Source organism: Ochotona curzoniae, unplaced genomic scaffold (genome assembly GCF_017591425.1).
Source record: "Ochotona curzoniae isolate NIBS_2020 unplaced genomic scaffold, NIBS_Ocur_1.0 contig_1, whole genome shotgun sequence".
Taxonomy (NCBI): Eukaryota; Metazoa; Chordata; class Mammalia; order Lagomorpha; family Ochotonidae; genus Ochotona; species Ochotona curzoniae.
This window is the reverse complement of record NW_024464918.1, coordinates 21,958,678-22,102,856: the sequence shown is the minus strand read 5'-3', so window position 1 is coordinate 22,102,856 and position 144,179 is coordinate 21,958,678. Positions and strand designations below refer to the sequence as shown.

Genomic DNA, 144,179 nt, shown 5'->3' with positions numbered 1-144,179 from the left:
GTTAAAGAAAAATCTGATTTAACTGAAATATAATGCCTATTACTTTCTGAAATAGTGGCATAGAGTTTCAAACCTCTAGATTTATACTTGGAGAAATAAAACTGAGACTGCTAAATATTTCTGTCCTCTGATTTTCCAGGGATTATTTCAGATACAGTGCTTATTTCTCTTAAAATTCGAGTTAAAACAAAGCAACCTTTCTTTGCAATTGAGAAGCTCAGAAAAGCTCAGCAGATTGGGTCTACTGTACTACTTAATTGATGCAGTATATGGTACTACTCTTTGGGGAAATCTTAGGAGAAACCATAAGCAAAAATACAAAAACAAAAACTGAATGAGTTCTAGCTGGAGCCTGTGATACTGAGATAAGTTTTCATGCACACACACACACACACACACACAGAGTAAATGGAACTTACAATTATAGATTGCATATGTGATGGCTCAAATACTTGAGTCCATGCACTCATGTGGAGAGTTTGGCTCTTGGGATTGACCTAGCTGGGCTGTGGGTGTTGCAGGCATTTGGGGTATGAACCATTGGATAGAAGATACCTTTCTTTCTCATTGTTACTTTGCCTTTTGAATAAGTAAAGCTAGAGTAACTGCAAAAAAAAAAAAAGTTGGGCTCTTACTAATTTTTATGCTTATAATTTCTAATTAGATATAAACATATTAACTTTATTTTCATTTTGTGTGAAGGGTTGAAAGATAAAAGAATCAGGTACCTTCCACCTGCTGGTTCACTCCTGAAATATCCACAATAGCTTGGCTAGGTCTAAAAGCCATAAATGCATTCAGGATCTCCCAAGAGGATAGTGAGGCATCACTTGTTGACTTTTGGAGTACTTACCAGCTGAAAACTGGAATGAAATGCAGAAGGAGTTGAACCAGGCGCTCCAATAACAGATTCAGGTGTCACAAAGATAACCTCTATGGCAAATACCCACTCATACAATAGCAATTTTATAAGTGAATTTCTTTTTTTTTTTTTGGCATGTGTTTTTATTTTACTTTTGCTCTAAATGGTTCTGTAAATTATGCTTTGAAATATTTAATATTCAATTTTGAATATTTAAAAAATATTTTTATTGGAAAGGCAGATATACAGAGAGAAGGAGATATAGACAGAAAGGTCTTCTGTCTACTGGTTTACTGCTCAAGTGGTCACAACAGCTGGAGCTTAGCTGATCCAAACCCAGGAGCCAGGAGCTTCCTTTAGGTCTCCCACACAGATGCAGGGTTTCAAGGCCTTGGGCCATCCTACACTGCTTTCCCAGGCCACAAACAGGGAGTTAGAAAGAAAATAGAGCAGCTGGAACTGGAGCCCATATGGGATCCCATTGGGTACAAGGCAAGGACTTTAGGCACTAGGCTACCTCCCCAGGCCCTTAAATATTTTTCAGTGGTCTGCCTTTATCATACATTTGTTTCATCTGTAACAGATTTTGCTGTATTAGTGCCTTATTTGTCTCGGGTATTGTTTAAATATGCATAACATTTTCTTTACAGATCCCTTAATAATTTTTGTGTATTTTATTTATATCTAAAATAAACTTCTGAAATGTTCTAAAATAAACTTCTGAAATGTTCTTGATTGTATATTTTGCTTAATTTCATCTTTGAAATTGATACTAACAGCTTTTTAAAAAAACCCATCATGCTTTTTTATTTCCTCAGCCTTTTAAGTTAGTCATTTTGTTTTAAAGATACTTTTTAAAGTAGTGTCACTAAATTTCAATTAAAAAAAATTGAGAGGTAAAAGCATGGGTGCATAGATTATCCCAATCTATTGGTAATTCCCCCAAGTGTTCACAGCAGCCAGCGCTTCCCTAGGGTCAGAGCCAGAGTGGGGAACTCAATATAGGTCTGCCCTGTGGGAGGCGGGGTTTCCTTGAGCTGTCCATCAGCGCTTCCTCACAGTTTGCAGGAAGTAGGGATCAGGAGCTGGGGTCAGAGAGCAAACCTGGGACTTCCGATCAGGTACACAAATATCATAACCAGCCGCCTAGCCATTGGCGCCAATGTCCTCCCCTCCCCTAAATTTGTTTTAAAATATATTTGAAAACACTTTGTCTTTAATTAGATAAATTTATATCATCTATTTTTGCCCATTATTTTTTCACAGTTGAAATTCTTTAACTTTTGTATACTCATTAGATTTTTATTTATTTTTATTAGTGCACATATCATATTCTACCTGATTTTGTGTACAAACTTATGGAAAGAAAATCTGTATTTTCAATCATTATCTCCTAAAATGATGTTAAGTGTCATTAGCCAAACATGTATGTTCATCTAAAATAAATTCTATTTACATTTATAGACAGACTATTTTTAAGATTATTTTCATTGCCACTGTTTTTGTTTAATCTGAAGAATGAAACTCCATCTTTCATTACTTTGAACAGAAGTTAAATATTACATTCATTTAGAATGATGACACCCTTCATTTCTTTACTCTTAATGTTTTTAATATTCCTTATCTCTGTAATGGTAGTTTTCATCAAGTTTCTTATTAATATTTTGAGTAATGTCTTACTTAGTTTCTATCTCTGTAAAACAAATTGCTACCATTTAAGATTGCCTTAAAACAAAGCAAACACTAAATGGTGTCATCCTGGCCAGGATGGGTTGGCGTGGTTTATCAGACCAACAGTACAGTATCACCAGAAGAAGCTAAAGATGTCAAGTGATGGTCCAGTCTTCTCTGAGGCTCTTGGTCTTCCAAGTGCACTGATGGTTGGGAGGATTCAACTCCCTGTGTCCATTGAACTGAGGTCCTTAGACAGCAGCCATTACCTGTGGTTTTCTGGGAGGTGATTTTCTTCAAAATATTGTCATGCACTTCTTCTAGGCATGCAGGAATGTGTCTGCTGCTTGTTTGAATCTTCATAACTTAACTTGTATCTGATCTCTGATTCTTTCTCTGGGCTCTTCTGAATTGGTCAGGTCAATGCAATAAGGTGTTCTTGGGGGTCCTTAAAATTCTACTTGCCATAAGGTATAATGGAAATCTTAAGAGTTTTGTATGATCTTTGAAAAAAAAGTTAAGTCTTCTTTTAGGATTTCTTTCCATTTAGGTAACTTTTATGTTTGGAAACAAAAAATTGTGCACACTTTCTAAATTTTGAAAAAAAATTTTAAATATATACATGCTTGTGAGTAAAAAATACACAATAATTCAGTATTAAATTTATAATAAAATATGTAGTCTAATGCATCATTTGTTTCTAATTCTAATACCTACTGGTATCATAAATTAGTATAGCATTATAATTTTCCCCAAATTATTGCCAAAATATGCCTTTTTGGTCAATATTCCTAATAAAAATCCATAATAGTAAGTATTGAAAGAAACCTAAGGTTACAAAGTTGAGAAAGTTTTTAGAACCTGCAGGTGTACTCTCAATATGTTATGTACTAAATATGATAATATCAGTCAATGAAAATGCGTATTATGCATGTGAAACATGGAAATACAAACTTGTATCTGAGCTAAGATTAGCAAAATATGTTACTGTTTGCAGTTCTGCCAGAATAACTTATGAGAAATTAGAAATATTTGATGCGACAGGAAGGTATAACATGTACTTTCAAAAAAGTTTCTTATAGGTTACCAATTGTGTAAATAAAAATCAGTTTGGATCCTCATGTGTCTGGAAAGCGTAGGTGTGGACCTCCTCAACTTGTGATTCTCTTTCATCTGACATCTGCTGAGCCTTTGTTAAGTGAAGGGTGAAATCTTCTATTGCTGCTTTTGAGAACCAAGTAAATTATAGTGGGAGTAGACAGACCTGGCCCTTCCCTCAAGATGATGAGTAATTGACAAATCCTCTGACTGGGTGTGACCTAGGGCTGACCTTTGATGACTGGGAATGGCTTAAACACAAAATACTCACTTTTCCTTGCTTTTCTAAGAAATTTCAAATGGTATTGCATCACATGAACAAGAAGGAATTGCTGGATAATTTCAAGAAAGTGTTTAGTGGTATAGTCAGTTCTTTCATGCAAACTTTTTCTCATGGAAGTCTTGCATGAGAATTGCCATAATCTTGCCTTTGCCTGTACAACATGTACTTGCTATGTGTAAACATAACCTATGGTTTTGACAAAAAAGCATGTTAATTTGACAACTTAATGCTTTTTTTTTTTTTTGTAAGATACATCCTGACAGTATTGGCCACTGCAATGCAATTTGGAAAAGGCTGCGTTGTTTAGTCTGGTATCTCATTGTCAGGGTATATTAAAGAGTTTCTTTGGGAGTCCTCCTTTTATTCAGGAGTAAAATGCATACTGCGATGTATCTACCATTATCTCTAGCTACGACGACATGATACACTTAAATAGCACAATGTTGGACCTGCGACTGTTGCTGAAGGACTACACTGTTGTGATAACATGGAGAAAACCAGTGGGGAGGATGGAGGGGATGCTTAGGGGAATCCATGTACCTATGGGACCATATCATGAAAAATAATAAAAAAAATAATAATTTGGTCCCTTGATGACACATTGAGTTATTAAATAAACTACTTTTGTCCCTGCCCCAAAATGATTATTTAATCCTCAAAGAGCCAAATCAAAGAAAAAAACTTGGGATGTAAAAAAGGGATTTTAATTGTGTTTCTAGGTCCCACGAGGATTAAACCTACAACAAAAGAATAAAACTATAGTGAATTAGAGAACTAATAAAAAACAACACTTTTTTTTGCTTCCTGTCATGAGTAGTCTTCAAATAAGGATTTGATGATCGTTTTCTCTGCATATTGTGGAGAGGATAAGCATTGGACCAAAGAATAAAAGAATTTGATTTTCATCATGGCCATCAGAATCTCCTGAAAATGTAGCTTTTAAAAGAAAATGAAGGAAGAAAGGAAGAAGGGAGGGCAGGGAAAAGGAGCAGGTTATCTGGGCCAGAAATAAGCAGTGATGAATGGAACATCTGTGTGTTAGGGGTTTATTAAGTATAATGTTCAAGAGACTGGGAAAATGCAAGCAGTTGTGGATGATTATAATCATAAATATCTTTGTTTCCATAGTAGAAATAAGCATTAGGTGAGCAGACATCTAAGGAAGTAAATGGCTTATTTTAGGAAAATGAAGGAGTAGAAAGCTACATTCCGAGGCACTCAGTTTGGGGAGAATAGGAGCAATGTATGTTGTTGAGTTTCTCATCTTGTTTTGAGAGATAGATGATAAGAGATGAGAATTGGGGAAGGAAGTTTTAAAATGGTATTCTCTACTTATGCACAATCCGTTTTGCTTGAACTCTGCTGTAAAACCTAAGATTTTGATAGCTTGAAGTGTGACAAGTGTCATGCTGTACAAAGTATAGGATTTTTTGATAGTCGTTGCAGGGAGTGGCCTCTTGGATCCCGGTAATTTATTTAATTTCTTCCTGGTGAGTAAGGATCTCTGGTAGGATGCATCTTTATCAGACTTGTGACTCTAACAATATTGATTAGTTTTATTTAGACCAAGGGATTTATCTCAGGCACTAACTTCCAAAAGCTGCTGTCAGGTTAAACCTTACTTAGTTCTGCCTAGAATTAATACAGAGATCTAGGGAAAGCAGTTTGAAACTGCTGCCAGTAGCTGGTTCTAAACATGGCTGGGGAAGTGGCACACTCCTTTCAGAAACTAAATGCTCTTTTTTCTGTGTATGTAAATGATTGTTATTTCTTAGATATGCCCACATCTGGGAACACACTCATCAGTCCATTTGTTCTTCCAGGACCAACTTTTTGTATTAGGATCTGAAGAGAAATAAATAATGGCTAAAAATAATCTTGAGTATATGATTTTGTTAAGTATCTGTCCTTAAATGATTAGGGATTTGTTAGCAGTTGTTGGTAATTATGATCTTTATCAGCAGTAGCATCATTTCATTAGCAAGTAGTATCTAACATTTGTGGACTTGGCACCTATGCACTAAAAGCTTTTTAGCATTTATATTTTTAATGATGTTGATTTTAGTCATGTGAAAGGCAAGAGACATATAGAGAGATCTCCCAGCTGCTATTTCATTTCCCAAATATTAGCAAAATCCAGGTTGAAGCCAGGCTCAAGCTAGAGGGTAGCGGCTCAATCGGGGTCTCCTACATGGTTGGTTGGGTCTCAAGTGCTTGGGGCACCATCTGCTGTCTCCTAGGGTATGCATTAGCAGAAAGCTGGAATCAGAAGTGGAACCTATATTCAAATGAAGGCACTTCATAGTAGGATATGTGATATCTTAATCACTGTAGTAGATGCTCCTCATAAAAGCTTTTTAGTGGAGTATTGCCACTGAAATAAGACTTATTTTGGCCATTTTCCAGATTATAAGTAGTTGACATAGAGCAATCACCCACCTGAGTTCCACAGTTTCCTTGTAAGGTGAGGGTGGGCATAGGAAAGCTGAGGTTCAGTCAGGTTCCTTTGCCAGTTCCTCTGAGCTTGAGTCTAACTTAATTTTGATCTCTTGGTTAAAGATTTGTTCATATCCCATGAATACATTCCAGCTTCCAGTGCTAAATGAGTGTCATTGAGCATAAACTGAATTCATTCTCAGAACAAGAATAGAAATGGAATTGACAATGGACTCTTAGAGAGCAAAATGGATGAGGGGGAGGCAGGAAGGGGGTGGAACATTTGTGGATGGTGAAAGTTAAAGTTTAGTTTCTTTTGTCTGGACCAGAGACTGAGTTTTTTTTTTTTTTTTTTTTTTTTTCCCTGCCAAAGTCTTAACTTCAAGAAGTCAGCAGATTGCTTATATTTGACTTCTTTGGTTCAAGTGTGTGGTCTGGACATAGCCCCAGTGGGTCAAGGTGACTAGCCAGACTTGAAGAGCAGGGTTTTATCCAAGTCCCTCAGCTTTAGTTGAGTTTTGTTGAGTAATATTAAGAAAACCTTAGGAATGTGATTCATTTTTAAGAGATTAAATGTAATGCAACAGAGTTGAGGTAGCTTTAATTTTTTAAACTCAATTTCATGATGACAGTGATGTTTTATGATGTAAACCACTTTTCTCATCTTAAGACAGGATTCTTTCTTTGTCCTGTATGGTTTTGAAAGAGTTATTTGTTTGGGACCAGTGCCACGTTGCAGTAGGCTAAGTGCTGGTTAGAGTCCTGACTGCTACACTTCTGATGCAGCTCTCTGCTTATGATCTGAGAAGGCAGTGGAGAAAGACTCAAGTCCTTTGGGCCCCTGCACCTGCCTGGGAGACCCAGAGGAAGCTCCTGGCTCCTGGCTTCAGTTGCCTCAGCTCTGATTGTTACGGTCATTTTGGGAATCGAACCAGTGGGTAGAAGTATCATTTTGTCTCTCCTCTTTGTAACAGCCTTTCAATAAAATAAAATAAATCTTATGAAAAATTTTTGAAGGGCAGAGTTATAGTGGAAGGGAAAGACAGAGCTAAGGAAAGATCTTCCATCAATTTGTTCACTCCCCAAATGGCCACAAGGGCTAGGGCTGAGCTAAGTCAAAATAAAGAGCCTGAGACTCTATTTGAGTCTCCCACATGGGCGGCGTGGGCCCAAGCCTGGGAGCCATCTTTGACTGCTTTCCCATGTGCATGAGCAGGTTTCTGGATCAGAAGTGAAGTAGCTGGAACTCAAAGAGTGCACGCATGGGATACAGGCATTTCAGGCTGAATACAGGCATTTTGGGCCCCTCCTAATTAAGTTTCTAATTGTATCTGACTTCAAAGGCTTTGACCCTATTGTACAGGGTTGGTCATTGTAGGGAGGTTTGTACTCTATACCAAGGACCGCACCGATTTTGTTTGGTGTATGCACCTTTGTGGGTAGAAGAGTAGGGGTTGTAATCTCTGTGAACTGACCTCTGGCACTGATCACCTTGGAAGAGAAGAGGTAAAGCTGTTATTACGCCAGCACATGTGATCATATCTTGCCACTAAAATTAGTAATTGCCTATGCCCAGCATGAATGTAACCCTGGACTCTTATTCCACCCTCAAGCATTGACCAGAGCTTCCTAACCTCATGCAGCACACAGCTTTGGAGATCCACTGAATAAGCAGACAATCAACTAAGCCATAAGTCATGGTTGAAAGGTAAAAGCCATCAGATGAGTAAACCAGTGAGTGTTTACACAAATGCCTAAAAATAAGTGTAGACATAAAAGAAACATGAACAAGAAAGACAATATGACTCCTCAAAAGGAACACAACAATGCTTCAATATTAGTATTTGAATTTGAAGAGATTCATGAAATGCCTTAAAAAGAATAAGCATGAGGTTATCAAAACATGGAGAAACAAGTAAATAGAAATCTGAATGTGACATGGATGAAAAATTTTGACAAGTGGTAGAGATATTGAAGAGACATCAACATGAAATATTAGAAATGAGGAATTCAGTATGTCAAATATAAAATACAGTGGAAAGCCTTATCAATGGACTTGATGAAGCAGAAGAAAGAATGTCTGGGGTGAAGGGCAAATACCCATCTATTTGATGCCTCCATGAAACACCTCACCAGCAAAAATACACACCCTCCCCATTCTCTCTAACTACTGCCACCCACCCACCTCCCCCTTTGTCCCATATTATTACTATAGTATAGTCTGGTATAGCACAGAGCTGGCTTTTATTTATTTATTTTTGAAAAAAAAATAGACACTGCTGGCCAGTCTAACAACAACAACAACAGACTCAAATTAATACAATCAGAAATTTAAAAAGGAGATGTTATGTTAATGAGTACCACAAAAATAAAAGAATCTGGCTGGGTGCGATGGCTCAGTAGCTAAATCCTTGGCTTACATGATACAGGATCCAATATGGGTACCAGTTCATATGCCAACTGCTTCACTTCCCATCCAACTCCCTACCTGTGACATGAAAAAGCAATGGAAAATGACCTAAGGCCTTGGAACCCTTCACCCATGTGGGAGACCTGGAAGAACCTTTTGGCTGCTGGATTTAGATCAGTTCAGGTCTGGCCATTGTAGCCACTTGGGGAGTGAACCAGCAGACAGATCTTTCTCTGTATCTCCTTCTCTCTGTAAATCTACCTTTCCAGTGAAAATAAATCTTTAAAAACTAAATAAAAGAATCCTCAGAAAGGAATAGAAACCACTAGCCATATACCAACAAACCTGAAAGTACAGAAAAAATGGACAAATTTCCAGACATATACAATTTACCAAAATTGAGTAATGAAGACAGAGTAAACATAAATAGACCATTAAGCAAAATGAGACTGAACCAGTGATAAAGACTCTCCCAAAAAGGAAAAGCCTGGGGCCAGATGGCTTCAATGCTGAATTCTACCAAACCTTTAAAAAGGAACTAATTCCAATTCTTCTCAAACTACTCAAGACAATTTAAAGGGATCAAACCTCAAATGCTTGCTGTCAAGTCAGGATCACATTAATTTCAAAATCAGACAAAGATGTAAGAAAGGGAATAGACCAATAACCCAGATAAGCATAGATGCAAATTTCCTCAACAAAAGACTAGCTAATTTAATCCAGCCACACATCAGAAAGACCATTCACCTGGACCAAGTGATGCAAAGAAAGCTTCTGATACATATCATATCCTTTCATGATAAATAATCTTAAGCAGATTAGGTACAGAAGGTAGATTCCTCAACAAAATCAAGGCAGTATGTGACAAACCCATAGCCAGCATCAGGAAGAATTGTGATTTCACAAAGATTCAGAACCAGACAAGGATTTCCAGGGTCACCAGTGCTATTTAATATAGTTCTGGAAGTTGTAGGAAGAGCCTTTAGCCAAAAAAGGAAATGTAAGAAATACAGATTGGAAAGGAAGAAATAGCAATAAAAGCTACAATGAGATCCCACCTCATACAAGTTAGAATAGATTCATTCCCTAAGTGCATTATCCAGAGCTGGGCAAGACTGAAATCAGGAACCAAGGATTCCATCTCTGTCTTGCATGTGAGTTGCTGCAGTGCAAGAACTTGGGTCATTGTCTGTTGCCTTTTGTGGTGCACTGGCAGGGAAATGGATAATGAAATAGAACATCTAGAACTCAAGCCAGTCTTCTCATATTGAATATTGGTGTTTCAAGAGGTCAGGGTTGGCTTAATGTGTGCCACAATGCCAGCCCTAGTATTCCTTTCAAAACATATTTTTCTGGATAAACTTGGCTCTATGAAAAAATCCAGAGATGTTCTATTTATGCTATGGTTTGCTGTCTTTGCTACCCTGCGTTTTGGTCTATAAAGTACTTTAATTTTGCTCCATCAAGTCTCAATTGCATACATTTCTCATGTCCCTCAATAAAAGATTCCTGGTTTTTCTTTTAATGTCATCATCCCTCCTATGAATGCCACTCCTATGATTCCTCATAACATTAACTTCTGTTAGAATTAGGCATGGGAACTTATCATTTTTTCTCTTTATGCTGTATAGGTTTCATAGCCAAAGAGATCTGTGTTTGAATTTTGGTACTAACTTGCTAGTATTACCATAGACAAATTACATTAACTTATCATTCCTCAGGTTTTGTTTTTAAGAAGATTTCTTTACTTTTATTTAAGGCAGATTTACAGAGAGGAGAGACAGATCTTCCATCTATGGATTCAACTCCTCAAGTGGCCACAACTGCCAGAGCTGAGCTGATCCAAAGCCAGGAGCCAGGAGTTTCTTCCAGGTCTCCCATGTGGGTGCAGGGTCCCAAGGCTTTTTACCATCCTCTATTGCTTTCCCAGGCTACTAACAGGGAGCTGACTGGGAAGTGGAGCAGCTGGGATATGAACTAGCACCCATATGTAATCCCGTTGTATGCAAGGCGAGGATTTAGCCATCAGGTCGGACCTCATTCCTCAGTTTTGTTTTGTGGTTTCGCCCTTTAAATGCAAAGTAGCTACTTTGCCATATTGTTTCTAGATTTCATAAAAATGCAGGAAAATTGTTTGATATGGTCTTTGGCCAACAGTAAAAATAGTGCTTAATAAATATTACCTCTTCTGGTAGATTTCTGGAGTTTCTTTTGCATCTAGTTTGGTAATGACAGATGAGGAAATTTTCTGGTTTGAGTGACAAACAAATGTAAAGTTACTTCTTATGGAACCAGTGTAGAAATGATATGTGCCAACAATCTAATCCTTCAGAGGAAAGTTGCCTTTGAAAGGATTTTGCAATAGAAATTGGGGATTTAGTAGATAATGAGGCCAGCGCTCCTCATAGGATGTGAATGGAAAGTTCCATGGCACAGAGAGAATATATAAATTATAACTAGATGGCATGGCATCAGAGAACTATGGGTGGAAAATGAAGTTGGAGTTTGAAGCATAAAAGACTAAAAGGTAACACATGGTTCATGGAATATGAAATGAAAGCCCAGTCTTTCAGGTTGAGGTAGACAGTTCCACTTGGCTGCCAGCATCTATATCTGTACAAAGGCTATTTGTAACGTCATCTGCTACAAATTTGTGATAAAGTCTTCACAGAGAATCCAGTGAAAGAATTTATCACAGGCTTGTGTCTGAACAAAACCTAAATGCTCTCATTAGGACAGGGTAGAGAAGGAAGGGTTGGAATCTGGGGATTTGACCTGTTTGTGAGAGGCAGAGAAGATAGAGGAGGACTCCCAGGTGGTATTTTAAGGGGGGCTGTGAAACATGTAAATGAACCTGGTTACATCCAGTATGTAGAAGTATAATCAATTTTGTGGATGACTTTAGGATATTGGATTGACCCACATGTTTTGTAGGTGTGACCCTGGAGAACTGATAATTACATTATCACTGGTTGGTACTTACCGAGCAATTCCTATATGTCAGTTACTATACCAGCAGCAGTCTATGAACATACATAGTCACTCTATAAAGAGATTTTTTTGTTTTTCCCATTTTAAAAATGACAAAAATAGGAGCTGAGACTTTAAATTACTTTCCCACTCACAGATGTAGTAAGTAGCAGGCATGGGACTTGTGTCCGTGTGGCACTTAAGCTTGTAAGCACTAAAATCACTGGATTCCAGAGGTGGAACAATCTAAGAGGCCATCTAGACCAATCGCAGTTATAGTGAAAAGCTAGCCATAGATGAAAGAAAGGCAGAATTGCTTATCCTAAGTTCCACAGGGAATCGATCCATGGGAGGGCTTACATTCCCATTTTTAGTTTGCTCTGGGGAGAAGCCAGGCTTGGAGCAGCACTCAGACTCACCTGAACACAATGCCTTACCTTTCTCTTGATCAAGACCAGCTTGGCTCCGGGGTGTGGGTAGCACAAGCCTGAATGATTCCTGTGTGACCAAGACATAGAGAGTGGAGGGCTGTACACACAGGGCACACAGGTCTGGTCCCATTGTGATGTGATGCAAAGGAGGACATGAGCTAAAACAGGGCAGATGAGGCACTTGACTCCAGTGGTTCATCTGTTCTTTTTCCTTACTTACACAGATTGCTTGATAATGATCAGTCAGGCTTAACTTACTGGAAAATGAGTGAACCACAAACTTAAGTTGTGCCATTGTTTCTTAATTGGAAAGAAATACTCATGTTCTTTGCAGGACATTCTTTGCAGGGAAAATGAATTCTTTAAAACACAAGATATGTAAAAAAAAAAATCAAAACTATCATAAGGCATGAAAATATTTATTCTCCAGCTTCTTTGAAGGACTGCTCAACACATGTATTGTTGAGAAGATGAGGCTTGTTAAAATTGCTTTTACAAAATAATTACAGCAATTAAATGAAAGAACAAGATTATTAATAGTAGTAACTCACTACGTACCTTTGCTATTATAGTAGATTGAGTCAAAAGTAAAGGAAGTTCAGCAAAAATCTAATGATTACTTCCTGATGTTAACAGTACAGTTCTTCAATAGGCTGTATTGCCTAAGTGTCTCTGTGAGTTGGGTAAGGTTTTCTAACATTTAGCTTCAATAAGTGGATAGTAGATATAGGATACAGAAGTTTACTTTCCAAGTTTCCACATGAGTAGTCATAAAGAATGTCTTTATTTTTTTTTGCTCCTGACCCAGCCAGCACTGTAGTTCTCCATTATATCACATTTGTGGTTACAATTCTATTTAGTTCCTTATCTCTAACTCTGACAAATATGTAGATCAACAATAAGCCCCTGGAGAAAGAACAAGTCTCTCTCATCTGCAAGAACTAATTTACCGTTCTGTGTCTAGCTCTGGCTTAACCTGCACCATGGAATTTCATCAGATTTACTTTAACTTTATTGTTGTCTCCTCATTTTAATTGTTCTATTCTCATAATATTTATCCTGAGGATTTGTAAGTATTCAATATGATTTTAATTCATTATGTTTTGTGTGTTTATCTTTTGTCAGTATAAAAAGAATAGATTTCACATATTTCCTATATACAATCGTAAGAAGATAGCTATACTTGCATACCACCCTGTTTTCCTCTCTCACCTTCATTTCTTTAGTTTTTGCAAAACCATCATTTTTGCTCTATGTTGAATTGATTGTGGAAAAATGCTTAGCTTATTTCTTACGCCAATACTGTGTATGTAGTGTTTGGTGCCTTGAACTTGTTTCCTAGATTTGCCTCTGAAATCTCTCATTCAGCACATCCAAAATCAAGAGTGAATGATATTTCGCTTAAAGCATTCCCTTTCCTTTCAACTGCTACTGTATGCAATAGACACAGTGCAACTTCCTGTCTTCCCATCTTTTGCATTCAGTTAGTTACTCAGTCCTGTAAGTTTACCTTCTGGTTGACCAATATTTCCATCCCTTTCATTTCCGTACCGACTGTACTTAGTTGTCTGATATAATTGCTTTTCAACCTTGCTTCGAGACCCATTCTTGCCCTGTAATTCATACTTGGCAAAGTTGTCAAGTAATGTTTGTCTTACTCAGTTTGCTGCTGCTGCAACAGAATACCAAACACTGGGAAATTTATAAACATCAGAATCTTATTTGGCATAGGGTTCTAGGGACTAAGATCTCCAAGAATGCAGAGCCAGAATTTGGCGAACGTTTTGTGCTGCATCAAAGCATGACGTGAGAGCAGAGAAACATATACAGGATAGAAAAGACAAGATGGGGTTGAACTGAGAGCACTGACACTTGTGACATTTAACCTACTTACATGAAAATGAGGGTTTTGCTCCTTTAACCTAATTAATCCTTAAAATTCGCACTTCTCAATACCATAACCGTCACAATATTTTAAGGTAAAAAAATAAAACCGTATGTCATCTTTGATTAACAAACACCTTCAATGCCCTAAACCCAACCTTCTAGCTATAATGTATACTTTGCACGTCTAAATATGGCACATGACACATTTTTTTGATTGACTATTTTATTGGGTATCTTTCTTTGATATAGTATGCATTCCTTACTAGCCTTTGAGCAAAGCATTTGATTGTTACATGGATATGTCTGTATTTGTATCTTTCTCTCTACATTGGACATCATATATTGTTATATCAAGTTCAGAAGAGCATAGTGAACTTTGTGGAACTAATTCTAGTGAAGAAAGTGTCATTCTGACTAATGTCATGTTACAGAAAACACAGTTTCATAGGCATGAGAAGAGAGATGTTCCTGCTTCAGACATTCAGAATAGGGACCAAGAGAAAGCATTTGAGTGGTTAAACAAGATTTGTCAAATGCATAGAGAGACAGATGGCATCCTCATCACAGGTAATGTAAAAACAGTATTTAGGAGGATAAAGAGGTCTGCAAAGAAGTCTGGAGTGTGACAGCATAGGGTGTATTGAAGGGCAGTTACCAGAAAGGGAACTGGTTAAGTCTGCTGGGGCAGATTAAATGAATATTTATACAAAATTAATGATCATGAACTTTGCCCTCCTAACCATCTCCATGATTCCCTGTTACTGAGAGAACAATGAAATGATAGAACTTGCATGTCAAATAGATTATTGCAATGATCCTGTACTGTAATGAAAAGAGTCTAGAAGCCCAAGGATTGGTATAGAGAGAATTGAATTGAGCTTAATGGGGGAATAATGGGGATATGAATTAAAATAATCCAATGGTAATAAATCGAAGATGCTGTATCACAAGGATACTGAAAAATCTGAGCTAATAGGGTGTGGTTAATTTAGGTATAGTCAGAGTTAAAGGAAAAAAAAAGAATCTGGCATGACAAGATGAATGCATTTGGTGAACAACTTGAAAGCAAGGTATGATTCTTCATTATACGTGATCTCTTAAGATTTCTAACATCTAATAAATGAGACATTTGTTTTTGAGCAAGAAAATAATAATGATAAACAAAATAAGTAAAAATATCAGAAGACCATCTTCTGTGTACAGCAATCATTTATGATAGATAAATGGAGATTGATGTGGTCTTTTCGAGACTGTCATTATAGATATGAGGACTTTAGGTTTAAGGATATTCATGTAATAATAAAATGAAGGAAAAGACCAGTAAACAGCAATTGAAGTAATGTAGCTTAGTAATGGAGTGTCCAACCAGAATAAATTCCACTTCTTCAATTCCCAAACTTTGCATAATCTTAACTTTTATATGTGTTGTACATTTCTTCTCATCTTCTGCACTCAGCCATACTGTGTGTGTTTTGGTTTTTTTAACTTGTCAAAGTCTACTTAATCTGTGTTCTTCTAGGCTATTATAAGATTTGTGCCACATTATCCCATTGGGGATAGTGAGAAGTAATAAAGATAGTTTATTTTGCTTAATCTTAAAGCCAAGTTCATCACTGGGCAGTGAGGATCTAGTTAGAGCTTGTCCAAGGTGAACATGAATGCTCCTTGAAAACTTTTAATTGGAAAGTGAAGCCAATTTTTATGATGTATTATAATATGTATGATGTAACTTAAAAATTGAATCAAAAAGGCATTTAAATACTGAATAGGTCAATAACAACTGTGGCATTCTTTCAGTAAGACTCTCCCAACAAAGGAAAGTGTAGCTTCACTGCTGACTTGTACCAAATTACTAAGGAAGAACTAACATAATTCTTCTTGAAGATCAAACAATTGAAAAACTCGGAAACCTTCTGAACTCATTCTGAGATCCGCATTACCTTTATTCCAAAGTCAGGGAGATAACAAGAAAAATGATGATAGACCAATATCCCTGATGAACACAGATGCAAGAATTTTTGACAAAATACTTGCAAATTAAATCCAGCAACACATAAATGCTCACCTAGACCAAGTAGGATTTATCTCAGGGGTGGGTCAATATTCGAAATTAACAAGCATAATTCATCATATCAACATAATTAAGGAGATCAGTAATCTCAAAAAATTCAGAAAGTACATTTGATAAAATGCAAATATCCTTTGGTGACAGAAACTGGAGCAAACCTATCATAGAAGGAACATATCTGAACCTAACAAATTCTGTATGACCACCCCACAGCAAATATCTTTGAATGGGGAAAGCTGAAAGCATTTCTACCAAGGTTTAGAACCAAGTATGTTGCTCTCTCTGCTGTTACTGAACGTACAGGATATTTTAGTCAGGGAAATTGGGCAAGAGAAGCAAATGAAAGTCATATAAAGTAGGAAATGTAGAAGTAAGATTTACTGAATTCCATGATCAGTTCTAGCAACCTCTTGGTATAGGCTTGGTTCTTCTATATATGAAATCCTATGTTTCATTTAAAAAATTACTTCCTCTTCACATCTTTTCGGCTCCTATTTATTTTTCCTTATGACTTGATAAAATCAATTTTACTTTTCATTCTGACAATTTTCACAAAATTTTATGCAATTAAAACCACACTGTATATGATCTTTAATTCACAATTATTTCAGGTTTCTCCCATAATTTATAGCTAAATAGTATTTTGTTGTAATGGATATATCACAACAAGTTTATCCATTAAACTGCTGATGGACAATGCAGTTGATTCCAGTATTCAACTATTTAAAAAATGAAAACATTTTTTTCAGATTTATTTATTGGAATGGCAGATTTTACGGAGAGGAGAGACAGACTAGTGATTGCATTGTCTGCTTTTGGTTAAACATCTATATATGTTTAAAATTTGGGCTATTTTCGTTTTGGCTGCCATGCTCTTACTGAGCATTTAAAGAAATACGAGGAAACTTCAGGTGACAAACAAGTCTATCATCCGAAATGTAGACACAGTTTAACATACATATACAAATATATTTAAAATTAAGTAATTCTACATTTTAAATAATACCATTTATAGTGTACTAATTTAAACTCATTAAGAAATTATGTTCCTATGAATATTTGTAATTTCATTTATTTATAATAAGGGAATTTAGTTAATTGAAATAACAAGTTTGCAAATAAAGTTGAAATTATTTATTAAATAATTATTTTATATTTATATCTTTAGATATTTATGTCTTTTGATTGCTGTCAGTGTCAGTATTATAACATCTTGGAGAAGTCTGTCATTTTATATGGCTTGCAAAATTTCATTGGTTCTTGCCAGTTCATATCAGGGCCAGGACTGGGGGCTGGATGGTCTTGGCTGGGCTGCAGCACCCACTAGCATAGCTGAAACTGAGGGCAGGTTGACCTGAGCCAGGCTGCAGCACCTGCTGATGGATGCTGAAGTGAGGTGAGCCATGAAAGTCAGAGGGAGACAGGTGCTAAGCCCTTGAGTCTGGAAGGGGTTCTAGCAGGGGCTGGGTTGCCTGGTCTGTGAGCCTTGGGGTTGGGGAAGTCCAGCAGTTCCCTGAGCACCTGACCTGGGTCCTTGTCTCGCTTGCATGGTGGATGCCAGTTCTTGAGCCCTAGGGGTGGTGGGTCTGGCAGGAAGTTGCCTGGCCTGTGTCCTAGGCTCGTCTTCACAGTGGAGGCCAGGTTCATGTGCCCTGGGGACATGGGACCAATGGGACCTGGTTTGCCCTGCCTGGGTGCTTGGCCTATATGTGTGTTGGGAGCCGGGTCTGTGAGTCCCAGGTGTGGGGGCATCCAGCAGTTGCCCTGGTCTCCTGGCCTGGGTCTTTGGCCCACCTCTACACTGGATACTGTGTCTGTGAGCCTCAGGGGCAGCAGGGCTAGTGGGGCCTGGGTTGCCTGACTAGGGTCTCTGGTCCACCTGTGAGAACAGGTCCTCCTCAATGAAAAGACAGTAGTGGACAGCTGCCCAGATTCACATGGAGGATATGGCAGCCCATTGAGCCCTGCAGGGGACATCTGTACTGTCCCAAAGGAAGGAGGACAGAAAAAACTGGACAACTGCCCCAGCCAAATGATGACAGCAAATATTGGGGCAAATGGAGACCGAGGTCAACTGTGTTAGCCAATGGATATTGAAAGGGGTCCCACATCCTGGGACTGGCAAGATCAACATTTCAGAACTATTGAATCCACCTGGGCAGAACCCTTGGCGTATGTGCCACATTGGAACTCTGGCTTGATATTGGATGGACATTCTCCTTTCCTGGGTACTTGAGTGGTTGCGAGACTGGGTATGGCATTTGCCCTTATCCCCCACCCCCACCCGCTAAACAAGAAGGAGAGATAAAAAATTTGGAAACAATGATCATACCACCTTTTTCCTAAGCCTTGATCCATCCCAGTCTGATCAACGATGTTAACCCCTTCATCTAAAATTAAACATAAATTTTAAAATGTTTATCAATTCTCAAAATGTGCTGATTAATTCATACATTATAATACTTGAAAATTAAATTTGCAAATGCATTTTCAATTAGAGATTTGACTAATGTTTAAAAATGTTAAATGTTTCAGAGCCTACTTAAAAGTAATTTTAAAAACTTGTTTTATAAATCGAACAAGATTTTAAACTCAATGACTTAGAAATAAACCTCTACATTTTTACTGCTTTAGGCCATTTTAATATTGAAGGAAAGCATATCACTTTGTGGTTTCTACAGTCGACCTCAAGGTAGATACAAACAGATTTGGTGGCAAAACAAATAGCCTTAAGTCTGTGGTATTGACTAGGAAAACCACAAGGTTGCTATTACACAGTGGGTAGACATTTCTCCCCTATTTCTCACCACGTTCATATGCGCAGTAATCCCTTATTAGGATGGCAAGCAAGTCTATCATCACTCTACAATTTATAGCTTAGTGAACATACAGGTATGATTATGTTGATGTTGTATCCACAGACTGGGAAGCCAAAGAAATCACCCAAGCATCCTCCAGGATATGACAGGGCCTCTGTCAATGGGGAGGGGCAAGGGGATAAGGCAATGTCGCAACCACAGAAGTGCTTTTGATCAATGCTTTCATAAACCATAATGTTTTACTAGATAAAATCACAGCTTCTCCCAAATACCTGTTCTCAACAGCTTTTTCAGACAACCGCCCATCTTCTCTCCATAGCAAGTGACTCCAGAAGAGTGTTCATATTTTTCAGGGGCAAAAAAAAAAAAAAGCCATTACAGAGGGTATATAGATTATGATAGTTTGTGAATGAAACCCTGTAACTTGGATGCTTTCAGGAAGTGGAATAAAGTGTTTGTTTCTCATTCCACCAGTGAGTACTCATTCCTTCCCTTCAGCAAAGCGTATTTTAGGAAGAAAACAAACAAACAAACAAAGAAAAACTAATGAAGGATACAATTCTTGTATTACAATTTTAAATCTGCAAGGCTTTTTGCCACCCCAGAAGGTCTAAACAGTTGAGAAATGTAAAGCAAGTAATGGGAGGCAGTTAATTAAAAGAAATAAATAAATAAAATAAAACACTATGCTTGGAGTCTGCTTTTCTTGTCTGGACATCAATTCCTTTGTTCAAAAGGTAGAGTTAGGTTGGTGTTACTGCCTGCTTTGGGTCATTTGCACCCATCCTGTTGGTCCAGATCCTTCAGTGGCCCCCAGTGCAGGCCATGTGTCTACCACCCTGTTGCTGCTTGAGCTAGAAGCGAAATGCCCCTTCCTGTGACAGGAGCCTGTGCAGGGTCAGACCTGGGAGTAGACTTTTGTCACCTCTGTTGTTCTTGGTGCCCATGTTTCCTACAGATGTGAGAGTGACGATTGCATGCTGTCATTGCAATGAAACTTAGTGCAGCATCTTCAAAAGATTGTAGTGAGGATTAAAAAGGATGGGTAGCTGCAAAAAGATACTGTCTGATTTACAGGCAAGAATATTAATGTCTTCCAGTATGCTTTTACCCTGTATGTTTCTACCCTGTCAAAATTTGACATTAAATTATACTCTGGAAGGAAAGATCATGGCTACCAATTTGGAGAGGCAAAGCCCTCTTTGTGTCCAATTGAACCAAAAGAGAAAGTCACCAGGAAGCTGCAGGTGAACTGTTCTAGCAGAGGGATCCACAGCATGATTTAGAATAAATAAATAAATCTGGATGAGTTATCTTGACAAGTATTGTGTGCTCATTGGAGATGCAGGAGAGATGCAGAGACTGAGAGAGAGAGAGAGACAGACAGACATAGTGGAGACTTCAATTTCTGACTCACCCCCAGATGGCTGGCTACCACAGTCGGAGCTGGGCCAGGGTGAAGCCAGAAACCAAGAGCTTCTTCAGGGTCTCCCACGTTGATGGAGGAGCCCAAGCGCTTGGTCTCTTCTGCTGCTTTCTCTGCCACATTGACAGGGAACTGGATGGGAAGTGAAGCATGTAGCTTATGAATCAGTGCTCAGATGAGATGCCAGCAATGCAGTCAGTGGCTTAATGCACTATGTCACAGCACTTGCCCTGAGCCTTCTGTTTTTTAAAACTAGTAGATTTAAAGTATTTTACAGTGACTAATAATTTATTTGCGAACAAAAGCAAGTTTCATTTAATGTTGAATTTTAGTAAAATTTAGTGAAACCACTGTTTATCAGTTACAGAAAGGTTGTGGTGTGGAGGTGGGGCATGTCAGGACTGATTTACCACTCACTGGTCTTACTTGACCATGGCGAACCCTTGGTCTTTCTGTGTCTGATATCTCCATCTTTTTCTGGTGTGACACTTGGGGCTCTTTGTCAGTTATTTGCTGAGTTTCTTTCATTTTGCTTGTTAGTTTGAAGAGTTTTTTTTTTTGTACCTGTTTAGTCACTGGGATGACAGACTTCCAGGAAATGCTGATGCCTCCCTGCTAAATAAGGTTAACCAAACTTCCCCACCCTCTGCAGAACGCCTCTGCTGTGACTGGCTGCCTCTTCCTAGTGGTGCACATTATTGCACTCCAATTCAGAATCCTTGTGTTTCACCTAAAAAAAAAAAAAAAAAACCAAATACAGCATTATCTCTATAGATATGCGTTAAGAAAACCAGGCAAAGTCCCTAGAAGAGCATAATTTTTCTAAGGTATTACAAGCATTAATATGGCAATTGGAATATAAATGCCCCAATTAGCCTACGCTCATTTATAAAAGAAGTTTGCCATTATAAGTCTGTAAAAGCAGACTAAGTTCAATGCTTTTGAACATGAGTAATACTTAGAGCAATATGTACATTTTTGTTGTTGCCATTGCTGTTCACTTTTAATTTAGAGAGCTATGTCTAATGAATTTATCCCTTCAGGAGGAATGGAAAATTTGATAAATCAAGTTGGAAAATAATTTGCAATGTTACAAGGGTCTCCCCATGTATGATCCACCTATTGCTTTTGGATGAATTAAAATATTGGGATATTAGTTGCAAAGTCTGTTAGCAATAAAGAGGTGTTAGGTAGTAATTACTTCCTGTCCTTTTAGACAGTTGTATGTCAGGGGGATGTGTGATAGGAAGAAACTTATAACTGAAACCTGAATTATTAGTAGAAAGAGAACCATGGAAAAGGGAAGAGGAGAATAGTGTTCAAGACAAAGATAACTATTCTAGAATTTATTAGACACAGAGATGTGTAGACATTAGATAGAAAAAAACGTAAAATAAAATTCAGAGAAAATGGGACCTGTTAAAAAGCAGGAGAAAAGTAGTGAAGGAAGAAAAGTTTAAAAAGAAAGAGGATGGATGAGGACAAGGAAGAGAGAACCAGAAGATGGAGCATGAGGTAGAGAAGAGTGGGTTAAACAGCATGAGACGGGCAGGTGGGAAGACAGTCCCAAGGAAGATTGTTAAAAAGCTCAAGTAAAGAAAAGGAAGGAGACAGAATTTAAGAATAGGCTTGTCTTCCCAACCACCTGTAATATTTCTGAAAATCCCCCTCACATGATTTCATCAATTTCTCTTCCTGCTTTTTCTTCCCTTCTGACATCAAAATGGATCTAGCATGGCCCAACACTGTAGCCTAGCCTACTGGTTAAATCCTTGCTTTGCACACCCAGGATACCATATGGGTGCCAGTTCTAATCCCTGCAGCCCCGCTTCCCATCCAGCTCCCTGCTTGTGACCTGGGAAAGCAGTAGAGGACAACCCAAAGCCTTGGGACCCTGCACCCACTTCCTCTCTGCTTCTCCTCTCTATATATCTGATTTTCTCATGAAAATAAAGTAAATCTTAAAAAAAAAAAAAGGATCCAGCAGAACAGAAAAGTTCTGCCCATGAAAACTAGGGCAGAAAAGTTTCTGGGAGGAAGATAGCAGTCATCATGTATGACTTTGTCTAGATAGGCAAATGAGTTCCAATTCAAATGCCAACTTTGATTGATGACAGCGGGCTTGGCCTACAAACCTCCTGGGTTCCATGGATAGAAGTGCAGAAATCAATAGGAAGTTTCTCATGACCCTTGCAAGGGGAAGTAGTGTTACGTGGACAAGTTGTTTGCCATACTTGACCTGGAACTAGAAATAAACTGAGATAATTCTTTCAAGATCCTGATTTTAACTTTATTCTTTTAACTTTAAGTTAGTTTCCAGTTTCATATGAGTTACTCAATTTCTGATGATCTACCTCTGGATCAAAAGAGATTATGGATCCCATTTTCAGACATTTTCCCTTTCCCGAGATCTTAATTCTAATAATTTACTCCTTTGCCAAACACTGCATTTTTCTAGTTGTCAAAAACAGAAAGCGAGGCTTAAAATAGAGAGGAAGATGGAGTTCCTGCACTCATGTAGCTTGTAACCCAGAAACATAAGATGACAAGAAGTAGGGCAATAAATAGTGTTACTGTCTCAGGAATGGGAAATAAGGTGTGTAATGTGGTGGCAGATATGGAATATCTCAACTTTTCTGGGAGGAAGGTTAAAGGTCAGTGAATGTTGGGAAGAAAATAGTACAAAAACTGCAACTTGGAAAAAAAAATCTCCTTGGAGCAGTAAACAGGAGAGGTAAACAGTGTTCTGGCACAAAGGAATAGCATGCCTTTTTCAGGGAGAGAAGGTGATTCAGCTTGAATGAAAAGTGAGGATTTAGGTAAATGGCATAAGGTATGCATAAGTGGTGTGCTGACAGAACTTCTAAAATAATAAAGTCTTTGTTTATAATTTTGCTCATTTCTTTGGTGAAAATAGTTTCACCATGAGCAAACTCCTTATCAACTAACTTGGCAAAAATTATGCATATTTAACAGTTATTTCTCAAAGGCTGGTAGGAATTGGATCTAGCACAGCAGAAATCAGTAATAGCTGGAGTCAAAGTTCCAGAGATACTTTAAAAATATGTGGAGTCTCATAATGACCTCATCAGAGCTTTCTGCAGGAAGATCAGCCATCAGCGATGTTGAGGAAGGGGTTGAAAGAACGCAGGGACAAGGCCAGGGGCAGCCTCAACCTGCCCTCTTGAGCTGGTATCCTAATTCTACTCCTTGAAGGTGTGTGCTTTTGGAAACGTCACTCCTTTGGTCTTTTGTGTTTCTTTTTTAAGATTTTTAAGTTTATTTTTATTAGAAAGGCAGAGGAGAGACAGAGAGGAAGATTTTCTGTTCAATGGGTCACTCCCCAAGTGGCTGCGATGGCTGGAGCTGAGCCAATCCGAAGCCAGGAGCCAAGAGCTCTTGGGGTTCTCCCATGTGGGTACAGAATCCCAAGGCTTTTGGCCATCCTCAACTGCTTTCCTAGGCCACAAGCAGGAAGCTGGCTGGGAAGTGGAGCAGCCAGGATTAGAACTGGTGCCCATGTAGAATCCCAGCGCATGCAAGGCAAGGACTTTAACCACTACGCTATCCCGCTGGGCCCTGGTCTTTTGTGTTTCTTTACCAAGTTTGAAAATGCTGCACAACTTAATTTTCAGAGGAGGAAGTGAGAAGAAATGATAGGGAAAACACTTTCATAAATGTAAATTTAATTTTTCAATCTTCCTCTACTATCGCCAACCCCAGGTATTTCTCTGCCTACCTGTTATGATCAAAGTCCTCCTCCCTTTCTAGGCCTGTGTGTTAGTAAGAGCGTTACACTGGAAGCAAGTATGTCCTGCTCTGCCACTACCTTACCCTTTTTGACCGTGCATTATGTCCTAGATTAGATAGCGGTGTCCGAATTCTGAGGAGATAAAAGCACCTGCTGCTTATGCTATGGAGTAGTGCACAATAACAAATTCCCTATTCAGAATCACTCACATAAGTGAAATAAATTGGAATAGATGAAAATTACAATGTGTTATGCAGATGATGGTTTGGTTAGAATAATTCAAAGCTGAATTTTTTCTCTTCCTTTGTTCCTTTTATTCCCCTTACTCCCAACACATTTTTTTTTTACCCGAGTCAAATGATTGCTATGAACAGTAGTGCAGCAATATATATTGTCCAACTTATTATTAACTAGCAAAGTTTCAGGTCTCATTTTTAACTCCTAAGATATTCTTTATAAACTTGGTCTGTCATATCATAAATAACTTGTAGTTAGCTATCAGTCCTGCTGATCTTTACAGCTGCACCTGGGAAACTAGCCATGCCTATCATGTCTTCATTTGATTCCATGTTCTACTGGAATTTGAGGTCTGTATATGTAGCTGGTTCAATAGTATTCTCTATTCAGGTATTGCGAGGATGAAAGTGTGCATGTATTTGCATACTATTATATAGAATAAAGGATGAATTATGTTATGTTGAAATAACTTACCTATCTGTTTCTTCCATCTGCTGACATATAAATATTCATTTAACTTGGCATACCCAATACTTCGAAATCAACCAAGTTTGTAGTACTTGCCCAGTGGATATTTACGAAGTGGACTAACAAACTTTGTGAATGAATTACTAAAAATACACTGTATTCTTTCATCTTTTACAAATGATTATTCTCTATCAAATCAATAAACTATGATGATAATACATTTTCATTAAGTATCAAATGCTGGTTCCCACTTTAAAGGAATTTATAAAGAAAATTGTATCATTTAATTTTAGAATATTCATTTGAAAATTCTTTCCTATAGTTCTGTCCTTATATCATTTATGCCCTATGTTGACTTCTAGTGAACCCTGTTATTTTCCTATTCAGCATGTATCCCATTCTTCTAAAAGAAGGTTAGTTTTATTCTCTATTCATCTTTTCTGTATATTTACTCCTCAACTGAAGCTTCAACGTTGTTCTGACTGATGTAAGGAAAATTCTGTTTCCTTAGCTCAGGAATTACCTGATTAGCTCAATAGAGTTCAATGGGCCATCTGTCATGATATGTTCCTCCCTTCTACAGCTGTCCCTGAAGAGTTGGTTTTTTTTTTCCTGCTATAACCTGATGCCTGGAAATGCTTTAGCTATTTGGCCATCAGCCTGAGGCTGATGCAAACCCTACCACTGAGTCACCTGGTCTTGAGGCCGGCTCCACCTCTGTACTTCCTGTTACAGAGGGTAAATAAATCCCTGGTTGATTAAGCCCCTGTAATTGTGACACATTTCTTGAAGTCAGGCCATGTTAACATAGAAGTTCTTTATAAAAGGGTCCCTGAAATTTTATAAGATGTTGAAGAATAAACATCCTGGATGTTTTTCGAAGGCTAAATAAATGAATAAACAACTTTATACTTATGGAATATAACTCTTAAAAAACATTAAAAAGAAATGAAATGGTTGAGACTGTTCTGGAAAATAAGAATTAATACTCTAGAATTTTTTTTCTTTTTAAATGATGTATTTTTATTGGAAAGGCAGGTAGATCTACAGAGAGTAGGAGATACAGAGAGAAAGATCTTTCTTCCTCTGATACATTCTCCAGTGGCCAAATGGCCAGAGCTGTGCGATCCAAAACCCAGGGCCAGGAACTTCCTTCAGGTCTTCCATGTGGATGCAGGGTCCCAAGGCTTTGGATCAACTACTGCTTTCCCAGGCTGTAAGACGGGAGCTAGAAGGAAAGTGTGGCTTCTGAAACATGAACTGGTACCCATACGGATCCCAGTGCCTACAAGGCAAGGAGTTTAGCCAATATGCTATTGCATGGGGTCCTAGAAAAAAGAATTCTTAACTCTATCTGGACTTAGGCAGTTCCTATTCAGGGAAACCAAAGCAAAATATTTAATCTCACCAAAGTAGATACGTGGTTATAAAATGAGAAAAGGAACTCAAGCATTTGCTTCCCTAGCAGTGTAATTGTATCAAATTAGATATGGCAAATGATATGTTCTAGAAGTAAAAAGATACATTTTTTTTGCATAAAAGAGGTGATTTGGTTAGGTAAGGAAAGACTTACACGGCATGATTCTATGCATCCACTTGCTTTCCCTTCCTCATCCTCCAGAATTGGATCTTTGCCACAGATTTCTAGGTAGTAATTCTCTATCTACTTTCAGTGCCAGTAGTATTTCAGCATGAAAATGTTGTTAAATGTTGTTTCCTCCATCCCTTTTTTTCTTATCCAACACAAGGCTGATCCCAGGACAGGATTTTAAATTGTCTTTGTGTGTGTATGTGTGTGTCTGTATAAACTATTTGTTTTTATCGCAAAGACAGACAAACAGAGAACGAGAGGCAGAGAAGGTTTTCCAGTTCCTGATTCACTCCCCAAATGGCCACAATGACCGAGGGTGAGTCAATTTGAAGCCAGGAGCCAGGAGCTTCTTGCAGGTCCCCTGTGTGGGTGCAGGGTCTCAAGATATTCTAACATTCTTGCTGCTTTAGCAGACCATAAACAGGGAGCTGGATCAAAAGTAGAGAGTAACTGGGATATGAACTGGCATCCATATGGGATGCTGGCACTTGAAGGTAGAGGATTAGCCTGTTGAGCCACAGAGCCAGCTCTTCTTCCATTTCTGAACCCTAATTTACACTAGACATTGTATACATCCAAAGTATTATAGCTGCAGGCTCCTGGCTTATCTGTAAATTAAAAACTCAGTAAAATGACCGCATTCTCTGTTTAAATACTTCTAGTTTACAGGTTTTATATTCAGAGATGGTACTTGAATCTTGTAAGGGAAAATGTGCATTTTTAAAGTTAGAAAAGTCTGGTGGTTTCAGAAAAAAAATCACACAAAAATGAAAAAAAATGTATGTTTTAAATAAAGTTCGTAAAATTAAGTCACAAAACAGAATACAAAACATTAGCTACTGTACCCTTGAGAAGTGTGTGAACACTGGCAGATGCATGTATGAAGAAGACAAAGGAAATGACTGTTCTTAGCAAGTAAAATTAGGGCAGGCCTGGCACACCCTATGCAAGAATTTCTGTAAAAGAATACAGTTGAATTTCACTAAGTGCAGTGAACCAAAGCAATAATACAATGATACTTCAAAAATTTCATAGGAAATGAAGCCAAAACATAAATTTAGCAGCCAGCATCATGGCATAGCAAGTTAAGCCATCACATGGAACATTTAAAAATATTTTTTTCATTTATTTTTATTGATAAGTCAGATATTCAGAGAGGAAGAGAGACAGAGCTCTTCTGTCCGTTGATTCACTCCCCAAGTGGCCGCAATGACTGGAGCTGAGTTGATCTATAGTCAGGAGCCTGGAACCTCTTCCTGGTTTCCCATGCAGGTGCAGGGTCCTAAGGTTTTGGGTCATCCTCAGCTATCTTCCCAGGCCATAGGCAGGGCGCTTGATGGGAAGCAGGGCCACCAGTACTAGAACCGGCACCCGTCTGGGGTCCCCATGTGTACAAGGCAAGGACCTTAGTCACTAAGCTACCACACTGGCCCCATCACATGGAACGTTTATATCCCATTTAAGAATGTGAGCTCCACTCTTGGTTGCTCTGCTTCTGATCCAGCTTCCTGCTGATGCATCTTGGACCTGCTGTCCACACAGGAGATCTGCATGCAGGACCAGCTTGCTGGCTTTGGCCTGGATCAGTCCTAGATAATGCATACATTTTAAAAGTGATTCAACACAGAAGATTTTTTCCTTTTCGTTTCTCTATCACTTTGCTTTTTATTTAAATTAGTCTTTGAAAAATTAAAGACAAATTAATTTGGGTGACAAATTTTTTGAAATACATGTGTAAATTTCTATATGAGCATTTCCATGAATTTTCTGAAGTTTCCTCAAATATAAATATACATATGTATGTACATATCCATACATTTATGCATATATATATACATACATATACATATGAACATAAATATGTATTTATATACACACATATAACATGTATAGTACCTGGGTTTTCTGTAATTATGAACTAATATATATTAACCAGAATATTAGGTATTTTAAAATACAATAATATCTTATCCTAAAGCTGATTGGGGACTTCTTAGAACTTTCATATCCACAGAAAAACTGGAGCTTAGAAAGGCTGATTGACTGATTTTGGATTGCAGAACTGGGCAGATCTGAGCTGGCATTTAAGCTGACCCCTCTGGGTTCATAATTCAGGACTTCGCTGTTTAGGACCATAATCTCAACATACACAATGCTTTTAAATTGCTATCATCTAACCTACCTTTATTTTAAGAATTGGTTCTACATTTGGCTAATTAGTTAAATTATTATTTTGCACTCAAAAGAAATTGAAAGTAGAATTGCATCCAATGGGGTGCATTGATTTTTCACTATCACCTTCACTCAAAAGGTTCAGAGTTCCTGAAACACAAAACTATCCTATAACCTAATTTCACTTGTTCTAGTTCATAAATGATCAATTTATTGTATAATTTTAATGAGTTTATACCAAGGAAACTTTAGTTGCGTAGCTCCTAATGCATTGAGTGTGTGTGCCTCAACTTTGAAGTGACTCGCCATGAAGCATTTGGCATGTCCCTTATTATTTCTGTGTAGTAGTCACATCATTCATAAAATGAACGAGTTAGGATAGAGGGCCCTCAGAAACCATAAAATCAAGTGTTCTGTACCCCCTTCATGAGCTGATTAGAAGAAGATTGGCCTCCCCACAAGGGTACAGAATGAATGATCTCTGGATGCTTCTTGTCCTGGTATAATTTTTCTGTTAAAATTTCTGAGGGTTCATCACAACTCTGTGTATTTACTGAGTTCTTATCAAGAGGTGTTGATTGTTTCTGGTACTCTGAGCACATGTCAAATATTGAAATGGCTCAACAGAAAACAGTTTGGGAACACTAGCTAATTTTGGAGGAAAACCTATTTTACCGCAGGAAATTTTTCAATTCTATTAAAATCTTTCCTCCCTATTCCTGTCCAGTACCACCCAGGGATCTTACTTCACTGTTACTTAATTTTTTTCCTCTCTTCAATTATTTAGTGATGTACCAGTCCACTGAGTTGTAGGCTCTGGATCATCAAATGTGACTGCCTCTTTGGCTAAACAGGCTGCTGTTCTAGTATATAGTCTTAATTCAGTACAGAGTAAGTGAGGATACTGACAACATCTTAGTCTCCAGCAGTTACATAGAATTGAATATATATGTTCTTCAATACAGTCATGGGATGAAATTGCATGTGAGTGTGTGTGTGTGTGTGCACTGTATGTGCACGTTCACTTTCCATATCCTTTGCCTTGATGGAAAACAGTTCAGGGGAATTTAATGTATAGTGCTTTAGTATTTGGTTCAGGAAACCTGGTTCCGGTGCTAGTTCTGCCATTGGCTAGCTATATTAACCCCAGACTAATCAAAGTAATTATCTGTGTCTCAGTCATCCTAGAGAGTGGGATTTAAGATCATTGTGATGTAAATCCCACAGGGTTTAGGATGGACCAAACATTATGAGTCATATTTTGGGATAATTCTGGGCAGAGCAGAATTCAGCAGAATATAATAACTGGGAGAGGCTGAAATATGGAACTGCATCCTCCTACTGGGACCGGTCAGTGGTAAGCAAGGACTCAGCTGCAGATAGTGCACTTAGACATTTTAAGCCAACATAGTGCAATATGTATCATAAGGGTATGGTGAAAGCAGATGACTATTAATCTAGCCTGTCTAGATGACTGTTTTAGGGCACAAATTTTAAAGTTTATTATACATGAGTTCGAATCTACTTATTGGCTATCTAAGTATATTCTTAATCTCCTGGAGTCTCATTCACTTACCTATTAAAGAAAAGCAACACTATTTTTGTGTACAGCAATGCTAGAAAATATTTCATAGAAAGATCTTAACATGCCTCCAGGCACAGCAAAATAATTGCTGTTGTCATTAAGGTATTAACATCAGGGGAGTTAGGAACTAAATTTTAGGGAAGTGATTTATCAGGGAGGAGGCTGAGCATTATGAGGGTAGTTAAGAGGACATCGGGGAGCCAATAAAGTACATGGCAGCAGAGAATTCTACCAGCAAAGAGTTGGGCTCCATCTTGCATTCTGGGGCTGGCCTATGGGCTACAGGGAGATTTGGGACAAAGCAATGCAAAACCAGAGACTCAAGGGACTGAGAATTGTTCCGATGAATAACATTGGGACCAAATAGAAACACAAATGAAGCAGAGTAGGTAGAGATGGACTGAAATTTGGATCCCAGATGCTTCAACAGCTAGTAAAAGAACATGGCAACCAAGAATAAACCATGCTATGATGAACTACCCCTTTGAGGCTGCTTTTAAAACTGAAAGTGCTAAACTTAATGTAAGATACTAATAGCATGTTCCTTCTTGCTGAAGGAATGCAGATGCAGTGTCCCCACAAAAGAGGAGTGTGTGTCATGTTGACCCATGGCATCATCCAGACACCTTCAAAGAAGTGTCTGCGCAAAAAAGATCCACACAAGTACATACAAATTATTTGGGCGATCAAATAATTTTTTCTCTTAAAGATGTTTCAATACCTGTGTCCACTGGGCTCGCCTTCATTTCTCCTCTGCTTCCTTAAAGGAAATGTTGAGTTTACTCAACAGTGAATTAAACCACATAGATATCCACTAACCAGGACATGTCTCACTATTCATAAAGGGAATTTTAATTTTCACAAATTATACTCCTTTATTTGACAGAAGAGAAACTTTAGCATAGTAAAAGAGAACTTAGCTTGGTCTCTTAGTTGTATGACCTGCTGAAGACCACCTGAGCTCTGTAAACTAATCTTTTTGGTTGGGAAAAAAGTTAATTTCACTGGTATTCTTCACAGATTTCTGTTTTGACCAATTGAGACATTATATGAAAAAGTGCTTGTAAATGGTACACTCCAGTTCATAACTACCCATGTTCAATCAGTTGGTACGATTCTGAGATCTTTGAGCTAGAAGATTGAATTCTCTCCTAATTTTGAGAGTATGTTAGGTTGGTAATCACTGTTTGCCTTTCTAAATTTCATGAAAAAAAGTCTAAACCATTCCCTGGCACTGATGTAGTCTGACAAAAGGGAGTAGAGCACTCTACCAGCGTTCTCTGATACACCCTACCTCCACCAGACACAGGAGGGAGAACAAACATTTATCTCACCTACTTTCCCATAAACTGCAAACCTCTTGAACCAAATCAGAGGAACATGGGTCTGCTAGCCCTCTCACCATTGTAATAAATGTTAAAATAAAATTAAAATTAAAAAATATAAACCCTTGCTCTTTCTGTCCACTCTGTGCATCGTGCTTCTTACATTTCATGTCAACAAGGATGACTTGGGAGCTGGGAATTGTGGTGCAGGGGTCAAGCTACCATTTGTGCTGCTGCATCCTGTATCTGAGTGCCAGTTGGGGTCCCAGGTACTCCACTTCTAAACCAGCTCTTCCCATTAGTGCATCTGGGAAGCAAGCACAATGGCCCAAGTACCAGGATGGAGTTTCTGCAGGTCTAGCTGCTAGCTCTTGGCTTTGACCAAGCCCAGCCTTGGTTGTTGTGGCCATTTGGGGAGTAAAATAGTGAGTAGAAAATCAGTCAATCTCTCTCCCTCCCTGTCTCCTTATCTCCCCCTGCCCAGTCACCTCCTAGCATTCTGCCTTTAAAACAAACAAATGAATAAATATTGAAGTGAACCAATGAATGGAAGATCTCTATCTTTCCATCTCTATCTCCTTCTTTTTTCTGTTCCTCTGCTTTTCAAACATTTTCTTAATTGCCTAAGAAGTTTGTTAAAATGCAGTTTTTATAGTCCTTCTGATTTAGTAGTTTTAGGTTTTGGCTCAGGATTCTAATACTGGCAGTTATAGTGAGATGAGTTGAATTTTTCTTCTTGCTGAATTATTTTGTTGTTAAATAATTGGATGCACATATAGCACAGGAACCCATAGCTAAGAGTCTGGAAGCCTGGAATTTATTTACTGGCTCAGTTACATAGTACTTAATATGAGGTAAGAGTTTAATAAATATCTACCTTAATGCCACATGTAAAATGTTTGTCCTGCAATCTTGAGTAAGTTCCCTTCCCTTTAGTTTCTTCATTTGTAAAATGAGGCATGGAACTAAAAAACCTTCTTCTATATTTTTTAGCTTTGAAAGTCTTGGAACTTTTCAGTTTTGAGGCTTACTGTGGAAACAAGTAACAGCTCCTAGAAAGTTGTTTAAGCATCTTGACACTGAGATTATTCTTCCAAGAAAACAGAATTTTCATTAATTTAATTGCCCAGTTGGAATCATGTTGACTGAGTTAATAAAATTTATAGGTTTAACTTAGTTTTTTCCTTAGTAGTTACAGGTAGAACACCATGCACTAATTTCTTAAGAAATGATACTTAATTTTTAGAAATTCACAGGTAGTTCCTCAGAAGGTTCATGGCTCTCTCATGCTACTCACAAAAGAGCATGTTGTCTCCCAAGTTAAATTTGTGTAATTTAGTAACCTAGTCCCTATACCTAAATTCACAGATCAAGCTACCATTATTCCAGATTCTGAATTCTTTCGCTGTATCCTGTCAATAGTTTCTCCGTTTTCTTTCCTTGCCAGTTTACTCACTCTTCTTGTTAATCTCCTGCCAAATTTCTTTTGCTTTTTCTACAGATGGTGCAAAACATCCATGGCTATCAGGAAAAAGATGTTGTTAGGATAATGGGATGACATTTAAAATCATCATCTGTCCACATTTCCCACTCTTCTGTGGCTATTTCTCTGGCAGGACTGAATTCCTTTCATTTAAAGATTTATTTTATTTGAAAAGCAAAATTGCAGAGACAGACAGACACCACACACACACACACACACACACACACACACACACACACACACACAAGTATCTTGCATCTACTGCCTCATTTCCCAAATAACTGCAATATCCAAGGCTGTGTGAGCCAAAACCGGAATCCAATAGCTTCATCTGGGTGTCCCACATATATACAGAGGCCCATACCTCTGTATACATAAAGGCATCGTATGCTGCTTTACCAGGCACATTAGCAGGAAACTGGGTCAGAACTGGAGTAGCCAAAGCTTGTACTGGTGTTTGTATGGGATGCTAGCATCACAGGCAGCATCTTAACCCACTGCATCATAGCCATAGTAGAGATTTCCAGTCACAGGAACTAGTGGGAGCAATATGTCTGAGTTAAGAGTTTTGTATGTGTTAGAAACAGAAAGAAAGTTCAATCAGAACCAAATTAGTGTAAGTGAGAGCAGTGCATAATGAAGTTGAAGAGTTAGGCAAGGATGAGTTAGGGCATTGTAGGCCACAGTAATTTATGTTTAACTGTAAATATAATGGGGAATCATTTATAATGGTGAATAGTTTAAATTGTTACTAAGAAGAAATATGAGCTGATTTCATTTAGGTCATTAACCATTAGCAACCTACAATTTTCTGAGCCTCAGGTCTTATTGGCATATTGTAATGATAAAATAAGTCAAAATGTGTACAACACTAGAACAACTCTGGCATATTGGACATATCACGTCTTTTGTTATTTTATAATGATTATGGTGATGTTTCTAAAATGTCTATTTAAACATGCTCCCTGTTTGAAGTAATGACTATTTATACAAAACAAATTGAAAGGGAGGTAGGTGTTAGGAGTAAAATTAGGATAGTCAGGATTCCAAAACTCAGATGAGACACTGTGGTAGCCTATTCTGAGCATTACAGGATAGGTAAGGGAAATGCTGCCTCAATTCACTTAGACTAGAGGTGGATCTTCAATAAACTTGGTGGATTGAGTGAATAGTTGAGGGAAATGGAAAATCAAGACAATTCAGTTTTGTGCTGATCCATTTGGAGAATGGTAATGTCCTTAATTGTAGCAGGATGAATTGGAGGTGGAGGTCAGATTTGTGTAAAGAAATTCAAGAATTCTATATTTTAAAAGAATAAAAGCAAGTCAGCAAGCAGGTGAGCAATAGCAACGATAACAACACAGGTATTGGCTTGGGATCTTATGGACAGGATTGATAAGAAGTTGCTACCATCTGTATGTGGCTGAAAAAAAAAGATGTTAAGAGTGACTTTTAAAATTCTAGTTGGGGTTGAAAAAGCTCTGAGCATAGGAGAACATAGGGGAGAAGGAGGCCTGGTGTGAGGAGGAATAGTGTTTGATTTGGAATATGTCATGATCACTGGCATAGAGAAGTTTGAGTGAAGAGGGAGGTTAATATGGGGAAGAGGGACTTGGGGTAAGGGCCAGCATGGCAGGATAGTAGGTAAAACTCCTGCCTGTGGTGCTGGCATGTCAGGTGGGCACAGACTGCTCCGCTTACGATCCAGATCCCTGCTAATGTTCCTGGGAATGCAGTGGAAGATGGGTCAAGTACCTGGATACCTGCACCCAGATGAGAAATCCAGAAGAAGCTGTTCTGGAAGACCTCTTTTCTGTCTCTTTCTGTCTCCATCTATAACCCTGCCCTTCAAATAAATAAAATTTTTCAAGGTTTTAGTTGCATAGCTGAAGCTTAATTAGTGAGAAATTAAATCACCAAGTATAACAGACTGAAAAGGTAGCCAAAAAAGAATAGGAGGTTTTCAAAAATAAGATTAAGAAATCATGTTTTGTATGAAATAAAAGGAAGAGAGTTCAGTTGAAATAAACAGTGATTTTCAAGGTGGATGAGAGATTATGGCTGAAAAATGATCTATTTGGGTTTTTTTTTTAAAGATTTATTTGTTTTTATTGGAAAGTCAGGAATACAGAGAGGAGGAGAGACAGAGACAGATCCGTCTCTTGATTCACCCCCCCAAGTAGCCACAATGGCCAGAGCCGAGCTGATCCAAAGCTAGCAGCCTGGAGCCTCTTCCAGGTTCCCCATGTCAGTGCAAGGTCCCAAGTCTTTGGGCCATCCTCGATTACTTTCCCAGGCCACAGGCAGGGAGCTGGATGGGAAGCGGACCAGCCAGGATTAGAACTGGTTCCCACATGGGATTCTGGCTTGTGCAAGGCAAGGACCCTAGTCACTAGGCTACCATGCTGGGCCCGAAGATAATTTATTTTTAAATGGCTATGCTCAATATTCCTTCAATCGAATCGTGGAAGAAAAGCTAAATGAGATTTATTATGAAGAAAAAAATGAATGAATAGTAGGTAAGGAAGCAAAAATCATAAGGTAGAAACTTCTTTTAAAGGGACTTGGCAAGATGAAAGATGGAGGAAATGAGGTAAGTGATGAGAGATAAAACATGTTTGTGGGTTAAACAAAAAACATACTGATGTGTTGAGAATAGCATAATGAAATTTGATAAGGAAATACCTTGGAGGTGTGGGAGAAGGTGGAAACAGATAAGTGGAAGATTATTTCTAGAAAATTGTAGTCATTTCTTGAATCAAGTGGGAAAGGAAAGTTGGCTGAAATTGTGGATCTGCTTTAAATAAAAAAAAACCCTATGAAATTAATGGCCTTAGTCATGAAATTTAGAGAGTTAATGCTAACTTAACTCAATAGATTTTTATTTTACATTTGAATTTTTTGTGGTCAGGTAGTATTCTCTGACTAGGGACAGAGCAATTTGTTTATAATATAGAACTAAGATTATATTTATATATATGACAGATATGTAATTGAGATGTATAAACTACATCTAGAACTTCAATATGTATGTATATGTGTATATATGTCTGTGAATATACATGTGCATATATATATTTACATATATATATTCACACACACACATATATATAACTAAGGCCAAGAAAAGACAAATAAATGGCCTTGTGTCACAGAGGAAGGGAAGAATTGGAATTCAGATTAGGCATGTCTGAAACCAGCGAAATTTTACCTAAATATAAGCGAGGATTGCATGTGACCTTCATTGATCTTCATTGAGCAGGGTTGGAATTTTGCAAGGAGATGTTGTCTAAGTTCAGTATCTCATTGTGCTGTAGGTAATGCAATACCTATTATGGCGGAGCATAGAATTTTTGAAATAAACAGTAAAACTTAAAGGTAACATTTAGCTTTTAATAGGAAAGGGAAGAAGGAAGTGTTGAGTATGATTAATAAGAGGAATCAGTTGAGTAGGAGTGATGGAGTGGGAAAGATGGAAATGATATCATCAGAAGGGAGATTTTCAGTTTTGCATCTTGGGGGTGGAGGAATTCTGTATGATGACGAGACTAGGGTGTGGCTGCCTGGACAGTTTACTAAAGTAAAATTCAACCATGAAAAGCTATAGGAAAAACAATTTCAGGATGTTTTAATAGTGCTAACAAGCAAAAAGCTAGAGGATGTAACTGTATATCACACATATTTCACCAAAAGTTACATTATATATAATTTTTAAATTCAGGAGCAAAATTTGTGCATGTATATTTTTAGAATATTTTTTTTTCCTCTGGATAGTGATAAGCCAAATGGCATGTAGAGCTTAATTCTCAATTGCTGAGAAATCTTAGTCATTACTGGTTAATAATGTTTTCTGTAAAATATTAGCTCACAGATGGAACTTTTATAACTTTGTGCTCATTAATTCTGTACTCATTAAAAGTTCTGATCCCAATTGTTTAAATGATTCTCCCGCTATGTTTGGTCAAGTTGGCTGTGTATCTCTAAGGTAGACCCAGAAGTTCTCAGAGTCCCAAAAACCTCCTGAACCCTTCAGTGATGCCTCAGTGAGTGTCCCTCCCACCGTGGCTGGTTATTTTTCTCCTCCTTCAGACAACATTTTTGTTGTTGTTGTTGCTGTTATTGTTAAAGATTTCTTTTTTATTGGAAAGGCAGATATACAGAGAGAAGGAGAGACAGAAAGATCTTCCATCTGCTGGTTCACTGCCCAAGGGATGCAAGGGCCAAAACTGAGCTGATCCAAAGCCAGGAGCCAGGAGCCCTTTCTGGATCTCCCACACAGACACAGTGTCCCAAGGCTTTGGGCTGTCCTCTACTGCTTTTCCAAGTTACAGGGAGGGAGCTGATGGGAAGTAGAGCAGCCAGATCATGAACTGGCACCCATATGGGATCCCAGCGGACTCAAGGCAAGGATTTAGCATCTAGGCTACTGAGGTAGGCCCTGTTCAGACAACATCTTAAGATACTTCCACCTACATTCCATCTGAATCATGTTTCTTTTAAGATATTTTGATAAATTCATACATATAATTGTTTTATAGCTCTTCTGTCTTCTCCCCATGCAAGTAAAACTTCTCAAGTAATATGAGCAATAACAAGTGCACATACGTTCGTTTTCAAAATGCTTCTATTGGTACATCTTAGTTATCACTTCAATAAATGTGAAAAGCTGCATTTTTTCCAGTTTGCTAATAATAAAGGTAAAAATAACTGTTCAAAATTGTTTCTTCTAGTAGAGAGAGTTGGACAGTGTGAGAAATCATGTCTTTTAAAATTTAATCTAAGCAACAAGAATTCCATCATCCTATTATAGAAATAAAAATCCTAGATAAAAGGATTTTAAGCATTATTAATTTGTTTTTCATGTATATCTGAATTCCATCTCTAATATTTTTACAGAAGTAGGCACTGCATTATCCACTGAGGCAGGTTAGACCATATTAAATTATTGGTTTCTTTGTTCAGAGCTGAAATTGGTTTCTATGTAACTTGTATCCATGGATCTTAGTCTATATTCTGCAGCTAAACAGATCAAGGAAATCAGCATCTCTTTGCAAAAGCAACCTTTTAGTATTTCCAGGTAATCTCCTGTGGTTACAACCTCATCGTCTGTTGTTTCCTAAGGTCTGGCAAGACATTTTGCAGACTCTTTTGTTCTAGTCAACTTCTTTCAGTCTTGCATTATTTCATTAATCACACTATAAGAACATGGAATCAACCACTGAACACAGCATATAGATGTGTTCTGTTCAGAGCATTAAAGCACAATATAGTGAATACTTTATTTGTTCCAATTATATGTTACTGTGACCATGTCAAAATTTCATGCTATTTTTTAGGGGGGCTAGGATGGTTTATACTAAGCTTACAGACAGAAATTTGGACAATTTAATGTCTTGTGATAACCCTATAATAATTGTGTTTTCTAGACCTGTACATTAGAGAAAGACCCATCAGAAGCTTTCAGTAATAATTAATGAACTTGGAGGAATGTGTTTTGAGTTTAGGAGTTTAAACATTTTATCAAATTCCCATAAACTACACTATTTCTTTTACCTGATCTATTTTATTTTGTCAGTTTACTCTGCATCTTATTTGTTGAAAATGTTTTGTATTTCTGAATTTTCATGTTATTTCATATATACTTTAAAAGTATTATGAACTGAAAGAAGATTTAGAATTGTAATTTGCTCATCTACCATAGAAGTTATCCTTCTAGGTCTCTTACCTCAAGTCCTTATTCTGTCTTCCACCCTCAAGTAATAATCTGTCCTAATTTATTATTTGTAAAAGTTTTTAATTGAATTGTAATACACATAAATTTGCAGAGCACAGATTTCAAACTATGTTTCAAAAACTAAGTGTTATTGTTTAATCAGATTTTTTTCATGCTTCCTCCAGTCCCTTCATTTCCCAAGAACTACCCCTCTCTGAACTTATGAGATAAACTTGAATTCTGATTTGGGGTGTTTCAAATATTGGGCAGTCTAGTACCTGTCTTTTAGTGATAATCCATTTGTGCTGGGAATATAATCAGGAGTAGACTTGGTTATAGGATGTGTATTAGGTTACTGTTGTTAGAATTTCTATAACTATAGATTTCTCTCATCTGTCTGGAGCTTTATCTAAAGGACATTCTGTATCATGTTATCTTTTTACATCTGGTTTTTATCACTCTGCACAAAGTCTCTAATTTTTATTGAACTTGCTGCCTATTATTGTAATGCCAGAAGGAGTTAATGCACTCAGTGAAAACAACTTGGCTATCTGAACTCTAAAGAAGTTTTAAGTTCTAAGAGAGAAAAACTCTTTCTACTGTTTCTCAAGAGTTAAAATGCAGGAATTCTACTTGAACCAGTTGCCATGATACCATAACAATATTGGGAACGATAACCTTGAGTGTGTAATCCAGTGAGAGCATTAATGTGGTATGTCTGGTTGGGGAACATTTTATGCACCTGTTATGTAAGGTCAGAAACAGTGTTCCAACTTGGGATGCCCTCACTGACTTCTAAGCCCTCCTACGTCCAACATTCCTCCTGTGTGACTTACAAAGTTGAATGGCCAATATTATAATTTTAAAAAGCCATTGGTAAATGGGCTTAAAATGAAACTTATATGCAAAACTCTTGCCTGCTTTGTTTGGCAATCTGTACATGTAGTGTTTAAGAGTAGTCTGTGAGGTCAGGAAGTCATATTGAAATATTGGTGCTTTATTTCTATCTGCAAAAACGTGGGTAAGGTTCCTCAATTCACTGTGATTTATCTCCAAGTCCCAGCCTGGAAATGTTGATAATGATAGTTACCTCATATGACTGTTATGAAAACCGAAGGAGACAAAGCATGCAAAATGCTCAGAGTTCCTGGAACACAGGTAGTGCTCAACCAGAGTAGCCATTAGTACTATTGTTTCTCCTCAGCAGTCTGTCATCCTGTGCCTCTAAAGTTCCTTTCCTGTGCCAGTCTCGTTTGTTCACATTTTCTGGGACAAAGGTGGGTATAAACAGTGAATGATGAGTGGTACTGGGATTTTTAAACCATTCTATGAAGAGGATAATTTGCAATAGTGAATAGAATGGGCCAGTTCAATGAGAATGACAAAAAAATGGGATGAGAACCTGTATTCTATAAATTTTCACAGTCATAAAGCATTTAATGATCTTCAGTGTGGTACTGAATCTCATTGAAACAAGTAAGTAGTTAGATGGCTGAGAGTATGCATTTTTCATCCAAACTGCATTCTGCCACTTACTCTCAAATTTCTCAAACTTTATTGAAGAAATTTCCTCATACAAGAAAGAAAACCCAAAGAATGGGAGAAAATCTTTGCAAATCACACAACAGATAGGGACTAATATCCAGGATTTACAAAGAACTTCAGAAACTTGATGACAGCAAAACAAAAAACCCTGTGAAAAAATGAAAAACCATGCTCTTTGTAAATCCTGGATATTAGTCCCTATCTGTTGTGTGATTTGCAAAGATTTTCTCCCATTCTTTGGGTTTTCTTTCTTGTATGAGGAAATTTCTTCAATAAAGTTTGAGAAATTTGAGAGTAAGTGGCAGAATGCAGTTTGGATGAAAAATGCTCAGAGATTAAAAAAAAATCCAAATGGCTTATAGACATGAAAAACCATGCTCAGGCTCCCCAGCTATCAGAGCAATACAAACAAAAGCCAAATAAATACAAATAAAATCCATCTAAGTCCAGTGAAGTTGGCCTACATTTGAAAATCTAACAACACATGCTGGTGTGGATGTGGGAAGAAAGGTACCCTACCCACTGTTGGTGAATGTGTAGCCTGGTGCAGTCACTATGGAAGTCTGTATGGAGAATGCTAAGACTAGTGAAAGTTGATAAACCATATGACCCAGCTATCCCACTCTTGGTAATAGGATGTGAAATCTGCATACGAGAAAGCAACCAGTTATCCTGTTTTTACAGTAGCACAATTCACTAGCAAAGAGATGGAAACAACCTAGTCACCCATCAAAAGAGGAACAGATACAGAAATCATGGTACAACTACTCCATGGAATACTACTCATCCATTACAAAGAATGAAATTTTAGCATTTGCAACCAAACGGTTCTAACTAGAGATCATTATGCTTAATGAAATAAGCCAGTTCTAAGAGGACAATTATCATGTGTTCTCTCTGATATAAGGTAACTTTCATATACAAGATTAATATATAAAAATGTACGTACATATGTTTTTCTAGAGGAACTGTATAATGGAGATTAGCATACTGGAAGTGAACATATACTACAACATGCAACTCTGCTTCTTAATAAAAGTTGGACTCCCAATGAAACGGTTAAATATATCTTGACAATAGGGCACTGAGCTTTCTACCATTGTCTATACCTACAATGTCATGACAAATTTAAGTAGCAGAATGTTGGAATTAGTGACAGTTGATGAAGGATTATCCTATCGTAATAATATAGGGGAAAACAGTTTTAGGTGGGGAGAAGGGGTGCAGGGCGGAATTCCTGTGTCCTTGGAATCGTATCATGAGAAATAATAATTAAAGCAGAGAAATATGGCATAGAAGAAAATGGATATGGATCTATATGAATGGAATTGAATCCCAGTGTTAACAACAGCAAGTTGTAAAATCTCAAATTATTTTGTCTCTCTTCTATGCTGTTCTCACCTATAAAATGGGTTCCTATGTTGACTGGTTAACATAAAAATACTTTTTATAATGCCCAGCATAGAATAATCAGAAAACAAATGATAGCTGTTATTCATGAAAGTAGTCATCATAAATGTTAAGTATTTAAGAAATTGGCACAGATTCTTATTTTAAGTTTTGATTGTTAATGTTTATGAAAAGATATTGGGATGTGATATGATAAGATCTAAGTAAAAATCAAAATCATCAGTATGCCAAATGACAAAAATGAATATAGATGTTATTTATAGCATTTACATTAGGAATTGTTTTTGCATTTGCTCTAGTAAAAGGAAACTAAGTGAAATTCTCAAGACTGACACAATAATAATGGCAATAATAATAATAATAAAATACATTTTAAAAAGTAAAATTGAGAAAGAAAACATAGTATTTGGTATTCTCGGACCTTCCCATATGGAGTGTATATTCTAGCTAGAAAATAAAATAGTAAAGAAGTAAATAGGTTGGGAAAACTGGACATTAGATAGTAAGTGTACTACAGAAGATAAACATATAATAGAAAATGGACATGATGATGCAAGGAAGTGTTGGGAGAATCTGTTTTACATTTGATTATATAAGAATGTATCTCTGGAGAGATTTCATCGTGCTTGGAGTGGCAAGATTGGCAGTAATTCAGAACTGTTGAATAATCAAAACCTCTTGAGCAGGACCCTCAGAGCTTGCCTGACATTGGGGACCTTGGAATGGCATCAGGTAGTTGTCCTCCATCCCAGGTTATAGAGGAGATTGAGATGCTGGGTGTGGCTTCTCCCCTTATCTCCCTCCTTTCCCCAGATGCAGGAAGGAAAAACAGAGAATGGAAATAATGATGTCATCTACCTTCCTATAGCCCTTGACTCTTTGCTTTGTAATCAACTATGTAAAAGTCATCAAAAATAAAAACAATTTAAAAAAGAATATATCACTGGAAAAATATTAAGTTGATGTGCAGCTAAATATAAATATTTTATGCACTCACAAATCTACAGGAGGGACTTTGAAGGACAGGCCTAATGAACATTCAGTAAAAGATGCTAAAGTAGAAATAAGCTTGGCAGGTGGACAAAGCCAACCTGAACCAAGGACCCATTGGTGTGTGCAACATCTGCCACTGGGAGGAGACCTGATAGAGGAGATAGGAGTACTCCTTTGTCAGGATGCAGTATCTGCAGGTGAGGACAAAAAACAAGGCAAGGAGCAGCCCAAATCAGGCCAGGTTACAGGACCCTCCAGCATACATGTGAGTCAGGTCCTGGAGTGGGCTAGTTTGTGCCAGTTCATAACATCCACTGGCAGAGAACCAGGACAGGGTGTAGAAGCCAGAACTGGGGGTAGGTTGGACCGAACCAAGCTGTAGCACCTGCTGGTAGATGCCAAAGTGAGGTGAGCCAGGCCAATCATGGGGCAATGGGTGCCAGGTGGGTGAACCCCGGGTGTGGGGTGTCCAACTGGGCCCAGGCCCCCTGGCTCAAGTCCTGGGTTTGTGGGTCCCATGGGCAGGGAGTCTAGTGGGTTCTGGGACCCTTACAGTAGGTGCCAGGTCTGTGAGCTCCTGGGTGTGGGGGGTTCCAGCGGGGCCAGATTGCCTGGCCCAGGTCTTTGTTCCCCGCTCGCCTCCCCCCCAACACACAGTGGGTGCCAGGTTTGTGAGCCCCAGGGGTAGGTGATCTGGAGCGGCCCACCTGTATGGTGGATGCCTGGTCCATGAGCTCTGGGGGCAGGTGTCCAGAGGGACCAGGGTTGCCTAGGCCAGGCCCTTGGGCCCGCATGCACAGTAGGTGCCAGGTCCATGAAGCCTGGGGGTAGGAGGTTCAGCATGATCTGGGTCTCTGGCCCAGGTCTTTGGGCCTGTCTGTGCAGTGAGTGCCCAGCCCATGAGCCCTGGGAGTGACAAGTTCAGTAGGGTCAGGGTTGCCTATCCTGGGACCTTGCAAGAACTGGTCCTACTTAATAGAAAAGATGTAGTGGACAGCTTGCCTAGATGCGCATAGAGGATACAGCAGCCAACTGGGGCCTGTAGAGGGTACCATAGCAGGAGAGCTGAACAAATTGGACAACTTCTAGCCAAACAATGCCAGCAAATATCTGGGTGAACAGAAACTCAATGATCAACTATGTCACCCAATAGACATTAAAAGGGTCCAATGCCTGTTAAACTGTGTCATAAAATAAAGAATTAAAAAAAAAAAAAAAAAAGGATTCCCTCATCCTTGGATTAGTGAGACTGACATCATTTCAGAACTATGGAAACCACCTGGGCAGAATCACAGACTCCTCACCTCAGAGCGTGCAACCACATCAGGACCCTAGGTTTATATTGGGTGGCAGTTCTACACGTACTGGGGTAGTTGGGAGGTTGGGTATGGCTTCTCCCCTTGTGTCCCTCCTCCCCCAAAAAACAGGAAGAAAAAATAGAAAATAGTGATCACACCCACTTTTCCCTAACCCTCAATAATTCCCACATCATCTAAAAAATTAAAATAACTTTTAAAGGTTAAAAAAAATTATGACATGCTGGAGGAACATGAAGAGGGCCATAGATACTGGAATGTAATGAGGAAATAAGTGTGAAAAATAAATTGGTATGGAAGTCAAAATGGCAGCAAATAAATTGATGGGGATGAGACAGCAACAGTCCATAAGGAAAGAGGATGGATGGGGGCTTGGTTCAGTTAGCAGCAGTGGTACAGAAAAAAAAAAAAAAGGTAAAACTTATTGAAAGATTAGACAGACAGGCTGAATAGTTGTGGGCCTAAGCTAACACATGTTCAGATACTTATGGAAAAATATATGTGAGCTGAATAAACATTTGATTTTTGTAAGGGCTTACTTAATTTAAAGAGAGAAGTTTTCTCTATGCTCTAAACTTTACTCAGGTGTGCAAGGAAAGCATCATCATTATCACTATCACTACCAACAACGTGGTGTGTTTTAGGCCCAGCACGGTGGCTAAATTCCTAACCTTGTACTCACAGGGATCACATATGGGTGCCGGTTCTAATCCCATCCAGCTCCCTGTCTGTGGCCTGGGAAAGCAGTCAAGGATGTCCCCAAAGCCTTGGGACCCTGCACCCATGTTGAAGACCTGGAAAAAACTTCTGGCTCCTGGTTTCAGATTGATTTATCTCTGGCCATTGAGGCCACTTGGGGAGTGAGCCAGCAGATGGAAGATCTTTCTGTCTCTGCTTCCCTCTGTAAATTTGCCTTCCCGATAAAAATAAATAAATGTTAAAAAAAATACATTTATTTCTTTAAAAGAGTTACATAAAGAGAAAAGAGAGCTTTCTCATCTACTTGTTCACTGCATAAATTACTATAATAATCAGTTCTGGATCAAGCCAAAATAAGGAGCTAGCAACTCGACCTTGGTCACTTATATGTGTGGCTAGGATCCAGACGCTTAGACCATCATTCACTGCGTTTTTGGGTGCGTTAGTTAGCAGAGAGTCCTGACATACTGGCAGCCTGATATGTGGGATGGCACAGGTGAAAGCTTAACTCACTGTGCCACAACACTGACCCCATAATAAAAAATGCTGATTTTATAAAAATTCAGGTAGAAATATGAGAAATAAACCAGTGCCTTGTATATGATCCAGGCATCAAGTTCTTCACATTTTGAACCCAACTTCCTTTCTTAATCATATCTCATTATTTTTGTTCATCTTGGTCAAAATGAAGTCTGCACTATCACCTTTCCCCCAGAGATCTTCCTGAGCTCACCCACTTATCTACTTATCCTGATCACACAAGTCTCAAAACTCTTGTTGAATCTAATCCCGCATCAATATTTTGTTTTTAATACTGAATCTTCAGATTTTTAAAAAAAGATTTACTCGAAAGACAGAATGACAAGAGAGAGCTCTTCACTCCACGTATTCATTTCCCAATTTCCATAATGGCCAAGGCTGGACGAGTTTAGAGTTTGGACCTAGGAATTCCATTGAAGTCTTCCACGTGGGTGGCAGGACCCCAGTACTTGGATCATCATCCACTGCCTTCCCAGACACATGAGCAGAAAGATGGGGTAGAAGCAAAGTAGGTGGGACTCAAACCAGCACTCAGTTATGGGAAGCCATGTTATAAGAGTGGCTGAACCTGTTGTACTACAATTGTGGCTCTAATCATTTATGATCTTTCAGATGATGTTGAAATTCTCCAGTGCAAATTCTCATGAGATTTTATCTTTTGGTAGATGTAACTTTCTATTTCAAAATTCAGCCAGCTATACTGGCGATATGTCTTGTTAGATTGTAACATCCTTAAGGGCAAGGTTTATAACCCAATTTAACTCTTGTCAGTTCTATAAAACCTCAAAATGGATGCTTAATAGCGACTGACTGATTGAATACAAAATTATTTTTATAGAGATACTGAAAAATGAAAAGCAGATTTTTAAAAAGAGGAAAATAGGCAGCAAGTTTGAATTGACAGTTCGGTGAGGAATATGCAGTACTTCATAGCACAATGTGATTAAAGATATAAGCATAAGGCCTGGTGCGATAGCCTAGTGACTAAATTCTTGCCTTGGATCCGCCAGGATCCCATATGGGTGCCAGTTTGTATCCTGGCTGCTCCACTTCCCACCTAGTTCCCTGCTTATAGTCTGGGAAAGCAGTAGAGGATGGTTGAAAGCCTTGGGTCCCTGCACCCACATGGAAGACCCAGAAGATGCTCCTGGCTCCTGGCTTGAATCGGCTCAGCTCTGGCCATTGTGGCCACTTGGGGAGTGAATCAGTAAAATGAAGATCTTTGTCTTTATGTCTCATTCTCTCTGTATATCTGACTTTCCAAAAACAAATAACTAGATCTTAATTTATTTTAAAACATTTTAAATTAATTGTTTTAATTACTTTTTAAGGTGCAAGCATACCTTAGAGCAATGGTGCCATAAGGGGGAAGAGATAACAAGGAGAAAGTATCCACATCTGGCATAATTTTTATATCTAAATTGTTGATAACTTTTTCATTTGCATAAGTGAAAATGGATACACTACTTTGCATGGCCTACTCTGTAAGATGCTGGAGATAAACGGATAGTTTTAAAAGTTCTGTGGGTGCTAAGTGTTAGAAGAGAAGGATAGCTCAGTTGCTGTGTTTCTCTTTGTGAGCTCTTTTGATACTGTTATTAGTATATTCTATTCTTTAAGAATGAGTTACATGATGATGAAAATACTGTGGGTCTTTAGAGAAAAGACCAGAGGATTTTGAAGGAACAGAGTTGAAGTTAGTGTAGATTTTTATTTTTTTATTATTTTTTTAAAACCTATTTTTTTCTCATCAATTATTACATTAGTGTGTTATAAATAGAATAGGTTCAGTATAGTTCTTAAATATAATTCCAAAAATATATTAATAGAATCCTTGCTTTCTTTTTCCTTTCTTCCTCTCTTCCCACGTGAGTGACTGAGGCCCAAACACTTGGGCTGTCTTCTGCTGCTTTCCCAAGCCATTGTCAGGGGGCTGGATTGAAAGTGGTGTGGTCGCCACAGGAGCTAACTTCCATAGAGGAAGCCGCAGTCACACACTGCAGCCTTCACACATCATGCCACGATGCCAGCCTCAACATAGTTTTCATTTCTCTTAAAAGCATAATACTCCAGCAAGAACAGAGTTGATCCAGTAAAAAATAAAAGTGATATGGTTCAGTGGGAATATGGGCAAGGGCTATAAACAGCAATCAAGTGGGAAACAAATCCGTTTTACAGTAAGTTTTAAAGTAATCACAATAATGAGCTGGACTATGATTCTAACAGTGAAGAGTCAGAAATACAGATAAAACTTTAAACTGTGACAACCTGTGAGCCTTTGGGTGGGGTTGGTAAAGTGTTAGCATTGGTAAGAAACAAAGTATAATCTTTGGAAGAAAGGTTCTGTAAGTTAGCTGTCAGAGGAGTTCAGCCTTGGAAGTACCTCATGACAAAGTAATAATTGGAAAACATAGAGGAGGGGCTAGATAGACTAAGAAAAAGGCCAGTATGATACTTCATATGTTTAAAGTGACTCTACCTTTGTCCAGCCTGGATTTGAGATTTTTTTTTTGTGCATTCTGAAATGAGGAGAGTATTTGTATTTTTTTTAAATTGGGCATGTAACAGACCAATCTAGTAGATTACTCAAGAGTAAGTGTTTCTTGACTTTTTTTTTGTCAGACTGTTATCCCCTTTGTTAACATCAGTTATCTAGTCACCAAGATAATTTAGCAATGTTGAACATAAATCTGGTTATTAAACCTCGAGCAACAGTGTTTCTGATCCTCTGCATTGGCCTCTTGAACTGTGTGGTTCTTTGTTGAGGGGGTGTTTTGTGCATTGTGGAAGGTTCATCAGCATCCCCGCCTGCTCTCCTCTAGTTGCCATAGTACTTCTTCAGTTGCAACAAGCAAACACATCTCCAGACATTGCCACATATCCCCTGTAGGGGCAAAACTGCCTACGGTTGAGTGCCAGTGGAAGATAGTTAAGCTAATAAAAATGTAAACTGTAACTTAAACATAAGCTGCTGTATCCAAGATGAATCTAAATGTGTTCCCTGGAATACAGGGTGATGAAAGAATAATCAATCCCCCAAATCATACAAGAGTGAGAGAGTGAAAAAGAAACTATTTGGCAAAAGTACGCAAAGGAACCTCAGGCACAAGACTGGAGTGAGTTGCAACTCTGCCACTTTCTAGATATTTGTCCTTAAATCAGTACTTTCCAGTTGTCAGGTGCCATTGATAAAATGAAAACAAGACAATGTTTGGAATATGTAAAAGTTCTGTCTAGTTCACAGGCTAGAATAAGTTTGTGACTAGTAATAGTCTACACCTAATTTGTTTAATTTTCAGCTCTCTCAAAAAGCAACACTCAAGAAAGGCAAGTATGTGTTATTGTCGGAGTGACTTAACGGGTTGCCCTGTTTCTGCTTACATTTTCCCATTGGGCTTATCCCTATGTCCGTCTTAAGGAGAAATGGAGGGAGAAAGTGAGATTTGAGAAAAGGCAGCTATTTTTCTCTAAAGTTAATATTGGTTTTTTGTCTCTAGAGATGGGTATGGGAATCAAAACTTTTAGTTATGTAAATACTTTTGTTGATCTCAGACATGCAAGCCAAGTAGACAAGAAATCAACGGTAGACTTCTATGTGTATGTTAGACCTCTATACTTGCCTCTCGTAAAACAAATGTCATGGCATATTTGGCATAGCCACCCTAAGTAGGCTGCCATGTTGTCATTGCATCACAACTCTAAGATGACAGATTACTTTGACTCCCAAGGATTGTTTTCCACACACCATCTAATTAGGCAACATCACAACAGGGTGGAACGATACTTGCATTCTGGTTATGTCTCCACACCCACAATGGATTTGGCCTGGTGCTGCCACCAGCCACCCTCAGTGCGTGACATCTTATAGTACAACCACACCCAGGTGGCAACAAATTATGTTTTTTAAGGACTCACTTTAGTTTTTTTTTAAAAGTTATAGTAATTAATCTAGTGGCAGAAAGAAAAGGATCAGTTATTTCTTCCCTCCTACTTGTCTCTACATTTTTTTGAGTTTGAAATGTGCTTGGCTAACCTGCTGAGTCCATTTGAGAAAGACAGAATGAGAACCTGGTGCATATGATAATAATTTGGACCACAGCAGGTGGGTATAAGAGGAACCATGTTTTAGCTTTCCCTTCACTCTCTTAACTCATTGTATCTTCACAACAAGACTGATAGGTAGGCAGCATTAATATTTCATAAATGAGAAGATGGGTTCAGAGATGTAAATAAACATGTCTGATATAATATGGGCGAGCTGGGGAGTCCAGATACTTGATTCCAAATCTTATTTTCTTTTCATCTTTTCACTCAGCTTGGTGTATTGAGTATTTTGTTCAAAAGAAGGCACCAATTACCTCATTATATGTCAGGTACAGATAACTACAAAGATGATGTTTTTGTTACATGTACTAATATATTTGATTACAACAGTTTGCCTACCTTTTTTATCTGTTTTCAGTTTCTTCATGATGTAATGCCTTATGAATAAGTTAGGGAAGCACTCTGTTCTCATGATCTCAGCTAAAAGTAAGGCATACAGAGAAAACAGACTCTGCAATCCCACATCAAATATTATTCTGACTACATTTATGACCTTGCTTGTAATAGATATAGGAAGGACAGGTAACAGAAAGAAACTGGTTTTCCCTCCAATGGAAGATGAACAATTTCCTCTCTTGTAAAGGAGAGAAAATGTTTGAACCGTTAAGAGGTTAGAATGAGCTGTTTGATTTTTCTATTCTGTATGCAAAGGTGTCTTTTTTTTTAATGGCTCAAATAACCTGTTAGTGGCCACTCATTAGGGTGACCCAATTTCTTAGAAAGTGCTTACTGCCTGGATGACAATAAGCCATCCAAAGGAAGGAGCACAAGAGGCGCTTCTCTAATCCGGAGGTTTCTTGCTCTTCAAAAATTTAGCATACTTTTTTTGGCACAAAATATTCACTACAATAAGAAACCTAGAGATGAGTACACCCATTACTATTTGTAATCAGTGTAACCAACAGACTAACAGTAAGAGACTTTTACTAATAATGAATATTGAGCACTCCCCGTGTGTCAGATAACATCTGAAGGATTTACATGAATTAGCTCATTTAATCTTCATGACAATTTCTATTATAATTTTCAGTGTAGTTGTGAAGAAACTGAGACATGTAGTTTAAGTAGATTGCTGTATTCACACAGCAGTTGCTCAACGATTACCTTCTACGTTGTCCTTAGTTGTGACTCTCAAATACTCTTTGTAACACCCGACTTGATATGTTGGCAATAATCAGTTACTTCAGTATTCTCTCTCAGCCATCCCAGTCTGCCCAACAGTCCTGTCAAGTAGATGATCTTCTTACCATACCATGATTTTCCTAAAGTAAAAATACCAGCAGGACGCACATTTCCAGTATGTTAATGGATCTTCCATGGTAGAGAATGGCGAACTGATTTCCCTCTCCAGGCATTGTGTTAGATCTACTACTAGGGAATGATCCAGAAAAATTCTAAAGTTCTTATAAGAGCTTTAGAAAGATGAATTATGAAAGGTGAATCCCGTAGCTCAGGAAAAGGTGGTGTTAAGGTCATTTGTAACTTGTTTAAAGTTTTTAATAATTAGGAAAAATCATTCTTCTTGCTTTAGCCTTCATATCTTCATGTTAGGATGTGAGCTTGATGCCAGTCGAGGGATAGCTAGAGATCATTCCTGCTGGATGTGTCTGCCAGTGTGGATCCAGAGAGATTGGCAGGTGCAGGACCTGAGAACTGCATGGGGAAGACCCATTCTCAGTGTGGGTGGGTACCATCTATTTGGGTGGGGTTCCATTATGCTCCTAGACACCAGACTGAAAGTTCTGTTCTTTATGGACTCTGGGACTTGGAACTGTTGTCTGACAATTTGACCTAGGATTGGGGATGCTGTGTACTTCTCTGCTGTTCCAACTGTGAAACTCTTCAATAGCTGTGCTTCTGTGAGCCAATTTCCTAAGATTCCCTTATTACATAGTTCTATTTTAGTTGTGTTTCTCTGGAGGATGTTGACCAACACTGGTTTTGAGGGATGGAGAAGAGAGATGTTGGATAAATATCAGTGTCATAACCAGTCCTAAAAATATGTTTTATTAAAAATAATATTCTTATTCTTAAAATGATGTCTACTTTGTGCAGAAAATTTAGGTCAAGAAAATAAAAAGAAACAATATACTCATATGCAATCATATCCACCAGTCAGAGATAACAAATGTTAGGATTTGGGTGGTAAATATATTTCTGTCTGTCTCTCACACACAGACACATAAACATATGTATTTTATAACAGAAATGCCTTAAAACTAGTATGATATTGATGAATAAGTTCTTTTTTTTTTTCTCAAGTCGGGCTTATTGGCATAAGTTTCATAAAAGCAAAATTCACAATTTTGGATGTCTAGTCATTGTAAGCTTTTGTAGACATAAACACTTTTGTAACCAACAAAACAACTGAGAAATTGAAATGCTCCCAACACTCCCAACACTCCAGTGTGCACTTCTTCAGTGAAGTCCCTGATGATCTGCAGCCCATGGCAATTGCTAATTTGAGTTTCCTCTAAAATTTTGTAATTTAAAAATGTTATATAAATGGAGTCATAAATTATTGCTATTTTACATTTGGCTTCTTTGATTCAGAATAGTGCTGTTGGGATTCATCTGTGTTGTAGAAGGTATAGGAGTGCATTTCTCATTATTTATTTGAAAGCTGTTCCTTTCAATTGTGTCATACCTGAATTAGAGTCTGGCTTTGATTTCTTAGTTTCCATGGAGAAAAACTTTTTTTTTTTCCTGTTTGATCTAGAAGAACTTCAAGTCCTCCCTACATATTTTAAATGCTAAGAGATATTATTTGAAGATTAAAGTGAGTTATACACAGATTCTGTGATTTCCATGTGACTATGAATTATGTGATTGTTTTCGATTAACAAAAATCAATAGAAAATATTATTCAGGGTTTATATTTCTTGTCTACTAATTAATTAGGGACAAACCATTTGAAATTGGAATGGCCTGATGGTGAATTGATTTTGTCTTGATAAAATAAATGATTCATTGTATCTGTAGTGCTTTTATTTGCTTTGAAATTTATTTCATCTGATATTAATAGAGCCACTCAGCCTTTATTTTCACTATTGCTAGCTTTATATTTCTTTTGCCATTCTTTTAATTCTCTTACGTCTTTAAACTGTTGCCTTGTAGCAGTAAATAGATCTTGCTTTTTCTTTCTAATCAGCCCAACTCTGGCTTTTAATTTACATATTTATAGGTACTACACATATATTTAATATAATACAATTGCATCAAACGTGTTTTTATTTAATATACATGTGATTTATTTAAAACACAAATTATCATATAGATTACTATTAAGATTAAGTTTGGGTTTTTCCATCTGATTTTTTGTATAGCTTTTTAAAAAAGATTTTATCGGGCCTGGCGCAGTGGCGCAAGTGGTTAAAGGTCCTCACCTTGCACGCCCGGGATCCCATATGGGCGCCGGTTCTAATCCCGGCAGCCCCGCTTCCCTTCCAGCTCCCTGCCCGTGGCCTGGGAAAGCAGTCGAGGACGGCCCAAGGCTTTGGGAACCTGCACCCGCGTGGGAGACCTGGAAGAGGCTCCTGGCTTCGGTTCGGCATAGTATCGGCCCGTTGCGCTCACTTGGGGAGTGAATCATCGGACGGAAGATCTTCCTCTCTGTCTCTCCTCTCTGTATATCCGCCTTTCCAATAAAAAAATAATAAAAAATAAATCTTTAAAAAAAATAAATAAAAAAGATTTTATCTTCATCACAAAGTCAGATATACAGAGAGGAGGAGGGAGGAAGATCTTCCATCCAATGATTCACTCCCCAAGTGACCAATGGCCAGTGCTATGCCAATTCCAAGACAGGATCCAGGAGCCTCTTCCAGGTCTCCCACATGGGTGCAGGGTCCCAGTCTTTGGGCCGTCCTCGACTGCTTTCCCAGGCCACAAGCAGGGAGCTGGATGGAAAGCTGGGCTGCTGGGACTAGAACCGGCGTCCATATGGGATGCTGGTGCATCCAAGGTGAGAACCCTAGCCGTTAGGCCACCTTACCAGGCCCGTATAGCTTTATTTTTGTTTCTTTTTTTCTCATTTCTGTTTCTTTTGTGTGAATTAAAAATATCTGCTGAGTGGTGTATATGGTGTGTCTATTAGTTGACTAGCTATAAATTTTTGGCTATTCTGATAATATAAAGTGTTTATTTTAAAAAGGAAATTGGTTAATAAAAATTTTACATGTATGTATTCATGTAGTTAATGTTACCGGTCATTTTTTTCCTGTATGAACTCATATTTTTATCTGGTATATATTTTTTCTCCTTCTGCTGAAAAGTTTTCTTTAGCTTTCTTCTGAAATACAGTAAGTGATTGTTTTAACTTTTACCTGTGGAAAAGTGTTTATGTCACCTTCATTTTTAGTAGATTAATCACTGGACAGAGAATTTTAGTGGACAGTTTTTATATCCAATCTTTTAAAAATGTAGCTTGACTTGCTTTTAATTTATATTTTTATGCAAAAACAAGTATTCTGTTTATCTAATGCTTATTACTGTTTTGTAGTGAAACCTGCTCCCACCTCAAAACTGCTGTTAAGACTTGTCTTTTTTTGACCAGTTTGACAATGATGCATTATTTTGTGGGTGTGAGTGTATGTGTGTTATTTGTGTGGTATACTGGGGTCATTGACTTTCTTGTGTCTGTGATTTTATATTTTGAAACATTTGGATGCTATTGCTTATAGATTTGTTACTCTAGGCCCACCTTCAGATACTCTGCATTTATAGTAGTCTAACAGATGTTGCCTGTGACAGAGCCTGATGTAGTGGCCTAGGTGCTAAAGTCTTCACCTTGCATGTGCCAGAATCCCATATGGGCACCTGTTCTAATCCTGGTGGCCCCGCTTCCCATCCAGCTCCCTGCTTGTGGCCTGGGAAGGCAGTTGAGGATGGCCTAAAGCCTTGGTAGACCCAAAAGAGGCTGTGGGCTCCTGGCTTCGGATCAACTCAATTCTGGCCATTGTGGTCACATGGGGAATAAATCAGTGGATGGAAGATTTTCCTCTCTGTCTTCCCTCCTCTGTGTATATCTAACTTTCCAATGAAAATAAAGTAAGTCCTTTTAAAATGTTGTCTGACAGCTTGCTGATGTTTTAGTTCTCTGTTTTGTTTTAGATAGTTTCTGTTGTATATCCTTGAATTCATTATGTCTCTAAGGTAAGATTTATAGTTAATAACATTTAGCATATTATCATTTCATACTCAAGTGCAATTTGTTTTGTATTTCAAATGTATAAAACACAGTCTCAATAACTTTTTGTTTTCCTTCTCTGATCATTCTAAGGTCCATAACACTTTTGAGTTAGTTCTGATTTATTATTGGATTGTTCACATGAGTCATATTTTCTGGCTTTTTAGCATGCCTAATAATTCTTTCAAGTTTTGTTTGGGAGGGGGATTTATTTATGTATATATTTATTTTTTTTAGTTTATTTTTAATGATGTTTTTATTGTTGTTCAGGGTAGGAAGGATTGAGAATTAGGGGAAAGTGGGTATAATCATTGTTTCTACTACTTCTATTTCTTCTTCCTGTATCTGGGGGAAAGATACAGACAAGAGGAGAAGTCATACCCAGACTTCCAACCATCCCAGTACCCGGGGTTAGGGACAGCCGCCCAATATCAACCCCAAGACTTCTGCCCAAGTGGTTTCGATAGATCTGAAATGCTGCTGATTGCACTGATCAAAGGATGAGGGAATCCTGCCAATGTCTATTGGCTGACATAGTCTCGAAAGGAAACTGTAAATTCAATTTACAATTTTTGTTGTCATTGTTTGGCTGGGGTAGATGTCTGATTTGCTCTGTTCTCTGTCCTCTGCCATGGCACTAGATGTCCTCTTTAGGCTCCAATGAGCTTCCATCTGCTCCATGTGTTTCTGGGCCTGCCATTAACAAGGGCCCAATGACATAGGTGAAGGGATCCAGGCCCCATCAGACCTCCAGCCTCTGGGGCTCATGGCCCCAACACCCATTATGCAGGTGGGCCCAGGTGCTGCTGGACCCCTGTCCCTGGTGCTCACAGACTCATGCCTAATAATGTTAAGTTGAATGACACATATATTACGTTTACCTTATGCACTATGTAAATTTTTTGCTTTCAGTTAAGAAAACAATTTTAAGTCATTGGGTGTTGATTTTTTATATCTTTAAATATACATTTAATCTTTTTATGTATTGCAAAGTGGAGCAACAGAAAGGCAGAATTCATGTGAGGAGTTAGCCAGTGGATGACAACTTGCTCTTTCTCTGTCTTCCAGATAAGTAGAAAATAGATGTTTAATAATCTGTTTCCCGTTTAAAAACTTTCTAAAAATTAAGGAGCTGTAAGGTAAAAATTTAATGGTGGAATATACTAATGACACATGGGAAGTAACACTCCAATTTAAAAAATCTTCTAAATATGAAATAATTTTTATATTCAAAATTGATTTTCATATTTAATTTTAATTTAAACCTCTGTTCCTCAAAGTTAGTTAATTAAGTAGTAACATAGAAAAGTACATAGTGTGTGATTTGTTGGTAAAATTAAAATGTCAAATTGAAAATATCACCAGAGCAAAACTTTAGTTCTCATAATTACTTAAGGAATGATTCATTCAAATTATCTAAATTTTTCAGATGATGAGGCTGTTCATTATTAAGCATTCAAATTAACTTTTTTCTCTGTGATATATATATATATATATTGCCTACTCTACTTATATGTATTGGCTTACACAAATTATTTCTTTTCCTGGTTATGTGTAACTATTGGACAAAGGAGAAAAATTATTAAATTATACAGGTGAAAATGGCTTAAATAAGATTTCAGGCAGACAAAAAGATTATTTATATTGCATACCCCATCAAAACAATTAAAAATTGTGCTTTCAAATTATTTTGGTGATGAATGCTAAGTTGTTCTTTGTCATGGATTATACATTCATCTACTTCTTGGCCTATCAAAATTGCTGCAAATTTCTCCCTTGGATTTTGCTTTAACCTTTTTGGTTGTAATTCACTCTCTTGTAGGGTGATGATTTCTTGCTTTTATATGTTAAAACTATTATTGCTTTGACTATAGCTGGATTTTCACCAACAAATAATAGCTTCCCCCTCTTTTAAGTAGTTCCCCTCTGTTTTGCTGTAACTTTTCTCTACCGACATTTTTTAAAGGTTGTTTTTTTTTTTCATGTTCAATCAGGCAAACTATTTTGCTTATTTTCCCTCCCCCTGCCATCCCACTTCTACTAGATTGCAGTCCCTTGGAGGTCAGAGATTGTGTCTGTTTTGTTGACAAATTTTAACATTGATTGGAAACTAACATAGATGTCAGGCAAGTGAATTTCTTGAATTTAGGCTCATATTTTTAACTTTTAAAATTATTTTAGTAATTTGGTTTCATGCCTGAGCATTCTCTATTCTTACTACTCATCCCCTTCTTCCTCTATTTTTTTTTCTAATGAATCAAGGTTGCAGTGTGACACCACGGTCAGGACTATTTCACTTAGTGCATTACTAATTTTTAAGTCTTGAGATCTAGCTGTGAATTTCAGCTAGGCCATTTCGAAGTCACATGATCTCTAAAAAATGAGTCCGGGTTCTTGACATCACCACAAAAAAATTCTAGGATGTGTCAGGATTCAATTATGCTTAATCAAGCAGTATTTATTGTAAATGAAAGCACATCTCCAAGAGTAGGGTAGCAGGCAGGCTCCAGGTAACAAGATCTGCCCCAAGTGTGTGAGGAAGTTTCTCCTTTATTTAATGAGAGGTGGGATATTCATGAGAAAGGGAGGAGAACTCTAGGAGTAGGGTGAGGTTTCCTGGAATTGGGGTGCCACCTATTTTTTTTTTTTCTGTGCCACCTATTTTCTGACAAGATCCTTTTAGGTCTGTCATTTCTAGTTGTCTGCCTGTGCTAAGGAAAAAAAAAAGATGGGCTGATGTGGCTTCCTGAGCATCTTTAAGTGTCTGCTACCTTCTCTTTCTAATAGCCTTTTTGTCTTAAATGATTCAGGTGGAAATTTGTTATAAGTAATATAACTGAGTTCCAATTCCAGGTACCATTTTTTTTACTCATTCCTTCATTCATTTACATATGAATATTCATTTCATATATATATGAAAGAGGAAGAGAGAGGGAGAGAGAGAGAAGAGTGGGACTGGAGAGAGAATATGGACAGTCGCAAGCCTGTGCTGAAGTACAGCATCTGGACATGGACAGTATCACAGTATAAACAGACCCTGTATGAAAGGGTCAGGGAAGGGATTTCAGGAAAGGAAATGTCCAAGTTGAATCTTAGAAACAAGGAGATAGTCTTGCGAAGAACGGAAATGTTCTTTCACAAAGGAATCTTCTTTAAAGATGAAGAAATGAAACTGTGAGCTCAAGGACAGTCTGGGAACCTGGCTTACTATACTCCATCATGATTGAAAGGTGCCAAAATTGACAGTCAAGGACCTTTTGGAGTGAGAAAGATAAGATCTGTATAAGGAAACCGATCAGAGAAACAAATAATGCGAATATGTGTATTTCATCCTGAAAATTTATTAATGTTAGCCTATTTTCTACCTTATGTCACGGGGGAAATTATTTTACCCCAAACTGTAATGAGGTTCCTCTGAGCCCTCTTGTTAACCGAGGCCTTAACGTTGGCCTGTGAGAACTGCACACTGTCAGCAGACACAATCTTGTCCACCCCACCCCTCAACACTGAGAGTTGCACAAACACAGAAGAGTTTCTCATTCTCACAGCTGAGGAACATGGCCCTGCCATGACACACCCACCCTCATGAACACTTCACTTCCTGCCTGAGAAAGCTGGGAAAAGAATGATTTGTTCAAGCCAGACCCTGGCTCCAGACCCTTCTCACCTGCTATTACTCAAAAACTTTTATTTTAGAAAGTTTACACTCTCAATCCTTTCTCTGCACCTTTGAGAGGTAATTCTGCAAATCAGAACTGTCTTTTTGCAGGAACGAAGGCCACTCCTTGAGGATGAGCTCCCCCCAAATTCTCTGCGGGAAGGTGAGAGTCAAAGTTCCACAGGGCTCAGCAGCAAACCCAGAAGGCCAGCAGGCACAGTAACTGACTTTCCTTCCAGCTCCTTTCTGTGCCTGTCCTACAGCATGTCCTCGCATTCAGCAAAACTAAGCTGTTCCCCTGCTGAACCATGCCGCCATTTCTTTCCCCTGCTATAGCAACCTATCTTGCCACTCTTAGCAAATGTACAGCTTCATTTCTCTTTGACACTGTTCCACAGTTTTATCGGTTGGGTGTGATACTTGAAGAGGGATCAACCTATTTACCATAGAATCTTCAACTGTATCTTTGTATCGATGCTTTTTTTGCAAAAGCTTATTTTGTATTTATTTGAAAGGCACAGTTAGATGGAAAGATGAGGAGAGATCTTCCATCTGCTGATTTGCTTGCCAAATGAGGCCCAGTCTTAATGGAAGCTGGGAGCCTCTTCAGGGTCTCCTGGGCAGATGCAGAGACCCACACTCTTCTGCCATCCTCCACTGCTTCTCCAGGGCAACAACCAGGTCCAAACCAGCACCCATATGGGATGCTGGCTTTGCAGGCAGTGGCTTTACTCATTCGGCACAATGCCATTCTAGTGTCCATACGTTTCAGCTATGATCAGGTATATGCCTGTGTCAATACATGTAGTGTATATATGCATGTTCTTTGGTAAGGCTCTCATAATAAAATACCACATGCAGGAGGCTAAACTGCAGAAATGTATGTTAACTGTTCAGGAGGCTAGCTTCCTATCCAACACTCATAGATTTTATTTCTTCTGAAGCCTGTTTGTATAGCTGCCTTCCTCCTGCTTCCTCTCCTCCTCCCCTTCCTCTGTTTTCACCCTTCCCTGCTGTCTCTTCCATGTGTCCAATTGTCCCTTGGTTATGTGGGCAGCAGTCAGCTCAGGTTCTGGCCCACCCAAACAGTCACATTTCATTGTCATCAGCCTTAGAATATCTAGGTCTCTAAATACATTTATTTTGGGGAACTGGGGCTTAAAAATGAAAGAAACACAACTCAGTGGGGATAGTTGAGTGCCTGGGATAAATTTACTAGAGATAAGAAAGATACAGAATCTCATCTGTGTATCCAGCCTTGTGAGAAAGCAGTTTGAATTGCCTCCTGTGATGCTGGTTTGAGTTCAAGTCCCAGCTGCTCCATTTCAGATCTAGCTTGCTGCTAATATGTGTGGGAACACATAAGATGGCTGAACTGCCTGGGCCTAACTCCACCCTGCCTCCCGTGGAAAAAGCAAATGGAACTCAGTGCTCCTGACTTCGGCCTGACCCAAACCAAGCCATTGCAATTATCTTGGGAGTGAAAGTATGGATGGAAAAGCTCTCTTTTTTTTCTCTCTCTCCTCTCTATCTCTCCCTACTGTCAGTAACTCTGTGGCTCCACTTTTCAAATATGTATATATACACATATATATGTATTCAACTATATACATATTTGAAAATTTTATCCAATCTCATTTTGGTTATCTATAAGAAAAAAAAATGATACTTTTTTTTATTTCTGTGGCCTTTTGTTGTACAAAAATGTAAGTGAATTTTATATTTATTTGCAGTTTTTATAGATGATCTTCTCTACTTTTGTCAACCTAACAATTTTGTGCTTGCAAACTGTGTACTGATATTTATATGTATATTACACATATAAAATGTGCAATGTTCTTTTGAAAAATTCCATGTGCTCTTCATTACTTCAGAATTATTTTTTTTTATAATTTTTAAGGACCTGTAGTACCCCATAGACTGAATGCACCAAGTTTCTGGATGAGTGACAGTATAGATTTATCAAAGAGTGATTCTAAACCACAGCATCTTTATGAGACTGAAGTTTTTTTTTTTTTTTAAGATTAATTTATTTTGTATTGGAAAGGTGGATATACAGTGAGGAGAGACAGAGAGGAAGATCTTCCATCCGATGGTTCACTCCCCAAGTGGCCGCACGCATCAGCTTGAGCTGAGCCAATCCGAAGCCAGGAAACTCCTCCCGGTCTCCCACACGGGTGCAGGATCCCAAAGTCTTGGGCCGTCCTCGACTGCATTTCCAGACCACAAGCAGGGAGCTGGATGGGAAGTGGGACAGCAGGGATTAGAACTGGCACCTATGTGGGATCCCAGGCATGCAAGGCGAGGACTTTAATCTCTATGCTATCACACTGGGCCCTTTTTTGTGAGCTTGAAGTTATTTTAAAGAATCAAATCCTCTAGCCTCATCTATATAACCTAATACATTTGACACTAAATCTTTCCTGTTTTCTTAGTTCTAATCTAATAAAAGCAACAATTAAATCTATAATTAGCAGTCTACATACTCAGTAAATAAACAGTGCCCATCCCATTCTATTCTTAGATAAAATCTGATGCTTATCTCTATATTTTCTTAGTCTATCCAGACAAACAGAAAGGAATTCTCATGACGGGAATGGAACATTTGGAGATAAGAAGATGGGGCAAGACTATTTTCCTGTTAATGTCTTTTATAAGAGAATAGGCATAGTTGATAGGGGGACCATTAAAATTATGGTGAAGGGAAATAAAAATGCACAACATAAGAATGAAAAATATTAAAACTTTGTGGAAAATAGAGATAGAGCAAGATAGAGGAGACATACAGAGAGCTTTATTATCCTCTGGATCACTCCTGAATTGGCCTCCATGCCAGAGCTTGTCCAGTTTGAAGCAGAAGCCAGGAACGTCACGCAGGTCTCCCACGTGGCTGCAGGTCATCCACTAGTGCTTATCCTTTAGATTGTCTTCTGCTGCTGTCCTAGGCACATTCGCAGGGAGTTGGATCAGAATTGAACAGCTGGAACTTGAACCTGTACTCATGAGGGATACTGGCACTGCAGGCAGTGGCCTTAACTACTGTGCCACAGAGCTGGTCCCCAAAATGGAATTACTTTATCCTCTGTTACCGATGCACAAGTATTGTTCTGTTGACAATGAGAATATGTCCTGATTAGACCTAAAATAAATGTAATATGTTATAAATAACAGATGCATTGATATGCATAATCTCCACAATAGTTTAGCTGAATCTACCTTAAATGTGCTCAGAGTGCTTGTATGAGTCCGAATAGGACAAAATCATGTCATGCAGAAAATGTTTTTTAAAATGTTTTTATTTATTTATTTATTTATTTATTTGAAAGAGCTACAGAGAGAGGGATACAGAAATGGAATGAGACAGATCTGTCTACTGGCTGAGCCATGCTAAAATAGAGTCAGGAGCTTCTTGCAGGTCTTCCATGTGAGTGATGGGAACCCAAGTGCTCGAGTTAACACTGTTTATTTTCAAGCCATTAGAAGGGGATTGGTATCAGAAATGGAGTAGCCTGGACATGAACCAGTACTCAGAAATAATGCAGGCAGTGCAGGGAGTGGCTGTACCCACTATGCCACAACACCAGCCCGTAGGCTCTCTTAGAATTAGATGTTGACTATCTCATGTAGTTCATTGACTATTGAAAGTAAAAGAATGGTGGTATTGGCATATTTTTGCGACCATCATAAGCCAAAAAGTGTAAGTCAAGCTATCATAAGGCAGAGGTAGTCTGTACACTTTTCAGTCATAGATAGTCGAAACACACCTGTTCTTTATCCCAGCAATTATAAATGTACGGTATGTGTGTGTGTGTTTGCCTGAGTGTGTGCACATGCATGTGTGTGTGTGTTTGTGCATATGTCTGTCAAGTAAATGGAGAGTGAGAGGAAAATAGCGCCTATTATGCTACCATAGGGTATTGCATAAATAAGTCAAGACATATAATGAATAATAATTTTTCAAAGCTGTGGAAAGTAATGTAATAGAAAAGGACTATATTTGTTAATCATTATCAAGATCTGTGCTTAGAAAAAAAAGAACCCAAACTGGATTTTGGAAGTACTCTTTTTCTTCAGTAGCATTGCTGAGCTACAAAAATTTTGCTTACTTTGTCATTGTGTCATTTGTTTCCTCTTTGTGAATATCTACTATGTGAATTCAGATTCTGGGCTGCTTGTTAAACGTGTAGGATTTTACATTTTTGGCTTCAGTTAGGTAGCCTTGCTCCTCTCTGATGAGAAGAAAGGGGATTTGGATATTTGATGGATAACTGAAAGAGGTCACAATAAAAATAGAATTTTGAGTTTCTGAGTACTCTGTTCACCTAATTCTGACCAAAAACTCTGTGACAGATGCTTGACTCCATTCATCTGAATTTGGTATCTGTGGCAGTTTTCAAAAATAGCAGCTGCTTACTAGAGTGTGTGATGAGTCACCTCTGGATTTACAACATTCCTTGAGCGAAATGGAGGAAAAGCACGAATGACAGGAGCCAGTGGACAGAAACTCCCAGCGCCAGGGGTGCTCAGTAACTCTTCTTTCGGCCACCTTCTCCTCTAGGAGAAGGTTATCAGTTCCACACCTCTTATTCATCATTTCAGTAGGTTCTGGGTGTCAGAGTTCTTTGCCAGTAATCAGGAAATTGACTCCTTCAAACTTTCCTCATAGCTGAGATTCTTGAGAGAGGCAGTCATCTGTTGGTTCTTATGTTCCACCCTAGCAGCATTTCCACTCCTGGGAATACTACCCATCTGGGTTAGATTTGGGGTTATCAGAGCATTTTACACAGTCACCAATTCTATTGTTAGGTATTTAAATTTCATGCCACCAATAATGGAATGTATGATGGGAACTCAGTCCATATGTTTTGAAAGGACTGATGAACATTTAAGAAATGCAGTAGCCTAGTGGCTAAAGTCCTCGCCTTACATGCTTCAGGATTCCATATGGACACAAGTTCTAGTCCTGGCAGCCCTGCTTCCCATCCAGCTTCCTTCCTGTACCCTGGGAAAGTAATCAAGGATCGCCCAAAGCCTTGGGACCCTGCATCCACGTGGGAGATTCAGAGGAGGCTCAGGGCTCCTGGCTTGGGATCAGCATAGCTCCAGCCATTGTGGCCCCTTGGGGAGTGCATCAACAGATGGAAGATCTGTCTCTCCTCTCTGTATATCTGATTTTCCAATAAATAAATAAATAAATAAAGCTTTCAAAATTAATACTTGGATATCAGAATTTAGATGTGATTTTTATAGAGAGAAGGTATAATTAATGGCTGAAATACAGCAATGACTTGATAGTTTTTTTTCACAATTACTGTGCTGATTTGTTTTAGGCATTCTAATTTAGGATACAATTATGAAATGAAAAAGCTAGAGTCTGTTTTCCTGCTTTAATTTTATTTCATAACATAATGAAGACATTATTTTATTGTGAAGAACTTTTATGATCCATGTTCTAGAAATGTTAACTTTCCTTGCATTAATTATCCAGGTTAGCCATGTCATTGTAAGGGCATAAAATCAAAAGCTCAGTTGTCATTAACTATGAAATTTATTACTTATTTGGTATTGTTCTACACTTGATCTTAGCCAAAAGGCCGAGAAGTGATTGGTATTGTTGTGAACATGGCAAACACATACAAATACACATACATACATGAATTACTTCTATAAAATTGTATAGTGTAGATATAATCATATCTGTTTTATATATTAGCTGACTGAGGCTTGGGGAAAATAAGTGAATCGTTCAAATCAACATAAATAGTAATCAGTGTGTCAAGATTGGGATCCTTGGGTCAGTGTTTGGTTATAGGAGTCAAGACACAATTGAGATGCTCATATTTCTTCGTCCCTGGATTCAAGTCCCAGTTCTGTTCTCAGTTCATAAAGATCTGGAAGTTAACAGTGGTAGTGTTTATTCCTGTCGCTTACATGGGAGATCTGGGTGATTGAGTTCCTACCTGTTGGCTGCTGACTTCATGCTGACCCAGTTTCCACCATTGTGAGTAACTGAGAAGTGAACCCCTCTCTGTCTCTCTTTCTCTCAAGCTTTTGTTCTCACTTTCTCTTTTTCTCTAATTTAAAGGAAAGGGATGTGGGAAAGGAAAGGAAGGAAGGAAAGGATGGATGGCTGAAAGGAAGGGAGGGAGAGAGGGAGGAAGAGAGGAAGGAAAGAGAAAGAACAGGAAGAAAGATGAACTAAACCTGCCATGCTTCATCATCAAATTCTTTTCCATTATGCTGTGTAGTTGAAAAGACAAGATTGGAAATATGTTTCCCAGCAGCATCATGGAATATTGGGAAAAGTTGCCGTCTGAGATGCTGGCATCCTACGTGGGTGCCAGTTTGTTTCTGATCTAACTTCCTACTAATTATCTGGGAAATAAGTGGAAGAAAGCCCACATTTGAGCCCCTGCCTCCCATGCGGGAGACCTGATTGGAGCTCCTGGCAAAATGCTGACAGATGTGTCCATCTGGGTGAACCAGTAGATGGAAGATTCATTCTCACTAACAACTCAAACTCTAAGCTCTTTCAAATACGTAAATAAATCTTTTTTAGATGACAACATTTCCTGAGTGCTTCTATCATTCCTTTTTTCTCAGTAAGTAATAGACAGTGATTCTGTATTTTCTCTATTTATTCATAAAACATTTATTTACTGAAAGCCAGAGTTATACACAGATGAAGAGACAGAGAAAGATTTTCCAGCCACTGGTTCACTCCCCAGATGGACCCAATAGCCAGGGTTGGCCAGGCCAAACCCAGGACACAGCAACTTCCTCTGGGTCTCTCACAGGAGTGGCAGGTCCTCAAGTACTTGGGCCATCCTCTGCTGCTTTCCTAGGCAGGGATCTGGATGGGCAATACAGCATCAGGGATACAAACTAACCCCCAAATAGGATGCCTGTGTTGCAGGATATAGCTTTACCCACAATGCCAGCTTTAAATGATTACATTTCTGTAAGAAATAAATTATTTTCTGGGAAAAAAAGGACACATTCTCACTTCATTGGTTCTCACAATATTAGCATTATTCTGAAGGGATAATCATGAAAGTGTATTCAATTATGTAAAGTCCAGATGTTTATACCTGTGGATGTGGTGACCCTGGAAGCAGTTGAATCAATGGATTTTAGCTCTGGCCCCAGTCCTCTTGGTATTGTTCTTCAGGAGCTTTTACAAGCTGATAGGGTGAAATAGGCCTGGAGACAAGAATGATGGCTAAGAGAATGGAGGAAGCCCTAGGAATGAAAAGGTTGCTACACAGGTTTTGTTATAGTTTATTTCTTTCCTTGTGAGTCTAAACCATGGGACAACACTGGAATAGAGTTAATTTAGGGGAAAAAAAACAAATCAAATTTTTTTGAACAGTAGATATACTTGGGCTAAGGAAAGCTAAATTGAGTCTCTAATGTTTATGTTGTTTGGTTAGAATTTAAAGGTTAGTTTTAGGATTTAAAATATCCTTGCAACTTAGAATTTTTTTGAAGTAGTTTTGAGAAAGCTTTATTTTCAAAAACTTGCCCTGCCTACTATCTAAGAGTGAAGCAGTGTGTGGAGAGGGAGGAAGACAAAACTTGTCATACAAGTACTGGCTCGGCCTCTTCTGTCCAAACTCTGCTCTTGGGAGCAGTCTCCGTCTGTCCCATGGATTTAGTCTGGGATTTTGCTAGGTTCTCTCTTGATGTCATTCAACTGTAGCATATGTATGAGTTTGTTACACTGAGCTCTGATGCTTTAGAACATCCACAGATGGAACAGGAACAGGGACTCTGGGTTCTGTTAGTATCAGCAGCCGTCTCTAGATGTGGAAGTGCTTAAATTTGTGCCAGACTGGCAGGCCAACCAATTCATCTTCTCTGTCCTCCTCTCTCACTTACAATGGAAGCAAGGTTTGGAATCTGTGTATGAGGTCATATGTCTGATGTGGCTGAGGAATTCAGTTCTTGTGCACACGTAGCGTATTTTCAACTTCTTTTAGGATCCTGGGATCGGATCTCCTGCTTTCTGTGGGAGATATGAAAACACTTAAAAATAGACCTTTTCTACTCAAATCTGCCAACTTCACTGTAAAGGATAGAAGGTTATGATGTCGTATGATAAACATGAGCCTGACCAACTGGTTATATCACCACGTCATAAGTATGTCAGTATATAAAAAAGTGAGCTGCATCTCTACGAGTTCAGTCTGGGAGCACCAGCTGTGCAATGCAAGGAGCAGACTTGTAGCCAACTTACATCACCTTCACCATGAAAACAGCCACAGTGCCCATGCTTCTGACCCTGGCTCTTTGCCTCATCCAAGGTGAGCAATTTGCATGTAATCCAAGTCTCTTGCCACATACCTCAAAGCCATGGGGAAAAAACCTTTCTCCTCACTCCTCAACAAAATATATTTATACAAGTATGTGTAATCCTGAGATATTATGCCAGACACAGTTTTGGGGGATTTATACAAGTGGCTTTATAATGTTACTGTCTTTAGAAATGGCAAATGATCTAATTTGAGACTATCTGAATTTTTTTATCCATGAGAAATTCTTTCGGTGATTCTATATTAGTTCTGAAACAGATTTTTTTCTCTTACCCTCACTAAGCGTATCCATTCATATTGCATGTACGTACGTGTGTGTATATATATATGTATATATAGTCAGATATGTATTTTTAAACTTACATGTTATATATTTTCTGTAGTATTTTAAACCTGTTATATGTTTTTATTACATTTTCTGTAGTATTTTATTGCTACATGCATAACTAAAATATTTTAAAATATTCAATACCTCTTCTTATTTTAAAGCAGTAGTGCTATTTAGCTTAATTTTTGTCTGTTTTTAAATCCTAAATGAATTGAAAGTACTTCTCCTAAAAAGCGAGTTTAGTGGGGTTTTGTGTTAGCTCTTTAAACTTTGAGGGGAAAACAGATTACCAAGACTTACTCTGCTCAAAAGCATTTACATTTTTTAAAAGAATCTCAGAGTAAGTGAGTCCATTATACACAAATGAGGCCCTAAATGTGTAGGTGCAGAAGAGTATGTTAATGACATAGTGTAACAGTCCATAATTTTGTCTTAATTTTTGCCAGCTCTCTATTTTTTTTGTAACAAGAAGAGTTGCTGTAACTTGAACACTCAATTTTATCTATATATAAGTTATGAGTTATAATTGATATTGTGTATTAGGCAGGTATATGGAGCCTATTATACTTTCCTCTGACATTTGCAAATTCCATGTTTGGGGGCAGTCAGAAAATACATGAGTGTTTTTTCTCAAGGCAATTGGAAGTTCCTACATGATTGGATCTTTGTGAATGCATAGACATGTCTTCTAGTACAGCACTCTCATTTACTATGATAAATTTCAAGATATTGAAAAATCATTTTAGCTTTACAATATATTGTTATCAAGACAATCAAGACACTGCATTGAATAAGTGAATTATGGACTCTTTTATATTCCTTCAACTTTGGTTTCTGTATTTTTGTCCAGATGCTGCCAGTGAGGATGAAAATCAGGTTAGTCCTGCTTTTTCTGTTCATTAAATTCATTCCAGACTCTGAAGAAAAAAAACTTGTTGTGGACAACACCTTCACTTGGATAACATAGCTGTATTCTGATAGGTATAAAGCTTTGGTTAAAAACACAGAAGCTGATCTCTATAAATCAAGAGCTGAATCTCTGTCACTTTCTCTCTCTCTCTCTCTCTCTCTCTCTCACATGCACGTGTACACACACACACACACGATGGTGACAGATGTCAGCAAGAAACTACCAGTATGCTTAGGAGTGCTTTGACATCAATGAGAGCAAACAGAAATGAATAAATCGATTGACAAACTACTGTTGCTCTGTTTAACATCTGCATCAAGCTATCATAACACAGAGGAAGCCGTAAACACCACATAGGAAACCAAAATGACTTTTGGGGCCGTCTGTGTTGTATGTAGTCAGTGTATGTTTTTTATACAGTAGTTATTTTTTTAGTATCTATTACATCTAACCCTCTTTGATATACTAGAGATATTCTAAAGTAAACAAAACCATGACAAATTACAAGAAAATTAGTAGCATATATGTTACATATATATGATATATTACATTAGCACAATTGCTATTAATTAATGCTAAGCAAAATAGTAGGACATTGGGTAGAAATTCCAGGAAATGGAAGTAGTAGCTTTTTTTAACATTTTTTTTGGAAGACAAATTTACAATGAAGAGAAAGACTTTCTGTCCTCTGGTTCATTATCAAATGGCTGCAACAGCTTGAACTGAGCCTGTCTGCAGCCAGGAACCAGGAGCTTCTTCAGGGTCTCTGACACAGGTGCAGTGTCCCAAGGCTTTCAGCCACCCTTCACTGCTTTCCCAGGCCGTGGACAGGGAGACAAATGGGAAGTAGAGTGTCAGGACATGAACTGGTACCTATATGGGATGCTGGCACTTGAAGGCAGAGGATTAGCCAGTTGACCTATTGTGTTGGACTTCTTCACGGCGCAGTTCAGGAAATTCTCCATGGGGAGATAGTATCAGACCAAGAATCTGAAAGCTGCCAGAGAGTGAGCCATGAAGGAGTTTGTAACTCACGCCAGACCAGGCAGAGGCACCTGCTGTAACAGAGGGACTTTAGCAATTCTGAATAGTGTTTTATTTGAGAAATAAAATAATTTCTATCAAAACTACATTTATCATCTGTTTGAAAAATTAGTAAGGATGCCTAGTTTCTCTCTGACACTCAAAAGCAGTACCAGGTATATAGCAAAATTGTTACATATCTCACAGATCATGAACATCATGATAATAAATGCATGACATTTTGTTTACACCACAACTCTTGAGGTATGACTAAAATACTTTCTCTGTGTATATTATTTCAAAATTTTTAAAAACAAAACCTTTTTAATGGGAAATTTTTAGAAGATATCTTCATAGTTTTCATATTTCCTGTAATTTTTTTTTATTAAGGAAAGATGCAGAAACTCTGCTAATGTAGAGCCAAGCTGGATTGAAGGGAACCAAAGAACATGATCTGTTAGTTATTTCACACTGAAGCATAGAAGGATGTTTTATAAATGGCACTGTACATGGCATCACAATCTTCTTTTACATAGTCCATGGTAATTCAGTGCTGACTTCTGGAAGATGGCATACATATTGCACTGATTTTTAAAAAATTGTTAACTAATCTACTGAGCAAGTGTTTTAAAATATATTAGTTTAGCCATTCCCGTTTATTATTGGCATAAAGGACAAGATTACAAAATAACCATTTCTTTGGAAATAGTCTTTGGATCATGTATGGGAAATCATAGGTTTTGGATAGCCTGTGAAAAATAAAACTATTGAACTAGTCTTATACCCCTGGATTTTTTTCTCAAGTTCAGTAGATTCTTTATAGCACCCTAAAAGCATATTGGACTTATTAACATGAACCAGAATAGCATGGAGAAGCACTTAATATCTGAAAGAACCTTAATTATATTCTATTTTCCATCACAGAAACCTTGTTATGAATCCCAAAGAAAACGGTTCGGGGTTCTGGCTCAGAAATTGGGCAATGCCAGCTCTCAGAAAATGTTAACCATCATGTCCCAGATAGACAAAGGACTAGGTTACAGTCAGTGGGGCGGCTGGAAGGAATTTCACCCTGGAGGCTCCATGGTTTCCAAGATATGTGAAGAACAGTAGCAGCAATAACAAAAGGAAAGAAAAACAAGCCCAGGGCTGGAAATTATGCTGCACGTAACCAGTTTCTGACAAGTAATAAATTTTTGGTAGAGCTCTGCTCCTGTTTTAGTCTTCTTTGTTATAATCGTTAAGACAGGACTCCATTTTGCCCAAAGACAAAATTCTAGCTGTTGCTTTCAATATTTTTCCTTTTTCTTCTTTTTGAAGAGGATATATTGGACCATTTCACAACCAAGAGCACTGGGTCTCATCTTAACTAATTAAATGCAGTGAACCAGTTTTTTAACCTCCTATCTGAGCTTTATGCTCATTTGTTTAAAAAAGGGGGAGAAAAGAGGGTCTTTCTAGGCATTTAACAATCATCTAATTATGATATTGGGCAAGTCTGATTCAGGAATTACTGGGATTGATGCTACTGTCTCATAATTAACCATTCAAAATAAATTAGAGCTTCATTGCAATATTGCCACAAATCCTTCCTTTTATATATTCTTGAGACCTACGTTGGGATGGGTATATTTCTTGTACAAAGACAGGAAGCTACTCTCAGATTCTATTAGAAACTTTTTAGGACTTCATAGAGTCAGATCTGGCAAGCAAAGCAGTAATTTACACAATTGCATAAAATTCTAGACTTCAAGTCATTAGTTTACTGCCAGAAATTACCACTGTGCTACTGTAATAACATCATCACTTCCTATTCTAGCAAGTCAACTTTAGTAAGAACTTTTAAAATACATTATTTCATTATGTTTCACCTTTCTTCATTCAAGTGCTACCAACTTCTTACTATCATTTTTAAAGTTTTTTTTTTTTAAAGATTTATTTTTATTATTTTTTCATTGGAAAGGCGGATATACAGAGAGGAGAGACAGAGAGGAAGATCTTCCGTCCGATGATTCACTCCCCAAGTGAGCGCAACGGGTCGATACTATGCCGATCCGAAGCCAGGAGCCTCTTCCGGGTCTCCCACGCGGGTGCAGGTTCCCAGAGCTTTGGGCCGTCCTCGACTGCTTTCCCGGGCCACAGGCAGGGAGCTGGAAGGGAAGCGGGGCTGCCGGGATTAGAACCGGCGCCCATATGGGATCCCGGGCGTGCAAGGCGAGGACCTTTAACCACTTGCGCCACTGCGCCGGGCCCAAGTTTTTTTTTTTTTTAAATTGGAAAGTCAGATATACAAAAAGAAGGAGAGACAGAAAGAAAGATCTTCCATCCAATGACTCACTCCCCAAGTGACTGCAATGGCTGGAGCTCAGTTGATCTGAACCTAGGAGCCAGGAGCTTCTGCTGGGTCTCCCATGTGGGTGCAGGGTTTCAAGGCTTTGGGCCATCCTCAACTGCTTTCCCAAGCCACAGATAGGGAGCTGGATGGGAAGTGGGTCTGCCGGGATTAGAACCCATGCCCATACAGGATTCTGGCATGTGCAAGGCAAGGATGTTAGATGCTAGGCTACTGCGCTGGGCCCAACTTCTTACTATCTTTAGGAGGCTAGAATAGGCACCTTATTCCAAATTCTTCTACAAGCAGTATTTGAGAGGATACTTCTGTCATATTTGCTGCTATATCAATGGATCCTTGAAAAGTTTGTTCGTTTTTATTGGAAAGGCAGATCATATTTACTAGTTCATTAGTGACCAGAGCTGTGCTGATGCAAAGCCAGGAGCCAAGTGCTTGCTTCATTTCTCCCATGTAGGTACTGGGTCCCAAGACTTTGAGCCATCCTCTGCTGCTTTCCCAGGTCATAAACAGGAGGCTGCATGGGAAATGGAGCAGTCGGGATGTTAATTAGTGCCCACAGGGTATCCTGGTGCTTGCAGAGTGAAGATGTAGCCACTGAGCCATAGCACCAGGCCCAGTACAGTCATCTCTTAGTAGTCATTTTTGACTGGTGTAATGATCACTATAAGTATATAGGAAGACAAAATACATATATAGGAGAATTACTTCTTTGGACACGGTACTATTTGTGACAACAAAGGCTTTATTTATTTGCTGATAAAAGCATCAACAAACAAACAAAAATAAAACCCTGAAGCAGTGTTCTTGTTTAGTGTTACTTTAGCAAAATCAAATCAAACAAAAACGCATAGATTCTGTTGATGCTGTAGCACAAAGAACTAAGATCTGACTGTGGTACCATCATCTCCTATGGGTGCCTGGTTTGGGACCTATCTTCTCCATTTCCAATCCTGTGGACAAGTAGATGTAAGATCGCTCTTAACAGGCAACACAAATACAACCTGATTTTAAGCTCCTAAAAATTGAATGACTTTTATCAGGCTTTCAATAACATATGATTGAATGAATGACAATACAGGAATCAAAATTTCAACATCACAGAACTGGCCTTTTCCATCAATTCTGTTATTCAAAATTGTGTCCTCTGCCCTCCCTAAACTTGGTAGGATGCAGTCATTGGCATTTACAGAAAGGAAGATAGTACAAGTAGAGCATAGCATGCCTTCAGCAATATACAGAATCCAACAAGAGTTATTTCAGAAGACGTACCCCCATTTTTTTTTGTAATAGAAGAGACAACGTAAATAGGAAAGTTTTGAAAAATCAGCATAATATTTCTGTAGATTTACCAAGTTTGATTTCTGCTGGTAGTGACATTTGGTGGCAATGATGCCTGGTGTTAAAGAGGGAGAGAGAGAGATTCCTTCCAACTGCTGGTTCATTACACAGTAGCCCCAAACTGCCAGGGCTGGGCCAGGCTGAAGCCTGAAGTCAGAATTCCATGTGGGTCTCATAGAGGTGACAGTTGGAACCCAGGCCATTGATCCATCAGGATGCATGAACAAGAAGCTAGATCTGAAGCAGAGGATCTGGGACTTTTACTGAAAGTCTTGTGTAGAGTGCAGATGTCACAATCCATTGCAGGATGACCACCAAAATATACTCTGCTTCAGAAAGTGTAATGGAGCCTTTGAGAGATTGGCTACTGAGAGCATAAATGAGTACTAGGGAATATAGCTTCAGATCTCTGGCTACAGCTCACTTATCGTTTCCTTCTGTTTCACCCATTTGCAGATGACAGTGTATTAGCTAAGTTGGCCATCTCCATCAGACAATCCTAAGTCATTATTTTTGTTTGTGTTATTTGTATCAATTGAGTGTTTTCTGTACAAAGGGGATAGTGGCTGCAAAATAAGTATTACTCAAGGAAATTCTTGGAAGGAAGACTTCTTTCAATTAAGTTTCAGGAAACACAACATCTTTTTTATCTCATCCTCAGGAAACATGCAATAAGTTTCGAGTACTGATGAAAAATGGGAAGTTGTTCTGTCCCCAAGATGAAAAACTTTTTCAAAGCCCTGATTGGATAACATTCATCAACAAATGTGTCACGTGCAAGATGATACTGTGAGTAGTGTTTCTTCAACTATTTGAGTTCCAAACTAATAAATGTATTTTTTTTCTTTCAAATGCATTTTCTAAATCTAAATAGTAAAATAAAAATGTTTTCAAGAATTTTGACACTTTCCATCAGATAAATTTGGATAATTACTACCATTTATAGAGATTTTGAATAACTTCTAGCATAGGATTTGAGCAGCATCTGAAAAGCTCAAGATTAATACAGGATCATTCCAAAAAGTTCATGTAACATATAAAACTGTTGGGATCAGTATGTGGCACGGTGGGTTATGCCACTGCATAACCATATTGGCATCCCATATTGAAGTGTCAATTTGAATCTTTGCTTCTGATCCGGTCCCCTGCTAATCTATCTTGTAAAGCAGCAAAAGATGGCCCACACGATTAGTTCCCTGTCACCCATGTGGGAGACCTGGATGAAATTCCTGTCTCCTGGATTTGGCCTGGCTAGCCCCAGCTGTTGTGCCAATTTTGGGTAGTGGACCAGTAGGTGAAAGATCTGGTTTTTCTTCTTTCTCTCTCAAATTGTCTTCCATATAAATGAAAAGAAATCGTTAAAAAATGTTTATTTTGTTATGAGAAATTTTAAATCCATTCATAGTTTTTGTCTCATTAGGCATTTTCTGTGAAACTTTTTTGAAAATTCATCATACCTAATACAGCAGTCTGTGGTCTTTTGAGAAAGACCTTTGGCCTTCCTGACTCTGGAGATTCAAAAAAATAATAGTAAATAAGAATGAAAGTCAGATTCCTTAGACCTGTTGGAACCTGATTCTGTTGTTGTGCTGCGGAGCTCCTCTGAGAAGTATGCCACACTCTTCTCTGGCAGCCACCCAGCAGCAGGGCTGCAGCAAAACACTTTCTGCTTGTGCGAGTTGCCAGTGTCTTCAGACATCTGGGATTAGGCCAGGATGAAGTGCACCAACCTGCTGTAACTTTCAACACCTTGCATCTCATAACTAGTATCCTAGAAACATACTGGTCAACTCCACTTCTCTCCATTAATACCTCAAAGGTAAACGCAGCTTGAGTTATCAGTTGCAGATCTTCAAGTAGACTATCCTACTTTGGTTTTGGATGGAGAGGTCACCCCAAGTGTATGAGCACTGCCAAAAGTTTCAGCCCAATCCCTAGGCAAATCTAATCTTATTCCTTTAAAACAAGTTGCAATAATTGGCTTTTTAAGTACTGGGTGGGTTGGTATGTGTGAGGTGATTTAATTTGACATGTTCAATAATATTGGGATAATGAATCTCTGATTGTATTAACTGCTTCTAATGAAGAGACTGTGGGAATATGAAGTGTAAGCCAGAGCCAGGTTGAGGATGGGAGAAGCCCAGACACAGTTGAATAAAACTTTCCTATTCCCTTTTTTTTACATCAGATGATTTAGTAAGAAAGCTAAAATTATGCTTATAGTACATGTATTGAAAAATAATATTCAGCAAAAGTGAAATACTTGAGACTCACAAAACATTTACTCTAGACCAAGTCATTTATTGTTTTGTTGTTGTTGTTGTTGCCTACATAAATTATGTTGGAATAAGCTTTGTTTCTTAGGAAAGAGTGATGGACATACAAGCTATGTTCAGTATGCCGAAGGCAGAGATGTGGAAATGGCCATTGATTTGCCTCATGGGGGTTGGAATCAAGACTAATACAGGAAGATAGATTTTTCTTACTGTAAATATGGTCTTTGAAAGGCTATATATACACAATAGCACGGGCAGCTTTTAGAATCAGTAACCATCTGAGTGTTGGATGTATTAAAGGTTTTCAGGTAACGGTAAAGATTTTTGTCAATTATATTCCATGTTTGAGATATGTTTCAGTACTGCAGGAATGTTTGTGCTACCATGCCTATTTCTAGTTATATATCTACTGCTGACATGCCAGACTTGTCTAGGAAAGGGTCAAAATTGCTTATTACATAAACTCTTATCTTTAAAAGCTACTCAAACAATGTTTAACTTATCATGTATTCTTTCTTCTCTTCCAGAGAAAAAGAAGTGGTGTCTCAGAGAAATGCCAGCCGTTTAACAAGAGCCACAGCCTCAGCAGAGGTGAGCTATCTGGCACCAAGCTGTCATTTTTGCTTTTGGAGTGATGTTTTATTCTATGTGGAGTTATCTATTTCCCAATCTCAGGGTTATGCCTGTTTTGCAGCAAGCTACTTTCAAGGGAGGGGACTTGGCTTAGTCCAGGGGTGGGCTAAATATCTGGTATATCTTGTCCCTTGGCCCAACCCATGAGCTGACTCCCTGAAAATATTTTGGGCACTGACAGATGCTTAGAGGTGGGTCAGTCTATTTTTCATGGCCAATTCTCATTCTTCTTGTCCTACCTCCAGTAAGCTTTCCTGGGACACAGAAGAAAGATCTAATTAGAATTATTATTGTCTATGCAACTTGAGCATTTTGTGTGTCTCCTAGTGTCAATTTTCCATCTGTTACATGGACTATAGATCAGATGAGGAACTATCACAAGTTGTCTTCAGTGTAATTTTGTGTTGTCGGCACTAAGTCTAGTAACTCTCTCCTCCCTTTGCTTCCTACTGCATCTCTTTTCTAATATCTCAAGGGTTTTCTGAATCCAGCTAGAATTGGTTCCCTACATCTAATATTTTTCACTTGGGACTTGGAGGACAAATATCTTTTTGAAGAACAATATTTATAAAAATGTAAATATTAAGTTAGAGGAAATGCAGAAACTGCTCAGTCTTAGCCCACCACATAATCATTTAACTTTATAAGTATTTAATTAACACAAAAATGTTTTTTTAAAAAGTCAAGAAAATAAAAACTGCGGATCCAGATTGGTGGAAATTTCTCACCTAAATTATCTCATGACTGCTTAGCTAACTGAGGCAGTCAACAGCCCTTCTGTCAGCTGCTCCCGGCACTCCAGTCCTGTGTGGTTTCTCTTCTAGTTTCTTCCTTCTTTCTTTCTCTCCTCATCCTGACACATAATTAAAATGATCAGTCAGTGCAGACACACCCTAATTACTTATGACAATTACCTGTGTTCTAACCAAGCTGCCATCTTCCTTGGCCGTATTACGCAGGTATGTCTGAGAACCTCAGCCTCCGAAGTAAACACAGACCAAATTCTTTACTTTGGCTTAACCAGTCTCACTTTTAACACAATAACAATGGTCCCCACCCAACGGACCAATAACTGCCCATCCTTTATGTGTAATTAAAGGAAGCTACTTCTATATGCTCTAGAAACCTATGAGGATTAGAAAAGTTCAGTGGCAACTTTTAATTCTACTTTGGTTTCTCACATTCCAAGCGATTTCTTCTTCTCCTCTTCCCCTTTTCTCTAAAAACCAACAAATAGGTGATGCTTAAAAATATAAAATATACCCAAATGGAAAATATTCTCACACATGCACCACATTCCAGACTTAGCAAATTGAATATTTTAAAATATTGCAAGTAAAAACTTTCCATGGTGGAAAACAAATTCACTAGATTTTAACCAAGTAGGATTTTTAAGAAATAACACTAAGGAATTTTTAAAATATTATACCTACATCATGTTTTATATCTGAGTAATGACTATTACCTCTAGGTAAAATACACACAGGTATATGATTTCTGCCTAGGAAACAACAACCTGTGAGCTAAAGGAGTTAATATCTTACTGTGTACTTTTCCAGTAATATATATCGAGGTTGGTACTTGTTTTTGTTTGATGGATTCTTGCAATTATATTGTCATTTTATGCTCTACTATCAAAGAGAAGAATATACTCACTTTCTCTCCTTAGATTTCTCTCATCAAAAATCAACCCTTCAGAAATCAACTCTGAGGATCAAGTGCTTTACTTAGTCAAGAATTTTCTTTCTAGAGACATCTTCTCTTTCTCACCAACTTTTTCATCAGTGCATCATTCTTTATCCCCCAAGTCCGAGTTTTCACACCATCAGCAAGCCTTGTTGGGACTGTCTTAAGTAAAGTTCAAATTGGACTCCTTTACACCATTTGTTTATCACTCTGGTCTCCATATTGATCTTTTGTTTTTAAAATGCTTAATTCGTTCATTTAATATTTCTTGTGATTTTGAAAGCCAGTTTTAGAAACTAATCAGCGTATGTCAAACTATATATGTGTGTATAGTTTTCCTGTTCTTTCAGATGGGTTAAATTGCCTTAGTAAGTAGTAAGGCATGCCTCCCTTATCTTACAAGATGTTATTAAAATTGGCTTCATACATAGAGTTTCTGTTGACATATGAGAAACAAAAAACATTGAGGTTACTAAAATTCAACTTGAATTTGGAAACCCAGTTTTATTAGAGAGATGAAGTATTTATAAAGTGATATTGGTAAAACGATCTCCTAAATATTAGCTGACCAAACTTAAGAACACTTATTATTTTATTAATTCGCATTATTTATGAGATTTGTAAAATATTTTTTCACATTTTTGGAATATTTGATAATGCCTAAAATGTAGAGTTTTATTCCTGGTTTGAATGTTTTTATATTACTGTCTGGTTTCTGTTCCTATAGAGAAATTCTTTTGATTTCTGCTTGTCCTATTAAGCTACTTTCTGATACTTTGCGTTAATTCTGGTGGCTTGTTGATTCCGTTGCTTTTTTCTTGGCAGATGATTTCATAACCTGCAAGTAATGAGATTCTTATGATTTCCTTTTAACATCAACACTTCTTTATTTCTGTAGCACTGTTTCTTTTGAACTAAGGTACAGTACCTTACGTATTAGTAGTGATGATAAAAAAAAATATCAAAACTCCCTCCTGTTCTTCTGTTTTCTCTATTAAAAGGAATTATTTTTAAATGTTTAGTTTATTTTTTTTAAAAAGAATTACACAGAAAAGAGAAAGCCAGAGAGAGAGAGAGAGAGATATCTCTTGGATCCACTGTTCTCTCCCCAAATGGCTGCAATAGTTAGGACAAGGCCAGGCTAAAGCGAGGAGCTTCTGCTGGGTCTGCTACGTGGGCACTGGATCCGAAGGATTTGTGCCATCTTGTACTTGCCCAGATGTGTTAATAGGCAGTTGATATGGAACCACAGGGACTGGAACCAGTGCCATGTGGGATGCGAGCACTGCAGGCAGGCAAGCAGGTAGTTTAAACTGTAAAACTAAAATGCCGGCCCCTAAAAGGAATACTTCCAAAGTTTTTTCATTAAGGAAATGTTTTTCATGGAGAGTTTTATTGAACCTATAAACTTTGGTAAGTTTCACAAGACTCTTTCCATACTTAGTTTGCTGAATATATGTTAGTTTTCATTTGCCAACTTTTCTGCAGTTATTAAAATACCTGATTTCCCTTTTAGTCTAATAATATGATTAACCTTTTAATATTTTCACTATTTTAAACTATTATTTTAGGATACATCATACTTAATCATCATACATTTTAAATACACTGTTAATTTGGGTACTAATATATGGGGGGGTACTAATATTTTATTTAGAAAATGTATGATTATGTCCTTTAGTGAAGTGAGTATGTACTTTTCAATTATTCTTATGTGGTTTGAAAATCTATATAAAATTATTATGAACCTTAGCACTTCAGGCTATTGCTGAACTAGAAGGGCAGCAAATCCTCTCCCCAAAAAACCAATGTAAAGCTAAGTAAATCTTACAAAAAGAGTCATTTTAAAACTCTAAAACTGCAAAACTCCAGATAAGATGAATTGGAGTCAGGGATGGTCATGCATAAGGATTTGCCCATATTACCTCTAGGTCAGGTGTCAGGGATTGCCTGTGCAGGGAAGACTGGAAGCATGAGCAACTAGGCAGCCACCACTGAAGCGAGTTACTTAATTTCAGATAAGTGGTGCCAGTCACAGTCAGCAATGATTTCAATAGAAAGAATCTTAACTGAGAATAAGGGAAACAACCTAAGATCGTCATCATGCTTGTATCAAGTACAGTTTCTTACCAAGTCTTCTCAAATGAGTAACCAAGCCTGAAGAGGATCTAAAAAATTTGCAAACTATTGGTTGAATATTGAGTCATGCACATGCATTTAAAAGATGAAGAATATCCTGATGAAAAGCAAATGTGGATGTGAAAAAATGGCCTGAATTTTATGTATTCTACCAAACACAAATGTTCATCTGCAGAAATTGCCTTATTTGCTTGAGATTTTTTGAGTAGATACTTAATAAAGCCATCGGCTGACAACCAAGCAACCAAGACAAAGGAAAAAAAATCTAGGGAGCTGGAACGTATAAGTTATAAGTCTTTTCAGAGCACAGATTTTTAAGGACACAAACTGGCAGCTCCAAATTATAGGAGAGTGAGATTTCAAAGCATTAGCCCAGCAAAAAAAAAAAAAAAATCAGATAAAATGGTCATTAAGGAGAAGTCATAATTCTGAGTATCTACAAAATATTGTTTCTAAAATATACAATATACTTTGTAATAATGCACAATATATTTATGTACTATTCTCATTTTAAAAATTAAGAAGTAGCAAGAGTGTATGAGCTAAGTTCAAGGAAGAATATGCAAATAGATATATTCTTTGGGTATTTGCAGCTGATAGATTTTATAAGGACTTGAAATAGCTATTAAAAATGTTAACAATTTAAATTTGAAAATGTTCAAGAAATGAGAGTTATGTGGCAATGAATGATCAAATAGAAACTTTTAATTAAAATAAATCATCAAAAAGAAGTGAATAAAAATTCTGGAAGTAAAGAGCATAACTGAAGTGAGAAATCCACAAGTGGGCGTATGACTGCATAGAAAAGAATCAGCAAACACAAAGTAATAAAAATAATGAAAGTACAGACAGAAAGAGCCGATGGGAAACGAACAAAATCACAGACTGTAGTTTAAGAGCATGTGTACCAACAGCGTGCATACGAGCAGGCTGTGATGGCAATATCAGAAACAGGATAGAGGAAAGGAAATAGGCAAATTATGCGAAGGGGCAATGGCCAAAAGTGTAACAAATATAATTTTTTACAGATTTAATTATTTTTTTAGTAGAAATATTTACAAAGAGAAGCCGAGACAAAGATCTTCCGTCCAATGGTTCACTCCCCAAATGGCCACAACAGCCAGAACTCATCTGATCCAAAACCAGGAGCCAGGAGCCTCTTACAGGTATCCCACTCGTGTGCAGGGATCCAATGATTTGGGCCATTCTCTACTGTTTCCCCAGGCCACAAGCAGGGAGCTGGTTGGGAATGGAGCAGCTAGGATATGAACTGGCACACAAATGGGATCCTGGCATGTTCAAGGCGAGGACTTTAACCACTAGGCTACTGTGCCAAGCCCTCAGATTTAATTTTTAAACTATGATAATTTAAGAAGCCCAACAAGTCCCAAATGGGATAAATACAAAAAGATACACAATCGACAGCAGAAAGTTTTAAAATCAAAATGCAAACAAGGGCCTGGCGCGATAGCAAAGCAGTTAAGGTCATCCTCTTGAACACGCCAGGATCCCATATGGGCGCCGGTTCTAATCTCGGCTGCCCTGCTTCCTATCCAGCATCCTGCCTGTGGCCTGGGAAAGCAGTCGAGGACGGCCCAAGACTTTGGGACCCTGCACCCGCGTGGGAGACCTGGAAGAGGCTCCTGGCTTCGGATTGGCTCTTCTCCAGCCGCTGTGGTCACTTGGGGAGTGAACCATTAGACGGAAGATCTTCCTCTCTGTCTCTCCTCTCTGTATATCCGCATTTCCAATTAAAAATAAATAAATCTTTTTAAAAAACGCAAAGTTTTGAGGTTATAAGAAAAAATGACTTTTAAACTTTATGTAGATTGATTTCTCATCTAATGATCACGCGGCAGCAATGGAATGAATGCTTTTGAAGTGTTGGAAGATTAAAAAACAAAAAAGAAGTTAGCTAAGATACTGTGTGCTCCAAAAGTATCCTACAAAAATTAAGGCAAAATAAAGATATTTCCATATTAATAATGTGAGAGACTTTATTAACTGGTTTATTAACTTTTGATTAACAGTAGTTTGGAACTACAAAAAGAAGTGTCAGAAATATTGAAAATATGGGTTGATATAGTCTACAAATAAGTTTTTTAAATTTTCTCCTAATTTCCCCTAAAGACATTCTATAAGGCAGTAGGTGTAATGTTCGTTCATTTTGTGCGTAGATATAGCACATTTGACAATAATACACAAAACAGGATATATAGAATTTCTGTATTTTATCAGATTTATGTATTTCATCTAGTAGAGTTTGTGATAAAGTGCATATTGTAATTACTAGAGAAGTCACTAAAATTACGGGTATAAATGAACATATGAAAACAGAAGAAGGGACAGATCTTTCATGCACTGGCTCACACATCCTTCCAAACTCCCCAACTATGACAACAATGCCCGTGTTTCCCCCACTTGGGTGGCAAAGGTCCAAGTGTTTGTTTCATCTTCCACTGCCTTCCCAAGCGTATTGGCAGGACACGGGATGGGAAGCAGGAGAGCTGGTGTTCGAGTATGTGAGGTGATAGGGGATGCTGTCATTACAAACCGTAGCGTAACCCACTGCACTACAGTGCCAGTCTCTCAAACCATTTAAATTCCCACCTTAAGAAACTTACAAAAAGGAGAGCAAGGTAAATGCAAAGTAAGCAAAGAGGTCATAATACAACTAGAACAAAATTGAATGCTATCCCAAACAGAAAATAATTAAACCAAGTTGATTCATTTAAAAATGAGAAAGCTTACAAAACGTTTACTTACCTAAGAACAAGAAAAAATGAGAAAACAATAATTAGCAAAATCTGGAATGAAATGCTTCAGAATAATTGTAAAATCTATATATGAACATTGTGAACAGTGCCAACATAACAAATTAGGTAACATGGATAAAATTGAAAAATTCTTAGAAATAAACAAGCTACAAAATACTGGCTCCAAAGGCAACAGAAAATCAGAATAAATCTATAGTGAGTAAATTAAATTTTAAAAAATCAGCCCTCGATGACTTCACTGATAGAACTAATATCAATCCTTCTTTTCTATATTTATTATCATTTTATGATACAGTTCAATAGGCCCTGCAATCCTTTTTTTTACACCAATCGTTTTTAGATTTGCTTAGGAAACAGAGAAGACACTTCTCAGCCTACTCTGATGGGGCAGATATTTAGCTGAATGGTTGAGGTGCTGATTAAGAGGCCCGTATTACACAGCAGAATACCTGGATTCAAGTCCTTGCTCTGGCTCTTGACTGCAGCTTCTTACCAGCTCAGAGTGACTGGGTCAGTGCTACTCATGTGAGAGTCTTGGTCTAATAAAAAGTATTGATGAAAAGTCTACAGCTAATCACACTTAAGGTAAATATTTTTCCCTGAAGATTAAGGACGGAAAAAGAGCCGATTACCGTAACCATTTCTATTCATCTTTGCACTAGAGTTTCTGGCCAATACAATAAAGCAAAGCTAATTAATTATTCAATGTGAAGGAAATAGTCTGTAATTGTAAAACTGTGATATCATGCATAGATAATTCTAAGAAATCAAAAAAAAAATCACTAGACCTAAAGAATAAATTTAGCAACATCATCTCATGTAACATAGCAACATCTTATGTAAGACTAATAACACAGTTTCTGTATGCCAGCAATAAACAATTTGAAATTTAAGTATTAATTCACAATGGCAGCAAAATATAAGAAATTTTTATGATAAATATTTAAACATAGACATGTGCACATAGTAATGTTTCAACCAAGGAAAAACAAGCTTATACAACAGTTCCAAAAGGTTTTAATGGGGATGAAAAATTCCTTTCACCTACTGATGTTGTTGCTGTCATAATGCAGCACAACGCATTACTCACATGTTTACGGTGATACCATCACCAAGCCTGTTGTTTTGCCAGTCATGCAAAAGCATAGCACATACAATTATGTATAGCACGTGGTAGATCTCCATCTACTTGTTTATTCCCAGGATGCCTACTACAGCTGGATCAGACCCAAACCCAGGGGCCCAGAACTCAGCCTGGGTCTCCTACCTGAGTGGCCAGGACCCAAGTACTTGAGCCATCATCATGTGCACATTAGCAGGAAGCTGAATGGGAAGCAGAATAGCCAGAACTCAAATCAGACTCTTCAGCCATGGATGTGGATGTCCTAAGAGGCAACTTAGCCGCTGTACCTCAGCCCACTCCTAATTTTAAAAATATTTAAGTTTTCTGTATCCCTGTATTTGTACTCAAAATCTTTGATTTTTTCCTAAGTGTTTTAATCCCCAGTATTATTTATTGATATGTCAGCTTTTCACATTGTTCTATTTTTAATTCTTTCAATTTTAATAAATTTTGATGAGAAAACATAATCCATCTAACATTGATAATTTGAAACTTAAGACTTTCTTTGTGGCCCAAGAAATATTCTATTTTAAAACTGCTCCATGTAATTCTAAGAAAATATCTAGTTTTTGTTTCTTGATTGGTGTTTTCTATAAAAAGTCTAGTGAATTAAGCTTATATTTTCCCCTTTATAAGTTTCTGAAAATAGTATGTATAAAAGTCTTAACTCTAAAGAATGCTGGCAAGGAATCCAGTATGAGCTTCCAGACTGTTCATTTTAATAAGAGGTATTTTCTGTAGGTTGTGATTCACCACCCCCTTGCAGTTTGGAGAGGGTGGTGGAGTAACAAATGCTTGCACCTGCATTACCTCCCAGCTGAGCTTTGGGCCTGCTGTGTTACTCTGACAACACCCGTGACCTAGTATGTCGCTGTTGATGTTCTGGCGATGGGAGAATAGCAGTGACTGACCCAAACAAATTTCTTCGAACTGTTATTTTCTCATACTTCAGTTGTCTTCCCAAAAGATTTTTTCAGAGAAAAATCAAAAATTATTTTGCCTTTTCTTTGTGCTCCAGCCACCCTTTGCAGTGGAGGTTCTCTTGGGCCTGGACTGTCCTTCCCTCAGCTCCCCTCACAGTCAAGTGCAAAGCCTGGTACACAGTAGGAAGTTCCTTTCCTTTCTGGTGTCAGTTCTTTTTCCTTTTTCAATCTGATCTGGTTCAGAAATAAAATAAAAAATAAAAATCCATCCAGTTTTTATTTTTTATTTATGAGTCATATTCGATCACCACAGATCTATAATCTAAATGTTCCATGTATACCATTGACATATTTTAGTATGAAAATAGTAACATCAAAAATTTATTTTGTAATGTGATCTCCTAAGGAAAGAATTTTCCTTGTTTTGGTTTTGGGCAGGCATTAGATTCAAGTTAACTCTGTGTCATCTTTGGCTAGTGTATGTCAAAATAATTAGCTGCCAAATATTTCGTAAGTATTCATGAGATCCTTGCCACAAGTCTGGATGTAGGTAGGGTGTGAATGACCATTTTTTAGATGAGGAAAGTGAGGTTTAAAGAGGTGAAGTGAGTGGGTAGCAAATCAGTTATTACCTGTTGCATTTGTTTTTCTTACCAGTCTTGTGCCCAAATGTATCTCTTATCATTAGTAGAGATTTCAGAATTTCCATCATTATCCCTAGAAGATTTTTCAGTTTTCTTGACTTGGTTTTCAGTGCAAGAGATAGTTGAAATAACAATAGGCAAATGTTATGAAGTGTGAGGCATGGTTCTAGCTCCTACACACAGCTTTTGCTATGGTTGTGAGAGGGTTGGCAAATCATGTTGATTCTGCAGAGGACACGAAGACACAAAGGAATTAAGTTGTCTGCCAAATTAGGCAGTAAGTGGCCACGTCAGAATTGTGAACCCAGAAATCTGACTTTTGATTATTATCTTAGTCTGCAACAATAGGAAACTTACTATGGTTTATAGTTATCAGAGAGCTTTCACATCCATTATCTACTGTGCCTCAGTAGCACTTCATGGAGAAGGGGAGCAGGCTTTGATAAATAAACGGTAGACTAAATAGCAGAGAGGAAATTTGCCCTTCCTCACTCAACAGCAAATGGCTGCAATCACCTCAAAATTGTCTTTAAAAAAAAAAAAGATTTGATTCTATTTTTTTTATTGGAAAGGAAAATTTACAGAGAGAAGAAAAGACAAAGATCTTTCATTGGTGATTCACTCCCCAAGTGACTGCATGACCGGAGCTGAGCCATTCTGTAGCCAGGAGCCAGGAGCTTCTTTTGGGTCTCCTACAAGGATGCAGGTTTTCAAGGCTCTCCTAGGCCATAAGCGGGGAGCTGGAAGGCAAGTGGAGCAGCTGGGACACAAAGTGGCACCCATATCAGATCCCATCACTTCAAGGGAGAGGATTAGCCAATTGAGCTCCCCACCACCCCAATCTTTTCTTGTAAAACCTAACTCTGTCTCTATACTTCAACCAGGTTTTAACCTATGATTATATTAGTTCATTTATCTTAATATGTTTTTTCCCTCCAGTAATTTATATTACTGTGGGCTTAAGATGTTAACTTATTTATAATACCTAAGCAGTATTTTCTCTCTTACATTTTGATGTTCCTTAATCATGTCTCCTGCAGCTGAATTGTGATGAATTCAGGAAAGGAGAAGGAGATGGGGGTTTTATCTGCACTGACGGTGATACAGCTGTTTGTGGCACAGATGGGAAGACATACAGCAACAGATGTGAGCTGTGTGCCAAAAATGCGTAAGTATTCCCAGAAGCAGGCATGCTCCTTAGAGCATATTCTTACACAATTACACGAAGCTGTTTTCCTTACAGTATTTAAGGTAATTTATTTTGTAGGAGTTAGCCATCTATAAACTATTAATACCACATTTTTTTGCTACTGATAAGAAGAAAGTTATATAGTATGGCACTCTTTCTTACAGAGTAATTTTGTGTGCAATTTATCATATGAGTAGAAGTGTTTCTGTGAAGTAGGCAAGATAGGGAGATTATATGTAAACACACACATACCTATATGTTCACATACATCTGCATTATACACATGCATATGTATTCTGTGTAGATGTATATATGTACATATGCACATCTATGTATGATCTTTTATTCACAAGTATTATCTTCTCTAATCAATTTCCCAAAAGAACTTCCATCTGTTGGCTCACTCTACAAATGGCCACAGAAGTCAGGACTGAACTGATCTGAAGCCAGGCGCCAGGAGCTTTATCCAGCTCCCCCACGTGGGTGCAGAGCCCAAGGCTTTGGGCTGTCCTCTGCTGTTTTCCCATACCACAAGCAGGGAGTTGGATGGGAAGTGGAGCAGCACCCAGGAAGTGAACTGCTCATAAGGGATCCCATGCTTGCAATGCAGCCGTGGAAACATTGTGCTAATACTCAGCTTTTCCTTTACATTGTTTTTATTGTAGTTTTATTGTTAGGCAGATGTTGTCATTGTGAGTCACTTTATCTTTTTAGAAATGAGACAGCACTCTTCTCACATTTTCACACATGCTTTGAAGCCCTACCAGACTGAGAAGCTGTCAGAACTTTATGTACTATCCGAGAAAAATAAAGTGTTAGCCAGTGTAATCCATATAAAGAGTAAGATGCTAGAAAATACAAACGTGAATTTGTTTATTTAAAATGAGAAAAGCAAGGATAGCGAAATTCCTTGGAGGTGCCAAAATCCTAGTTACAAGCGTTCATTTCCCTATTTGCTCATGTGAATCCACCCCACCCCCCGAAAACAAAAAGAATATTATTTTGGGCAGTATCATATACAAGTTTGAGTCTTACCAGCCTTCCAAACCTGACTCTTTATTGTAGACTTCATGTCTTAACCATAGGCTTTCATTAGGAAAAGTAAGTAAAGAGTGCAGTATGACTTCTGTTTTTAGGGAGTGAAAGAGAATTGCAACACAGTGGAGAGATACCAGGTTTCAGTAGTGGAAAGTTCTGTAATGCTGTGCCTATTAACTTTTGATTGCAGGAAAACCAGGTCCCAAGTTGGCATAAGGAATGAAGGGGAATGTGAGAACAATAATCCGAAGCAGGTAAGGATAAACATTGGCTAAGGGCAAAGATAAACCAGAGGCTTTCCATTTCTTTCTTTGGTGGAATGCCTAGAGGGAAACAATTTGTGTGTATATATATGTATGTGTGTATACACATAAATATGTATATACACATTATATATTTATATACATATTTATTTACTTATTTATTTATTTATGATAGAAATTCATCCTCCCTCTGGTTCACTCACCAACTAGCTGTGACAACCAGGGTTGTCTGGGCTGAAGCCGAGAGCCAAGAACCCTATCCTGCTCTCCCACATGGGTGGCAGGACAGACGGACTTGAGCCATCATCTTTTGCCTTCCCAGACACATTAGCAGAGAGCTGGATGGGAAGTAGAGTAGCTGGGACTTGACCAGCACTTTAATGTGGAATGCTGGTGTCAAAAGCAATGGCTTAACCTACTGCATTACAGCACTGGTCCAAGAAGGAAAGAAGTCTTCCTTCACTTGAAATGGAATAATGAAAGTTAAATGGAAAAGCAATTGACAGTTCCAAAACCTAGACCAAGTTACTTCGGTGCTTAGATATTTGAGTTCTGGTTTGATTTTGCACTATAAAGAAGACTCATTTGTGAAGATGTAATGATATTTTTCTTATATATATATATATATATTCACTATATATATATATATATATATATATATATATATATAGTGAATTAAAGTGTCTTTGTTTAAACAAAGAAATCAATAGGAAACTGATTTAACCTAAAAGTAAACCTCAACACGGTTACTCAATTTGAGGAGATCTTGGGCAAAGTACTTAGCCTAAATGAAATTTGAACTAAGTGGCTTCATTCTATGCTAAAAGTCTGTGAGTTTATGATGGTCATAGAAGGAAGACCGTGTCTTACACATGTTACCCTTTTTCTAGCTGATAAGTTTTCCTAATTTCCAAGGTCTGCTGCCTTTATGCTCCAGGAAGCAGCGTAGCACATCCTACTTTCAATGTCTGTTTTTCTGTGTTACCTGAGAGATTGTGGTCAACTGAAGGCAAAAATGATGCCCTACCTGAATTCTAGAGCATGATAGGCTGATGAATAAATGAATAAGTAAGGGAGCTTCATTCTTAATCATATGAATTGTAGAATGCTTATTAAACTGCGTCTACAAGGCTCGCACCTCTGTGACTCTTATAGGTGGTCAAAGCGCACCGTCACAGTGTCAGATGTGCTAAGTTATGTAAACTTTGGGAAGACAGTGTTGTAATCATTACAATCATGATGTGGATGCCAGGTTCTTCTGCCTGTTCTTTAGGATGTTTGCAGTGATTTTCGGGCATATGTGAAGGACGGACGACTTGGCTGCACAAGGGAAAATGACCCAGTTCTGGGTCCTGATGGGAGGACACATGGCAATAAGTGTGCCATGTGTGCGGAGCTCTTGTGAGTATCATCACCCCCAACTGGACCTGCAAGGATGCACTTGACTGCTGTCCTCAGGACCATTCCATAGATACAGAAGCCCTTTTCATGAATGATGTAATCAGGGGTCTTAATAAAAGTACTCTCAGAAGGATTTCTTTTTCTGAGCTACAAGTTCTTAAAAGGAGAAATGTTGATTTGAAACTTTTAAGTTTTTTTTTAAGATTATAATTCCTTGAAATCACACAGTGTGAAGTGTGATTATTTCTCAATTAGAAGGCATTTTAATCTAGAATCATCTGGGTCATTTGTTGGGCAGTATTGTGACATTTGGGCTTATGTAGAGAATCTGCACAATCATTGTCTATTGAAAATAATGAAAGTGCTGTATGTTTGAATCAATTATTTGCATAAAGGAATATTCTGAGAGGGAAGAACTGTTGGATTAATTGCTCTCTGAGTGCCTGGCACTGCTGTTGGTGTGGAAAACTCATATGCAAGATCCTATTCACTGTTCCTATTCTGGCTGTGTAACAAGGTGTAGACTAATCCACAAGTCAACAAACATTAATGTGTTGTATTCACACCACTGGATCTTTGAGATCAGGATAGAAAAAGATTTAACAGATTGATAAACTCCATCCCTGTCTCCAGAATTACAGTTAGCCATCACAGGATTCAGGAGCATGTCCTGTCAGGTTTATAAAACAGTCATTATAACAGGTATTCAGACAGGAAATCCACCTGATTTCCACTTTCTTATCTGGGAGGCATGCCCTTTCAGTGTTCAAACCTGCGTTAATGCTGTGGTTTTCTGTTGCTTTTCAAATAGTAGTTTAAAAAGAGAATTTGACCTCTGACTCATAGTTCCTGCCTCAGTAGAGCTGAGATGGCCATGTGTGACTCCACTGGAGATTGTAATCTGGTAACTGACGTAAAAGGGCTTAGAAGTTTGGGTCGAAGTTAGCTCTATACTTTTCAAAAAGGCAAATCCATTACATTTTTTTTAAAAAAGATTTATTTATTCTTATTGGTAAGGCAGATACACAGAAAGAAGAAAAGAAAGAGGAAGATCTGTCTGCTGGTTCACTCCTGAAGTGACCCCAAAGGCCAAAGCTGAGCCAATCTGAAGCCAGAAGCCAGGAGCTTTTTCTGGGTCTCCCACATGGGTGCAGAGTCCCAAGGCCTTGGCCATCTTCTACTGCTTTGCTAGGCTACCAGCAGGGAGCTAGAAGGGAAGTGGAACAGCTGCCTTTATGGGATCCTGGTACATGCGAGGCAAAGACCTAACCAGTCACAGGCAGGTGTTAGAATAGGTAAGAGGCCACATGTTCTAGTTCCTGGATCTGAGCTTCCTGCTAATGTGCACAGTTGCAGGCAGCAGGTAATAGCTCATATATTTGAGGTTCTGACACCTATATAGGAGTCCTGAGTTGAGTTTTGGCTCCTGACTTCAGCTTGGCCCAGTCATAGATGTTTTGCAGGTATTCAGGGAGTAAATGAAGTAGATCGGAAATCTCTCTGCCTATCTCCGTGTCTCTGTCTTAAAAATAAATATGTATATGTTCAAGGGTGTGGATGGAAATATCTCCAGGGCTTCGTATCTTCTCTCTCCGTCATCACAGCATTGTTTTAAAGCCCTGGTTCTGCCTGTTAAAGGAAATTTTCTTCTGTTTGTCAATCAAGATATCACAGCATCCAGTTTTCAGAACAAAGCTTCTGACTGACTGTCAGTGAGTCACACCCTGCTTTATCTCTGCCAGTGTCTCAGCTCAGGCATTCAAGACAGGAAAATGCTTGTCTCCTGTAAGTTGATGAGTTTCAACAAGTTGTGGCAGAGGATAGGAAAGTGCGTAGCACAGAACTGGACACAGAAAATAAAATCAAGCTATACATTGTCCATCTTTTTGCTCTTCTTAATAGTTTAAAGGAAGCTGAAGAAAATGCCAAGCGAGAAGGTGAAGCCAGAATTCAACGAGAAGCAGAAAAGGTAAATGACTCGCCAACAACAAGAAAATTGCTTTTTGTGGCAATGAATATCAGAAAACTTCATTGTGAACGTTTGAAATAATGTAATGTCATTGACCAGTGTTTTTGAATGGATTTTCTACTTTAAAAAAAGTCCACAAACTAACTATTCCTAGATAGGCCATCAGATTCAGACTTACAGTTCACATGACAATCAAAATGTACAGATTCTAACTTTGCTTCTCCAGCTTTTTCTCAAAAGCTGCTGTAAGACTGAAAGTTTATGTAAACTGAACTCTGCTCAGTTTCCATCTGTATTCTCTCTGGTTTAGTTTAGTCCCATTTTTGCTTTGATTCAATTTTGAATAAATTGCAAAATATTGTAAATTAGACAGGAATAACTTTGAAAAGATTCTAGTATATCCACTGGAGTATTACCTATAAATTCCATTAACACAAGTTGGACTTACTCAGTTTTCCATTATGGCTCTTACATTTAGAAATATCTGAATTTATAAAGAGCTTGTTCCTGCCTAAATAAAACTTTCTTACGCTGAGAACTTGATTAAAAAAAAATACTCTTAAAATTAATCAGCGGACAGAAGATCATTCTATCTCTCCTCCTCTCTCTATATTTGACTTTGCAACAAAAATAAATTTTTTTAAAAATGAAGTTCTTTTCAAATCATTTGACAAGCTAATTTCAGTCAAGTAAAACTACCTCTCCTAGTAGCTGGTATTTCCCCTTGTAGTTAAGATGTTTGTAACTCACATAGCAGTGGTTGGATTTAAAATGGCTCTAGTCTCGGGCTCTGGCCTTCTTGCTAATGCAGACCTAGGCAGAGCAGCGACAACTCAAGTAATTGTGTTCCTGATGCCCGAATGGGAGGCCTGGGTTGCCTTCTGTATGCCCTCACCCTTCTGGGCATGTGAGGAGTGAACAAGTAAAAGGCTCCTCTGCCGCTCATAAATAAATATTTCAAAAAGGATATTCCTTTTACAATTGAACATTATTAGTGACTAAGCACTATGGGTGACACAGCCTGGATTTCTCAAGCGCAAAGGTAACTAACACCTACTTGAATGGGTGACATAGTTTGCTCGATGGCTAGTCTTTTCTCAGACAGTCCCAACACCTCAATTCTCTCCTTCTCTGGGTGTGTGATCCTGAATAAAGCATGCCCTTCCTGAGCCTCAGTTTCCTTGTCAGGAAGTTTGGAGGTTTGTTTTACCTGTCTGTCGAATGAGAACCTATGCTTGCATGCTTGCATACCAACTCAAGCATATTATTATTATTGTCACATATGCAGCTTGTCTTTTCCTGTGGGAAAAAGAAGGTATAATTGTTGGTAGTTAAGAGCTGGACTCCACTTCCTAACTGTTCAATGAAGTTAAGTTCTCATTCTCACATTTAGCATTCGGGTTTTCACTTTGGAAAAGTCAAATATGCTGAACTGTCAATAGTTTGCTCAATACACAACGAAGTGCTGAACAGCAATTGTTTGGTAGCTGACAAATTCCAACCTAAAATGTGGGGCCATCATGTGATACCATTTTATTACTCCATAAATATAGAGCTTTCTCTTCCTTGTTTTTGATCAGGTCTGGGATAGCTCCCTCTTCCTCTCTGTGACGGGGGTCATTATTGTGGAGGGGTCATTAAGCTTAATTATGTGGAGCAAAACTACTGAATAGTAATGGCTCAATATGTGACCCCTAATTAACCTGTCAGCAAGTTGCTTACAAAAGTGTTTCTTCAGAATCTCTTGGGATGAATCACAGCTTATAAACCAAAATTACCATTGTTTCTGTAATGAGACTCATTAAGCATTAATTTACGGCCAACTGTGATTATCGGGGGACAGTCCTGTGCTTCTGTGTTCCTAGATTCTTACAGCCAGGCAGTTGGGAGCACACCCATTGTTCCTCCAAACACAACTACCTTTTTATTACGAGGCAATTGGGAATCTCTTTTAAAGTATCCTAATGAAACTTGGATTAGTGAAAATAATCAGAGAACACGATCTAGAAAAGAACCTACTATGCATGCCTTCATTCAGAAACTTCACTGTATAGGCTCTAAGATTGAGATCCTCAAGGAGATTGGTCTTTGCTATGATCTCCCAATGAGTTACAGTATAGTGGCCTTGGTCACCTGACTCCCAGTCACACTTTTTAAAAAAAATTTTTTAAAGATATATTATTAATTTGAGAGAGACAGAGGTCTTGCATCTACTGGTCTACTCCTTAAGCGACTAAAACAGCAGAGAGGTGCCAGGATCCAGAAACCTCTGCTTGGTCTCCCCTGAGTGTTTAGGGGCTCAAACACTTGAACCATCCTCCATTATCTTCCCAAGTGCATTGGCTGGGAGGTAAAACAGCCAGGACTTGAACCAGTCCCTATATGGGATGTAGGCACTGAATTCAGTGGGTTTACCCCCTGTATGACCACACCAGCCTCCCCAACCCTAGCCACACTTTTTGTATTGATAGTTTCTTGCTGACATGGGAAAATCAGTGTCATAAAATAGAAGAGAAAATTTTCTGGCCTAGGGGTAATTTGAATTCTATTTTTATGTTAAACGTAACCCTCATCAAATAGAAGAATTTTCAGAGTATAAAGAAATCTGAAAATACTGAGCCAAAGTTTCAAGAAATTTGAGAAAAATCTCCTGCATTTTTTTTGATATTTACAACATTTTTTTGAGGTTTTCTAAGTAAATATGAGTCTTGATGATTTGTCTTTGTAAGGTAGAAATGAAAGGAAAATGAAAGGAAATCAGATTTACTTTCTCAGGCAGTGTCACTAATGTTCATAGATAAAGCAGACAAAGGACACAAAAATTTCCAAAAGGCTCACAGAGAAAATAAATATCTCACTTCGTGCTGCTGCGTGCCATCTTGTTTCTTTCTCCTTGCCAATTATTTTAGATTGTTCCTGATCCCTGCTAAGTAATTTAAAAACATTTCATCTCACAAAACCTGTCTTCTGCCTTTCAAACTGCTTTTTGCTTTGTTTTGTCCTGGTTGTTCCATTTCTGTTGTCTCTTTATTGGAACCTCATGAAAGATTTTTTTTTTCCCCACATGAATCTGAAAACTAGTAAGAGCTAGGCACTTTTGGTTATAGTATGTATTTGTCCAACCTTATTCACCCTTGGAGCCTTTTAATAAATACAGCACATGATAGATACAAGTTTGGAGTGATGTGGCAGCAGAATCACTATTTCTTACTATTTCTCACCAATATCTTAGATGTTTTCATCAGTACGTCTGGGCATAAAAAAATCTTATTGTTATAAGTCAATGCATAACAGTTTCTGGGTTTGAGAGTAAGGAAATAATTATAAAATGTTTTCTAGGATCTTTGCAAGGAATATGAGAAACTTGTGAGGAACGGAAGACTTTTCTGCACACGAGAGAGTGACCCAGTCCGCGGCCCTGACGGCAGGATGCACGGCAACAAATGCGCTCTGTGTGCGGAAATTTTGTGAGTATAGAATCACTTTCTCTAGTCACTGAATAGGTGGAAAAGGAAAGATGGGGATAAAACAGTGTCTTCCAGAAGTCATATCACTGTCTCGTGAGTTAACACTAAGGATGGATGTCTAATTCTGAGTACAGATAGATTCTGCTTTCTAGCTGGAAGATTGACAAGAACTTCTTATTTCCTCCTGCGACCTCTGTGAGCCTCTTTTTGAACTAGTCAGTATGGAACAAGGAGAGAAGATGGTACTAAGGCTTTGGTGGGTTTTCTTCAGTAATTAGCTCATAATGACAGAATTCTGTAGAATACTCTCAAAAAAATTCATGTTCCAGCAGCTTGGTAAGCTGCTGCTTTGGATACCCCTAGCCCATGTCAGGTGCCTGGTTTGAGTCTTGGCCACTCTGTGGTTCAAGGCCAGTTTCCTGCTAATGTACCAGAGAAGTAGTGGATCATGACCCAAGCTGTTGGATTCTTGTCACCAACACAGGGGACTTGCATACAGATCCTACTCTTGGCTTCAGATCAGCTATTGCAGGCAGCTCAGTCCCTAGCTTACTAGCTCACTCACTCACTTGCTCTCTCCTTTCCTCCCTCTCTCTCACTCTTTCCTTCCCTCCCTCCCTCCTTATGTGTCTCTCATTCACTCTGCCTTTCAATAATCTGCCTTTAATAATCTTAAAAAAAAAGCTCTTGTTCAGACGGTAATTGGATTGCTCACATGTTTCCATCTGGGACATATGGTCTCGAGAGAAATTTAAATTCTACAACATAATAAATTATGATGTTTAGGAAGATGTCTCTGAAACGGCTTTATCACGCTTTCTTTCAGAACCTTGAAATCTAAAAGACATTTACTATATATTACCTTACTTACAATTCTTCCATCTTGGCCAGCTACCGTCCCCTCCTCTTGTAAACTGCATTTCAGGGTATCCTTCCTTGGGTAAGCCTCCATAAAGTCCTTCAGTGAAATTCAATCTTCATAATCCCGGGTAATTTTGTTTTACAGCAGTCATCACAATTGGTAATTATAATAATTATTTCTATGACTCCATGTTGACTCTCCAAATACCTTAGTAAGCTGTAAGTACCAGGAAAACAGGCTATGTGTCGGCATTTGCCCAGTGCTCCTGAGACCTGGCCCTTAGGGTCACTGACAAATGAATGAATGAAAGAATGAGTGAAAATGTGAATGAAAACGCTTACTCTCCAGAAGGTTAAGTCTCACAAAAATAAACCACAGACATGTGCACCATGTATATATTGTAAAACAGAATGAATATTCACATCTCAATGCAACAGATGTAGAGTTTATTTCTCTTAGGGGACTAGATTGCCTTTTGGAAAAACATAGAAGTTTAAAAGGAGAGATGAGGAAAAGATCATTCTATGTAAAAGAAATTATACACATAAAAAGACTAATTGAAAGGAGTTTTATGGGAGAGTTAAGCTGATTTGAATGTGGTTGTACAGAACTCAGGAAAACTTAGCTGCTTTTCCATCTCTGCTTAGTGAAGTTTTGATAGCATGAAGACTTGAAACATCTCTACTGCTTTGTTTTTCTTTTCTAGCATGCGGCAATTTACAGAAGAAAAAAACAAGACGGACAAAAATCGGAGAGAAGCTGAAGAAAATGTTAAAGCTAGAAAAGAAATAGAGGTGAGGGTTAGTTTGATAGACTTTTGTGCATGTTGTCTTATTCTAGTACGCATTTTCAATATTGGTTAATATTTCTGCCACTACTAAACGACCTTCCAGAAATTAACCTTGTGGTTACAATTTTGTGAAAGCGAGAAAAATAATTGCAACATTAAAATATCTAGCTGTTTGGCAGAAGTTAGTCACATTCATAAAATATTTCTACACTCCTAGATTAAGGTGACGTAGCAGCTAGCTGATTATCTGACTTCAAAGTTGATATGTTTTCTTCAAATGTGGTAGTTGTCGGAGAGCGTGTTTTATAAAAGCAGTATCATTGTAAAATTTTTAACATGTTTCCTTTGAAACTGTGTAGTATTCTACTTCATTTTTCAAAATGAGTATAAAAAGATTCCATTTGTTTCGCAGATATTACTGCTGCTCCTGTTACTACTCTTTCCCCCTTTTCCTTCTTTGTCTTTTTCTCTCTGCCACCTCCCCGATTGCCAGTTATACTCTCTAACTTCAATCCTTAGTCACTTAAATCTTCCAATTCATCTGATTGGGAATCTTTCTAAAACAAAGATGTGGTTCTGTCATTCTCTCTTAAGAATCTTTTTCATCTTTCTATTATCTAAGAATAAAACTCAAATTTCTGTCAAAGTTTAGTAGCTTAGCTTTGACCCATTTTCAAAGCTTACTTCCCAAACTTTTCTTTTTTTTTCACCCTATGGATTCTTCAACTGTTATCCTAATGGAAATGACAGACTGTTTCAAAAGAATAACTTTCAATGCTGATATAACTTCTCATGACATAATAACTCCTGGGAATGTTTTGATTTTTGACACATCTTATTCTTCCAGATAGACTATAGGTGTAAGTTCTCTGAATTTCCAAGAATCTTTCTTTCCTTTGTCCTTGCATGTACTTAATTGAAATCTGTGTTATGTTCTCTGTATATTGCAATGACTTCAACTTTTGCATTAGCTGATATACGATGTAAATCACATTCTTTCTTATGTCGGTACATTTGCTGAAAAATTAAATGAATGAATATTGTAAGGAGATATCTGTCACAAAATTCCTAGGAATTTTTCCATCCTAAATTCATCTCTCCCATTTTCTTTGATAAAGACTGTTTAAAATTTATTATGGGGAATAGGCAATGTTATTTAATGGTCTCTTTTCTTTGTTCAGAAACTCTGCAGTGAATTTCAAGATCGTGCAAAGAAAGGGATACTTTTCTGCACGAGAGAAAATGATCCTGTCCGTGGCCCCGATGGAAAAATGCATGGCAACTTGTGTTCCATGTGCCTTGCCTTCTTGTGAGTGTAGATTGTTGGAGAAAGATTATACTCTGTAGATAATCTAATCGAACTGACTGCTGTCATAGATGGGGAAACTAGCTCAAAACAAGGAAGGGAGAGGCCCACAGTGTGGCCTAGCAAGTAAAGCCAGTTTGGTACATTGGCGCCTCAGATGAGCACTAATCCATGTATTTCAGTGGCTCTGTTTCCTATCCAGCTTCCTGATAATGGCCTGCAAAAAGTAGGAAAAGGTGGCCCAAGTGTTTGGGCTTCTACTATCTACTATGGGAGAGCTGGAATAAGCTCCCACCTCCTGGCCCTGGCCTGGCCCATCACTGGCTGTTGTACATCAGCAGATGAAAAGGAGTGAACAGCAGATGGAGGATCTCTCTTTCTCTCTTTCTCTCTTTCTCTCTTTCTCTCTGTCTCTCTGTCTCTCTCTCTCTCTCTCTCTCTCTCTCTCTGTGTGTGTGTGTGTGTGTGTGTGTATAACTCTTGCAAATAAATAATAAAAATGGAGAAGGAAGCTGAGTAAAACAGAGAGCAAGTGATAGAGCTGGGGGTTTGCTTAAACACGCATTCTCAGAAACGTCCCGGTAAGCATGACGTGCTGAAGCTTCATTTGTGAATCTGTTTTACCACTTGTTAGGCAGCTCATCTTCGATTGAGGTTAGAGTTTGCAGTTAGCAGGTGACATGGAAATCGAATGTAAGCAGACTTACCATGACAAATCATAAATTCCATGAAAATTCCAGTAACTGTTACTTTATATAATGTAACATTTCTCAGTAAGCTAGAATTGGCAGTCCCTTTCAGGATATAGTCTGACTTTCTGTTGAATTCAGATTAAGTGTCTGATTTACAATCTGTAGCTTAGATTTTTTTTTTTTTAAAAAAGAAGGGTTAAAAGGGAAAGAGAGGAATGGGGAAAAAAAACAACATCCGGATAACTTGTTGTAAACCTGGAAATGTCTGCAACAGCCCAGTCTGAGTTGGGATCAAATCTGGAAGACATTAACTCAATCTTGGTCTCATGTGGGTGAGAGAAACACAATTACTTGAGTCATCACCATGGCCTCCCAGGACACTGAAATCAGGAGCCAGACTGGGTGGCAGGTGTCGTGATCAGTATGCTAAAACGACAAGAATGACAATAAAACTCTCTCCTTTGTGTTTTGATTGGCTGCAAATAGTAAAGTCTGCATACCATGCAATTCCATTACACAAAGTAATTTAAGTAGGTGATTTATCAGTGTATGAAATTATTGACCTTTCCACATTGGCCTCAAGTTTTGCCCTTTAGATTCACCAATCATAAATAATCGATATATTTGTACTTAAATGCAGTGTGGTGAATGCCTGATGAAGTAAACACAACATAGACTTGAGGGAGAAGATTGTGATGATGGTCATATCAAGAGAGGATAACCAGGGCCCTCTCTGCCTCTCACATTTTTTGAGAAACAAGTCAGTGTGCTTTGTAAGGTCATTTCCAGCCCGTTTCCACTGTCAATATGGTTTCAATTTTGATACGTTTCTTTTTGATGATGCCCCTTTTCTTACAACAGGAAAGGATAACTTAGAAAAAGCAAATTTTGCCTATCAATGTTGATGTTTTTAACGATAAACAGACTATGAAGAAGTCAAGATATCATGCCTTACTGGAGGCTGTTTTCTTGATAAGCTGTGAGGAGGGGACAGTCATACCTTTCTAAGGAGAGAGGACAGATTACCACTGCAGGGGTCTGGAGAGAATACTGCATTTGTGTGGTCCTAATACATTCAATTCATTTTCTCTCTCATTCAGTCAAGCAGAAGCTAAAGAAAAGAAAAGGGTTGGAGCACAAGCAAGAAATAAAAGAGAAACTGGAAAAGCACCCTCCTATGCCGTGAGTGGGGCCCATTCAATAAATCCTCCTTGGCACCATAATTTGAGCATACTGCAAAGAGCCTAAACTGAGGGTGGAGTTCTGCCTTGCAGAGTCCCCAGAACATCTTAACTCTTGTATGTGGAATTCACATTGAAATTTGTGCTCTGGAAAATTGGTCTCTTCTTCCTACTTCAAAGACTAACCACCTAAAATACAAAGAAGTTATTTGGACTTCAAAAAATTGAGTTTTAATTCTGGTTTTGCCACCTGGGCACTATGTTAGCATTGGCTGACCACTTCCCAGAGAAATTCTACATTTATGTTTTCTACATGTGATTTTTCTGAAAATGCATGATTTTTTAACCTGTGAAATATTGCATTTATTTCCAAAGCCTTAGATCAGTTATCATCATGTTATTCTTGTGTTTTTTTTTTTTGCTATTCAATTATTCTTTTTTATTATTAATTACATTGCATTATGTGACACAGTTTCATAGGCTCTGGGATTCTCCCAATCCCTCCCCATAACCTCCCCCCACGGTGGATTCCTCCACCTTGGTGCAGTATTACAGTTCAAATTCAGTCAAGATTCTTTCATTGCAAGCACATACCAAGCATAGAGTCCAGCATCTTACTGTCCAGATGATTTCATTGGCTTGTTGGGGAGACCATCTCTGGTCTGAAGGCAGAGCTGGCAGAATATCATCCCAATCAATTAAAAGCCCCAGCATAACATCAACAACAATTTACAGCATTATGGAATTAATTGACATGGTATTGAGTAACCAATATGTTAAAAAAAATGCCAAGTTCTTAACCACATCCTGTGACTACTTCATTGACATTTCAATTTTAGTTTGTATATAAAAGGCTTCTATACACCTTAAAATGGCTATAGGGTACTATTCAGCTGTCTTGTGTCTAGTTTCATTTTAGTATTTAGCAGTTTATAGTGTTGAAGCATAATTTTGCTGAATTTGGCAGATTTTAGGATAGTCTAAGCTGGCTTATAACTGTAACAAAGCATATGTCAACAGTTTAGGTGCAGAAAAGTTTAAAAAACAAACAAAAATTAGAATAGATAGAGAACAACAAGGAAAGCTTAGAACCAGAGAGGAAACGGTCAGTGTGGACTCATACCTTACTAGGTAGAACACAAAGATTAGTTACTCCTCACTAAGGTATTGAAGATTTCTCTGCACACCCCTCCTAAAACTGTTCTGCATCGTGTTATTCTAATGATGAAGTCTTCTAATTCCCCAGCAGCTTCTATCCTTTCCATTGTGTATCTAAAATGAACACAAATCATGTTTCAGAGTATAAATCAGACCATAATGCTGCTTTGTTTAAACACACAAATAGCTTACTATCAACAACAGGGGTATGCTTTAGTCTCCTTAGCTTTCTTACATGGGTCTTACTCCGACTTAGAAATTCATATGCCTCTATGAACCCTATTGTTACCCACCTGTTTTACTTGGCTGGTTTTACTTGCACAATGTAGTGTACACACTTGACAATCCTCTTCTTAGTCCCTGGAAAATCCTGGACACTCTTTACTATCTCACCTAAATTACTGTTGACGTCTGTCTTCATGTCCAAAGTCAGAATTATTGTCCAAGTCCTTAATGTCTCAGATATTCTTGAACCTTTACATTTGCACTTATTTTATTCTGTTCAGATTATTGTAGAATTCGGTTGTCTACCTCTTCTATTATGGCTTTACGTCTTATTTGTCTCTTAGCAAATGGCAATATTTGTTGTAGAACTGAATTTTACATTTGAGAAAGAATTGGTTTAAAGAGAATTTGGTTTAAAAAGGCTCTCTTGGTTTAAAGAGAGAGAGAACGTTGGTTTGTTTGTTTTTTTTTGTTTTTTTTTTTTTGCCAGTGTCGATGCTTGAATCTTCTGCTTTGATTAGAAATAAAAGACTGTATCCACTTGTCTTCTGTGTCTTGGCAGGAGCTTTGCAGTGAATACCGAAGCTTGGTGAGGAATGGAAAGCTCCCTTGCACCAGAGAAAATGACCCCATCCAAGGCCCAGATGGGAAGATGCATGGCAACATCTGCTCCATGTGCGAGGCCTTCTTGTGAGTACAGCTGCAGCCGGGACAGCAAGGGGCAGTTGGTATTGTCCACTTCATTTCTGTGTACCACGATGAAATGACCACTCCAACAAAATGAAAGAATTAAAGTGTATCTAGAAAGACTATTTAATTGGAGAAATGTGTGAAAACCTTATCGTTTATAAAGACTTGGGCACTTGTGCAAGTGGGAGGACCTCAGGCTTGAAAAACTCAAGTAGTTTCTAAATGTGCAAACCTTTAGGAAAAAGTTTCCGGCTGTCTCCATAGTTGAAAGTGAGGGCAGTGCACCTGCCAATGCAGCCGAGGAAGAACGGGTCCAGCTCAGTGCTGGTCGGTCTTGCTCAGTGTCTAGGATTTCTGCTAGGATGACTTAGCATTCAGTGTCACGGATGACATAAGTAGAGAGGACACTGCCCGTTGGAGCAAAAGCTGGAGAATTATCATAGAGTAAAGAACGCTGGCATTTTTAGAAAATCACCCTAGACTAAGTTTCAAATCACTTATATCTAATTATTTCTTTGGAAAAGTTGTGAATTCTATCATTCTTTAAATTGGGTCTGTACTAGTAGTTTCACTATATGAAGTTTTGAAGATTCCATAGTTTGAAAACAGGGGTAAGCACAGAAAAAGCAAACGTTTGTTTTAATTACATTTGGCGTAATTCCAGATCTGGAGAGTCTACAATTCTTATTTGTTTCTTTTTTTTTACTGTCCTCTTTTAGCCAAGCAGAAGAAAAGAAAAAGAAGGAAAGTGAATCAAGAAATAAAAGACAATCTGAGAATACAACTTTTGTGGTAAGAGGACCTTCTGCAACAACCAAGAGGTCCATGTGCCTGGACACCCATAGACAGCTCGCAGGGGACACGTGAATTCCCTGAGAGCAAAGGAAACATCTGTACAGTTTGTGTCTGCCTGTGTACATGTACAGGTGTAACTACTTCTTCATTGAGGGCCTGCAGCTTTTATCACTTAAAAATAGCTATGCCTTCACAACCATGAACTCTTCTAAAATAAACTGGGAGCTGATTCCCACTTAAGAAAAAAAGAGATACGAATTTAGACCTTTTCTCTCTCTCTCTCTCTCTTTTTTTTTTTTTTTTTTTTTTTTGTCTGATCGGTCCTATGTTCACCTCTTCCAACTTCCCTCCATGATGTCACAGGAATTGTGTAATGAATACCGCAAGTCCTGGACGAACGGTCGGCTCCTTTGCACCCGAGAGAATGACCCCATCCAGGGCCCGGATGGCAAGATGCATGGCAACACCTGCTCTATGTGCGAGGTCTTCTTGTGAGTACAGCTGCAAAAACGTGCGCACTAGGACCACCATAGGTGGTTCTCAGACAATTGCAATGACTGTATTTTCTTCCTTAATGTAGCCTTTGGTTCTGACTGACAGGTTCAAATACATAGGGAAAAAAAAAACACATTAAGAAAAAAGCAATTGGAAAGCTTTCAGATTAGTCAGGCATGCACACACACACTTCATGATCTCATGGATATATGGAAAGTAAAAAGAGAGAGACCATAGGTGTAGACAGAGCCTGGCTGGGGATCGGGAGTGAAAAGATATTGATCAACACTACAGCTGCAGCTGGACAGGAGAAAGAAGATTTAGGGGACTGTTGCACAGCATGGTGTCTAATGATACTGTGTTGTACATCTCAAAACTGCTACAGGAGCAGATTTTAAATGGTCTTATCACAAAGCATAAGCATGTAAGGTGACTGACATGTTAATTTACCTGACTTGTTCATTCTGCCATGTATGTAAAAAAGCGTGTGAAAATATAATATTGAATCCATACGTATGTCTATTAAAATATTATTTTTAAGAACTTCAAAATAATATCCCCTATGGTAATTTAGAAGTAATCCTGAATCTTTCACACACACAAGGAAATTATCCATGGAAATCATACTAATTTGCTTCTAGCTTTCTGAAAACTTAGGATCTGAAATAATAGATGGTGATATATGCGAATGTCTCCACACAGGAGACATTTTATCAGACTTTTCTCCTTTTAGTGTTTCACCATTTCTTCTTCATGCCATTCTGTACGATTGTAAGGAAGATAATTGAAAAGGATAAGAGATGTAGAGAAAACTGGGTTCAGCGTCAAAACTGACCTTGTAATGTGGTAGGGAAGGATTGAAGAATGATGAGTTTTTTTTATTTAGGAAGTAGATATGCACTTACAGGATCGATGACAAGGACGCCTCTCAAACAAGCGTCTGTGATTTTGCTAAGCTTTGATTTTTTCTTTTTATCAAAAAGGAAACCCAATTCATTTTTATTTAGGAATTTAAAGAATGCATTTACATAGTCTTCTAATGTAGAGAACAAAATATTCAAATATCTTGTCTCCCGCAAAGTTAACCCATAGAACACCGGAAAGCTGTTAGATGGGAAGTTAGAAAGATGATCACACAATTATCATAACCAACATTTAAGGAAGGCACATAAATGATGTTTCCTAAGAACTTTGCTATCAAATCATATCTAATCTTCCCAATAACCACCTGAATGACATCTGTATTGTCACAAATTCCAGATGAAAAGTAAGGACTGGGAACTCAGTGTATAGATGAAAGAATAGGAAGGCCCCACACACATAAAGAAAATGATAGCTGTTTATCAACTTCTGGTGGATACATTTGTATGTAGTTGAGTTCCTTTCTGCCACCTAGTGGTCAGCTGTGGTGCCTCAGATAATTTCTCACCAGGAAAGAAAATGCTTCTTAAACTTTTTTGTCACTCATGATAAAATTTAATTAGTTTTTATGCGAAGAAACATGAAAAATATCCACAAGATTAAATATATTTTCATTTCTCCTGTAAAGATTATGCTATCAAAAGGAATTCCATCACCCCATATTTTATAGAGATATTAATAAAAGTTTTGCTTTTCTTGAAACTCATTTTTTTCTTAGCAACTATTTTATACGTTTTTGTACAATGTAGCATGAAAGTGTTCTTTTAAAGTTTTTGTTGATTAACAATTCTTACATTGACTGGAACATGGTAAAACATTTTTACAAATGATGTAAACTTTTTTATCTAAATGTAATTGTTTGTGTCATATATCCAATTATGGTATGTATCTAGTCCACATACAATGCCATGGTTATCCAAAATAATAAAAGGCATCGCTCTCGGTTCATTTCAATCATATGCCTATTTTTGGAAGATTGAGCTTTGAGTGGCTGACCTTGACAGCAATCCTTTACGTCACCTATACTGATCACTTTCTTACGTGCTTAATACTGCACTACGATTTTTATTTTATGCTCATCAACTCACTTATTCCCCCCTCCCTCTTCCTTCCTCCATCACCCTCTTGTTAAAGTTGAGGAGGGCACACAGACATCTGCTATTCTCCTTCTGAAATCTTAACTCCAAAACAATTAACCACTGTACTGTTCAGTTCCCCCCAAGTCGCATCTCACCATGTTATCAAGAATGATCATAGATGCGAAGGATCAGCAGGTAATACAGTATTAGCGTAGTACATATGACTCATTAATTCAGGGACTTTATCCTGCTCGGGGTGAGGTGAAACATGCGGGTTTACCGTCTAATAAAATTACGAAGTGCGTTGCTGGATTTTGGGGGTTCCTTGAGAACAGTCAAAAACAACGAATGATCTGAACGCTCAGCTTCTGTTCTACTGGATTAAGATCTGTTTCTTTTGTCTCTTCCCCCACCCCTCCTCTCCCTTACATTTCCTATTTCTTATAGCAAACAACAAGAAAGTGCAAGAGCGAAGGCCAAAAGAGAAGCTGCAAAGGTAATTATTTCAGGAATGTTGAAGCTATGCTGCTTTTTTTTTTTTGTCTTTACAATAGCATTCTAGTTATCTTGTTGGCAAAAATGTTCCCTGTTTAATTTTCATGCCCAAAATGAATAACAACAGAAAAGCATTTAAACTGATTAAACAGACCTTTTCTGAAAGTTTTCAGTGTACCAATTTTACTTTGTGATTTTGAGATTCAGTTCATAGAATGTGGCATGTTAACTCGGTAAGCCATTCCTCCCGTATTTAACCCTTATTAGATTTCGATTGTTGAATTCAGAATATTGACATCAGTATGTTTGGTTCACTAACTTCAGTTTATTTCAAATACAAGATACAGGATTTCAATCATTCCACACTACAAAATGTAATCTTACCTATGTGTGTACAGTCATATTTGATTTTCATCACCCACTTAGCTACGGGGAAGTTACCAGTTCTCTTACTCTTGATTAGCATCATTATAAGAGTGCTTCAGACAGTTAGAGGAATGAAAGGAGCTAAAAGAGAAATTTGTTCTGATACAAAATAAAATCGGAATCCATGCCTATGAACGGTCTTCAAAAACTCAATGGTAATATCTATCAGGTGCATGGAAATATTATACATGGATTTCAATCTTTTATTGTACAAGCATTTTTAATCCCACTTTCCACAGACCTTTGAAGTAGTATCATATGTAGATTCTTTGACTTTTTCATTACTTTCAGTCTACCTCCTATGTTTTTATGATTTTGTACATGGTGGAGTCAAATTTATCAGTGTGTAGATGTTGGATTACTTTTATACTGTGTGTGTGTGTATATATATATATGATTTATTTATGTGTTTGGAAATCAGAAGGGAGACAGAAATCTTCTGTTTGCTCATTGACTGTCCAAATGGCCTCGGTGGATAGTGTTGGGCCAAGCAGAAGCCAAGAGCGTCATCTGGGCATTCCATGTAGATGGCAGACTCACATACATGGGTCTTGAGTAACAGCCAAATATGTGATTTACCTGTATTGATTCTATAAGCAGAGGCTGCAGAAGTACACACCTAATAATTATTTGGATAAAGCTGATAGACAATAGACATTTAACTTTAATTCATTTTTTCTGTAACTATTTCTGAAACTTTAATTATTTTTGTTGGTAATTTGCAATGTTTTATCCTCCATTATTTGTTCAATTTCCAAGTCCTTTTACATTTTCCCAATGATTGTAACATAGTCACCTTGCCCTAGAGCAGAGAAGATGTCAGTTACTTTTACCATTTTCCACATAGATATATCTTTGTTTCTTTTTTAAGAACACTTCTTATTGAGCATTGTGGTGCAGTGTGTTAAGCTCCTCTTGTGATGCTGCCATCCCATTTTGGAGATCTGGTTTGAGTGCTGTCTGCACTGTGTGCCACCTCCCCTGTCACCTGGTGACACACCTGGGATGCAGTAGATGATGGTTCGAGTACTTGGGTTCCAGCTTTCCATATGAAATATGCTGAAGATAAAACCTGGATCCCTGCTTTAGCTTAGCCTAGACTTGGTTAGTGCCAAATATTTGGGAGTGAACCAACGGATCAAAATAATCAGGTGTCTCTCGAATGTTCTCGCTTTCCTGCTTTTCAAATATGTTTAAAAGAAATGTATAAACATTTTTGTAAAACTTACCTTACATATATGTGTGTGTGTATGTGTGTGTGTGTGAGAGAGAGAGAGAGAGAGAGAAGGAAGGAGGGAGAGAGAGAGGGAGAGAAGGAAAGAGAGAAAGAGAAAGAGAAATTTAGTTCACTCCTATCTGCTCGTTCTCTCTTCGACTGCCCACACCAGCCAAGATGATGCTAGGACCTAAGAACTCCATCCAGGCCTTCCTTGTAGAACACAGGAGCCCAGTAACTCTAGCCTTCACCACTGCCTCCCAGGCCTGTGTGAGCAGCAAACTATTCAAGAGCAGGAGCCAGGGATTGAACCCACGCACTGTGATGTGAAGTGGGACATGGATGCTTCAAATACTAGACTCAATATCTGCTCTGCTTTTTATTTCTTAATTTAAGCTTGTTTACTTTTTCTCTTCTTTCTCAGTGTTCTAAAGATAAACCACAAGCCAGCAGCATTCTCAATTCCCCAAGTTTCCTCTTCCAAGCCCATTCAATCCTCATCTTTCATCTTTTACAGCCTGTACGCTGCAGTATGTAACACACACGCACACAAAAGCTTACACATGGTTTTTAGGGATCTTTAAAAACTTTTCAGCCTCTTTTGCACCTTGGTTGTAAATGCCCTCTGGAAGACCATTTCCTGTAACTGTTTACAGGAAAATTTAGGGCTCTTAATGAATGCTTTATAAATCCCAATTTATGGTTGCAATGTTATCAGTTTGGTTTTTACTCTGTATTCTTTATGCTTTCGAATAGGAAAGGTAGAAAGCAGTTATGGGAAAATATTTTCTTCATTTTCCAGGAACTCTGCAGCGAATTCCGAGACCGAGTGAAGAATGGGATGCTCATATGCACCAGGGAGAGTGATCCCGTCCGGGGCCCTGATGGCAAAACGCATGGAAACAAGTGTGCCATGTGTGCCAGCGTGTTGTGAGTCTCCATGCCCAGCTCTTCCACTGACCTCCCTCCTCACACACATGTATTGTGCAGTGCTGCATGGACTGTATACTAGATGGATGTAGAAAAGTAACACTGAATCATATTGTGACAGTGTAATTTTATATTCAGTTATCGCCTTATCTTGTGGTTAAAAAGGGAGACGTAATTTAATGTAGATGTTTTTAGTCCTTGGTAACCTTCATGTGTAACAGTTTCATGATTTGAATTAGATGATCTTAAAAATCTCACATTTATGATTCTGTGAATATACTCAGCTGTGAGTGAAAAATGGAGGTCAGCTGGAAGGAGACCCGTGAGGCTAGTAGATAAGAGATGTTGAAGTAAGTCTAATAGGCTTAGCCTTGTGTCACAGTGGACTAAACTGTGCCTTACAACACTGTCATCCCCTGTTGAGAGTGCCAGTTCAACTCCTGGCTGCTCCTCTAATGATCCGACTTCCTGCCAAAGCATCTGTGAAGGCAGCAGAAGTTGGCCCAAATGCGTGGTCCCTGCCACTTGGGTGGGAGACCTGGGTGGAAATCAGCAGCCTGTTTTTGTCCTGCTCCCAGAAACACTGCTGCAACCATTTGGGAAGTAGACCAGAGGATAGAAAATCTCCCCCAAACCCATGCTCTGCTTTTCAAGATAAAATAACTTGAAGAGGAAGTGGACTAGAGAAATATTCTTTTTTTTTTCAGGAATATTACTATACATTGATTTAGCGTAAGGTGAAATCCACAAGAGGCAGACTCATTGTACTAGAGTTATTAACATCACCAACGCGTGACCTTGTGATGCCATGCTAGGGTGGTAGGGCCTTGGCTTTGCCATGTAGTTGCTAAAATTTTGGGCAGAACTCAATCATATGGGATAATATAAAACCCGATTTTTACTACCTTCAATTCTTAGTCTCCTGATCCCCTTCTGAGATTCATCCCCTTCTGCGATTCAGCTTTTAAAAAAATGTTCACTAGTAACTGTTCACATTTTTATGCAGATATTATGTAATGTCAGCTTTCACAGATCTTAGTCCAACCTTAAGTGCACGCACATAGTTCCTTTAAAAGAAATTTGGCAGAGCAGGAGAGTAGAATAAACGTTAACCCGATATTCAAGACATCAAAATTTCCCTTCACCTGCTCTGTGTGTTGGTGCTGTGCTAACATGGAAAGTTCTGAGATACATGTCAGCAGAAAGTTCAATCATAGCAGGATACTAGCCTTGAGATTAACCTTTTAAAAATTGCTGTTTTATCACTACTATAATGCAAAACCTCAAATTGCAACATTATTTCTATTGAAATGACATTTGAAAAATGTACCTGGTGGTGAAACATGATTTATGTGAGGATGGGCCCAGTCACCTATCCTGGCATCATCTCTTGCTGTCACTATTGATGTATTATTTGGCTAGGCAAAACCTTTAACGATTGAAAGGAAATCAGAATTGTGGATTCTTATAGTTTAGTGATTAAAGTAACAACTACACAAAAATAAGATCACCTAAGGGCCTCGTTCTGATAAAAGCGCATGCTTTTTCTACTATTGTTTTGGAAGAGGAGATAATGTAAATTGCTGGCTTGTTTTCCATTCCTGATCAAAGCAGTAAACCTTCTTGAACTGGAGACTTTTATACTGGACACTGAATCAGACCTTTTGTCTAGAAAATACACATCTTTTCTTAAAACATAGATTGAAAAAAATTTCTGCTCAACTTCAATCTTATTTTTTTCTGTTGCAGCAAACTGGAAGAAGAGGAGAAGAAAAAAGCGAACAAAGACGGAAAGGAAAAAGTTGAAGCTGAGAAAGTGAAGAGAGAAGCAGTACAGGTAGTTGTCTACCGTTACCAGAAGCGCACATTCCCGAGTGTTCAGTGAGCAATCTCCCTTGGTAATACTTTTTCCCTTCAAATCCCACTCGTCTTGCTAACTTTGCAAATGAAAGCGATCCATTTTCCTTAATCAGTTAATTCACAACAAATCTTTTTAGTAGGTTACACATCAGACATAGGAGAAATCTCCCTCTGCCTACTTGCCATGTGAATTATATTACTCAAAAAGGACACCTTGTTATATCTAAATGGCAATCAATAGAAGCTAATATTCAGCCGCTGCAAAATTGAATATGAAGTTTAAAGAAAAATTTAGGGTTTGGGTCCAGTTAATTCTCTGAGACTCAGGAAATTACTTAAGCACATCTCTAAGCCTTGGGTTGCTTTTTGTAAAATAACATGTCACATGATAATGACAGGGATAGTGATAACGCTGTGACCCTCACGGTATAAAAACCTTTGTGACTTACCTTTGCAGTAGCCATTTGAAGTACATATATTTATCTGTGTTTTAATTAAGTAGAATTGGAGGTTTAGATAAGAAGAAATGGATTTGCTCATCTAATTATCCATAGAAAATCATCTAGCACAGATATGATAATGGTGATAATTAAGCACAAGTTCTGGCTTTGAGACCCATGATGCACTTTGAATTGTATGACATTCTGCTTTTTAATAGTCTTGGAGGCTGTGCCGCAGGCCTTCATTACTCTTTTCCTTTCTCCTTTTTATTTTGGAAGAACTTATTTCTAACTGCTCTCTCTGTTTTTACTTTTGCTCCCTACAGTCTACTCTCAACTGTTAAGTCAAAGTAATCATTTAAAAGTTTTAAAGATGTCATGTCGCCTAACGGCTTCTCACCTCACTCATAGTAAGAGCCAAAGTCCTTCTAGTGTATTGCAGTCGCTAGGTCTTTGTTATCTCTTGATGTAATTCCTATTATTCTATTCATTGTTCTTCATGTAATAGTTCTACTGACCACCACCTGGCTGCTTCTTAGACATGTAAACATTGGTCTGTGGCCTTGTAGCTTGTTGGCTCAACAACATTAAAAACATTAAAAACTGAAGCTCAGACACATAAACACTTACATTTATATATATATGTATAATACATTTACTGTGATATATGTGTATATATATATATATGTATAATACATTTACTGTGATATATGTGTATATATATATATATAAAATGAAGTCTCAAGAAACCTATATGTAATAGCATAGTGATTCATGGAATACTCATGAAGAAATGTTCATTTAATACTATTTCTAATCTCACTGTCCTTTTGGATAATTCACCAATTCTTTGACACATAATGAAGTTCACCTTCTCTATGATGATGAAAGGAATACTCAGAGGGTATTCCTTCTACATACTGCAGTTTTGACACTTTTCATGGTTCAGAAAGAGTGTCACTTGTTCTCTGAAGAATTTTCTCCTTTGGGGACTGGCTTGGTGGCCTAACATGCTAATTCTCCACTGGCATCCCATCTGGGCAGTGGTTCATGTCCTAGCTGCTCCGCTTCCCGATCCAAGTTCTCTGCTTGTGGCCTGGGAAAGCAGTGATGGATGGCTCAAGACTTGGGTACCTGCATCCATACAGGAAACCCATAAGGAGTTCCTGGCTCTCAGTTTTGGACCAGTCCATCTCTGGCCATTGTAATCACTTGGGAAGTCAATCAGCAGATGGAAGATATTCATTCTCTCTTTGACTTTCCAAAAGTCTTTAGTAAGTCCATCATTTATTATGTCAATGAATTTCTTTAATTTTTAAAATAATTTATTCTTGTTAAAATTGCTTCTCTGGGTTTCTCTTAAGAAAGTATCAACTTTGTATTAATTTTGGGGGGTGGTGGTTGCTGTAACCTGTGAGGGCTTAAAATAACAAATTTGTGTTATGATTTATAGTTTAGAATATTATACGAATCTCACTAGAATAAAATCAAAGGACTGGTAGGACTATATTCCTTTCCAGGGCCTCTGAAAAATTTTCTCCTTACTTCTGGAGGCTACCAATATTCTTGGTTCTTGGTTCCTTCCCTCCATTTTCATAACCAACAACATTGATTCTCCCCTTTTTGCTATGGTCACATCTTTCCTCTTTCTCTTGTGCTGCACTGTTTTAGTTTTAAGGCTTGACCCTTGTGACTACATTGAGGCCATTGGAACAATTTATGGTAGTCTGCATATACCAAGTCTTTGACTTGAATTATATCTGCAAAACCCATTTCACCTAAAAATATACTCATGGGTCCCAAATACCTGCAGATATTTTGGAGATAGGGTGGCATTATTCTTCCTACGGCAAATTCTTTGACCAATTTAAGACATCATAAATTATTCTTTGTTACTTTCACAGTGCCTAGGTTAGAATGTTATTAAAATATTTTCCAATGAAATGTACAATAGCAACCTTATGCTCTAAATAACGTGTGACCTGGTTTATTAAAGCATCCTGGCTAATACCAACCTTCTGTGTCACCTGTTTTAAAGACTTACTATTATGGGCATTATGTCATAGATTCCAAAAAGATAATGTGAAAGGTTTCCAATATGTAGTTAGTTGATTCTCAGTTCCTCCCTAATTTGGCAGGAGCTGTGCAGTGAATACCGGAACTATGTGAGAAATGGACGTCTACCCTGCACCCGAGAGAATGACCCCATTGAGGGCCTGGATGGGAAGATCCACGGCAACATCTGCTCCATGTGTGAGGCCTTCTTGTGAGTAGAGCTGCAGCCACTGCTGCCGCTGACTGTGGGCAGTGCATCTCCAGGGGGCAAGAAGGATGTCCTTGAAGATGTCCTTCATAATACAGATACTCGAGACTATCTTTATAGTAACTTCAGGAATTTACTATTATAAAGCCATATACTTAGTATACCAATGCCTTTTTTTCCTAGTGATCAAGTGTCCTGAAATGCAACTGAACCACCATCAGGGGAGGCGCACATGCTAAAGATAAATTGTCTCAGAGCTAATGACACGAAAGGACTGGAGCTTGTGTTCTCTGCCTACATGGATCACTGTCATGAATAATCTAAATGAGTGATCTTGGGTACAAATGAATAAATTGACCATTTGTTACCTTCTAATAAATATATTCATTGCCACAATGACCAGAGCTGAGCTGATCTGAAGCGTATTTATTTTTCAAAAGAAAACAAAGTAAATAATGTATTTGCTGTTACGTGGTTTGCATACCTTTAAAAAAAAGATTAAAAATAAGAATGATGTAAAGAGGTATGTGTTTACCTTCTCCCTCCAAACTGAGTCAGAACAGGCATATTTCTGTGTAATTCCTCCTTTATTATAATATATTGGGTGCCATAAATGAACTTTTCCTTTGTATTCCACCTCTTATAGCCAGCAAGAAGCCAAAGAAAAAGAAGCCAAAGCCAGAGCAAAGGCTAAAAGAGAAGCCAGCAAGGTAGGGGGTCTGAGGGCGGTTAGTCTTGCAGTGAAAGGATGAGGGTTTGCAAGTTCTTCCTAACAATTTAGGGATTATTGCAGGGCTTGGGGTGAGGGGAAACGAGGTTCATGTAGTTCAGGGATGCATGGCCAGACAGTCCCCATCACCATCACCGCCACTCTGATGTGCTGTGGAGGCTCTGATGCAGCACTGGATTGCACAGGGACCTTCAAAGCACTCGTGAAAAACCTGTATAACAGAAAACCATGCATGGGTTTTAAATTTTGTACACAAAGCACAGATGTGTCCTATTCATTTTCATTTGTCGTTTTAAGTACATTTTAACATACCCTTCTACACAAATGCATGGGCATGACTGTTTTCATAAAATTTTATATTCCAGAACTGATCATTGGAAGAATTCTGTTCATATCCCAGTTTTCAAACACCTGTGTACTCTATTCCCATATTTTAAAGTGAAAATTCAGGTTCTAGAGGGAAAGCAGGTGCTTGGCTGAGTGATTAAGTTTCAGTTTGGAGTGCTCACATTCCATATCGGAGTGTCTGGATTGAAGTCCCGGCTTGTTTCCAAGTCCAGCTAATGCACCTGGGAGATGGCAGATGCTGGTTCAGGTGCTTGGGCCTTTTTCACTGATGTGAGAGTCCAGTTTTGGTCTGACTTAGACCTGGCCTTTGCAGGTGTTTAGGAAGTAAATCTGGATTAGAGAGAGAGAGGGGGATAATACATATATGTATACATACATATATATCCTGTCTATCTGTATCTATATGCTTGGTAGGAGTTGAATAATATAATTGCCAGCAAATAATCAATAATCTTGAGGTCATTTTTTTTCATGTATAACACTTGGTTGAAACTCTGAAAAGTGACTTTCAAGAAAATATCTCATCTCTGCTCCTTTCAGGATGCATGCAATGAATTTCGGAGCCTCTTACAAAATGGAAAGCTTTTCTGCACCAGAGAAAATGATCCTGTGCGTGGTCCTGATGGAAAGACCCATGGCAACAAGTGTGCCATGTGTAAGGCAGTCTTGTGAGTGCACAAAGCCAACTCCTGCTGCGGGCTGGTAGAGATGGGAGGCAAATAGTTGGAGGGACAATACGGATTGTGGTGGTTCTATCCTTGTTTATATACAAGGAACAAGTGATTGTGAAGCGTTTTAAGGTGAATCTTTCTTTAGATCAAGACTCACAGTTTTAGAAACAGAGAACGGATTATTCGGACATGACACTCTTTAGTCCTGGGACACAGCCTACCAGTAGATGACAACATCTTTGTTGATAATATTTAAATCCTTTACTATCAAGTGGATTTGTTCTCTGGATTGTCCTGAAATTCTCACTGGGAAACGTGCAGTTTTTCTGTCACTCTAACTCCTTTACTTACACGTTCAAAAGTGTCTTTTTAGAAATGAAAAGTAGCATCTTATGTAGTTTGCACCTATACCCAACATATTTAAGTGCTTTGCTGAATATATCCAATTATAAAGAGAGGAGTGTAATACTCTTCTCAATATTCTTACATTTATAGTATTGCTATGGAATAGCCATATATACTCATAAAACACAAAGAAGAAATGTTAAATGAAAATAATGTATGTAATATGATTAATGCTCTAGAGAAACCAGAGCTTATAATTTGGATAATATATGAAATAAAAATGGACATTATAATTTAGATAAGATACGGACATGAAAAGAAGCCATGAGAAGAGGGAGGCAGCATAGGTGAAGATAGAAGTTGAGAGACTGTATCATGTACAATAGTAAAAAAGGCATGGAAGTTAGAACTTTACCAGCTTTGAGTGCCACAACAAGCATATTGGGGTCTATTCTAAAGCTGCTCAATTGTTCAGTTAGGAACATAAGTGTCATAAACAGGTCCCTTTAGGAATATTCATTTTTCAGTAATAAGAGGGTGAAATAAGAAAAGGACTAAAATTCAGCATCTTGGGGGCAAGTATTAATTTGTAGTAATCTAGTTAGAGGAAACTAGAGCAAGGGAAGTTGGACAGAAGGTCAGTAGATGAAGGTGGGAGATCGGTGAGAGTGAGATCAATGCATGTGGCTACTGGCTAACGGGGAGGGGGTGACGGGAGGGGTTTCCAATGATCTTCTCTTTGAGAAAAGTGGCAGTTAAGGAGTAAGAATACATTTGGTAGAGAAAATAGTTGTTTTTGGATCTCTTAAATGTATTTTTCCTCTAAGAAATCACATCCTGAAATCCCCAATGAACATTTATAAAATGTTAATGAATCACTCACTTTGTCTTATTTGATAGTCACGTGTACGTTGGTTGCCAAAGAGCTTTCCAGACAAAGGGCTCCATGCAGTTTGTCCTTTCCTTTTCAGGGAAGAGGACCTGCAATACAGTACAAGTTGGGGAGATGTGAAATCTGCACATGTAATATGGTTGTGTGATGAGAAACTCCATTCTCTTTAAGCTATTGTTCCCTCTCTCTCACTTTCTAATTTCCAGCCAGAAAGAAGATGAAGAAAGAAAGAAAAAAGAAGAGGAAAGCCAGAGAAATGCTGCAGGACGCAATTCTAGTGGTGGTGGAGGAGGGAAAGAAGAGGTGAGAACAACCCCAGGGTTCCATAATCTGAGTGGGACTGCTACGACCAACAGCGACACAGCCTCTGGTGAGGGCGAATGTAGTCAGGGCTGCCGGAAGTATCCTTGGAAGAAAAATTTCCTTTAAGGGTGTGCAGGATAAGCTGTGAGACGTTCTAGCAGTTCTTAGCTTCCTGGGCTCGTTTTGATTTTTTTTTTTTTTTACCTCTGGAAATAATTAGCCATATGAGGGTCTTTTCCCAGTCTCCTGGTCCCTGGTGTAGTCATCTAGCTTGCAGGTCAGTAGCAATCATTTTCATCAGCATCACACAGCCTTCACGTTCTTCCATTATTCTTTCTTGCCTCAGTGGTTCTTTACTGGAGCCACTGTTTTGTAGTAACACTTGAATTAGGACGCATAGAGTAGGTTACAGCTTGTGGAACTCCAGTTTCTCTCATCAGCAGTGCTCTTAGGGGGATACGGTGTGAAGCAAAGCAGTCAGCTCTTGTCTGGTACATCTCCTGGGACGGTTTAGAGTGTCATCCTCACAGGCTCAGATTCCACCTCCTTAGGAACCTCACCGTCTTGGGGTAGCAGAAGCAATTCTTTGCCCCCAGCTTTGACACAAGCCCAATTTTACCTTTGATAATATGGGAGGGAAAAACAACAAAAAGATTTTTTTTTTCCGTTAGTTCTCATTCTGAAGGGATCAACTTGTGAACTTGTCTATCTTTTCCTAATAATTGGAGCCTATCATCCCTGGCGTTTTGTGTAACTATGCTTTCCCTCGGCATTTCCCATTTGCTTCCATTTGCACATCAGACATTCCTTTTTTTCCCCCCCATAAAAGGCCAGAATATAAATACTTGAGGCATGATGGGTTTCATGAAGCTTTTCAACTCTGCACTTATTTTGAAAAGAAGCTATAAATGACATCTAAATGAATGAGTGAAGCTGTGTTTTGGTCAAATTTGCATGCCAGAACAGATGGCACGAGAGACTTGGTTTGTAGTTTAATCTGGGCTGTTCAACTCCAGACAACTTGATCATTTGCCCTGGAGAGCCTTGGCAGCAGTGTCAGAAGCCATGACCATCTGCCCTCTTTCTCTGTGGGCAGCAGTCCTTCATATTAAATCTGTTCAACAATCTGAGTTTTAATAACACAATAGAGGACGCAGGTATATGGGGGACCTGTTTTCTCTCTCTTTTTCAGGATCCTTGCGCTGAATATCGGGAAAGTATGAAAAATGGACAACTCAGTTGTACTCGAGAGAGCGACCCTGTGCGTGACGCTGACGGCAAATCGTACAACAACAAGTGCGCCATGTGTAGAGAAAAGCTGTGAGTTCTTGCCACACGTACCTAACACAGAGTCCCATATTACCCCTGCATTAGTGGCCGTCTCTCACTTGCTGTGGCTCCCTCCATGGGAATTATTCACTGATTAATTCCCACCTATTATCTCTTCTTCTTGCACCCCCTGAGGAATAGATACTAGCAAAGGCAGCGCACCAAGCGGCGGCTTCCTGCTCTTCTCTCCTTCATAATATGGTGGCACTTAAGTACGTTTATGATAGTCATTTCTTAAACTACATCTTAGCCTGAATTTTAGACTGCTTTATGTCAGTGATTATTTAATAATCAGCTGGCGCAGTTTGAAAGATGGTCTAATTATGTTTATGGGACACAGTGCATGATCTGGTGTCCGTTTCTTATGTTCCCTTGATAAATGATACTTCATTGGAAAGCTTTAACACCCACCTCAAGCTCTTGATTTGCATTATTGTAGCAATAACAAGTGCTGTTAGTCCTGTGTGTAAAGTCAGACCATTCTAGGTGACCTTAAAGAGCATGTTTAGTTCTAAAATTTGTCACAATGCTCTTAACTCTGCTATTGAGTGTTTACATGATTATAAAGAATAGATCTATTCTTTATAAACATTCCAGCTCCCCCAAAGCAAAACCACACTGGCTTAGGGGAGCACAGCTAGGCAAGATCATTTAATGTAAATGCTACATTTTGCCAAATGAGAGAAACTGAAGCCGTTTCCTAAGGTGAGGGTTGGGGGGGGGGCAGTTAGTTTCAGAGCTAAAATCAGAATTTATTCCTTCTGAATACCTGCTTTGTATTCATTTAAAATTATTAAAATTCTAGGACAAAATGGCAGATTAGGACAATAGGGTTTTGCGTGAGAAGGCTTTTTCAGCCTCTGTTCAAGAGCGGGTTGCATCATATGTTCATCATATGTGTGTTCATATGTTGTACTTTATACAGGTATACACATGCTTTGTTTTGTGTGAAAAGTCAAGTGAATTTTGAAAGAGAAGTAAGCAGATCCTGGTCTACCTACCTCAGGGTCACCTGGTTTGCTCATGAAAAATCATATGGCTGGTCCTGTATCGCAACTTGTAGAATAAAAAATATTTGGATTCTCAGAGGGTTTAAATTTTTTAAATATCTCATTTGATGATAAAAGCACATAAAAATGTAGAGATCTGTTGCATGAATATTTTATAAGAAAGGTAACACATGAATAACCAGTGTGACCCTAGGATGCCTCCTCTGTGGCTCTTCTTTCTGTCTTGGACTCTATACTTGAAGAAATGAGATTATAATAGATTGTCCTAAGAAGTCAGAGAACTTAGGGCTTAAAAACCATAGCATAAGGTAAGAAAATGGAGGCCCTGAGATAGCTAAACCTAGAGACCTAAAATTTGCGTTCAATGTCTGAAGTAGGATTAACAATAGGAAGAAGCAACAGATTCTGTGATGTGGGGAGATGTGAAAGAAGACTGAAGAACGGGAAGTTATGACAAGTTAAGTTTGGACACAATTCAGGGAGTCCGTAGTTACCTGAGTTGGTCTCCCTTGCGATGAGGAAACTTCATGCATGGCCTTCATAGTGCAGCTGACCAATCCTCTCAATGAAGTGCAGAGATTTCCCATAAAAGCAGAAGTTCTAGACACACAAGGACTCAGGTCCCTCCTAATGCTCTGTGTGAAGAGGGTAAGCATGACTTTTTTTTTTTTGTCCACCTAGGCAAAGAGAAGCAGAGGAAAAAAATAAGGATTCTTACTTCAGATCAAATGGGACTGGCTCAGGATCGGAAAAGGTAAGTCGTTAACTAAGTTTGGATACAACTGTTCTTTCCAAAGGGCAACATGTGGCTGTCACAATTATGTAAATAGAGTGTCAGTATGGTCAGCCAAGATTGTGCCCTTAGAAGGTCAAAATCCATCGTAACTTGTGCAGTGTAGAAATCTTCAGTTAAATCAGTCTTTCAGGTTAACATTTTGTGCACACTTTTATACATAGCTATTAATTTCCCAAAACTCTGGTCAATACAGTTCCTCAAGTACATGAATTTATAGTCCTCTATTTCAGGAGCAATAAAAACAGCAGGTTACAACAACACAGTTATTACCTTAGACGTCAGGAGCTCAGGAGTTCTGAGTACTCTCCCTCACACTAGGGGGACAGGTTGTACTCCCGTTTGGAGGTTCCAGGCAGTGGATTTGTTTTTGGCCTTTTCCAGTTTCTAAAGGCCACAAGCATCCTTAGTCTGTGGCCATTTTTAAAGCCAGCAATGGTCAGTGAAATATTTCTTATGCTGTGTTATTTCAAGCTGGACCCCCTGCCTTCCCGCTCCAAGGATACGAACCTGCAGATCATTTCAATAATACAAGAATACTACCCCATTTTACATCCATCCAGTTATCAACCTTAGTGCTGTATTCAACCACAATTCTTCCTTGGCAAGTGAAGCAACACCTCTACAGGTTCCCAGGCAGGGGACATGGGCACTCTTGTGAATCATGTTTCCGTCAAGCACGGACATCAATATTAATAGTTTACGCTGCCTGGCTCTTGGTCAAACATCATCCAACTCTCACCCCCAGGAAAGTGCTCTGTGAACACTGCACTCCCAGTGTATCCCTCTGCCCTTTGCAGGATGTATGCGATGAGTACAGAAGCCAAATGAAAAATGGGCAGCTTCTCTGCACACGAGAAAGTGATCCTGTGAGGGGCCCGGATGGCAAGACCCACGGCAATAAGTGTGCTATGTGTAAGGAAAGACTGTGAGTATTTTAACAAAAAGTTGGATGGTTTGATAGACTTAAAAATATATGACCCTCATTTCTCAGCTGTTTGAATGACAGTTGTTCTGAAAGTGAGGTTGAAACATTTTCTTCCATGCTCTGTTCCAGGGAAAAAGAAGCAACTGAGAGAAAGAAGAAAGAGGAGGAGGACAAGAGAAGTGCAGCAGAAAAGGCCAATGCCGAGCATGTAATATATGCTAGACATTCTAATACCTAGTGTGCTCGTTCTTTTGTACACTTTATCTCATTAAACAGATATTTATAGAATGCTGACTCTGCCCCAATCATTGGGTAAACGAGAAAGACATGGCCAGACCATGTGAAGAAATAGCATGCCATTCAGTGCCCTAGGAGCTTCGCGGATAAAGTTACCACACGCTTAAGAGGACCAATGGCAACTGTCTAATTAATTGTGATTATCCAGTGATCCTCATTGGTGAAGTTTTAAACGAGTAAATAATCAGGCAGATAGATGCCAAAGCAAGAAAGTAAGTATCAAAAATCGGGTTCTAGAGGATGAATACTTGAGTTGGCACTTAAGCGCCACCTAGTGTTCAATTTGAGACTTTAAATAATAACCACAAACTACACAGAGGCTTAGAACAGCTTCTACTTACCTGTCGGTAGACTTCAATCAGAAAAGAGAAGTAGGAATAACTTCCTGGGAAATTGTGCTATTAGCAAGGAAATTTTTCATTAGGCATATGTGAACTAAAGTGAAACATTGGCATTGATTATTACTATTGAAACTATTGGAAATATTTGTACATTTTGGAAGATGAATGAAAAATACTTCAAATGATCAGTGCTGGCCATATATTTAACCTTTTAGTCAGCTTTAAATCTCTTTTTAGGTATTTTAGAAATCTCAAAAAGGGAAAAATTATGAGCATACCTCAAAATATTTGTGGGAAACTGAAATCAAAAGATAAGGCTATGGAGTGGTGTGTTGTGCAGCATGTTAAACACTGGTTGGAGTGCTCACCGCAAATCAGAGTGGGCGGGATGAAGTCCCACCTCTGATTTCTGATCCAGCATCTTGCTAATGTGTCTAGGAGGCAGCAGATGATGACCAAGTATTTGGATACCTGCTAGCCAGGTGGGGACCTGCTTGGAGTTCCTACTCTGGGTTCAGCTTGATCCAATGGCAGCCGCTGCAGGCTTCTGGGGAGAGACACAGCACATGAGCTATTCCTCTGTCCCTGTTGGTTGCTCTGCCTGGATGGATGGATGCCTAGAGATAGATAAACAGAAGTGTCCTTTAAAAAGATGTTTATTTTGAATCCATGATTTAATATTTTCCATAAACTTTCTGAAGCTCCCTCATATTAACATATACAAAATTGCAGGACTGTGTGTGTAAGAAAGAGAGCCATGGTCTTCTTATCTGTACGAAGGTATACAAAGTAAAATAGGCTTTACAAATCTTCATATTTAATTTTCCCCTCAATCTGTTTAGTGGAATGTTTAGATTTTATACTTGAGGAAAAACCACATCATACACATATGTCTATAGTATTGGGGTTTCCTGGAGAATAATTCTAGCACATTTTGAAAAAAAAATGGCTATGAGGCATATAGTATGTTCATCAGGTATTCAATCCCAAAAAAGTATTAAAAAGTAAGCCTGGAATTGTTTATAAGTATCACAACCTTAAGAAGGGTAAGTACAATCTGGATAAAGGGAATATTTTAAAGGAATGTATCCCTAATCTCCACCATGGCTCTTGGAGTCTGAAGGCAATTTAAAAGACTTCAGGTAGTCCCCAAAGATTTCAATGGAGGCTATCTAATTTCTAATTTGGCTTCTATTTAAGGTTCTTATTTTTTTTTCAATTAAAAAGGGGGTTTTGTTCTCTGTCATATAGAAGCAAATAGGTTTTTAAAAGTATAAATTGTTAACAAGTTTTGGGTCACAAACCCACTATGACCTTATCCTAATGCTTAACACCTCCAAGATGACTTTCCTCACCTGTAAAACGGGATGATGAGTATTTATCCTACAAGATTTTTATGATTATCAAAGACAACCCCATTAGAGTATGCAACAAATGCCTGGTGTGCAATAAACATGTGATTTGAAAATTTGTCATAAAAAAATGTGCTGTTGAGAAATAAAGTTGGAAATTTCTGTGTTTGTATGTCTTGCCAAAGGTAAGACTTTTTATGTAAGGAGTAATAGTTGTACCTGCTAGTGGACAAGCTTGGAGATCAACCTCACAGGATGCTGTAGGCAGCAGTGAAGCTCCATTTGGGGCAAGACAGTCGATTGAAAGGGATCCTACGAAACATTCAAAGCATGTTCCATCTCTGACCTCTCGTTTTTCTGTTTTCCCTGAAACGTTATGAATTCATGTCTAAACAATGAAGCATGTTGTTCAGGTTTCACAGATTGCATGATGCTAGTTACAGATTTCTCTATTCCTATTTGCAGGATCAGTGTTACGAATTCCGGAGCCAGCAGAGACACTTGGGAAAACTTGTCTGCACCAGAGAAAACAGCCCCGTTCGAGGTCCTGATGGCAAGATGCACGTCAACAAATGCGCCATGTGTCAGAGCATATTGTACGTACAGAGGCTTCCAAAGGAGTTTGACCTGTTGTGCCTTTTTTGGTCCCAAGACAGATCCTGTCACCTTAAATCCTAAGGCATCTGGCATCTAACCAGGAAAACCTAGTCACTTTTGCCAGGATTGTTTCCCAAACACTTTCAAATAGCTTTTATAATTTTGATAACAAGATGCATGATCACAACTGGAGATCCTCCAGTTGAATGTCAGCTATTTTACAGTGATAATTTTTTTAACGTATTATTCAAAAAGCAGAGAAATGGAGATGACTACAGCAACCAAGAACTCCAGCAATAAGGCAGGAACTCCATCCTGGTCTCCCCCGTGGGTAGCAGGGCACAAGCACTTGATCCAACATCCACTACCTTCCCGGGCACAGAAGTGGGAAGTTTGGGCAAATTCAGAATAACTAGGACCTGAACCATCCCTACAATACAGGACACACTCATCACAAGTGGAGATTTAACTATGGCACTATAGCACCTGCCTCAATCCTTAATTTTTAAAAAGGATTAGGATTGAAGACAAAGTAGGATAGGCCATAGTTTGTTACTCCTACGGAGTATTCAAATTTTATGGAAAATACACATCCTAAAAAACGTCATGGATTTCAAAAAAACGTCTAACTAAAATAAGCTAATTTTTAAATTCCACTTTTTCATGAACTTTTTGAAGTACCCCCTTAGAGAGAGTGAAGACTATATAGTTCAGTTTTTGTGAAGATTCGAGGAAATGGTATTTTTAAAAAATGTTCACAAATCCCAAAGCACTTTAACTACATAGAGAACAATCCAAACTTAAATTCTTATAATTACATTAGGTCAACTAAAGGGAGAAATGAAGCAGCATCTTGAGGAAATCCGTAAATCTAGTAAGGGGGAAAAAAAATCCTGTGGTCAGTTTCTAGTGCTATATCATTCTGAAGGACAGTATAACAAATCTGTGAAACTTAGGCACATTGAAACAAATATATTCTTATGAAAATTCCATCGTTCAGAAATAATTAGTAAAAAAAAAAAACGTTTAATGTGTCTAAGGTATACAAAAACGGTGTTAAATTTGCCGGTATTTTAGAATTAGGGAAGTAGTTTGTTCAAAAGCAACCCTAGGAAAATTACCTCGTCCCTTTTCATTTTGCAGTGAGCGAGAAGCTAGTGAAAGAAAAAATGATGAAGAAAAACCAACTGCCAAGCCGTCGGGTGATGCAAAGGTTATTTCTTAAAATATACTACACGAGCTTTTCTATTGTTCACCCTCACAATCTTGTGTCCTTTCCACTTTAAGGACAATAAAGATATTAGTCTCTTATCTCAAAGAAAAGTTGACTTCACAAATATTGCCACTTTGCATCACAGTAAGATATTTGCCCCCCTGGCCTGGGGGTTTGATGCTTTTCTTAATTTCGTAGAAAATTGTCTTAGAATGTGTATCAATCGCTGCGTGGGTCTTTTGGTGGAATTATGGGCTCAAAAATTGAGGATACAAACTATCACCTCAACTTCATGTTTTTCTCTGATACTTCAAATGTGACATGAGGTTTCACATAGCCTACTGATACTGATGGTAACAGTTCAGATAACAAAGTAATGTCCACACTCCCTTCAGTTTCTTGCCTTAGTATCTTTTTTCTGTTTTCTTCAGATGATTTTCTCAGCTCCAGCGAATCAGTAACGTGCATGCAGTATACTGCCTTTTCTGTTTGCTTTTTAACGATTGCAAAGATGACACCTTCCTTCAGTCCTTTAAGAGTGACAATCTCCTTTGTAGAGTTAGATTCCTGGGACATTGTTGGTCAAGAGCACAATTCCTATGGAAAACAGAGAAAATGAGGATGGATGGACGGGAGGCGGAGGCCAGGAGGTCCTCCAACTATTGTTGTGTTTCCCTGCGTTTCCAGGAGCAGTGCAGAGAGGTTCCTAATGAAGCGGAGGAAGCAAAATTGAGACCGCTGGGCAGTTCCGTGGCCTCCAGTGACAGGATGAGTGCAGTGAGTCTGAGCCCAGAGCCATGAGAGGACTTCCTAAGATCAAATTGGAGAAAGCCACAGTCATGAACCCATTCTCGTTTTCTAGGATGAATGTATTGAGTTCCGAAACTACGTCAGGAACAATGAACTTCCCTGCCCGCGAGTGAATGACCCTGTGCGTGATGCTGATGGAAAAGTTTATAAAAACAAGTGCTACAAGTGCAGAGCTATCTTGTAAGTAAGAGGAGTCTTCTGGGCTGGGAATGGCATGTTTAGAAACGCCTGGTTGAATCAATGTGTGCGCTCATGAATTCGGAAGGATTCTTAAAATAAGCACGAAAATACAACAAAAGTCCAGGATGTTTGTCATAATAATAGGAAGAATATGTGAGCGTGATGACAAGGAATCCAGCTTTAAGTTCTAAGCCTGATATTTAGTAACCGTGCAACTTAAAACGTTCAGCATCATAGTTAGAAAAACTGTTCCAAATTTTTGTTCCCTAATTAGATCAGATGCAAGAAAAAAAAAAACATTGCTTTTAAAAACGTTACAGATTTGTACATCTTACTATGTCTTGCAATCTCCAGGGCTAAGCAATTTGTTTTTTAGAATGGGGTTTTAGATTACGATAATGAACAATGAAATAAAGGGACCAATGGACATGATAGATGGTACCAAAAAAATAATTAGGAACATAATAGTAATCAGTATATGTAGCTTTCCATAGCATATATTTTTTGAGTTAGAAATTCTCAATGCTACCTAATTTTATGTTCCAGGAAATCAAAACTGAAGGACTTTAAGCCACTAGATTAAAGCCAGGCATCCAGATGAGAACTCTAAATTGGCTCCCAGTTGTGTCCTTTTTCTTAATTTATCATCCTAGTCACGCTCTGACTGAACTGGTCTCTTTATCATATTATTAGAGTGGTTTAACTTCTCAGCTGGCTGTTGTGAATGTTATGTAAAGTATATTTTCTTTCTTTCTACAGTCAGAGAGAAGCTTTGGAGAATGCAAAAGCTCAAGAAAAGCCATCCCATGGTCAGTCTTCCAAGGAGGAAAACAGCACAGATTCTCTGGTAAGAATAACTGCTTCAGAATGATAGGATGCTTTGGGCCTGCGAGCCCCTGCTTTCCACATCCTCATGTGGATGGAGACTGAATCAGTTCAGTCTGAAGTCCTTTAAAGACCAGATGTGCATCATGTTTGGCTAACATTCTGGGGTTACTCAGGAGATTCTCAGCTCTACAACAGCTTAGCATGGATTGAGAAGGACTAACCCTGCATGTCAAATGTGCATTCAGATGCCTCAGTTCTGTAAGCCAGCATCTGGAAAAGGCTCCTCACCTCGCTTCTCTGATTTCCCTCCCAAACCAAACCGTTTCCCAACAAACTAGAATGCTGTGCGGAGCACATTCACACGAACAGATTTCAACCCTAACTAAATAGCAGCATTCAAATCTTTTTACTTAAAACAGGGTGATGGGCACCCACAGTACCTGTCTGAGTATACATCAGTCTTTATAAAAATGGTTAGAGTTGCCCATGTGCTTGAAAGACAGAATAACAGAGAGGAAGACACACAGTAAGAGAAAAAGAGGTGGGCTGGGTGGGGGGAGAGAGAGATTCGAGATCAAGTTCTTCCAAACATTGGTTGACTCCCCAAATGCCCACAGCAGCTGAAGCCAGGGCTCGGAATTCCACTCAGCTCTCCCAGTGGGTAGCAGGACTCAGTGCAAGTAGTCTGGTCATCATCTGCCTAAGCAGAGTACCCAGGCACTGAGAGAGAGCATCCAGGAATGCCAAGCAGCAGCCAAGCCTGCTCTGCTACAGTATCTGAGGGTTTCTATTCCAAGTTCCTGCAAGGTGAGAGCTAGAAAGGAAGGAAGTCAAAGCAGGAAGCAGATTGATGAAGTGAGATCTTCAGCCTGGGCCCTAAAACATTCATGTTGGCACCTAGGCTGAAGAAAACCAGGAAGAAAGGTTTCAAAGGCAAATTTCATGTAATCATTTATCTAATTAAACTAGGATAACAGATTAACTGCACAAGTGAAGTATGTCTTAATTGCATCATGCTGATAAACAGGCAAAACAACAGCTGCTCATGAAACGTAGTCTAAGAAGTACTCCTTACTGGCATGTAGTGGTCATACTACGGAAGTGCACACAGCCTGGGTGTCACCAAGCGATCGCACCTGTGACTCGGTCAAGAAATGAGATCCCACCACTAGACCAGATGACGCTGCTGCTCTTGTCTTAAGCCACAATTGGGCTTTGAGCCTCTAAGTTTTCTTCAGAAAAAGAGAATTATGTTCACCATAAGCAGCAAACAAACAAAGATATCTACACTCAAATAACAAACAGAAATGCCTTCACTCATAGAGTTGTAATATAAATGCTTGCTGCTATCCATGGATGTGCACTGTATCCTCTGTGGGTAAAGAGGGAACCTCTGTATTATGATTAATTATTTAATTCCTACTGCCCCAAATTGCAAAGAGGAAATATATTTGTTGTTTTCCATAAAAACTTTTTTTTTCTTCCTATGGAAAACATACTGACACTTAACGTTTATGACTGACACTGAGTCAGGCATCTTTTACGTGCATGATCAGGAGTATGCGTTTGGTACAGGTTAAGAATTTATAGTATCAAAGTGCTTAGGTTCAAATCCTGGTTCTGTTTCCAATTCCAGCTTCCCACCAGTGTATACTCTGGGAGGCAGCAGGTCATGGCTCAAGTGCTTGGTCCCTGCCACCCATGTTGGAAGTCTAGATTGAGTGAGTGAATCCAGTGGCTTCCCCTGGTTGTTGTGGGCAATCACGGAGTGAGTCAGCAGAGAAGATCTTCCTCAGTATCTCCCCCTCTGTCTCCCTGCCTTTCAAATAAAGAAAATGCATCACCCAGTTCAGCGTCCTAAAACACAGGGTAAAAAGTGCTATTCATTACTCATGGTTTTCAGATGAGAAATTGAAAACTCAGAAAAGTTAGGTAAATCATATCAAGTTACTGGCAGATCTAGAACTCAAGAACTCATCCAGTTAACTATTTACTTATGAATTATTCCTAAGTTGTGTATGACCTGTGCTACTCTTTAAAAGTACATAGTATTTTTACCATGATCATCATTCTGGTTTTCTTCCCATGAGCACAAAACTTTCTGTCCGCAGTGTTATGTATGGCTTCTGGTTTGCCATTGCTCTGTTCTTTGTTATTTCTTGTTGTTAAAAGAATGAAAATCCCATATGTGAAGTCCACCTAATGTACATCTATGATTTGTGGCCTATAACATACCTGCTTTGCTAATTATTTATTTAAAGGTGATTGAGAAAAACCAGGAGCTTCTTCCAAGCCCATTTGTTCCCTTGAATACAGTTAAGCAAGTCAATTTTGTGTCTTTCTTATCTAGAATGCCGAGATGTGCAAACATTACAGACTGTTGCCCAGGATAGGTTATCTTTGCCCAAAGGATTTACAACCTGTTTGTGGGGATGATGACCAGACATACAATAACCCCTGCATGCTTTGCCATGAAAATCTGTAAGTATATGAGTTGTACCTTCACATCTTTCACTGTAAAGGTTTTCAACACTCATACTCTGATATAAAATTGAGGTGTATAGTGGACATTTTTTAATCATAATGGTTAAAATGATAAATATAAGAATGGAAATTCACAGAATTTAAGTATAACCCTTAACAAAGTTGCTTACTTACATTGCTATATATTTTACTTACTTACATTGCTATATATTTTACTGAGTGGAAAAAAGATGTGACTTTGTGATAATTATAAAACATCTGTATAATATAAGCCTGTGCATATCCATCAGGGTGGGAGTAGCAGCCATCCTGTGCGTAGCAGAAAAACACCATTAACCACCACCACTGCTACGGAGTGTGGCCAGTCCAGGCAAGACCATTGACAGGTTACTGATTTCTCAGGGTGTCTAAGACAAGAAGTGACTCAATGGAAAGTAGCAGTAATGCGAAAGAAAGCTTGCTAGAACCAGTACTGACAGATCATCTGATCATTCTAAGTATTTTTTTTAATTGGAAAGTTATAATGAGAGAGAGAGAGAGAGAGGAAGAGAGGAAGAGAGATCTTCCATCTGCTGGTTCACTCCCAAATAGCTAAAACAGCTAGCACTGGGCCAAGTCAAAGCCAGGATCTAAGCACTTCTTCCAAGTCTCCCACATGGGTGAATGGGACCAGGACTTGGTCTGTCTGCAGCTGCTTTCCCAGGCAGATTAGCAGAGAGCTAGATTAGACTTAAACAAGCATCCATATAGGATACTGATATTACAGATGGCAGCTTAGCTCATTATGCCACAATACCAGTTCCCTCTTCAGCTGACTTCACAGTTTGCTAAGAAATGGAGTTCACGGTTGACTTGAAATCCACCAATGAAACTTAGAAGGAATTAAGAAATTCTTATTTAAGGCAGGAATATTATCATCCAAGATTTTAAATATTATTATTATTTAATTATATTTAAGGAGTTTTCAAATAGTTCATGGAAAAATGCATATCATGAGAAAAATTATGAACTTAGAAATCCATTTAAACTTAATTCCATTTTCCATAAACTTTTTGAAAGATTTAAAGATTGTGTATCTTATCATTAGCTCCCCAATCCTTTAATGCCTCTTGATATTAAATATTATAGCCTAGAGTACAGAACTTTTCTCAAACTTTTCACTGACTACACAGAACCCATAGACAAGGATTCTCTAGTCAGGGGAACTTTGATTTCAGAAACTGAAATAGTGAGGTATTAGTAATGCCTCCGGATGGGTTGCTTGGGTGTTGGGTTAAGAAAGCCAGAAGAATGAATTAGAGATTTAAAGGGTCATGCTGTCTCAAGGGAGCGAGGCGAGGATTGATTCGGTGCTCTTAGAAGCAGTCATTGTGGAACAATTTCAGCGGATGCAATGTCTAAAGACAAATGACACTGCCTTGATAGATGATACATTTACCATCAGAAGCTAAAAAATAATCCTTAAGTGAGAGGTGTTGAAATTCATATTCTCCAAGATTGTTTCACTCTGAAAAATTCAATCTGTATTATATTTTATATGCTCCAAGTTATATTGTAGGTACTCAATAGAGTGAAACAATTCCCTAAGATCTGGTTTTCCACTGACAGAATAATGACTTTGGATGATCTCCAAGTTTTATTGCTAAATTTCAACAATGCTGTATGTATATATTAGTAAATGAAATGTGATAAAGCAGATTCAGGGAAAGAAGACAAATGCAAAGCACAGGGTTGAATCTGTGCGACACCTACACCTGCTGGAAGTGGTCGGTTCTGCTCCTAATTTCAGTTGGCTCTGATGCGTAACATCACCTACGATGCCGTATGTTTGGCTTTTCTCTGCTTTAATTCTGGATTTTCCCATCATTAAAACATCCTCTCTTCTGTTTCAGGTTACGCCAAACTTATACGCGCATACGCCATAAAGGGAGGTGTGACGAGGACAGCAGCCCAGAAGCCACGCCTGCCAGTAGGCCGATGGCTGTGAGTACACTGCCTACATGATAATATTGGAAACTCTTGGTTCTGCTTTCGTTGTCTTGCACCACTGCTGGAAATTTCTCACACCAGGAAAGTAATGCCAGGTCAGGTGACCCCAGAATCGATCACACTGTCACAATGAAGATGATTGCTAAATGCATGAGAACAATAATATAGCAGCTGTTCTCATTGTGAGCCATGTGCTTAATCTAATATTTTGACAGGTTTTATTTTCTGTGATCTACAATAAAAATAATTACAGAGGATTACACACTAGCAACATTGCTAGACTTAGGTCATCTCATGCAATGCCTGTTACAGTATGTTTTCCTCCAACATTGAAAGTTGACCTATTTCATTTAAGTCCATATAAGGACATTTGAGTATAATTGCAAACTTTGAAATCCTCCCTCGTGACTGAATTTGAGGAGTGTCACAGGCAAGGTGATGTGTATTTTGGTAAAAATAGAAATACTCACTTAAGAAAAGCTGTTTGGGTAGAAGACAAAAATCAGTCCAAACGTGCCACTTTATGTTCTTTACATATGAGAGCTTTGATAAGTGACATAATTACTGCAAGTCAAATGTCTCAATGAACTATTGGAAATATGTATTAGATATTAGTTTTTAAGTATTTGGGACAGTATCTGAAAAAATGAGTATATTTGTAGTAGTATGAGGACTATGGCCAAAGTATGAAATTACAGAGCAAGAGTTTGAAGTAAGGACCTAAGAAACAGACCCTGGAAACACTGCTTAAAATTATTTTAATTAAGTATATTTTGATAAATTATTTAATATTTGATCATCTCTCATACATAATTATCAAACATTATATATTTTAACAAATGTAGTTATCATTAGCTATAACTGTCTTTACTCCATGCTACTGCACAAAAAAACTGGCTGTAATACTATTGGAAACTATTCTGCCAGATTTGTGGTCTTAGCTAACAGCACTAAATGAGGCCGGAGTCGGTTTAGCCACAAACCTTGATATGGAAAATTGGGAAAAGAAGAGCTACATATTTGGAAGGCAGGTAGAGCTGGCAGAGGACTGGGATGAAATAATAACACCTCCTTTTATTTTTTTGTATGTCATTTATTTACCCATCTTTATGCATCCATAAAAAGGGAGTTTAGATTTTTGCCCTAGTTCTCAAGTTGGGCTTAGTATCTCATTACCTATAAATTCTTACTGATTTTCTCTCCATCTCAGTTATATAATTTACTATTTGCTTTTCTTATAAACATATGTAGTCACATGTGTCTCTGAATAGGGTGGCCAAAATTGCTCTTATGCAAATAAAATAGACCACACCTCCCTCTACTACATCCCGTATAGGAAACCTGACAAAACCAGAGCATAAAGAACTGTCTCTGATGTTATGTTGATGAAATGTTAGTTCACATAATGACAAAGTGACCAGGTTTCAGCACAGGGAGATTCTTCCTTTCCGTTGGGTGTTTTCTTTCCATCCTGGTTATAGACCTATTATTGGTAAGGATCACTTAGAGTGTTAGTTAACAAAACCAAGAAAGAAAGATTGTTACCTCATTGTTACCTATATTGTTACCTCATCTTGTTGATTTATAGGCAATACATATGTGTTACTGGTACTACTATAGCTTATTTTTTGAGCAATCACAGTGCTAATGGCTTAGTATTTATATTTCTTTTCCTTTATAGTTGGGGCTCTTGTGATTTATTGCAATTGTATTTCTGCTGGAGTTGTCCTGGCCCTATTTACTAAAAAGACTCTCTCCTCCCCCATCTGTAGTACTGAGGAAGGTACAAGCCCTTACTTATGTGGTCAGAAATGCTAGAGGAAATGTAATTAGTAATATTCCACATTTCCCTGTATTATTCCACCCCCCCCCCCCGGTGCAAAGCAAGGCAGGCCACAGCATGGAGCAAAGGAAAGGTGGAGGGTAGCAGGAGTTTGGAGACATGGTAAGCAGTGCTGTGTGAGGGTAAGGTGGTATGGTGGTACGTGGCACTAGGGGGCTCTTTGCAGAAATGTGAGTTAGCATGTTTGTGGGTAAGTAGGTTAAGAAAGAAAGAAAGAAAGAAAGAAAGAAAGAAAGAAAGAAAGAAAGAAAGAAAGAAAGAAAGAAAGAAAGAAAGAAAGAAAGAAAGAAAGAAAGAAAGAAAGAAAGAAAGAAAGAAAGAAAGAAAGAAAGAAAGAAAGAAAGAAAGAAAGAAAGAAAGAAAGAAAGAAAGAAAGAAAGAAAGAAAGAAAAGAAAGAAAGAAAGAAAGAAAGAAAGAAAGAAAGAAAGAAAGAAAGAAAGAAAGAAAGAAAGAAAGAAAGAAAGAAAGAAAGAAAGAAAGAAAGAAAGAAAGAAGAAAGAAAGAAAGAAAGAAAGAAAGAAAGAAAGAAAGAAAGAAAGAAAGAAAGAAAGAAAGAAAGAAAGAAAGAAAGAAAGAAAGAAAGAAAGAAAAGAAAGAAAGAAAGAAAGAAAGAAAGAAAGAAAGAAAGAAAGAAAGAAAGAAAGAAAGAAAGAAAGAAAGAAAGAAAGAAAGAAAGAAAGAAAGAAGGAAAGAAAGAAGGAAAGAAAGAAGGAAAGAAAGAAGGAAAGAAAGAAGGAAAGAAAGAAGGAAAGAAAGAAGGAAAGAAAGAAGGAAAGAAAGAAGGAAAGAAAGAAGGAAAGAAAGAAGGAAAGAAAGAAGGAAAGAAAGAAGGAAAGAAAGAAGGAAAGAAAGAAGGAAAGAAAGAAGGAAAGAAAGAAGGAAAGAAAGAAAGAAAGAAAGAAAGAAAGAAAAGACAAGGAGGGAAGAAGGGAAGACAAGGAGGGAAGACAAGGAGGGAAGGAAGGAGGGAAGGAAGGAGGGAAGGAAGGAGGGAAGGAAGGAAGAAAGAAAGAAAGGAAGAAAGAAAGAAAGAAAGAAAGAAAGAAAGAAAGAAAGAAAGAAAGAAAGAAAGAAAGAAAGAAAGAAAGAAAGAACAGACAAGGAGGGAAGAAGGGAAGACAAGGAGGGAAGACAAGGAGGGAAGGAAGGAGGGAAGGAAGGAGGGAAGGAAGGAGGGAAGGAAGGAGGGAGAAAGAGAGAAACGTTATACCCTCTTACCTGAACATTATACCCTCCTGGATCAAAGATTTCTCAGAGTGTAGAATGCTAAGAATGGAATGAGAAGTCAAGCCATCACAACTTTTCTTGAAAGTAGGTTACTTTTGCTTACCATTATGAAACCAAAATTGTGCTAGAGTAATTATTACACTTTATGTAGCTTTTTAGTTTATGTGCATTTTTGTTTTTTTCATTTTGGTACTAGTCCTATAATTAGGGCTTTCTATCCACCTCATACTAAGTGCTCAATTGGCACTCTGAAATCATGTAAAAATGAAAGTGAGGGTAAGTGGTTAGTTCCTGCAAGAATGCATGGAATCCATGGATTCCTTTGGCTACGATACAGCTGTAAATATACAGCCCACAATGCTCCAGTGACTGAGTTCTAGCATCTCAACTACTTCTCTTCTGTTCCAGGACCAATGATGCGAGGATTGAGGGAAACCACACGGGGAAAAGTCTGCCCGGGTTCTGCATCACCTCCCTTCACCATCTGTTTATACAGAAGCTTGTCTTAATCACCATAGGAAGCAGTACAGTGCTGTTGGGAATGGACTCACGGATTCTGTCTTCTCCATCGCTTTCCTCCTAGACTCTGTGATCTGAGGCTACAGAGACGTCTCTACCCAGTCTTTGCTCTGACAGTCTCCTCCTCATCACAATGCTGTCTATCCAACTGCCTGTTCAATAAAAGTAAACTCAGCAGAACACCCTTTCTGGGAATTTTTTGGTCACTGCTTAGGTAATACGAAAACCTTTTGTTATACACGCTGAGTAAGCTCCACCTTTTGCCTTGGTAAGCTCATGGTGGACAGAGGACACTCACTATTTCTTATTCACATTTAATTCACTGTCCTAATTGGGAAAGTGTCTAGAAGAGATGGGGGAAAATAGGGATCCAGGGCAGCCAAGAGCTGGATGAAGCTAAAGCAGCTGAGAGTAAGCCTCTCCTTAGCTGTCAATTACCATACCACTGCCCCTCTTCTGCTCCTCTATGTCCATTGGTAGCATAAGTGTCTTAGATAGGTCCTGTGCAGGGATGCAAAAGGCAGCAGTGTCTCCTCTCTGCTCATATCGCCTCTTGACAATTTTCTATTCTACTGCCTTGTACCCATAGTCTGGTAAAGATTGGCCAAATGAGTTACCAACATTTGTAAGCCTCTTAGAGAGGCACTCCGCAGTAGACATGTACTGCAAGCCATATACACAATTTAAATTTTCTAGCAACTACCAAAGTGTCTAGAATTTTAATGTATTTTATATAACTTAATGTATCTAAGCTAATAATGTAGTCAATATAAACCTTTCTACTTACCATACTTTTGATGTTGGTGTCTATCCAACACTTTCAGTGCATCTCACCTTGGGCCAGTCATATTTCAAGTATTCAAAAGCTGCCTGTGGATAGGCTAAGTTAGACAGTAGAACTCTACCTTGAGAAAATATGCGAAGAGCATCTCGGTCTAAAGCATTCTCTCCACTGCAGAAGACCTGCTTAGAGTTGGGAAGTTAACTTGGTATTTTTCCTTCTGTCTTTTTAAAAATAAGTCTTCATTAGGCTAATTATAGTAGGAATTTATTTATCTTTTTCCTTTGTAACTGAATGAAAATCAAATTTGATGCTGTATTTGTTCTATGTTATTATTACGAAAAAAGATTGTAGATCATGTTTTCAAGCATGAGAAATATAGTCATTTTGGGAAACCGAATAAATAATGTTGAACTTTTTCTCTACATTTTTAGCACATGAGATGCATTTTCTGAGTCCATGGTGTATAAGATTGTTATCTCCCTCCTGTACATTCCTGAAAAATCCAGGAAATACATTTTCATCAGTAACATTTATGATTTTTAGGTTATATAAATATCAGCTTAAAATTGCACTGAGAGCTAAACAAGACATTTTGCATTTTTTTCACTAACATTATGCAGTATCTACAAAAACCTTTTCATCCCACCCTTATGATGTACCCAATTCTTGAAAATCGCTCAGTATGCCAGGGGACGAGGAGGCTGGGGGCTGAGAAGGGTGCACACTACTGTGGTCTAGAGAGGGATGAGATGCACGGATGGAGACAGGCCCAGAGGTTCGGACAGTGTGAACCAGGACTGAATGGTCCCGAAACCTGCAGCGCGCTGGGCATCTGGGGAAATAGAACTGAGGATGAAATGGGGCTCAAGGCCACATGGTCAGAGTGTGAATGGGTAGAACATTTTACTTAGTATTTTTGAAAAAGCTGAAAGTTGGCTTCTTTTTAGATAACCCAACTATATAATGAGGGCATATAAAATATTTTGTAAGTCAAATTTGTCACGACAAAATGGCTACACTTCAATGGAATGGAACTCTTTAAGTTCCTTGCTGAGTGATGTCCTGACAGGAGGCATGCTAAAGCCAGAACCATCGCACTGAAGCCTCAGAGCGCAGCCCCACAATCCCGAACCATGAAGGGAGGAGTGATTATGGGCTAGCGATTTTGGTTCAGTTATCTCTTCCTGGCCAGAACCACACACATTATTATGCACTTCTCTGCAGAGAGGCTCCATTCTCAGTGTGGAGATGTTCAGAGAAACCCCACTCCTCACTGTCTTCCTAACTTTCTGACAGTTGGAGACTTCCTAATTGTCTCTCTCAAGGGTTCAAGACTCCCCAGAAGACCACTCGTCTAGACCATGGAACGACATCCCTTTTCTGGAAACAGCCATATAGCAAATAGTTCAGGCTTTGTGGAAGACAGCATCTCTTTCACAACCCCCCCCCCACACACACTTCTTATTCTATCCTAATTGTAGTGATAAAGGTAAATAAGAATATAATGATAAAAAGAATGAAACTTGGTGTTGACGAATGCTTATATTTTTACAATGGAAAAAAAGTACAGGGCAAGATTTAAAAGGTGCATTTCAACCCTGCCTGTTGTGTTTTGTACTGAGCTGTGTACTCTCAAAATTCTTAAGTTGAAACGCTCACTCACAATGTGACTGTTTGGAAAAGGAACTATTAGGGAAGTAATGAAGGCTAAATGAAGTGATGAGAGCGAGGCCCTGGTCTCACAGGATTGGCAGTACCACGAGGAATGAATAAGGGACACAAGAGGTCTTGGAGCACACACAGAGGGAAGGTCTTGGAGGACACCATGAGGAGACGGTGCTCATCTACAAGCCAGCCAGACAGCCCCAGCCAGAAGTTAGCCAGGATGACATGTGGATCAAGTTCAAGAAAATAAATTTCTGCTGTATAATCACCCTCTGTGTGGATACCTTTGTTATGACAGCCCAGGTCAACTAATACATGGCGCTCTTTCTTTAATGCTTTCGATGGCTTTGACCAAGAACACTTGTGTGTTACACAGGTCATGAATGAGCCCTCGCATAATACTCCCTGTGGACCAATGATGGCTGATACCTTAAATTGTCTAGGAAGAAGCAAAACAGAATATCCAGTTCTTTATTAAGATTTGCTTATTCATTTATATTGGAAACTAAGATATACAGAGAGGACGAGAGAGAGAGATCTTCCATACACTGATTCACTCCCCAAGTGACTGCAATAGTCGGAGCCTAGCCAATCAAAAACCAGGAGCCTGAAGCTCCCCCCAGGTCTCCCACGCAGGGAAGTCCCAAGGCTTTGGGCTGTCCTCCACTGCTTTCCCAGGCCACAGGCAGGGAGCTGGATGGGAAGCAGGGTGACTGGAACACAACCTGGTGCCCACATGAGATCCCAGCACATGCAAGGCGAGGAATTTAGCTACTAGGCTACCACAATGGGCCCAAGACAGCCAGTTCTCTCCCTGATATCAGCCTGGCACACAGGTTCCTTTTTTATTTCAGTACCGAAATTAAACTTCTCCCTACACAATACAACCAATTCATTTATATTTGAAGAATAAGCAGAAAGACAATGTCCATCAGCATAGATTTCTGGCACTACACTTTAAATGAGTCCCTGATGTCCAGCTCACTGGCTTGGCCTGCCTGTGTCAGGCATTTGAGTGAACTGGTTGATGGAAGATCTGCCTGTCTCACTCTGTCACTCTGCCTTTCCGATAAAGAAATTATAAAAAGATTCTGTTCTGTTGTACAGTAGGATGACTATAGATAATATGCTATATATTTTTTTTCAAGTGTATAGAAGAGATTTAAAATATTTTTACCATAAATTAAAACCATACGAGGACCTAGTTTTGATTTCAGCATGGCTGCCTCACAATCAGGAGGGCCAGGAGATGAGCCGTAGCTTCGTTGACCACCTACTCTTAAAAGATACCAAATCTCTACTGTCACCTCCTTTCTATTAGAAAGAGTTCACAAAGTTCAGCCCAGAGATAGGAAGTTGGTCCCATCTTGAATATTTGTTAAAAGATTTATTGGACCCAGTGCAGAAGCCTAGTGGCTAAAGTCTTCACCTTGCACACACCAGGATCCCATAGGGATACCGAGCTGTGTTCCGGCTACTCCTGTTCCCATCCAGCTCCCTGCTTGTGACCTGGGAAAGCAGTGGGGGATGACCCAAAGCCCTGGGACCCAGCACCCACACCAGAGACTTGGAAGAAGCGCCTGGTTCCTGCCTCCTGGCCTCGGGTCAGCTCAACTCCAGCCATTGCGGCCACTTAGGGAATGAACCAGTGAATGGAAGATCTTTGTTTCTCCTTTTCTCTGTAAGTCTGATTTCACAATAAAAATGAATCTTTTAAAAACTTACTAATTATTTGAAGGTGAAGTGCCTAGTGAGGGTCACCGTTTCACTCCCCCGGTGACTGCCCACCGTCGTAAAGTATGACCTCATTATTGTCAGCTTCTCTCATCTCATGCTCCTAGTGGAGACCACAGACTGTCACAGATTCTCTGCCAGCGTTCACAGGTGGAACCAGTGGCCTGGGCTTCTCCTAAACAAAAAGTTCAAGCAAGGGAGCCTGGAAGCATCATTTCCAGAAGCTGTTTCCGCTCTGCACACTTCTATCCCCAAGTTAAGAGGGTCATTTCTGATCTGCCAGCACCTGAGGGTAGCTTCCTGTATTCATACAGCTCCTCCCTTTTTTTTTTTTTTTTTTTACTCCGAAGATGTATTTGAAAGGCACTACAACAGAGAGGAAGAGATACATCTCTCCCAATCATAGGTTCATCTCCCCAAACGGCTGCAAATGCTGTGGGTGGGCCTGGCCACGGCCATCCTGTTCTCCTGTATGCGAGAAAGGGGCACAAATGCTTGGCCATCTGTGCTGCCTTCCCAGGTGAACATGGAGGGAGCTGGGAGAGAAGCAGAATAGCAAAACTCAAAGGGGCACTCCAGTATGGGTTGCTAAAGTTGCAATCAGCAGTTCAGCCCACAGTACCACCGAGAGAGAGAGAGAGAGAGAGAGAGAGAGAGCCAGAATTTCAGGAAGAGATTCTGATCAGTATCTTTCAGGCTCAGAACTGTAAAGACTTGGGGTATTTAAACAATGAAATAAAAATGATAAATTAGCTGATACAAATAAAATGTGCTTATTTCATCATTTTAATAAATTAGTGATTGTTATTAAAGATAGTAATTAAAATTCACAGATATCATAAAATTCAGATAGCGTATAAGCCATATACATTCATGTTTTATATGACAATATTAGAGAGAAGATGTAATAGCACATTTCTCAACGCAAAGAACCTGGGAACAATTTAGACTACAAAAATAAAACATGTAATATATGTGTGTCATTATGTGTATTTAAAATTTTAAAAACTAGAACGTCATTCCTGTTCTAGCCTTCTTCACTTGTTCCATCTATTTTCATTCTGACCCAAATGACTTGTTATTATAGTAGAAATCTGTGTTCTCTACTGTGGCACTTCTGCAAATCCTCTCTTGGATCACCTGCCAAGGAATGTCTCCCAGTGGTCCCCCACGTTGTCCCCTGCTGAGATCTGACCTTCGCTTTGTCTGAATGACAGGCCAGCCCAGGACGTGATGCTTCAGAGCTTCTCTCCTCCACTCTGTCTCCTGAAGCTCCTGAAAGCAAAGGCACCACCCACTAAAAGAAAAAGCATGTTACATTTCTCTTTCTCAGATGGGTCACTAGAGAGTAGGGGATTGGTCTGCCAGCCCACTTGTATGTGCTTTGGACCTCTGGCTTCCATGGCTTATTCCATTCCTGGAATAATCCATGTGAAATATAAGGAAAAGATGGGATGTAATGTTTACAAAACAAAAAACATGTTGATCCAGGGGCAGGGGCGGCCGCTCTGGACTTTGTACCCAGAGCAGGCAGTCATGCTGGGGAGTGCAGTCCTTTGGGGACAGAGTGATGTGGCTAATAGCTCAAGTCACATCCTAGCATATTGGCCAAAAGTTTATGTCAATTACCTGTGAATGTCTACTGCAGAGTAAAGGTCAAGGCCACATGTGTAAGACTGAGAATATGGGAAGGTAAACGCCCTTGGCCAGGCCCAGCCAACGTACACTCAACAGACCACTCGCTCAGTCGCCAATGCTGAGGACAGATTTGATCAGCAGCCTCGCCATGTATGTGTCTGGCTTCTGACAGCTTTGGGGACCCCAAGAGACAGCACAGAATATACAGTCTCCCCATGCACCCTCTCAGAATTACAAGGGAGTCTAACAACTAAAATAAAATATAAATAAAAACACAAGAGAGTCTAACAACTAAAGTCAGGAGATCTTATGCACAGCCAAGCATGTCTGAAATGTCAGAAACCTTTTCTTAAACTGAAGAGAGATATTCTTGTGTCATGAAAAAGTACGGTTTCCTCTACTGAGATCCTCTTGTTGTCTAGAAACTTCTAGTAGTCCTATTTTTAAATAATTAGGTGAAGTTTTACTTCAAATATTGCTTTTCCAAGACACCCAAAATATTTCTATACTACAATAATGCAACTACCTAAGTATGGATATATTAAAAAATGAATGGAAAAATGCTCTTTATGAAAATACTATAAGTACATTCCATTAGTTTTGTTCTAAAATGAACTTTTTAATTCCATTACTCTATACCCTGGAAGCCTAACGTCTGCTTCACTTCTGTCTTCTGAGCATTCACAGATCAGTCATTTTTATCTGCATTTTAATCTTTAAGGTGGTTTGTCAAAGCATAGCCACTCCCGTGATTTCTTCCCCCTGGGGAATGGTAAGCTTTCTACATGCTTGTACAGAGGATGCTACAGGCAAATTGACACTGACTGTCCACTTCAACACTGGCCCACCGAGCTCTCTCTGCTGCTTGAATCAGAAGGAAACACCCTGAGACACCATCTCAGAGCTTCGTTCCAGGAGCACACCAGGAACATGGCCCAATGCTTCCCGCTACTCTCCTTGCTGCTCTTCTTTATCCTGACACGTTGGGTGTTATCTTCTGGTAAGTCATTCGGCTAGCGCTTGCAGGCAAGTAAAGTTGTTTTGTGGGTTTTGACATTACAGTCTGAAAGAGGGTGCTCTGGATTTCTTTGACAATATTTCTAACTGATAATGTTAACACACTGATATAAGTTGAAGAGAAAACAGATTGTAGACCAAAAGATTCTGGGCCAGTGAGCAGTGGCCTTAGTTCTTCCATCTAGTTCATACAGATTGAACTCTTCCTGGAGGCAAGGGGCTTGGGCAATGCAATAATGCAAACGTCACTGCCTATATGCCTAATCAGGGCATATCTTGAAATCTTTTAACTTTTGAAAATGCCTGCCATGTATTTGAGCATAATGATCTCATTATATTTTATGGCTCCTCTTAAAAAAGCCATCTCGGCTTTTCACATTGTTTCCGAGTTTTACCCTACAGAATCCTTTCCCTCTCTATGGAATATAGGGATGGAACCAAAAAAAAATCACAAAGTCCTGTGATTTCTTTCATGTATTGACTTAACAACTGACAATCCACTGGAGCCCAGGCTAGTTAGTGTCAGTAAAAACTATGTAATACATGAACCGGCAGCCTTTACAAACACAATTATATAAAATATATCACAATTGTTACTCCACATTTTATAAAATAAATAAATGTGTGAGTGGAATATTTCCAGTGGTTAATACTTCCTAGGAACTGCATTGGAATATTCTCATTCTGTGAATGGATTAAGCTCTGATCGATCAGACTATTTTATAGTAACCTTCACGTATTCTCTAGTTTCAGCACGTCGACAATGGTGGCCACCACACGGAACTGTTAAGGTAATCTTCCTGTAGATTTTTCAAGCCCAAGATTCTCTTTTTTCCCCTTTACTGTATACACTTTAACGTTTCAATTTGAATTAGTTTTTAACAAGTTCAATTTGTAGATAAAATTCTAAGAGCATAATGATATTCCTGCCTTCCTTTCCCTGTTGCCTTCCTGTTTTGTTTTAGTTTTAGAGATAACATATCTTACATTTACAGTCCAGTGCAAGTATTGACGCCTAAACAAATAAGAAGTTTAGCAAGTGAAAAGCAAAAGGATCCTTGTTTAATGGAAATATAGACAATGGTTATGAATAATACTTGATTATGGGTGAAATGATTATTTCACCCATAAACGATATAAGGCAAGGTTGGAGAAATTGAGAAGGTTCAGGTCCCATTGAATCTTTTAACTCACGATCAGATTGTTTTTAAATGCATACTGAAGTTGTTTCAATAAATCAGGAGAAAATCATTCAATTGATATTTATCTATGAACAAAGACAGTGGTAATAGAGAACACGGAAAGGCTAGTTCAATGATTCTCAAATCAGATGGTGGCCTGGCTATGACAATGGTGTTAAATAAATCAAGGCACAATAAATTGGAGTTTCTAAGTTCAAACAATACCTCCTTTCCTCCAAATACAAACCCCAAACTTTCCCCACTGTGTATCTGGGGTATTTTATCTGTGCCAATCTCAGGACGCTTACAGGGCCATTGAAACCTGCTTTAATCTCCAGGCAGTTCCTGCTTCATGTTGTTACGGGGTTTGAGCGAGATCGCACCAGATATGTGTAAGGTTTATTAAGGAGTCTTTATAAGCCAAGATTGGAGATAATAGAGCATACTAGGAACAGCAAATCACAAGTCCACATAGCAATGCAATCAATCACAACCCCAAGAGGAACAAATGCTCATTACCCACAAATCCATCCATTAAACTGAGGACCTATGTCCCAGTTTCCCTAACAATATAAGTTATCCTAAGAGACATGCAATGAATAATCTGGACACACAAAGCTGCAGACATTCACCCCTGCCTGGCCTCTCTGCCCACATCCCACTACTGCTAGGCCTCACCTCTCCTGGAACTCCCAACAGCACACAAACCAGAAATGCAAAGCATCTTAGCATTGCTATCTTCATTGTCCCACCTACGCAGTACACAGAGGGTGAGAAATACACACAGGGGCCATGCTCAGAAGATACCTGTCCTCAGTGGTACTGGGGAGGCCAAGAGTCAGAGTGCCAGAGAAAAGGAGCACAGGACCAAGAGCCAGCCCCTCCTTACCAAGAGCCTGAATAGGGGCTTGTGAGGGGAGAGGTTACACAACAGTGCAATACAGCCCCCTCTCATATGATAGGTAAGAGTCACAGGTGGGCAGGAGGGAACACCTAAGGTGGTGGTGGGGAGAGTGGCTGAGGACTTCCTAAGGATGGAGTTAACATTCCATTGCTGTTAGGTCCCACCTGCAGGACAGAAGGTGGGAGACACAGCCACAGTCCATTTGTCCACTGTCAAAGGGTGCTGGCTATCAAAGGCTGCACCCCAGAACAATGTAATTGATAACATCAGCAGGGTCCAGGAAGAACTTTTGAAAACAAATTGTGTTCCAGCTCCTGATGAGACCCATACTGTCTTTTGTCATCATGTTTCCCTAAAAGCAGGTAATTGCTCTAAATGATCTCCCATTTGACAATTTCAAGATAGAAAATGGCTTAGGGTTTGGGGAATGCCTAAGTTGTGATACTTTCAAATATGTGTATTTCAGGGAAGTATGGCTTTTGATTATTGAGTTTTGAATTCCTTAGCCAATTTGCTGTCACAGATGTCTAAGAATATTTCTAGAATGAGCTGGTATTTTACAAAAGAACAAAATCAAATGATTAATAAACATATGAAAAAGTGCTCAGGCTCCTTAGCTATTGCGGAAATACAAATAAAACCCACGCTGTTGTTCTACCTAATTCCAGTGAGAATGATCTGCGTTCAGAAAACTATTAACAAAACCTACTGGCATGGATGTGGGGAAAAAGCTACACTGCCCCACTGCTGGTAAAAGGGCAGAGTGGTAAATCAGTATGAACCACTATGGAAGTCAGCATGGAAAGTACTCAAACAACTGAAAATAGATTTACTGTATCACCAGCTATCCCACTTCTGGGAACATATCCAAAGGAAGTGAAATCGGTATATAAGACAATGACATGCTTCCTTATATTTATAGCAGCATAATCTACAATAGCCAAGACATGGAAACAATCCAGATGCCCATCCAAAGAGGACTGGATAAGGAAACCATAGTACATCTACTCCATGGAATACTACTCAGCTATTAAAGAGAATGGAATCTACCAGCTACAACAAAATGATCTCAACTGGAGACTATTATGCTCAGTGAGACATGACAGTTACAAAAGGACAGAGGAGATGTTCTCTGTGATATAAGGCAACCTTCATGCAAAATGCAAAACAAATAGATAATAGTAAATAAGTATATACATATATTCTCATAGATAAATTGCATAATGGAGACTAGCATACTGTAGGTGAAGACACACTGCAGTATTCATCTCTACTTCCAAATAAAAGGAGAACCCCCAAGGAAATTTAAATATACCTTGACAATTTGATACTAGATTTTCTCCCATCGTCTATACCTAAAATGCCATGATACACTTAAATAGCAGAATGTTAAACTTGGAACTGTTATGAAAGGACAATAGTACTGTGCTAGTAATGGGAAAAGTGGGAGGAGGGTAAGACAGGGAGGAAGGAAGGGAAAGGAGAGGGGGGAAATTCCTATACCTACAACATTGGGTCATGGAAAATATAACAATTAAAAATAAAAGCCAATAGTAAAAAAAAAAAAAGAATGTTTCCAGATCTGCCATCCCAAGCAAGCATAAAAGAGATGGAGAATTTAAATTTCCCAGAAAAAAAAAATCTATGATTTGTTCTGTGTTCCAATGTTACACTCAAGCTTTTTCTCGATTACCGAGGAAGCCCTGTCCAAAGGCCAAGCGCTGTTATCACGTGGGAGTTTGTGGGTTCCAACCCCATTGCTTTGTGGAGGTACATGTGTGAGAGATTTTATAATGTATGATCAACTCTGTTCTCTGAGCGTGGTTTTCTTTCCAACTGACTTGTAGGTGAAATGCCCGTATCAGAAAGTAGACTTGAGTTGGTTCAAGGGGACAGTAAACCCCTGCCCTGGCTTGCAACAACCCATCTGCGGAACTGATTTTGTCACCTATGAAAATCCATGCATCTTGTGTGTTGAGAGCTTGTAAGTACTAGTTGGGGAGTAGAAGTATCTGTCAGCTTCTCTGTAACAATTCTGATCCACCTCTCTTATCAAGTACATCAGCTTCCAGGCCAGTAATTTGCTTTGCTATGCACAGATTATAATCGGGTCCACAAAGAAGGCTGTGCGGCAATGGAGAGGCCACCAGAGAGGGGAGCTAGCGCACGCAGCATGGTGTTCTTTGGGTCTAAGCCTTCACATTTTCATATACCTGCTGATGGATTTCTACTTGGAGATCTCAAATACCCCCCTCAAAATCCCAAACACTCTGATTTTAAGACCAAATGTGGTTTTACATTCCCTTAGATGTTTTCTCTCTGGTAAGTGACTGAAATTCTGAGCCAAGATTAGGTGACTGCAAAATTTGGGTTCTCCAAAAAAGAGTTAATGTTGGCTTTCCAATTTCACGTGACATGAAATTAGTGCTTAGACTCTGAAATACACAATATAACCATTTCACCTTTGG

At 38.5% G+C, this 144,179-nt stretch overlaps 2 protein-coding genes across 2 annotated transcripts in view; both read left to right on the top strand.

Annotated features, from left to right (window-relative positions):
• The first annotated feature begins 66,390 nt into the window (after positions 1 to 66,390).
• On the top strand, positions 66,391 to 129,213 carry SPINK5 (serine peptidase inhibitor Kazal type 5). The gene is made up of 32 exons (XM_040974401.1): positions 66,391 to 66,445; positions 67,633 to 67,658; positions 73,068 to 73,195; positions 75,210 to 75,273; positions 85,648 to 85,775; positions 87,025 to 87,088; positions 88,371 to 88,498; positions 90,401 to 90,467; positions 93,807 to 93,934; positions 95,503 to 95,590; positions 96,768 to 96,895; positions 98,685 to 98,766; positions 100,711 to 100,838; positions 101,558 to 101,630; positions 101,997 to 102,124; positions 104,576 to 104,624; positions 107,068 to 107,195; positions 108,945 to 109,032; positions 111,634 to 111,761; positions 112,405 to 112,468; positions 113,377 to 113,504; positions 114,951 to 115,047; positions 116,240 to 116,367; positions 118,068 to 118,140; positions 118,980 to 119,107; positions 119,237 to 119,315; positions 121,563 to 121,693; positions 122,838 to 122,907; positions 123,770 to 123,897; positions 124,657 to 124,744; positions 127,076 to 127,206; positions 129,102 to 129,213. Exons 1-32 carry the CDS (start codon positions 66,391 to 66,393, stop codon positions 129,211 to 129,213), a joined length of 3,165 nt encoding a protein of 1,054 aa, XP_040830335.1.
• A 10,326-nt stretch (positions 129,214 to 139,539) lies between these two features.
• The window catches only part of SPINK14 (serine peptidase inhibitor Kazal type 14 (putative)), a 5,149-nt gene continuing 509 nt past the window's right edge, over positions 139,540 to 144,179 (top strand). The window contains exons 1-3 of the mRNA XM_040975935.1: positions 139,540 to 139,609; positions 140,374 to 140,417; positions 143,559 to 143,695. Of these exons, the coding sequence (XP_040831869.1) occupies positions 139,540 to 139,609; positions 140,374 to 140,417; positions 143,559 to 143,695 (251 nt within the window). The remainder of the gene's footprint in view (positions 139,610 to 140,373; positions 140,418 to 143,558; positions 143,696 to 144,179) is intronic.

Excerpts from the sequence above, each read along its gene's own strand:
- SPINK5 (XM_040974401.1), top strand. The coding sequence starts at position 66,391 with ATGAAAACAGCCACAGTGCCCATGCTTCTGACCCTGGCTCTTTGCCTC. Across the intron at positions 104,625-107,067 it reads CCAAAAGAGAAGCTGCAAAG|GAACTCTGCAGCGAATTCCG; the intron begins GTAATTATTTCA and ends TTCATTTTCCAG. Across the intron at positions 109,033-111,633 it reads TGAAGAGAGAAGCAGTACAG|GAGCTGTGCAGTGAATACCG; the intron begins GTAGTTGTCTAC and ends CTAATTTGGCAG.